Consider the following 122855-nt stretch of genomic DNA (forward strand, 5'->3'; position numbering starts at 1 on the left):
TTCATGATGCAAAAAATAAACTTATTTGTTACTAAATATCTATTAAAGTTGTACAATGTTAATTTGCTTAAATTGAATAGAAGGAAAGCTTTGCGGGGCTCTATGCCTTACCTTGTGATACTTTGTGAACTTCATAAAAGGAGTACAAGTGAGACGCAATTGATAAGATCACATAAAGACAGATCTCCCAAGGTGGCAACAAAGTTGTCTTCTGAAATCGTGGTCTGCTCTGGGTCAGCATTGTTTACTGTCGCCGTTTGCCTTCAAAATAAAAACAAACAATGAGAAACAAATAAAGAGTTCATTACCTTGGCAGTTATTTATTAACAATCTAATTTAATGCTAAAAGAATTTCTTCTGTACTGAAAGCAAACAACTACAAAGTATAAACAGTATAAGCATACAATGGATGCAGTATACTTTGTTTAGCTACAGAGCAAACTAGTTATCTCCTTCACTGGCAGTGTTCACACATGAAAGTATTATACAGTGTAAGGAGGCAGGGATTCCAAGGGTTACACAAAAAAATACCCTTTTTTGGAACAAAATATACAGATGAGCAGCAATGGTTAAGGGCTACATTTGTGCTTTTACTAGGACTTTTCAAAGACACGTTTACACAATGAATTCAAATCATAAAGACGCCCTTGATAAATAATACTTCAAATTGGAAACTGAAAAAGTGCAGAGGTTAATACAAAGCAACAGGGATATAAGAACATATGTTTCTGCATTTATGAAGCTTCGAATTTTTGCACAAAGCTCAGCTACCTTCATTCACACCATTTGTGCACCATTTCTTCTTCTGTTGGAAAATGCTTCCGGTTTATTAGTACAGTAAGAATTAGACAGAGGATATCTATATCTAGTAGTAAGTGAGCTTGACAGTTTCTTCCTCAGTTTGGCTGGAAAGTAACACCCTTATTTGAAATAATGAACTAATGAGACAGAAACAAACAGTGGCAAAAGCAATTACCCACGGCTCTTTATGATTCATTCACTCTGGTCCACATTAAAATGATATGTGATGTACTAGCTATGCTGCCAATCTAAGATGGGGTGCAATCTAAGCAATCAGTGTAGACCTCAGCATTAATGATAACAGTGCACCATCTATTAGAATGTATCTTGTAGTCCATTCAACTTAATAAAGGGATAAGTGTCTGTGTGTCTGTCCAGTTGCCATATCTCTGTCGCTCCAACAGTGGGCACATTACAAACAGTTCTCTTGATTATAACAAAAAAAAAAAAAAGACTTTTTTAGAGAGATACTTTGACGCCCCATGAGACAAGACTTTGTGCCAAGAGATTTAACCACGCCTGGGGCCGGAAATAAAAGGCATAGAGTAGATGACAAAGTAGAACGTCATAAAGAATTGAAAAACGTTGGTGCGATACACATGAAGAACAGGTTAGAGAGAACGAAAGTACTAAAATTCAAGTCTCTAAAAAAATGATAGTAAAGATTGCATTAGTGCAAACAAACGGAAATTATTACTCGGTGAAATAACAGAACAACGAAAAGAGATTGAATATATTGTTCGGATTTAAACTTTAAGTTGGAGACTTGTAGATTGTCTAATTCGTGTTGCCATCAGGGAAAAGAAGTGTTTCTTCCCAATGAAGAGGTGTATCTGCGAGAATTTAAAGATTTGTTGTTTGGTGAAAGTGAAATCCACAGACGAGAAGTAGCTGGTATGTAGTGCAGGCCAGGGGGGTTGGCGAGAGAAGCGATTAGGGGGCGAAGGTGGATATGACTATCATAGACTAATTCTGCACAATATATACTGTATATTTTAGAAAGAGTAGTTTTTTCAGCTGAGAACGAAGCTAGCTGGTAATTCTATTTTATGACAATATACTTCATGGGAAGTCCTTTGGTTTAATTCTCCAATAAACTCTACAACACCCTTGACTACAAACTTCAGTTACTTGCAAAAGCAACCAGGCCATGAAAATAATCCAGCTATAAAAATATTATTTTTAATCAATGAATGGCAAATATATTAATAATGGTTATTAATGATAACCTTTTCCATTTGTTCCTGTAAATACTACCAGATGCTTTATTATATTTCAAGATTAGAACAGAAAGTAACACTGCAAACCCATATGTTCATTTAAAACCTTATTACAAGTCAGCTATGTCTGAAGGGCAGGCACCTTAGTAGTTTCCTAGTCAGTTCTGCTCATTAACTCTACTTCGACTTCAAAACTAGGGCCTTGAAAATTACCAGTTAATAAGTGGAAAAGTCAGGCTATTTAAAAATATATTTTAACACAAGTACTCACTCATTGAAAATGGTGACATTTTAGATTTTAATCAACAGAATGCTATGGTTTTTTTTTTTTTTACTTTGAAGGAATGAGTCTTTCACACCGTAAATGACGTCTTGTCTAGGGTTTCTGCCTCATACAGTGTTGCTTTTAGGGAAAACAATACAGTCAGGCTTGAATTGTACTTTCACTTACCAATGATGGGTAAAGACTGAGGAAGGGTCAGCAAGGCACGATGAAACGACGAATCTCTCGCTGTCTGCAGAGACATCAAAGCTGAAGTAATGAAAAGAAACAAAGTGCGGGTAGGTAAGCTTTTGCACAAAAGTGGGTAATGATGTAGTGAAGAGTAGTTCACAAACAGAAAGCTGCACAAATGGCACCCTTATTTGCATACCACTTCATGTAGTTTTAATGATAAGTCCTTTCCATCTGATCTTGTTGTTCTACTTTCTTCAATTTTGATTAATAAGGTAAAACAATAAAAACACACCAAATGCAAATAAAAAACACAAGTATAATATTCTCTCTTACAACTATGCTATTTCAGGAAGAAATTTGGAAAAGGTAAAATCGTGCAATGATGCATACAGGATGTTTCAGTAATGTGTCACTACTGACATTTAATATTTTCAGTTCAATTTTAAACATTCAGAACTTTAACGCATATTTGGATATACAGTACATATTTCAATGTGAATGAAACAGCTCTAGTTTGAACTGTAACTGATTGTCATATTACAATGCTTGCAAACTCCATGTTTAATATCCATTTTCCAACCCACTGAATCCGAACACAGGGTCATGGGGGTCTGCTGGAGCCAATCCCAGCCAACACAGGGCACAAGGCAGGAATCCAATCCCGGGCAGGGCGCCAACCCACCGCATGACACACACACAAACACACCCACACACCAAGCACACACTAGGGCCAATTTAGAATCGCCAATCCACCTAACCTGCATGTCTTTGGACTGTGGGAGGAAACCGGAGCAGACACGGGGAGAACATGCAAACTCCACGCAGGGACGACCCGGGAAGTGAACCGGGTGAAAGCGCTACTACTGCACCATCCTGTGCCGCCCATGTTTAATATCAAGCTCCTTATGTGAAGATCAAAGTGAACAGAATTATTCAACAAGGATAACACATTTTCTACTTCTGAAAGCTTTAAATGTAAAGGGTTGCCATAACTTCTGATTCTGATCACAGACCCACAAGATGAGGGTCAATGCGGCGTCTATGGGACGTGAGAACCAGTAGGTAGAGAGAGAGAGAGAGAGAGAGAGAGAGATAGATAGATATAAAAGGCACTATATAACATAGATAGATAGATAAAAAGGCACTATATGACAGATATAGTGCCTTTTTATCTATCTATCTGTCATATAGTGCCTTTTTATCTATCTATGACAGATAGATAGATAGATTAAAAGGCACTATATGACAGATAGATAGATAGATAGATAGATAGATAGATAGATAGATAGATAGATAATCCCTAGGGGAAATGTTATGCAAGTACAAAAAAAGACAAATGACTTGACCTTAAAATAAAAGGAAAAAATGTCACAACTTTATTGAAAAACTGGGAGAATTAAACACTTTTCTTTACATATATAAATTTATTTAGAGATTCATTTTTATCTCATTTATTTTGTATAGGTTTTCTATACCTTTTGCAAGCCTAAGCATTTGCTAGCAATAACAAGTGTAACATACGTGCATCTGTACATCACTAAAAAAAAATAATATATTATTTGGAGATTTTGTGAAATATAAAATGTCCGCTATGTTAATTGTTTCCAGGAACTTACCTGCTTTTTTTTAAGACCATCTTCAAATGCACCATAAAGATGCTTGAAACTAATAGGCACTTATTTAAAGAAAATCTAAACCAAAACTGTCTTTTATCAAATTCCCAACATTATACTTTTTTTGAACAAATTACACTTTTTGCATTTTACTTGCAACAAGGCTAATTGATCACTTTAATGGACAGTATAGTAGATAAAAAGCTAAACTGTACACCAGCAGGCTGAAGATTCAAAAGGCCCAGCTACGTCACTAATAAACTGTAAACCTTGTGCATGACCTGCTTTGTTGAGTTAGCGAGTGATACAGTAGAAGTTGCATTCATTCCCCCTTTTAGACACATCTTATCTATATTCTGTATTACCATTTAATTCAGCTGTAGTATAGTTCGAAAAAGCAGTCTGTCATTGTATATTTACAAGAAGCAAATGCATAATGTGTTTAAACAGGGACAATCTCAAAAAAAGGCATGGAAATTACATAGTCGACAATATATGTTACAAGTAAGCTGAAGTGATAAGGAACGACTTGAATCATTGGTTTTAATACCGTGGGAAGACCTTCGTATCATAAACTTCTACGAAAACCTCGTCACAGTATATACATTCAAGTTTTTAGTATTAACTGATTTTTTTATCATATTAATTTGTGCTTTATGTGCTCTAACATTCAGAAAAAAAGAATACAATTTGAAAAAACAACAATACTCCTTCATGACGTTTTCATTTAAAATGTTCTCCTGTAGCCAGTCAAACGACATTTGAAAATATCACAAATTACAGAAGATGACACTAAGGTCCAATTGAGGATAGAGCGGGAGGAATGGGAGGTTTACCTCAAAATATCTGGAGGAGGGGCCTGAAAGTCGAGCGTGTGCAGGGCGCTCTGCAGAATCAACTGATTTACACATTCAGAAAGGAATTTTCAATGGTAAATAATATTTCGCAGACAGGTTAACAGCTGGTTTTTCATACAGACTATTACGCGTGGCTTACACATACAGCTTTTGAGAAGCACATTTACGTTAATACCCCCTGAATTTTGTTAACAGTATCATTGTACTCACAGTGAAAACACACAGCTCGACAGCCAGGATTCGCTTCCTCCGGCAACTTTGAACACACGAAACCCAAACACCCGCCTTATTTTTCCATAGGACTTTTCGATTGGCCAAATCAGTCACATGGTGTTATCGTTCTCTTTCGGATTGGCTAAAAAGTTGTCAATTACAAAAGCCGCTTTTTTTTTGCAAACAACTTGCCAGCCACTGATAGTAAACTTTGGATCACAGGATTTTTTACGTAGCTCCTTTATTCAGGAAAAGAATTCTTAAAGGGCTGTTCACGCTTGAAATATCCCATTTATTTTTGTAGGCACGAAATAGCAATATAATGCCTGTGGTGGTCAGTATATGGTACGATAACATTTTTATTTTTCTTGTTTTAAGTATTTTTTTCTTAAACTTAAGTGAAATGTTACTGGTATACCCTGGGATATAAATATTTTAATAAAAATAGTGAGACTATTTAGTAAACTTATATTTGTGTAAGTTTGTTATTTTCGCTTTGCTCATTTCATAAAAACTTATGCTGGGTTCGGGGTGAAGGTAGAGTGCGGCAAAAGTCTGACTGGACGGTACGTTTTCTCTCGCTTTTTTATTTATTTAAATGACAGTATTTTACAGTCTGAAATGCAGTATCCAGGTTGTGTTTCAAATGTAGTACTAGTCTAGAGCAGTGATTTCAAGTTCAGTCCCGGGGGGTCCCCTATGGCTGCAGGTTTTCATCCCAACCAACTTTACTTTTTTTGTGCTCCTCTAACCCAATTTAAAACAGCACTTGTTACCCCGTCACTGGGTTTACAAAAAATACGAAACTGGATTTCTCTTTTTTTATTAGCAGACACTTTTGTATGCTACCTAATTTTTTTATCTTTATTTTCAGGTATTTTGTCATGATTTTCATTCCAATATTCCAGGTAGGTGCCTTGCCCCGTTTACTAATGAACACTTTAGTGGGCCTGATACTTAAGCAGCTGCTGCCTATCACCAGTCTGTGTTGTGTGCCCTAGTGTCTGCTCAGTTCATTGTTAATTTTTATGATTATTAAGAAATTAAGGGAGAAAAAGGGTAAATTAATATAAAAATCACAAAAGAGAGGCATGCAATAGTAAAATTCAGATGGTTTTAAATGTATTATAAATGTAAACCTCCTACTGCTGTGCTTTTTTGAATGTAGAATAAGAGAAGAAAAAATAAGATTAGGTAATTAAACAATGAGATCACCTGAAGGTAAAATGACTGATTGTGAAATGGTTTGAGACAAAAACTGTTGCCACCATGGGATTTGGGAAGCTACACATGTATTCACGGTATTAGCTAACACACTGATGCTTCAGACCTCTAAATTAGTGTTTCTCAAGTTTAGTCCTGAAGGCCCACCACTGTGGGTGCAGGTTTTAATCCCAACCTGCGTCCGTTTTTAATTGGACTCGAACCTTAATTACGCAAGCTGCTGTTTTCTAGTTTTGTTTGTTTTTTTAATCCATCCAGAAGTTACAAATTGGATAAATTTATTTACAGAATGAAGCACATATTAAGGCACACAAGTGAGGAATAGTGAATTAGACACCTGTTAGCATACTGCCATTCTTTCCACTGGTGTCTGCTCAGCTTCTCATTAATTGTCTGTAGTCTAATACAATTAAAAAAAATCCAAAGAAAACGGGAATTAAGCATTGAATAATACAGAAAAAAATACAAATATTATTTATATATGTAAATTACACTACTGCACTCTTCTGAATGCAAGATAAATAAACAATGAGATCATTTGAAGGTACAATGGCTCATTGGTTGACAAATTGGTTGGGATGAACACCTGCAGCTCCAGGGGCCCCCCACGACTGAAGTTGAGAACTAGTACTCTAGAGCAGGGGTGGGCAAAGTCAGTCCTGGAGGGCCGCAGTGGCTGCAGGTTTTTGCTCCAACCCAGTTGCTTAATTAGAAAACATCCTCATTAATAATTCAATTTCATGGCTTATTAGTGCTTTAACTCTGCCATATCATGCCATTCTCATATCCTAGATTTTATTTACTTTCTAATGATATCATCGGAATTATATGAAGTCTAAAATGTATGAATAATACTCAATCTTTAACTTTTTTCTCATCACTTTCCTCCCAAGTATTAAATTAAACCAAATAGTGCACGATAAATACACACAAGTGTAAATGGAAACAAGCAAAATGAAGAAATGCTGCTTTCTTTTGTCATTTGAATCTTACTGCTAAGAAAAATCCATTAAAAACCAAGAGAACAGCTGTTTAAGATTAAAATAAGCAGTAAGGGTTCAAAATCCTAATGAGCGAGACAACTAAAATGAAGCAGAAGAGTTACTTGATCAGTGAATGCTTCTCATTAAGCAACTGGGTTGGAACAAAAACCTGCAGCCACTGCAGCCCTCCAGGAATGACTTTGCCCACCCCTGCTCTAGAGACATGGGTGCTATTTAGTGCTAGGTAGTATATCACCATGCCAATCTTGTTCGGTGATTTGGCAAAGATAAAATACCCCATGAGTGAGTGGTAACCCTTCCGTGTTTGGTCCCAGATCTGGGGATAAAATCCTGATCCTTACAACAACATATTAATTCTGCGACTTTCAGAATGGATGAATACTTTAGTCCTTCTATTATCTTCTATACCAATGAACACAAATTAGGATTTGGTGCTCAAGAAAGTAATGTAACATTTCCATCGGTTTTCTGAACCCACTTATCAGGAGGAGGGTTGCAGGTAAGCTGAAGACAGAACTCGCATGCACAAATACATGGGCCAATTCAATAATGACATTTCACCTGCCCTGTATGTTTTTGGACTGTGGGAGAAAAAGCAAACCACATAGGGTGCACCATAATGTAACTTCATTCCATCTTCCTAAGCTGCTTGTCCAGGGTGGGTTTCCGGGTAGCTGGAGCCTATCCCAGCATGCACTAAGTACAATACACATGCAGGGCAAACTTAAACACACACAGGCCCTTTTGTCAATGTCAACTCACCTAACCTGCATGTCTTTGCACTGTGGAAGGAAACCCATTCAAACATGGTGGAAACATACAAATTATATATGGGACGCACCTTGATGTAAAATCGTCCACTATTGCATGATTTTGAAGGAGCAATGTTTTTTTTAATTTAAAGGAATGCTCAAGGAAACATTAGTATCTTTATGAATGTGCATAGAAACCCACCTACCCAAAAATAAATAGCTGGTATGTGAAGTTCCCAGTTATGGTCCAACATCATAACAAAACATATTTTTTGTGTATCACATTTTTGAATACAGTAATCCCTCGTTTATCTCGGGAGATAGGTTCCAAGGCCAGCCACAATAACTGAATTTCCGCGAAGTATCCATCCATCCATCCATCCTCTTCCGCTTATCCAAGGTCGGGTCGCTGGGGTAGCAGCTTAAGCAGAGAGCCCAGACTTCCCTCTCCCGGCCACTTCTTCCAGCTCTTCCGGGAGAATCCCAAAGGCGTTCCCAGGCCAGCCGGGAGACTTAGTCCCTCCAGCGTGTCCTGGGTCTTCCCCAGGGCCTCCTCCCGGTTGGACGTGCCCGGAACACCTCACCAGGGAGGTGTTCAGGAGGCATCCTGATCAGATGCCCGAGCCACCTCATCTGACTCCTCTCGATGCGGAGGAGCAGCGGCTCTACTCTGAGCCCCTCCCGGATGACTGAGCTTCTCACCCTATCTTTAAGGGAAAGCCCAGACACCCTGCGAAGGAAACTCATTTCAGCCGCTTGTATTCGCGATCTCGTTCTTTCTGTCACTACCCATAGCTCATGACCATAGGTGAGGGTAGGAACGTAGATCGACTGGTAAATTGAGAGCTTTGCCTTACGGCTCAGCTCTTTTTTCACCACGACAGACCGATGCAGAGCCCGCATCACTGCGGATGCCGCACCGATCCGCCTGTCGATCTCACGATCCATTCTTCCCTCACTCGTGAACAAGACCCCGAGATACTTGAACTCCTCCACTTGGGGCAGGATCTCCCCCCCAACCCTGAGAGGGCACTCCACCCTTTTCCGCTGAGGACCATGGTCTCGGATTTGGAGGTGCTGATTCTCATCCCAGCCGCTTCACACTCAGCTGCGAACCGATCCAGAGAGAGCTGAAGATCACGGCCTGATGAAGCAAACAGGACAACATCATCTGCAAAAAGCAGTGACCCAATCCTGAGTCCACCAAACCGACCCCTTCAACACCCTGGTTGCGCTTAGAAATTCTGTCCATAAAAGTTATGAACAGAATCGGTGACAAAGGGCAGCCCTGGCGGAGTCCAACTCTCACTGGAAACGGGCTCGACTTACTGCCGCAATGCGGACCAAGCTCTGACACCGGTTGTACAGGGACCAACAGCTCTTATCAGGGGTCCGTACCCCATACTCCCGAGCACCCCCACAGGATTCCCGAGGGACACGGTCAACGCCTTTTCCAAGTCCACAAACACATGTAGACTGGTTGGGCAAACTCCCATGCACCCTCCAGGATCCTGCTAAGGGTGTAGAGCTGGTCCACTGTTCCGCGACCAGGACGAAAACCACACTGTTCCTCCTGAATCCGAGGTTCGACTATCCGGCGGACTCTCCTCTCCAGAACCCCGAATAGACTTTTCCAGGGAGGCTGAGGAGTGTGATCCCTCTATAGTTGGAACACACCCTCCGTCCCCTTTTAAAGAGGGGACCACCACCCCGGTCTGCCAATCCAGAGGCACTGTCCCCGATGTCCATGCGATGTTGCAGAGACGTGTCAACCAAGACAGTCCTACAACATCCAGAGCCTTAAGGAACTCGGGCGTATCTCATCCACCCCGGGCCCTGCCACCAAGGAGTTTTTTGACCACCTCGGTGACTTCAGTCCCAGAGATGGGAGAGCCCACCTCAGAGTCCCCAGGCTCTGCTTCCTCATTGGAAGGCATGTTAGTGGGATTGAGGAGGTCTTCGAAGTACTCCCCCCACCGACCCACAACGTCCTGAGTCGAGGTCAGCAGCGCACCATCCCCACCATATACGGTGTTGACACTGCACTGCTTCCCTCCTGAGACGCCGGACGGTGGACCAGAATCTCCTCGAAGCCGTCCGAAGTCGCTCTCCATGGCCTCTCCAAACTCCTCCCATGCCCGAGTTTTTGCCTCAGCAACAACCGAAGCCGCATTCCGCTTGGCCTGCCGGTACCTATCAGCTGCCTCCAGAGACCCACAGGACAAAAAGTCCTATAGGACTCCTTCTTCAGCTTGACGGCATCCCTCACCGCCGTGTCCACCAACGGGTTTGGGGATTGCCGCCCGACAGGCACCGACCACCTTACGGCCACAGCTCCGGTCAGCCGCCTCAACAATAGAGGCACGGAACATGGCCCATTCGACTCAATGTCCCCACCTCCCTCGGGGCGTGGTTGAAGTTCTGCCGAGGTGGGAGTTGAAGCTACTTCTGACAGGGGACTCTGCCAGCCGTTCCCAGCAGACCCTCACAACACGTTTGGGCCTACCAGGTCTGACCGCATCTTCCCCACCATCGGCCAACTCACCACCAGGTGGTGATCAGTTGACAGCTCCGCCCCTCTCTTCACCCGAGTGTCCAAGACATATGGCCGCAAGTCCGGCGACACAACCACCAAGTCATCATCGACTGAGGCCTAGGGTGTCCTGGTGCCAAGTGCACATATGAACACCCTTATGCTTGAACATGGTGTTGTTATGGACAATCCGTGGCGAGCACAGAAGTCCAATAACAAAACACCGCTCGGGTTCAGATCGGGGGGGCCATTCCTCCCAATCACACCCTTCCAGGTCTCACTGTCATTGCCCACGTGGGCATTGAAGTCTCCCAGCAAAACAGCAGAAGTAGGGACACCATATTTATTTAATTATTTAACGTGTACTTGGACGTTTTTAAACCCTCCCTGTACTGTTTACAACCCACCCTTTACTCTATTAATAACAGGGACCTACCTAACATTTCCTGGGGCACCTCTTCCACGGTTTCCAAAGGTGTATCCGTAGTAGTAGTAGGAACTGGCTCTTCCTTCTTGATGTAGCAAACGGTGGATTCGTTCACGCCATATTGGCGGGCCACAGCCACGAACGTTCTCTCTTCTTTCAACATCAGGGCTGTAGAGTCGGAGTCGAGGAGTCGGAGTCTGAGACAATTTTGGGTACCTGGAGTCGGAGTCAGCAAAAAGTTAACCGACTCCTACTAAATTTAAATGGGAATTAAAAAAGTAAGTTGAAATGTCCCAATTCACAAACAGTCATAATGAACTACTTCTCTGCTGTAAGAATAAAGCCCAATGCATGCAGTGCATAATGTTACCACAAAACGAACATGTCAAGTAACCATGAAGCATGCTTTGCATTGACTGTATGCGTCACTACATGGGATGTAATGCACAGGTAAGGTGCGGCACCGCTTTCCATTGTGTCGTGTTCCACTGTTACAGGGAACTGTGAACCTAGCCTAAAGCCCCCCATACATTTACAGATGCACTGCCGATTTTTCGCCCGTTCAACGAGTCATCACGCGTCAAACGCCTGAAAAATCATCTGGTGTGTTCTCAGCTCCGTCGGCTCCCCTTCGCTATGCGCTAGTGAAGGGGGCCAAAGGAGCCGAGAACACAGATCTCCCTACCTGTCTCCAGCAGAGGCTCGTTCACAAAGTGACACAATGCACTAAACTTCTGGCTGGCTGACAGAGGAGACAGCCACTGCAGCAGATAGAGGCATCACATTACTTTGGATGGGGGCGGTGGTCGAGATTTTTGGCAAGCTGGATCTGCCCGTCCATGTGGACACCCGCAATCTGCTGCCGCCAATCAATTGTGTTTGTCTTTAATCTGGCATTATAGTAGAGTGTTGGCTTCCTAGCCAGTAGTTCTGTGGTGAAATGACATGTATGTTGCTTTCCTTTCCTTCAATGGATATAGAAAATACATTAGCATAGTATATACATACAGAGGAGTCGGAAGATTTAGAAACTGAGGAGTCGGAGCATTTATCTACCGACTCCACAGCCCTGTTCAACATATCCAGAAGTTTCACCTTCTCAGCAATCGTCATCATTCTTTGTTGCTGTTTAGGCTCAGCACCAGCCATGGAAGAAGGAGCACGTTTGGGAGACATTGCAGGGGGTGAAAATTGAAGCGAAGTTCAACACAAAGAAACCACAAAAAAATCACACAGAGTACAGCGTAAAGTAAACTGCTCAGCGAGAAAGCTTGAAGCGAAATGGCCATGACAGAGAGAAAAGGGGAGATGCTGTGGAATCTGGGCATCAGTCAAAGCACGAATCACAGGCCCGATTAGAAAGCGGGAAGCTGTGATTTGTCGTCTCCCCCCCATGTACCAATCACAGCCTGTGTTACAACGCACTTAGTCACAGAACTTGTTTTGTTGTTCTTAGACTAGGAAATACTACTACTATATTTAAAAACCCGCAAAGTCGTGAATCCGCGAAAAGTGAACCGCGAAGTAGCGAGGGATTACTGTACTTTTGCCTAATTGCCTGCCTTGTGAATTGACCTCTTCTTTTTTAGATTACTCTTTTGGACTATGGCTTAAAGTAAAATATGTGTTTTGTTTGTTTGCTTTTTTTAGGGCTCCTAGTACCGTTCACTTGAATCTTCAATCCTGTTTTAACTTCTGCTGCCCATGACAAAGCATCACTCAGTTCACACTGTGTTTCTCTGGGCATAAGCTGATGTCAAAATGTCGCACTGACTTAGAAAACACTTCTGAAAACAGTCGAGCCTGATAGTAACAACTCCTAACAGTAAGTATTTTGTTCTTGAACTGTCCTGTATACCAGTAAACTGACTGAAGGCATCTCTTGAAATGTCCTGTAAAATGCAGAAACTAGTTGTTTGACTGCAAAGACTTCACCATTTCAGGAGCCAGAGCAAACAATGTTCTCTTGGTAAATGACCACAATGCAAGACTAGATAAGTTTCAGCACTCCCAAGCATGTATTTGTCTGGAAAAATCAAAGGAAAACCATACATGACTAAAGAAAACAGTCATCTTAAGTTGTCATGTCCTGTGTCCACATCTGTTGGTTAACTGCCCACTTGTTTAATAAATATGTTGAAGAGACTGCTTTTTTCATACAAAGGTGGGTTGTGCACTCATCACAAACAGGTTACACTTTTTATTTGTGTGGTTTGTGCCATTTTGGCAGGTTGTTTACAGCAGTAATCTTCCCCTTTCCCACTATGTGCCCGAGGTTCTTAGTTTCTACATTTCCAAAGTGACATTTGGTAGGGTTAATGTGCAGCCTGCCAGTTTTTAAGGTTGTGATTTGGAGCTAAAAAAATAACCTAAAACGCAGGTGAAAATAGACATGGAACTGAAACCACTATAGCACAGGGGGTTTGTTACATTACACATCACTAGTGAAAGGCACATTCAAGAGCTAGGTATTAATGATTCATTTAATCACAAATAAATATAACTGTTAGTAAAAAGACAACAAACAGTAACATCACATTTGACAGGATACAAAAACTTAACAAGCTCTTAATATTTTATATATAACTTTCGGAGATGAACAAGTATAAACATTTATACCATTAAAACCACCTTGTTTGTCAAACTTTTGAGTGTGTGGTGCAGGTAAAAAGATAAAATTCCCCCTTGGGACAAATAAAGTGCCATCTCTCTATCTAGGGTTCCACAAAGTGTTCAAAAACAAGGACTTGCTGAAGCTAGCAATCTGACTGTTCTAGCAATTAGGTCCTGGCTTTGCTCTCTCTCCACCGCACTCTGCAGTTAATCACATTGTTTGAACTAATCAGATACAAGCCATCCTGGTTTTGTCTTTGGAACACAATGGCACTGCATAATAGGCTTATATGCCAGTGCAGGAGGTGCCAGTGGAATGGGCTTTTCTCGTCACAAGTTCGGGTTGTTGTAAGGATTCAGATGTACTTACATCATCACCTGAATTTCAGAGAGGAATTAGGAATGACTTTAGAATTGAAAAAAAATGTTCTTGTGTTTGTTGTAAAGTCTGTAAAATTGGCCAAACCATGCACATTTCAAGTAGAAAATACAACAGACTAGCTTGTTCTTTTAATGTACTGTATGGTGAAAAGAGTAACATAATAGCTGAAGTCAGAAAATGTGAGGACCTTACCTCTCCCGTTGACATGGCAAAAAATACAAGTGCTGCCAAAACATGTAAATAAAATGTATTATTATTATTATTAATACTCTTCCACTGTGCATTCATCTAGAAAAACAAAAGTCATCCTTACTATCCAGTTTTAAAGGATAGCCTTAAGGGATTCAAAGCTCTATTGCAGTACTGTATATATATCTCCACCCTTGAATGTTGGTTCACTGCAAAAATGTTTAATTTAAATATCTGGACCCAGAGTCATGAAAAGCCACACTACGCACTTGATTGGGGTGGTAAACTCGTAGGATAAACGGGTCAATTTCACTTCAAATCCCATAACAAATCTGTTATTTATAGGCATGGAGTCCTCTCATTACCCATTACTAGCAATAACTGCCAGTGTCAGAACATTGCCAAGCTGCAGTCTTCACTTAATTAAGCATAGATTTGTTGGTTGGTTGGTCCTTCAGGATGCTAGTTAAGATATCCAGGTTTATTTCAGGCAGAAACATTTTTTTCCAGGTTTCAAAAGCTCTTTTGACCTGGCAAGTATGTTGGGGTGGTCTGTCACAGTGGTTAGATCACAGTTCAGTTCTTGATTGATGTTCCTTCTATATGGAGTTAGTATACATACATTTCCTTCCAAAATACAAATACATGGGATTGAGTTGATTTGGCAGTTGTGAAGTGGCCAACTGTGACTCACTGTGGACCCGGAAATGGACTTGTGGTATGCTGCCACACACATGCGCATGGAAAGCACCTAAAGGGCTTGAATGAGGGAAATTCCGAATCAGACTGGGATATGGCAGAGTGCACCAATTCTCTTTCTCACTTTTCTGCAGACCTTTCACAGGAAATTGTGCCTGGCCGTATTGACGTCACTTCCGGGTCTGAACCTATGTACGAAGAACTTTCCGGTTCCGGGTCCTTTGATGTCATTTCCAGGCCCGAGCCTATGGTTGAAGACCCTTCCGATCCTGGCCCCTTTGACGTCACTTCCTATACTGACCTTTAAAAGCCTCCACCTTTCCCCTCTCCCCTCAGTTCTGTTTTGGACTCAGCTTTGTGCACATCAGTGCTATCACTTGTTTGCAATTTTGTAGCCTGAGAAACAATATATACAGGTGGCTGCCCCAAACCTTGCTATGGCTCTTGTTCGAGTTTGTGACAGCTGGTTGTGGTCTCCTGTGTTCCTGTACTGTATAAAGTAAAGTTTAGTTTAGAAAATTCACTAACATTTTGTACGGTTTACTTTAAACATAAGTTTTGACAATTACTGTACATTGTTAATTTTTTGCTTACAATAAACATTGACATCCATGCTTTACATTAGTTTTATAGGCATATACTTTTAATGCCTATAAAGTTCTTGGGTTAAGCCTAATAAAGCCTCAATTTGAAAGCTGGCATACTGGGATTTTTTTGTTTTTTACTATTATTTAGAGAAAATTACCTGATTGTTATTTGATGTTATCACTTAAAGGAGTTTCATTTTCTGAATCAAATTAAATTTGTTTAATTTATACTCTTCATTATTTTTTAATTTGTAATTAATTTTATTAATAGTAAAATAGTAGAAATTAAAGTGTACACTTTTTCAGCAATTACTGACTTTTTTTTTTTGTTGTTAAGGTTACTTATTTATGGAAAAAGATGATCCGCTGTGGCAACCCGTAATGGGAGCAGCCTGAAAGAAGAAGAAAAGAAGAAAGGCTGACTTTCTGTTAGTTTTGTTAAGGTTACTTATATCAGTTTTGTTCAAGTTTATATTAAAATAGTTAGTGAGGATAGTTAGGATGATATTACATGGACACGTGGTGTTCAGAATGGAAAAGTCAGCCCCTGCCATGGGAAAACTGACTTGAATAGGAAGGTGGAAGACGAGGGTCAAAATACAGAAAAAAGCACAATGTAAGGAGATCCAGTCTAGGTGAGAATCTATATGCAGTCCAAATGGAGCGGACGTGCTCTCATTGTTTTATTTTGTGGCTTTACCTTTTGTTAAACAAATTCTTTGATTCGGAAATTATGTGAGGTGGTAGCAACTGTGCCATAAAATCAGTAATGCTAGAAAATCATTTTGACTTTTAAACATCCTTTATGTAGGTCATCTTATACACAAATAAAACTTAATGGAACATATTTAAGTGGATATGTTATGCTATATTAAAATATTATGAATGATGGCCATGTAGTCCCTAAGCCAAAGAAGAGTTCAAGTGAAAACATATGCGTAAATGAACAATTTCTCGGGCACAAGAATTGTGATACAAATCGAACTATAAAAAAAAAATTAAATTAAAATGTATTCATTTCACAATACCTTTTCTGTTCAATTAATGAGGGTCTGAGTCTACTCCTCAATCTAACCTTACCTGATCAGGAGCCCAAGTCCATTATCTGGCACACTCACTTTCATCGACCAATTTGAAGTCTTTAATTAGCCTAATGTGCATGTACAGTATTTGGGTTGTAGAAGATAAACTGGAGTCCTCAGAATGGAAAAAATATGCAAACTCCACACAAGCAGCACTGAAGCCAGCTGACAAACTGTGGACCTTGATGGAGTTATAAAGAAGCACCGCTAACCACAGCTCCATCATGTCACCTTTAAAATCAAAATGAAGACATACAGTAAATAATGTGTTAAATTCTGATGTAAAACTGTAATAATCATATCAATATTATACTTGTCTTATATGAATTATGCATTAAATCCTGAATATCTCCTTAATGCTGCTAATTCAGAATTCAGTCATTTTACTGTATTTTCTCCTTCACTCATTTGTAAATCTGTTTTAAAAATGGAGAGAAATTCTAAATTCTTAATTTGCAAAGAATAATTATTTTTCTACAACTATGGTAAAAAAAAACTATTTAAGTTTAGGGTAGCTTACATTCAGACTGGAGTGTATTGTAACAAAAAGGTCCTAAAGTGTAACGTTTTTAAAACTATAAACGGGCTATAGAGCTGAAATAGAAAAAAGGCATTTATATTGAACCATTAAGGATTTGAGAGACACTGACTGTTACTTTCAGCAACAATGGTAGATATGCCAAAGGAGGATTTATAAGCCCCATCCTAGAATTAAAATACTATAAATATTTTGTACATATTATAGTGTAGAAACCCCAACATAATACTTTGTGTCTCACAAAATATGGCTGTAGGTGAAGACCCTGTGATGGACAGGCACTCAGATCATCTTTGGTTTCTGCCTTTCACCCTATGCTGCTAGCCCAGGCTCAGGGCCACTGGCACACAAGTTAATTTAGCAGTTCTGAGAATGTTTGTTTTTTTTTTGCTTTCATATTTAATCACATCTTATTTTATAAAGTACTCCAAATCCAGTTGTTCCTAGTCATTGATACAGGTAATCTTACCTTTATTTAGCTCAATACTGGGCGCAAAACTGATGTTGGGGCTTTTTATATTTACAAATGGAGACTGGAGGAGACTTATAATCTCCACATACTATATGAAGCCAAGGTTAAAACATACCATAGTAGAAGCTGAAGTGCATTAAGAGAATCAGAGAACAAAATGAATACTTTTTTACAATAGTAAGTAAGAAAATGTCATGTTCATATATTATTTTAACTGTAAATGGAGGTTTGGTGATGGGGTCAAAAATTCAGTATTGAGTTCAATTTAGATTCTGATTGGGTGTGTATGAGGAAAATTTAAAACCGATTTTTGCAGTTTTTTGCATTGAATAAAGCTCCTGGGGGACTGTATCCTAGCAAAGATACAACGATTTTGAGCCAGCAGTTTCCGAGATATCCACCCGGAATGCTGATACATATGTACAAGGATAAGTTCCAAACAAATGTATCTACCTTTTTCAAACTCGGTCAAAGCTGCATTATGTTTGTCTTGTTACAGACTCCAGACCTATTGTTTTTGGTCCCATACTTATCCTAATATACTTCAGAATTTGTTTGACCGATGTCCAATGATAGCTACCATAGAAATTGCTTAAGTTTAAGTGGAAGTTTTGCAATCTGCTCCAGGTGCTCATGACATAGGATTTGAAAAACAACATTTATTTAAATATGCATGTACACACACCAAGGCACATACAAGCACATTCTTTCAAGCCCATGCAGGCAGGCACGCACACAAGCACTTATACAATTTAAAGAAATTTATAAGTGAAGAACCACGTGCTGTATGATGAAGAGAAAGAAATGAACACAAACCTACGTAGATCTGAAAAGATCAATGTGCACAGAGACACTGAGCCACATATGTACCAATCTGTCTATCCATACAGCTTGTTTACTTCATTTGAACTAATGTGTTTAGTTTCAAATTAAATATTATTGAAGTTTCATTTCCTGTTCATTGTATTCTACATTCGTGTACATAATAAATATTATATAAGTAAATGTGCTTGATTGTACAGTAGATTATTGTATTGTATTCTAAAGTGATTTCCTGTAATATCACTAAAGTGAAAGTACTCTTTGGACCATTTCATACCTTTTTGCAATATTAATCATTAGATGCAAAAGTCATACCAAAGCAAAAAGAAAAATAAAAACAAAGTTGATACTATTAATTAAGTAAATGCTATATAACCATGTGACACTTCAAATTGCTACACTTTACTACATGTTAAAGATTAAGAGTTTAATATGCCAATTAGGGTGATATTATTTATAAACACATAGTCAACTTTTATTTTTTGTTAGATTAATATATAACCTAAAATAGATTTTTTTTTATCCATTTTTTGAATAATTGTTATACATTACAGGATGATCGTGGGCTATAACCTCACTGCAAAATCAAACAATTAAAAGAAAGAACACTTGATAGGGCAGAAGTTCACACCTCCATCCGCTTACACACACACTTGAAATTGTGCTAAAGTAAAGATGGCAATTAACCAAGTTTGTCTTTTTTTTTTTTTTTAACTTATTTTTAATTCGGAAGCGTTACAGCCAGTGCCACTGTGCCTCCAAATATGTTAAAATGGAATTCCTACTTTTATTTGTTTAGTTAATATGTACCCTTCCATTTTCTGTGTATATTTTAGCTTCAAAGCTGTAAACAAGGCAGTATGGTGGGACATTTCAGGACAGCACACACTTGATCACAAACCCGAATTCAGTCATTCAAGATAAATTTGGAGTTTCCATTCAGCCTAAATGATATAAAAATTAATTGAGAGGTTTATACTTAACACAGATGTAAAACAAAAAAATTAATATGTTGATTCATTTTCAAACCCATGTAATCTGTTTCTGGGCAGACTCTGTGCAAGTAGCAACCAACCCTAGATGTGGCACCAGTCCCCTACAGAGTCTACTCGCACTTACACCCACACTAACTCCTACAGGGCCAGTTTTGAGTCTGCGGCCAGCCTAATGTACAGGCTTCTGGGATGTAGAAGAAAACCCCACAGAGACATGGGTGTAACATGCAAACTCCAAACAGGCCAGTGTTCAGACCCAGTTTCCCAAATCAATGAAGGAGCAGAGCTCTTCACCATACCAGCCTATTCATTTTTCAATACTAGTATATTCTTTTTAATAATGTCATCAATAAAAAATGGAATCCCAATATATGAGGCATATACTCTAACCCACAACCAAATTAGAGCAGTTTAAAAGTGCACATACTGGTAGAAATGAATTGAGTAGCATGTGTTGTGTGAGTGGCTGGAAACCAGCACAGTTTAAAAGTAAAACATCCTTGTTGTGTAGAGCTGGCCTAGAACAGTTTATTTATTTATTTAGTTTAGTATGCTTCTAATGACCTATCAGTTGACCTTTATATTCCCACATCCAGTGGCCCAATCCAGACTTAGGTCAGTATTGTAAACAAGAAAAAAGGGGCTTGCCTATTACTGATAAGTTGTCAGATACCATGGTAACTAAACTGCACTGAAAGCTGATTGGTCCTATTCCTAGGATGCTCTACTCACGTTCCCAGTGAGAAGTGCTGAGTGGACCTTGCTTTTTAAACCCCCATCAGAGTTCATGGCCTCCCATTATTTAGCAGAGTTGTTTTGCGTCCTGGCTGAACCTTCTAGTGTGAGACTACAAACTCCATTTGGATCATATATGTACCAGAGCAGGGACGCCGGGGACATAACTTAACAAATGTGTGGAGTCAATTGGTAAGTGGAATTTTTTTTTTTCCCCAAATCCAAATGTGACAATTCTAGACTCTAAGTCTAGAAAACTCAAAGAAACAATCAAAAGTTAAGTATAATGAAAATCTGATGGTCGCAAATGCTTCAAACAACCCAGATATTTCAAGGGTGAACTGGCTACTTTAAATAATATGTATGTTCACTTGGAATACTAAATAAAAAAACTGCAGTTTCTCTAAAACAAATTTTAACTTCCTTTGCCAAGAAGAGCAATATGTTCCCCCCAGAGTACTGATAAAGGAAATCAACAAGGACTGAGTAAATAACTGTTTAATTTGATCTCAAAGAAAACCGGCAGTGGTTTGTACAACACAGTATGACTTTTCTGAGACTTTACCTGTCAGATGTCCCATTTGTGCTATGTTTAATGTGCAGCAGTAAGAACTGTTTTACTCCTTAACCAGCTGCAGTCATAGAATCCATTCAAAGTATGTGTGCTTACAAGCTACCGTTCTAGAAAACTCTAGTAGTTTGGGGCTAACTTTCTGACCAACTTGTATTGTTCAATACATATCACTCAAAGTTGTCTTTATGCTGTATGGCCCCATTAACACCATCCACCAGGTACAATTTAAAGTGCAAGTAAGATTGCAATGTTGAATCATATTAACAAGTGTGTAAGTATTAGTAGAAAGGTAATAATTAGTGGATGATGTCCATATCTAACACTCAGGGCAGTTGGTAAAACTTAAAATAATAGTTCATAAAGCAGCAAATGAAAAAAAATGTGCCATAAAATGTCTGGGTTTCCAATAGTGAAAAGGAGCAGAATAATTTGAACCAATTGACAGGCTGCATTGCAGTGCATTGATCAACTGATTTTCACGTAAGAAACAATCATGGCAAGGCAGGCTATAAATCAATCAAATGACACAAATAGAATCAGAGATCTTAGAGAGATGTGAACAGGATATATTGATACAGAATCCTCAAGCGAGCAGTCAGTTTTGAGTACCAACTTACTTGGTTTTAAATTTATTTTAAGTTCAACATGAATTCTTTTTCTATAACCTGTTTTGTGTCTTGGTCAGAAACACCAGTGACCAGTCCTGGATGGGATGCCTGTCAATTCACATACTCACACAGGGATGACTTAGAGCTGCAAGTAAGCCTAATGGCATTAATTTGGGCTTGGTTAAAAAAGCACAATCTGAATAAACACGTCAAGTCAATATTTTGATAACCAACATTTGCAAAAAAAAAACTTACAAATAATCTGATTAATGAGAATGGAAGAATGCCGCCAGTATCGTGTCTACATATAATCCTAGTTACTTTAGATCTACTCAAAGAAAGCTAACAGTTTCATCTTATGATTCTGACTGGGGGATAAGTGAGAGAAAACTATCCCATGTCCCCAGGACATGCATGATAGGTGAAATAAACCCAACATTCTCTAACACACTTAAATAAATGCAGGGTTGTAGGGAACTGGAGCGTATCTGAGTAGCATCCAGTGCCATGGAATACGTACCAGTCCTGTACAGGCCACAAATCCATCTCTGGGCCCACTCATGTGCCTGTGAACACACACACACACACACACTGTGCCATTTGGAATGGCCAGTAAACCAAACACTTACATCATGATGTATGTGTCAGGAAAACTGGAATATCCTGGGAAAACCCACTGAGAAATAAGGGAGTGATACAAATTCCATATGGACAACAATTAGAAACTGGGCTCAAACCCAGGATACCAGACCTGTGAGGTTTCAGTGCTTACCACTGCTCTACCATGCCGCCCATGTTTGCTAAAATGAAAACTCTAACGTGGCCTGTTATGGCTGTGCATCCGTAAGATTGTGGGTGAAATTAACTAATGCTGCTTTGTTTTTGATAGTACCAAGATAGGCTCTGTCACACTGTGGCTCTATAATGATAAAATGGAAGGATACATTTGAGGGGTATGTCTGTGCCAGAACAGCATGCCTTACAGTAAACTGGCAACTCATCTAGGACTGGCACCTGCCTCACACCTGATGCTGTCTGGATATGCTACAGGATCCTGTGCCCATTATGAGTGGATGTGTTCAAGTAATGGATGAATAGATTTTCATACAGTGGCCAGCAGAAGGCAGTATTATGCTCATTTTTTTTCCTTTACCATTTAAAACAATTTAGCATTGTCATAAATTTTTTCCATTCTTTTTAACATGCTTGTTCATAGTGCCAAAATGAAAAACACTAGATTACAAACACAGTCCAATACCAATTTTGATATGAAATGTTCCTTTTAAGTAAAAATGCTGACCATCACTGAAGAACTTAAATGGTCAAAGCCTTTTCTGCTGTCTGTAGTACAGTATACAAACTGAAAAGGCTGCTAACAAACAATAGTGTGTTGAGTATATTTAACACGAACATCAAAAACAATGGCTTTCACATGGTTCTCCTAAATCTAAACATTGCTAGATTTCTCTCCGGCTAGTTAAACTGTGCTCAACCAGCAAACATAAAACAATTGAAGGTATTTCTTTCCGTCATACTCAGCACTCATGATTCTAACCGGCTACAGAGCAATCATCTGGTGTGAGAAAGCAGAGGTTGGACAGGCTCAATCGTTTTAAGCTTTGTAGACCTTATCTGTATAAATACCAAAGCTGCCATGGGTTTAACTGTATGTGTGAGGTGTTTCCCTTGGCAGGCCCTAGAAAGCTTTCTGTTCACAAATCACGATGTGACTTGGTGTCCTGCTTTAGAATAGAAGTAAAGAAATGACACATTTATACTGAGGTGATTGTAATCTTTCTTTGATTAGGAAATGTAAGCCTCCTAACTATGTCAGGGGAAGTACTGGACCAAATCACACACTAGTGCTATTATTTTCTGAATTGCAGGTTAATTATATCCAATAGGTTTTCTATAAGGCTTATTAAACTTGGCCACATTGGTTTAGAGGAACTGAACACCTCCATTTTAAATCTGCATGGCAGGTATATCAGAAAGAACGAACTATACTTATTTGAACCAAACTCTAGAGCAGAGCTCAAATTTACTAAATCTCTCTCAAAAAAAACAAAAAACAAACAAAGACTGAAATGTGTGCTTATTTAGAGTCCACAAGCCAAACTCAGGAACTGGCAGGTCTAAATGAACATTCTTACTCGATGCACACACAATTAATTAAGAGACTGACTATAAGTAAGCCGTCAATGGGCTGAGAAGCCAGGTCAGACAGGAAATATTCAAATCATTAAAAAGAAAAAAAAATGCCAAAACCCTAAAGTTTCCAATTTCCTCTTAACCACTTTTTATAATAAAACCTGAAATCAGCAAATTGTTAGATGGGAAGATCTTAAGTCAAATCTGAGGTTAGTTTTACAAATTACCAACTTCAAAAGGGCAGAGTTTTCATTTTGTGATTGAAGCCAATTACTGTAAATATTTATTTAAAGAAACACCCTTGGAAGAAAATTAGCACTCCAATACGTGAAAACACTTAGTTACGGTTATGTAGGACAGGCATAACTTTTTATATGGCCCTGAACTATAGCATCTGATGAATAAATAACAATGTAATTTTCCAGTTTCAAGAACACTTAATCCAGTTCATGCTTGAGAGTCTGATCCATTACTAGTGGCATCAAGCACAAGGAATCCACCACCTTTGGACCTCTGCCAGTCCATTATAGGGGCTGCTCATGCAATAACAAAGTGTCAACTCAGAGTTGCTAATGAATGTCATTAGCAGGTCTTTGGGAATGAGGGAGGGAGACCCATACACACACTAAGAAAATGTGCAAATTCCATATGGATGAAACTGAGCTTGGCTTTGAAGCTCGGAATGTTGGAACCATGAGGTAGTAACACTAACTACTGTGACATCATGACACACAACAAGGAAAAAAGAGAAATATCAATTAGATAGATAGATAGATAGATAGATAGATAGATAGATAGATAGATAGATAGATAGATAGATAGATAGATACTTTATTAATCCCAAGGGGAAATTCACATATGACAGCAGCAGCATACTAAAAAAAAATATTAAATTAGTGATAAAAGTGCAAGTAAAACAGACAATAACTTTGTATAATGTTAACGTTTACCCCCCCCCCACCCCAGGTGGAATTGAAGAGTCACATAGTGTGGGGTCTCCTCAGTCTGTCAGTGGAGCAGGATGGTGACAGCAGTCTGTTGCTGAAGCTGCTCCTCTGTCTGGAGATGATCCTGTTCAGTGGATTCTCCATGATTGACAGGAGTCTGCTCAGCGCCCGTCACTCTGCCACAGATGTCAAACTGTCCAGCTCCATGCCTACAATAGAGCCTGCCTTCCTCACCACTTTGTCCAGGCGTGAGGCTTCCCTCTTCTTTATGCTGCCTCCCCAGCACACCACTGCGTAGAAGAGGGCACTCGCCACAACCATCCGATAGAACATCTGCAGCATCTTATTGCAGATATTGAAGGACACCAGTCTTCTAAGGAAGTATAGTCGGCTCTGTTCTCTCTTGCACAGAGCATCAGTATTGGCAGTCCTGTCCAATTTATCATCCAGCTGCACTCCCAGGTATTTATAGGTCTGTACCCTCTGCACAGTCACCTCTGATGATCACGGGGTCCATGACGGGCCTGGGTCTCCTAAAATCCACCACTAGCTCCTTGGTTTTGCTGGTGTTCAGGTTTAAGTGGTTTGAGTCGCACCATTTAACAAAGTCCTTGATTAGCTTCCTATACTCCTCCTCCTACCCACTCCTGATGCAGCCCACGATAGCAGTGTCGTCAGTGAACTTTTGCACGTGGCAGGATTCCGAGTTATATTGGAAGTCCGATGTATGTTGGCTGAACAGGACCAGAGAAAGTCCAGTCCCCTGCAGCGCTCCTGTGTTGCTGACCACAATGTCAGACCTGTAGTTCCTGAGACGCACATACTGAGGTCTGTCTGTAAGATAGGCCACGATCCATGTCACCAGGTGTGAATCTACTCCCATCTCTGTCAGCTTGTCCCTAAGGAGCAGAGGTTGGATGGTGTTGAAGGTGCTATAACAACAAACGCAAGCGGTTTCTGTGAGGCAGAGTTACCGAAGACTAAATAGTGTCAGCGTTGTGCTTTCATCTAGTGACCAAAAGCTCAAACAGTGAAGAAGCAGAAGTTGACTTCCGCGAAAAGGAATTATGGTAGCATTAAATGAACTAAATACTGATTCAAATAATAGGTGTTATTTATTCAGATGACGAAATTTCACACCACACTAAATTTGGGGGTCCACGTATTATTGTATTTAAACAGTTTCATTGGTTTTTGCTCACAACAGGCTTGTCATAAAGGGTTTTGCACAGATAAATTAAATTTCAGGGACCAATGCGTACCACCTGAAAAGGCTCCCCACAGTTTGGGAACCGCTGGTTTAAGATACATTGGCCCCACAGGAGGGCCAATGCTGAACAACAATGAACCTTATTAAAACGTCCATGAAGAAAATCCCACTTTGCTCGTGTTGCATAATCCACATCAGTTATCCAATTGTATGCTCACTGCATCTAAAATATTGTTAAATAAATACAGAAAATCAGAGTGGGACACAAATGTGAAGCACATTCAGATGAGATTGAACTTTTGAACTGAAAACACAACTCTTGACAAATGAATGCATGGGGAGAGGCGGTTTAAAAATGACTGGATGAATGCTATGTTTATTTTTCAAGCATAATTTCATTTTGCAGGGAACACTAAGCATTCTGCCTGTAAACTCTTAAAAGAGAATTATTGTCAAATTACATACCATAGATACTCACGTATTAGTCGATCTCGCAGATAAGTCGAGTGTATTTTTAAGCTGAAAATTATGAAATTTGTTATGACCCGCGTATGAGTCGAGGGTAAAACTTGGGTTTTTTCATGGCCCGTTGTCTTAAGAAGTACGGTTTTCTCACCAATACCTGCTACAGTTCGATTCACCAGCATATCAAATGTCATTGGCGTTTCATCCATGTTACCAATGTTACTGGGATCGAAGTCATGCCTTTGTCTTTGCTTGATGATAAATTTATGAAAGGAACTGACCTTTTCTTCTAGATCTTTCGGCAGCTTCTGCACGATTTCTGTTCACTGACGAAGGCACAGCCCATATCTGTTCATAAACTGCGTACACCTGCCAGCCGATGCTTGAAATTCCAACAAAGGCTTATGTGGTGTTATGGGTCCACATCTCTCTTAGCAAAGGCCGTTTTAGTTTTTAAATAATTAATCACCGCGCTCGCAACTTAGCAAGCCGCAGGGCGATCTGCGGTGTGGGCGTTTCTCACCTAGTACACAGGTGAGGGACTGCCCACATCCGTGACTGTTCCTGTGGCTAATGTGCTGCAGCTGCTATGTCCTCTCTGCATATAAAGAGAAGCACGAGTCAGTTAGAGAGGAAGGAAAAACGGAGTAAAAAAAAAAAACCAAGGAAGATAAAGAAAGACGGAGGGGGCTGGAGAAAGCAGGAGAGAGAGGCGGTGTGAGTAGGCGAGCGAGCATACGAGCGCTCGCAGGCAGCTGTGTGGAAGCCTGGGTGCTAGGCCGGGTTTTTAAAGGATTGTTTTTCTATTTTATTGATTTTTAAACTTCCACGTTTGCTTTATGGATTATTTATTTAATGAAGAGTTCTTTCTAATCACTGCACTGTTTACTTTGAACACTAATTTTGATTGACTGTTTTAAATAAAAGCACTGTGCCATTACCCAAATTCTATGGAAAATTGTGTTTCCCCGTGGATAAGTCGACCCTGTTTTTTGAACGAATTTTAAGGCATAAATTTTTCGACTTATACGCGAGTATCTACGGTAATTATTTCACTGAACAATGCTTAGAACATATTTAATCATTCTAGGGATCAAATCCATTCATTCATTTTTAAAATTCTATATTCCATTATAGGACTGCAGGCACTTCTAGTGAATTTGTAAAGTGAAGTTATGTAATGTGTTACTATTTGAAACATCTACTTGTTTTATACAACTGCTACCATTAAGGTTCATAATGCTGAATGACTGGCCACTGTACATTTGAATTAGATATACCAGAGTATGAAAAATCACACATCCGTTGGACAGCAACAAACCAACCCCAGGTAATCAGTAAAATGTCTGGGTGACTCCACAGACTTACAGGTTGGAATGGAGATGTTCAACTATTTTCAAAGTATCCCTTCAGCTAAAGCTACAAAAACACATTACATGGTCTGATATCAAAATGTTTGTTAATGTTTATAAACAAAGAAAGCACAGAACGGGGGGCCTTATGCAAATGATTGAATTGTACCTACTGGAATTCTAGCTATCCAGTTGTCTTGAACGCTTTGCATAATAAAGAATTATATTTATGGGCATGAATGCCCACAGGTCCAGATATGGGTGAACATTGTTGTGTGATTGTGCCCAGTATTAGGCTGGCATTCCATGCAACATTCAATTCCATTTAATTTACTGTTGCCATATCTTACAGTAAAATGTAAAATATTTTTGTCATTCCTGCTGGTGGAGAAACATACAGAGACCATTCAATGCGTAGTAGAACACCTTTGCAGTCGTAAATTACCACTCAATGCAAAGACAGTACAAATTAGTGAATACATGATTAAATACATTATATAACCTTCAACATTAAATGAAAATAACACATATCAGATATAAACGAACCTTTCTTTGTGTCCTGTGACTGATGCTGCCATTTGTGTATTGCATTAAGTGGGGTATAAAAATACATGGATGGTTTTAGTGGTTATTCTTTCACACTTGAAGCGAGTGAATGGACAGGTGTGGATTAGCGGGGGGTGGACAGTGTCCATCTGGTGAAGAATCCGTAATAAAGTTTTAGTCTGTCTTGGCATTTAGGTGCCCTCCTACATATCCAAATGCCCACTCCAGGGAGACTTACAAGTAAAGCCAGTATTTCTGTAGTACAACCATTGGTCATTAAAGTGTTACCTTTTCTGTTTATTTTACAATCCAACTGAAGCTCCTTGTAGTTGGAGACCGAGTTTTATTATCTGCCTGGTCTAACTACACTTTTCAATTACTGATCTGGAACACACTTTACAAAGCTAAATACAGTATTAAGGATATGCTATGCTTACAATGTATAACTGAACAAAGCTGTTAACACCCAACATCACAAGGTACTTATTGTTATTCTGAACTTTATCAGGTAATGAAGACATTTTTTGTGTAAGATGGCTATACTCACTAATTATGGTGCTGAAGAATGACAATGTTTGCATGTTGTTTGGCCCACATAAGTAAGACTTTCTCTGCAATCTGTACTGTAATGTAATGACAGTAATGACTCTATAGAACAACCACAGTAAGTGCACAACAGTGGTGTAGCAGTTAGTAATTTATAGCTGAGATGAGTTTTACTCCCACATCTTCCAAAACACACATGTGAAGTAAATTGAAGATTCTCAACTGGCTCAGTATGAGGGTGGTGGACTGAAGACCTAATCAAGACTGGTTTCCGTCTTGCACCTAATGCTACCAGGATAGGACCCACAAACTTGAATGGGATTTAGCGAGTTTAGTAATAAGCAGTTGGATAAATGAATATCTGCAGCAGTTATTTTATGAGACAACAGCATTATAGATTCTAAGGTTCTTCTATAAATTTAGGTAATGTCAGATAGCCCCATGTGAACGAAACACCTCTAATGTAGTTAACAGAGATTCTCCAAAAAAAAAAAAAAAATACCATTTTGAGCATAATGTTCTTGAGGAAAATGCAAACTCTGAAGTATATATGGCTAAGACCAATTGGCTGCTTCACACTTCCCTAAGCAATCCATCCCTTAAACTATGGCAGGCTGGCTAATTGGTAGCCAGGGCTGCATTCTAGGGCTCTGTCCGCACTTTAGAACATTAGAAACATTTAGAGAAGAACAGGCTAATCAGCCCAACAAAGCTGGCCAGTCCTATTCACTTAATTCTTTCAAAATAACATCTAGTTCTGAAGGTCCCTAAAGGCCTACCGTCTACCACGCTACTTGGTAACTTATTTCATGGTTCTCTGTGTGAAGAAAAACTTACTAATGTCAGTCAGTCATTTTCTAACCTATTTATTCCTAAACAGTGTTGCAGGGGGTGCTGGAGCCTATCCCAGTCAGCACTGGGTGCAAGGCAGGAACAAACCCTGGACAGGGTGCTAGTCCATCACAGGGCTAATACATATCGTACACACACACCTAACCGCACACTAAGGCCAATTTAGTACCGCCAATCCACTTAACCCACATGTCTTTGGACTGTGGGAGGAAACCAGACCTCCAGTAGGAAACACTTACTAATGTTTGTGCAAAATTTACCCTTAATCCTGGAATCAGCCTAGTCATTCTCCTCTGGACTTTTTCTAGTGCTGCTATGTTCTTTTTGAAGCCTGAAGACCACAACTGTACACAGGACTCCAGGATGAGGCCTCACCAGTGTGTTATAAAACTTGAGCCTAAACTCCTTGGACTTGTACTCTACACGTTGTGCTATGTAACCCAACATTCTGTTAGTCTTCTTAATGGCTTCTGAACACTGTCTGGCAGTTGATAGTGTCGAGTCCATTATGATTCCGAAATTCTTATCATAAGGTGTACATTCAAATTTCAGGCCGCCCATTGTATATCCAAATCTAACAATTTTACTTCCTACTTATAATACTTTACAGTTACTGACACTAAATTTCATCTGCCAAAGCCTTTATGCTCTCCAAGTCCCCCTGTAATGATTCAACAGATTCTCAATTATCTGCCAATCTACAGTACCTATCTTGGTTTCATCTGCAAACTTGACCAGCTTGTTTTTTATATTCCAATCCAAATAATTTATGTATATTAATCAGTGGCCCCAGCACTGATCCCTGATGCACACTACTCTTAACCTTACCGAACTCTAATAACGTTCCTTGTACCATAAATCTCTACTTTCTGTTGTGTTTTAGCCAATTTTGTACCCATCTACACACAACACCCTAATCTCCCATATCTTTCAGTTTGATACCCAGCCTCTCATGTGGCACCTTATCAAATGCTTTCTGAAAGTTAAGATACAATAAATAATGTCACATGCTCCGCTTTGATCATATCATTTTGTTGATTCCTCATAGAATTCCAGCATGTTAGTAAAACACAACTCTCTCTCTTCTGAACCCATGCTGACTGTTCAGTAAAACTACTGTCCTTGCCATGTGTTGCTTAGTCTTATCCATAATTTCTTCCATTAATTTTCCTGTGATGTATGTTAATCTTACTGGCCAATAGTTACTTGGATCTGCACAGTCACCCTTTTTATATAATGGGATCATATATGCCATTTTCCAGTCCTTCAGAATTTCCCCAGTGTGGAGTGACGTCCTAAAAATATGACTCAAGGGCTTATATATGTACTCGCTAACCACCTTAAGATAAATTTTATCGGGTCCTGGTGATTTGTTTGATTTCAGCCTTTTCAATTTAAGCAGTACTTCTCCCTCTATAGTTACCAAATCCCTCAGTACCTCCTCAGTAGTTTCTGTTACTGTTGGGAGGTTATCCACTTCCTCAGAAAAATTTAACTTTTGACATCTTTAATGCAATTTAGAAAAATGTTGACTAAAGCCTATTTATTTTTAGGTGAATTTCTCCTTGGGATTAATAAAGTATCTATCTATATATCTATCTACAGTATAGTTTTATCTATTTCAGTATATGTTAGTTATCCTTTACCATTCCTGATACACTTCACCTCTTCCTTGACTATTGTTTTTCTCCTAAAATACTGAAAGAATTTCCTTGGGTCATCTTGTGCCTAATCTTCTATATTCCTGTCTAACTGCACTTTAGCGTCCCTAATATCCTCCTTAATGGTTGTCTCCATGCTCTCACATACCCTACGATTTGCATTGGGGTTATCAGTCTTGCACGCCTTATACAGCTGTTTTTTCCTGATTTGCAGCTTCTTTTTCAACTTCTTATTAATTCACTGCAGAGTTTTAATTTCCTACTAATTCCAAATTGTTGGATGTACCTGTCCTGCATTGAAACATTTCTAAACCTGTTCCACTGCTCCTCAACTGTTTCTACACTTAAACGCTTACGCCAGTTTATCCCTTTTAGACTTTGTCCTTACCAAAGTTACACTTAATGTTTTAACCTATGCATCTGTGCTCTTCCAAGACATTGAGAACTGTACTGTGTTATGGTCACTTGACCCTAGTGGTTTAATCGCCTCTACACCCTGAATTCTATCCTGATAATTACAAAATACTAAATCAAGATAGACCCTCCCAATATTACTTGTGTTACTTCTTTTACTTGTGAACTTAAACTTTGACTTAGAATTTACGTTTCTGCACATATTTGTTTTTACACAATTGTTTGTCCCTTTGTGTACAATTCTAAACCTGGCTTATCTTAAACTCCCAATCCTCCACTTACCTACTTTTATGCCTCCCCAACACAATGGTGTTCTTACAGTTCAAATGTAACCCACCCATCTCAGTGGAACAGGTCCCATTTGTCCCAGAAGGAGTCCCAATGCTCCATAAACCTACACCAAGATCTGAGGCACACATTAAGCCTTCTTGTCTCCTCAGTCTTAGATGGACTGGTGTGTGGCACAGGCAGAACTTAGAAGACTACTTTGTCAGTTTTTCTCCTCAGTCTGGCATCTAACTCTTTAAATTTGGTCTTGGATTTGAAGAACTTACAGCCTGCCCTTATCTACATTATCTAACGTGGACAAACCTAATTTGAAAATGCAGACATTAGTCTCCATTTTCACTTTTTATCCACACTAACTTGGTGTTTTCAACCTGTGAAAACAAAGACTTCTAAAACTGCCCTCCAGCGCTGTATACTTCTTAAAACACGGCCTTAGCATTGTGGTGGGGATGGGCGAAAAACACAGCCTTTTGAAAAAGTAGACACTAATTGCGCTTTGATTTGTTTCTGCTTATTATGTGACCATTCCCTGAATGAATCCAAATGATTATAACTTGTCATTCCCTGACTGGTGCCCAGTCATGGATGAAAAACATATTCCAACATAAGAAGCGTTGCTTTTTATGGAGCTTGTTGTGATGCTTACCTGTATGAATGTAAATTGTGTTTTGTACAGGTTGAATGCTGAATGCATGTATAAAAATCGATTAATGTACCAATCACTACAGTTTTGCAATAAAGCCTGTGGCTGGCAGCGTCACCATCCCTCCAGGGATCACTGGTTTTGGGTAAGACGTCTATACTGCATGCAAAGCACACATTCGGTTGCTTACATGTTTGAATTTACATAGTGTTTTGTAAAGTTTGAATGCTGCATATGTGCTCAAAAGGCAAACAAGTTACCTATCACTACAGTACTAGGGTGTTGTACCGTGTTAGCCATTGTGAATGTAGTGAAAAGTCAAGCAAAATGACCCCTTTTATTGGCTGATTAAAATGATTACAATATACAAGCTTTGTAGGCAACTCAGGCAAAACGTAAACAAATTACATACATTACATCTTGCCTAAAGAAAGGGCCTGAGTTGCCTCGAAAGCCTGCATATTGTAATCTTTTTAGTTAGCCAATAAAAGGTGTAATTTTGCTTGACCTATCACTACAGTAATAAATCCAATGGTTGGCAGTTTTACCATCCCTCCAGGGAGTTGGTTTTAAGAAAGATGTCTAAGCTGCATGCATGCCCAGTGCAGGCAGATGGCTACTTCATACATGGATTGAAAGTTGTTCAATTGTTCAGCAGTTAGGATCAAATTATGCACAAAGCACTAAGTTATTATCACTGAAATGTAAAATATACAAGAGAGATTGTTTTCAAAATCAATATACTTCTATGCTATTAACTGGGTCACATTTCATTTGGATTGAGAATTTCATTGTCGAGTTAAGCCCACAGATTCACATTCTGACAGGCACTGCGATAAGGGTCAAATCATGTTCGAGGATCCTAAAAACATAAAAACTAGTTGAGCGCTCAGTCAAAATTATGGCCCCATCACAATACTTTTCCATATATATGTACAGTACCTACAGTCCACACATTTATCTCAGTAGAGCAAAATCTAACAGACCAATTTTTCTCAGAATGTAATGTTCACATGTAAGGTAATGTTCTTCAGTATTTCTTCTTTCAAGACCTGATCATAATATTTCTTTCAAGAAATATCATATAGTGGAAGGTTCTTTGCCACAGCTTAATGAATTTCTCAACTTCCTCCTTATGCATTCACAAATGCCTAAGAATAAAGTCACTTCACGACTGGTCAATTGAGACTGAACCACAAAATCAACTCACGTGACCATTCAAATCAAACTCAAACTCACCATTGTCAGTTTTTTTGACAGGTCTGAAAACCATTAGGAGCCTGTAAAACACTCATATTGGGTCAAAATGTATCTCATAACTTGCAAGTACCAACAATGTTCTTTTGATTTTGTACCAGCCTAAAAATCCCATAGCGTATAGACGCCCTATGTTTATCTCGGCACTAAAGGACAAGTAGAGAGAACTCCAAAAAGTCAATGTCCAGCTAAAGGAAGACAGTGTAAAAAATGTGGTAAATTAAACCACTTCGCTAAAGTTTGCAGGACTGGGAAATGTAAACCCGTGTGTGATGTCTCAGATAAAGAGGAAGACGAGCTGTTTATTGATGCAGTAAGAAAGGAACAACCCTCTGAATCTGAACAAGCCTTTGTAGACATATCAATAGGAAAGCAAGGTGTAAAGCTCAAGTTTAAATTAAGTTCATAGACACGCTGCCGCTAAATATTCGCAGGCAAATCCACAACTTAATACTGGGAATGCCTGTTGAGCATCTTAGCTTCACGAGTACCGATTTGGGTAGTGAACACTTCGATGAATGAAAGCTGTTATCGTTACAACGGTTGACAAACACGGAATATAACTTGAACACAACACAGCCTAAAAATACGAACCTGATTGAAAGAAATAATGATAATCAAATCCTTGATGACAGCAACACTCATAACAGTCACAAAACAAGTACACTGACAATCATGTTACGTTATTATTAAAATGTTTCCTTTTCTTTTTCATAACTTCTTTAACGCAGTACTTCTCCGCTGCGAAGCATGGGTATTTTGCTAGTATATATATATATATATATATATATACATATACATATACACACACACACAGTGCAGGCCAAAAGTTTGGACACACCTCCTTTCAGGTGACTACCTGTTGAAGCTCATCGAGAGAATGCCAAAAGTGTGCAAAGCAGTAATCAGAGCAAAGGGTGGCTATTTTGAAGAAAAAAGAATATAAAAGATGTTTTCAGTTATTTCACCTTTTTTTGTTAAGTACATAACTCCACGTGTTCATTCATAGTTTTGATGCCTTCAGTGAGAATCTACCAATGTAAATGGTCATGAAAATAAAGAAAACACATTGAATGAGGAGGCGTGTCCAAACTTTTGGCCTGTACTGTATGTATGTATATATATATATATATATATATATATATATATATATATATATGAATTTTAATCAGGATAGGTGCTTTGCACAAATTAATGCCTTAGCTGATGATATTAATTGATATAGTCTAGAAATGCTGCCATCATTCTTCTCATAATAAATTTCAAACCTCTTTTAAGTATTTGAAATGGAAAATGGATATGCTCAAATAAAATTTGATGATTTTGTTAGCCAGAGGGTGGTGATGTCATTGCAAGAAAGAAATGCATTGACAATGAACATGAATTTGAAATTATTTCTGTTCAAAACGGTCAATGAACAAGTGCCACTATTCAGACTGGCAATCCATGTTCAAACCCATCTAAGGTGGCAATAAGAACCTGAGTCTACCACAGTGAAGAGTACCAGTCTATCTATCAGTGGGTGTTCAGATTGCTGGATCAACATACTGCATTAGGCAATTTTATATTGACATTTGTAATTTGTCTAAAGTTCAAAACTAGAATAACACCAGATGAATAATAGATTACTATTTATACAATGGCAATATTTTTTAATCCTTTTTTTTATTTTGCATTGCATATAATAGGTGTGAATTTGTGCTATAAAACCAGCCACACAAAAGTCTGTAAAACAATTATTTTGAAAGGAGTAAAACACATGCTAGTCCATGTCCACTTTATCTGAATAAATCAGTAAAAAAAATCTTTAGGACCAAAAATGTATTTACTGTGTCTTATTGTGACTGTGTCTGTGTCCATAAACCCCTCCAGGTTTCCCAAAGGGACGCTACTGAGAAGCTGGCTCACCAAGTCCCGACCAAGACTTCTTTTACTGATAGCAGGCTTGAAAAGACCACAAGTGACACTGATGAGAAGAAAAAGGATGAAGCGCACAAAAGTAGCAAAGGCCACGTAAGCGGTAAATATGGATATTCCACGTGTAAGACTGACCAGGGCACCACTGTAACATCTCTTTTCAGTTGACATCTTATAATAATAAATTGTGTAAAAATGACTTGTAGAGCAGCAGGCCAGGTACAGGCATTGAACTGGCATAGTACTAAAGATACTGCTAGCTAATGGTGGCATACAGTGTTGTAAATGTTACAGATAACGGTAACCTGTAAATCTCAGTCTAGTTTTATTGTAATGTTTTGACATTTTTCAAGTTTCTTTTAAAAGATATTGTTGTAAAAATCCATTTGATATTAGCTGCTCACTTAAACTGCTTTTCACCAAACTGGTATGTTAATAAATGTGGGGCATGAATACACAGCATGCCAACCCCAGCTGTACTCAGAAGCAAAGACTAAATTTGCTTAGAAAGCAATGTACTGAGAAATAGACTAGCAAAATCAGGCAGTAGAGGAGGAACTGTCCGAGACTGGGGTAACCGAGTATTTTAATGGGTGGTCTAGTGGGAGATGTAACATGCAGTATATAGCTCTGGTAGTTAAAAGGTGCAGTCTCCAGCAGAGGGTGGAAGTGAGAACCCCAGAAGTAGCACGTTCCCTCATAGTCTGATGAGCTCATTTAGACATGTACTGCACATATCCTCTAAGCATACTGCATCAGCAGTGTCAGTGATCTTGGAGCGTCCAGACCTGACCTTGTCTGCTTACATCATTTTCATGTTAAGTCCTCTAGTGGCATCTGGGAGTATAACGCATGCTCCCGGGACATTGGATCATTGTTTCTGGGCTGCAACACATCAAGTTTATTGTAAATATTAACTTTTAAATATCAACTTTTGAAGCATTTCAGAAAAAAAATGTATTTTTTCCTCTATTCAGTTAAGCTTATAAAAATACAACCAAGTTAAGAGAAAGATGTGATTATTTAGGGAAGTGGTTCCCAAACGCTGTCCTGACGACCCACTGTGGCTGCAGGTTTTTGTTTCAACCAACTTCTGTTTTTAATTGGACTCCTACCCTAATTAAGTGAGCTGTTATCTCCCTGTTTTTTGTGTTTTGGGATCAATGTAGAAATTAAAAAAACAAGTTTGGTAATGTTTTATTAAAATGGACTAAGCACCACAGTTATGTGGTGATAATGTAGTTTGTCTTTTTTCATTCTGATTTTCATTGTGCTTTTCCAGGTGTTCTGGTTGTTTAATCCATTATCTGCTAATCAGTGGGTCTGACACTGAAGTAGTTGCACCCTTTCATCATTCAGTGCTGTTTGCCCTGGTGTCTGTCCTGCTTGTCACTGTTACGATACAACGCGGGGAGCAAACTACACAGAAAAAGGGCAGAATATTAGTAGTGATGGGGAAATGAAGCCTCATGAAGCTTTGAGGTTCTATTTCTATTTGTGCCAAAAAAGATTTGAAGCCTCAGCCCCAGTAAGAACAGCGACATCTGGTGGTTAACTGAGGTCAAGACAAGCTCTCAAGAGCACAGGTGAAGCAGCACTCACTGTTTCAGTCTCATATCACCAATAAAAAGGTCAGAAAAGTCTGTTCATTTTATTCTGCTAAGGTCCTTGTCCATTTATACTATTTAAGGAATACACAATCATTAGACATTAAATAATGAATATATTTCTTAGAAGAGACTTTGGCACTGTACCAGAAGTAAGTGTTCTGTGTCATCTCTAATTAATTTAATTCTTTTAATAATTCTTTTGCATTTATATAGCGCTTTTCTCACTACTCAAAGCGCTCAGCAATTGCAGGTTAAGGGTCTTGCTCAAGGGCCCAACAGGACAGAGTCCCTTTTGGCATTTACAGGATTCGAACAGGTAACCTTCCAAGTGCAGACTTAATGTGCAAACACAAGACGCATTCCCCGATTCAATTAAAAACAAATATAATTTGTTTGGAGTATGATGGTTAAAATGTCTGAAGGGTTATTTCAAGCTGATTTAGAAAGTTTAAAAAAAAATAAATCTGAATCCGAAACACTGGACTAAAAAGACATACCAGAGATATTTCCTTCTGCAGCTTTACAAGTGGTGCCACAGGTGTCTCAACATGGATGACGTGTTGTTGTTGTAAGGCAACTCTTGCGTGCCCAGCAAACACCCACCTACACAGTATTGTAAAATTGAAACACAATAATGTTATCATTTAACAGTATAAGAATAAGATTCAGATCAGAACATAAACTGTAGACCATAAGGAGGCAACATATTCTACCTTATTTGGTGGTATGAGTGCTCCCAAACTTTTGAATGCCGTTTTCTGTTGTTAGTTGCCATCTTGTCACCAAAGTTCTCCAAATCTCTTTCTCCTCACAACCCAACATTGTTGAAAGAGAATGATACATTTTATGTAGGCTACCTGTTAATTCAGTGCCAAAGCTGTCAAACCAATGAAGCACGCTGTGAAGCACTGATGACGCGACGGGTCACGTGACAGCGGTGTTTTGACACAGTGATCCGACTCACTATGCTTCAGATTGACTGGCACAAGCTTCGACGCTTCGCTATCATTTTCCCATCTCTAAATACTAGGCAAACAACAAAAGAGAGTTAAGCATTTAAAGCTACAGTAATATTTCTTAATGTCTTATAAAAGCCAAATTTACACTGCTGCCCTTTTCTGAAAGCAGAATAAGAGAAGAGAAAAAAGACCAGCAAATTAAATGAGATCAGTTATTATCACAGATTGTGAATCTGGTTGGCACAAAAACCTGCTGCCACGCTGGAACCACTGATGTAGGGTATAACGTCTTCTTTAAAATGCAGAACATAATTGGGTTTTGTTCCTTACTTTGTTTTTCTTTCAGAACATCTCTGCGAATGCCGCATTTCACTTGAATCTTTAAAGTCCAAAGGCAACAGGAACTGGGTGACAAATGAAGAATAAAATCCACCAGAGAGACTTTTTAGTCATTTCACAGACAATAAGGAAAACACTGGAAATATGACATTTATTTGAATTAAAAAATGGAAATGTTTAAAAATCTGCATTTTCCCACTAATTACACTATTATTTGTACAGTAACACAAAATATACATTTCTTAGGGTTTATTACTTTGGATTTGATTTTAAATTATATACATTTAGCTGAGAGATTCTTTATTTTGATTGTAAATTTAATCCTTTCACAAAATAGGAAAGTTCATTATTTGAATACAATTTCTACTTCCTGACAGACGTGCTCTTTCATCCTGGCTACCCAGCATAATCTATCTGTGTGGCAAAAACTTACTCTGTAAAGCAGATGAATACATTCTTGGGAAAAAAAAACAGCGTTGTTCAAGTGAAATCCTGAGATTCTGCCTGACTGTCTGACCTCCTGAATCCAAAGCAAACCACAATGCTGTCAACGGACTGTCCTTACAATACTGGTGGACGGCGTGTGAATGCCCGGTGTGTCTTGCTGTGTACACTATGTAACAAGGTTTCTTGTTATTAATTCAAGCAAATGTTACAGTAGGGTGTTTTTTTTTGCCTCTCTTTGTATTTTATGCCAAAATGCACTTCCTCAAGAGAAAAAAAAAACTATATTACTGAACATTTTTTTCTGTGCAATAATTATTGTGTTCTGAAGCAATTTATAGGTATGAAATGAGAAGAACTAAATTAATTAGCTAGTGAGGTATATAATAGGATTATATCCACTTAATCAAGCTGCTCATTTACTTAAACACACACACACACACACACGTTCTGTATGAAAACAGTTTGGTTCATGCAGAGCTTCTGTACACTGGTCTAATCACACCTCACTTTTTTTTTTGCAGTCTTGGCACTTAAGATAGAATATCCAGTCTTGTGTTCCCTTTGACAAGCACAATCTTCTGAAATCCATGAGGACTTTTGTTAATTTGCTGTGAATTTCTGTTGGATGAGCTTGTATTTCAGCAGCTCTTGTTCAGATACAGATGGCTGTAGCTTCTCTAATGCACACTGGAAATCTTCCCTCCTTAGTATGAGATCAGACTCTTCTGTTTCTAGACCTGGGTAGGGAAGACACAACGGTTAAGATGATACCAGTACCCAAGTGTAAAGTTTTACTGCCAGGAGCTTTTCAAAACCATAATCTTTTAAATGAATTTCATTTATAATCTCACATGTGAATTACTAAGAGTCCAGCTACTTCCACATCTGCACACTACTAGTAGTTTAATTTATACAATACAATACAATAACAATAACAATAAAAGATTACACCTGTAATTTCAAGAAGCAGAATATTTCAAGTATTGTTTTGTTTCTTGTGTGGAGTGAGCACACAAATTGAAGTCTTAATATTTGAAACAAAACAGTGGTCCTGGTGTGGGTTAGTGTTGGCCGTAACTGTTCTTGTATCTGCGCTCGTCAGACAGCCAGAAGCATTGAAGAAATAAAATGACCTGACAGTGGCAACACAACCAAGAACTAGAAGGAAGGAACAGGCAAGACTCGCCATTCCCGTGAACAGACCTGTGTTGCATTCCTGTGTATGTAAATGGTTCTGTACTTTTCTGATTTGTATTTGTGAATCTTTGTAAAGAAAAAAAAAACACTTTCCGAGCTTATTTGCAATGAACAGCACGATATAATAAAAACACAGAAATGAATTAAAGTGAAAACATAAATCATAATATTCAAGAAAAAGGGAAAAAAGACATTCCTGTAGGTTATAATTGGATACATTCAGGTGGTTTTTTGGTGAGGACTTATAACGTATCCCAAAATATTCCGCATCTGTCAGAAATGTCCTTATTTACCAAAGGTAGGAGTCCATTCCACCCATTTGTTAACACAATCGTTAAATTCAGAACTGCTGGTCATAATGAGGGAAACGTTCCCTTGATATTTTATTTGAGTATGATTTTAGTACACTGCTCACAAAAATTAAAGGAACACTTTAAAGAAACACATTAGATACATCAGATCTCAATATGAAGTTGGATATCTATACAAATAACGACAGGGCAATGTCTTAGGAACAAAAGGATGCCAAGTCTTTTAATGGAAATAAAAGTTTTCTGCCTACAGAGGGCTCAATTGTGTAGACACCCTAAAATCAGAGTGAAATGAAGATGTGGCAGGCTAGTCCATTTTTCAAAAACTTAATTTCTGCTACTCAAAATGCTTTTCAGTATCTTGTGTGGCCCCCACGAGCTTGTATGCATGCTTGACAACGTCGGGGCATGCTCCTAATGAGACAACGGATGGTGTCTTGTGGCATTTCCTCCCAGATCTGTATGAGGGCATCCTTGAGATGTTGTACAGTCTGAGGAGCAACCTGGCGGCACCTAATGGACCGAAACATAATGTCCCACAGATGTTCTATTGGGTTTAAGTCAGGGGATCGTGAAGGCCATTCAATTGTTTCAATTCCTTCATCCTCCAGGTACTGCCTGCATACTCTTGCCACATGAGGCCGGGCATTGTCGTGCAATAGGAGGAAACCAGGACCTACTGCACCAGCGTAGGGTCTGACAATGGGTCCAAGGATTTAATCCTGATACCTAATGGCAGTCAAAATGCCGTTGTCTAGCTTGTAGAGGTCTGTGAGTCGCTCCATGGATATGCCTCCAAGATCATCACTGACCCACCACCAAACCAGTCATGCTAAACGATGTTACAGGCAGCATAATATTCTCCACGGCTTCTCCTGACCCTTTCATGTCTTTCACATATACTCAGGGTGAACCTGCTCTCATCTGTGAAAAGCACAGGACGCCAGTGGTGGACCTGCCAATTCTGGTATTCTATGGCAAATGCCAATTGAGCTCCCCGGTGCTGTACAGTGAGCACAGGGCAGTAGACATTTGGGCCCTCAGGCAACCCTCATGAAGTCTTTCTGGTTGTTTGGTCAGAGACATTCACACCAGTGGCCTGCTGGAGGTCATTTTGTAGGGCTCTGGCAGTGCTCATCCTGTTCCTCCTTGCCCAAAGGAGCAAATACTGGTCCTGCTGATGGGTTATGGACCTTCTATGGCCCTCTCCAGCTCTCCTAGAGTATCTGCTTGTCTCCTAGAATCTCCTCCATGCCCTTGAGACTGTGCAGGGAGACACAGCAAACCTGGCAATGACACATATTGATGTGCCATCCTGGAGAAGTTGGACTACCTGTGCAACCTCTGTAGGGTCCAGGTATCACCTCGTGCTACCAGTAGTGACACTGACTGTAGCCAAATGCAAAACTAGTGAAGAAACAGTCAGAAAAGATGAGGAGGGAAAAATGTCAGTGGCCTCCACCTGTTAAACCATTCCTGTTTTGGGGGTCATCTCATTGTTGCCCCTCTAGTGCATCTGTTGTTAATTTCATTAACACCACAGCAGCTGAAACTGATTAACAACCCCCTCTGCTACTTAACTAACCAGATTAATATCCCATAAGTTTCATTGACTTTATGCTATACTCTGATTAAAAAGTGTTCCTTTAATTCTTTTGAGCAGTATATTTCAGAACAACATAAGTATACAAGATCAGCACTATGCATCTATTAAACTCAAAGTCCCAATGACACTACAGTACTGACAAATGGTGAGCACTTTTCACTGTCTTGAGGTCAGTGCCTCCTGGACGAGCCTCACTGGGCACCTCTGTGTTCTAAGATTTCGGTTACGTATTCCAGTCAGCTTTACTGATATGTACATTTCTTTAAATTCTACCTGCAGAATGTTGTGAACTTTTCAGTTTTTCATTTAGTGATACACTGCATTTAGATACAATTGTACAGAACGTTTTGATACTTGTCTCCACACATTCATTTAGCCTTCTACGCCGAGGGTTATATTAAAAAATATTTCCATAGTCTAAATTCTTAAATGTGCACTCCCTGTAGTTGACCATCACCACTCCAGGCTACTTACACACACAGTGCCTGCTGTAATCATAGTGCATTTTAAACGACAGTACCCTCACCTTACCTGGACTCTGCCTATTTGGCCTATGTGGCTGCCCTGTACATGGGTATTACTGTTGGCAATGGAAAACGAGCCCAGCTGGCATTGCAGTAACAAAGCCATTGGTCAAAATAGCCAAAAATTCAAGACAATCTGCATATAAACCTTCTTCTATCCTCTTGATCTTCTGCTTTAAGGCTGACATCATGGCATCTGAACATAAAGCATACAGATCTGCTCCTGTTAGCTGAGGAGGGCATCTTTCAATAACATCATGAAGGCAAACACTTGGATCCATCTTGAATCTAACAAGAAAGAACATATTCATTCTATATTAGTTAAATGATGCTTTGTAGTGTTTAGCATTCATCATAATAACAAAATCAGGATCAGCTTATGTAAATAATAACAATTTTACTTTATTTTTAATACCTGTGTTGTGAGGTCTCTATGCATTTTAAAAATAGTTTTCAGCAGAAAAGAAAAGAAAGGAATGAAGATCCATCCATTTCTTAAAATGTGCAGTACAAGGTGCAAGACAGTCATCCATATTCATCTCAGGGCACACATCCACTCACGACAGACCATTTCTGAGTTGTAAATGAAGCTATGCCATGGGTATCGCTGGAATGGGGCAGGAAAGCCCACAGTTGGACACAGAGAACATGCCAACTGCACACTGACCAGGACCTGGCACCAGGATTCAAACTTGACACTCGGGAGTTGTGTGCCTGTACTGAATATTAACATCACGATGTTTTTTTTTTTCCTTGATGTACAGCCATGTACAGTTGAACATTTTTTTTACATTTTAGAAAAACAAGGAGAAGTGTCCAGCTGCAGCCAAGGACAGTTTTAGGCCTCAGACAGATCTGAGCACTTCGGACACTATGAAGTCTATAAATTGATGCCCCTTCTGAAGCCCCTCCCCCTTTTTCGCGGTGAACTGACGCCTATGTTACATGACCCTCATGACGATTTCAATTCCCTTTAGTTCCTACACTCAAATGTGGATTCAGCATTTATTAAACTTGTAAACTATCGAGGTCTCTCAGTTTTACATCCGAAGCAGTTGTTTTGATGTCATATATTAGCAACAAATTGAACAAAAAAATCATTTTGTATTTTATAGTATACGTTTAATATCTGCATTTGCCATGTCTAATTCTCGAGACTGCACTTTTTAATACGTTAGTTAAGTGCTGCACTCAATGGAGTAGCAGCTCTGTGGCTGAGGATCCATATTGGTAATACGAAGCTTGGCCGCATATAAAAATGGGAACTGCTAAGGAAGAAGATGAAGAAGAATAAATTACATGTTGCACTCAGATACGATTAACACTACATATTCTTATAGACTCTGAATCGAGTAAATCATTTAATGTGTGTAAACATTCAAAATATGTAATACACGCCAGACGTTAAGGGCTGTTTAGAGTACCATCTTAGTGGTCCTCTCTGTGTTATAGCATTAGTACTGTATTACTACTGGGGTACACAATTTTAATATTTATATTAACAAATCATTAATTGTGGTGCAGTTTATGCTCCAGAGGAATGACACACTCGCCCTCAGAAGTACGAAGAGATACAATGTAGTCGTTTGAGTCATCCAGCTAAGACCTGCTCCTTTAGCTGAGCGGCTTTGTGTACCTTTGTGTTGATGGCTCGCGACCTCGCAGCAAGTACGAAGAGACGTTTATTACATTAGCATGACAGTTTATTATTGTGAAGCTTTTTTTATTTATAATAAATATTTTTCTGCACATGCGTTTAGTTTGCCACCATTACTATAACAGTCCATTTAGCACAAAAGTGTACCGCTAACACGGGGTTGGCGGCGTGGAAAGTAGGTGGAGTCAAAAGAGATGCAACTGACAGGGGCCTCAGAATGTCTCAGGTCGGTGAATCTGTCCGAGGCCTAAAACTGTCCTGACTGTAACTAGACTCTATTGAAAACAAGCAGGTGATCAGGAATAGCGAGGAGCCTAGAGGTTGAAGAAGGGCCGCTCCTTTTGGGTGATGCTGGGAAGTAGGAGTGGCCTGTTGTGTGGTGTCTGCCATTGATGTCAAGGGAATGGCGATGGGAGACATGAGTGTGGCTCAGTGCAGCTTCAGGGATGGCGAAGGCCTGGCAATGGTGACCCGAGCCAGATATCGAAGATTGTGACAGCATCTGTTGTTTGGGCGTCTCCTCCGGTGCAAGATCTCACGTGGGGTAAACAGTGAAGATGTTGGTTTCAGAAAGTAACATTGGGGCTCATTTTATTTTAAGGAAGAAAGAACTATCTCCGTGATTATAAGCTCAAAGAGCTATCTCCACAATTTTAAGCTCATTCTATGGATTATTTATTTGGATATTTTAAGCTCCACATTTTCACCCATTTTATTGGATTTTTTATTTATTGCCTATTTATTTATGAAGATTTGGAGTGCTGCACTGTTTTGAACACACCTTTGCACCGACCCCTTGCTGTAAGTGTGTGTGTCCTCATTTGCCCGGCTCATCTCAGTTCCTGATTATCAGCGTTTCTGGTTCAAAAGAGGCTCCCAATTGCAACAGGGAGCTTAGTACCAACCCGGACTGTCACTTTATTTTTTGCAGTGAATATGTTTACAGAATAATTTTGTTCAAATTTGCCATTTTGGAAAGCTTTTTTTCCCAGCACCTCATGATGTTTTGCGAAGCCAGTGCAGCGTTTCAGAGCTGTAACACTCAGTGTTGGATGGGCCAGCACCCTGAGGTATATAATACTAATCCTAGTGGTGGGCAAAATACAAGGAACATTACAAGAGTCTTTAGCATTTCATAAAATAAACAACAATCAAGGCGAAAACAAATAAAAGTTCATTTTTTGGTGACTTCAACACAGCATTCCAGCTTTTTCCACACAGTCACCCTCAGACTCAATGCACTTTCTCATGTGCCTGATCCACTTGTCATATAAAGTATTAAAACTGCCAGGAGGTAAGTTCTCAAGTTGCTCATTTAATGTATCGTTGCTCAAAAACATTCCCACACAAAGATTGTTTCATCGTTGGGAGCAACCTGAAACCACAAGGCACTAAAATCAGGTGTATTGGGGGGAGCTTCAAACAGCTGGACGCTAGATTTCTTTTCTTTGTACCACTCGCCATGGCATCCTAAAGGTAACTTTTTTTTTTTAATAAACTCAGGAAAGAATAAACTTGATCTCCAATTAATGTGAAGAGAGTTGCAGGTCACTAGGAACCGATGGCTAAGGACCTAAGCCTCTCATATTAGTGGAAAACTAGTCAATACATTTAAACACAAAACGACACAAATGCAGAGGGAAACTGGAAACGTGTAGCTGTACTCGTGTACTGACGAGGTCTGGGCTTTTTGTATGGACTTGTATGTGACCTGTGTGTAATATGGCTACCCCTTTAATAGTATTACCCAGAGTGCTGTGCAGCTGATGGCAACAGGAATGCGTGCTTTAGTGTTGCGCTTAATTGGTAGCAGCGGCAGAAAATAAGCTAAAGCGTCGTGGGGGGAAAAAAAAAAAACACAAAGAGAGGTGGAGCCCCTGCTATTGAATCTGTGGGGGGGTGGCACACCTCAGTGAAATAATGCCTCCTGTCTGCCACTGCAAGAATTTTTACTGTTCTGATATTTACTTCTATTAATGTTTTTCTCAGGGTGGCACAGTGGCTCTGATTTTTCACTGCAATCATTGGCCCACTATACTCGACAGATGTCTTCTTAGCCCTCAGGGACAATTAAAAGACCACTGCACCATTATAATCCACTCAAAACCAGTTCACTTTCTCCTGCCCATTGACTTCAGTGCACTTTGCAGAGTTGGGTGAGGTTTCTCAACATTTTCGCCCTTTTTCCCCAAACTCTAGGTGAAGCCAACTCAGAGGAGTTGGTAACGATGAGATATATTTGCATTTTCTTGTCACATGACTTAATAATTACATGCCTAAAACTGAATTTGTCATGTTTAGGGCTTTTGTATTAAGCAGACTCCATGTCTGCTTTAATTTGTTTTTTCTGTATAACCTCATTTTTAGATAATTTTAATTTTTCACTGCTTGTGACATTACTGTGCCGGCATTTTGGTTATCAGCTCCCGTCATTTTGTGTATTTTCTAACGGCTGCAACCGGTTTGTTGCCTGCACCATTCAAAGCATCTGCCTACCGGAAGTCACTACGTGTGATGTTAGCGTGCCGCTGATATTTAAGATGGCGACGCACTACAAATGCTGTCCAAGTTCCTGGATATAAAATCAAAGGAAGTTATAAAGCGGAGAGTTTTCTTTTTTTATTTTTTTCCTTTGAGTTGGGGTTCACATATTTGGTTGTGATGATTTTGTTTGTTTCTCCAGCTTTTGAATTCTGACTATTTTTACTATCCTTTGCTTTATTTTGCTTTGCCAAAAGTCACATTACAATGACTTTAACAAGTTAAACCTTGCATAATGTGAACCGCAGCAATGAAGGATGTTTCTGTGGAGGTTTTCATCCTTTTGTGACAAACAGTGCATCACACAATGGGTAGGTGCTGCAAAAATGCATCTCTTAATCATTTACTCTTCTGTAACAAGACCTTCACAAAGGCTTCTTTTGGGCTTCATACCACTTAGAAAACATCAGCAGATGGGTAACTCATCTCTGTGTGGTGTGGCACATTGGCAGGATGGTAAAACGACTTGTTAATATGAAGGATTCACAGGTCTTATTTCTCTTGATATTACATATTAATTCTGTGTCTCAGTTAACCACCTCAGGCCACTCCAAAGTGAAGGTTTGTTAGTAGGCCACACTGCAGATATGAATAAACACTTTACTGATAATTTGTAAGTGTTATGAAGACTCAGAGACGCCTTTTGTTATGGTCTTGTTACATAACAGTAAGTCAGTAATGGAGGCTTTTTCGCCATTCCTCAACCTAAAACGTTACACACCTTTGTACGGCTGACTCAGAATAACTTCATATCGTCAAGTTGCGTGATAAAATTAATGTCACAAAATGAATGGGGAAATGTTGTATAAGTTAGCTACATATTAATATCCATTGGTTTGATAACCAAAATGTGAGTTAGTTGCCATTATTAAATAAAAAGATTATGAAAGGAGCTGCCTTAAAAGCAATGCAATTCATCTATCTGCAAGTACAAATGCTCATATACAGTGGAACCTCGGATCACGAACGTCTCAGACCACGTACAAATTGGGTTACGACCAAAAAGTTTGCCAAACTTTTGCATCTGTTCACGACCACACACTCGGGTGACGAACAAGCCAGTTTCCTTTCCGGTTCGTACGCGCCGGTGATTTACGCACGTGTTCAGTCTCTCCCTGTACTGTACAATGTTCTCAGTCAGACGTGCATCGCACAGAGGGACTTTACCTCAAAAGTGTAATCTCCTCTCCACCCAGTTCCTCCTCACTTCCTTCATGCCAGAACTCGACTCATGCAAGATTAGTTTTCTTGGTTTTTTATGGTTAGTTTTTGTATAAATTATGGATTTTGCAAATGTTCATTTTTTTTCCTGTGCTTAAAACTCATTAAAAAAGTGTTATCAGCGAGCGGTTCGTAAGGCTGTAGCGTGAACTCTTGCAATGAGTTTTCTCTGTTCAAGGTTTTCTCAGTGTTATTCAATGTTTTTACACTTAGTTTACTATTACACTGTGCATTATGTGGTATAATTAACTATGTGTGCTTAAAAAATCTTTAAAAAAATATATATTTACATACAGTTTGTACGATCTGGAACGGATGAATTGTATTTGCATACAATCCTATGGGGGAAATTACTTCAGGTCACAACCAAATCGGGTTGCGACCAGGGTTTTAGAACGAATTACGGTCGCGACCCGAGGTTCCACTGTAAATGGAGGATTAATATCAACTGAACGGGGCTTAACTCCTGTTGACGGAAGAATAGCAAGGGTTTAAGGTAAGGTTCCCATGTGACTAGCACCACAGAACAGTAATGTGCCACAAGTTGTTGACACATCAGGCTAAGAACGTCACTATGCTCTTTAAATAACGACTGAGAGACAAACCAACAAATTAGTTTTGTAGATAGAAAATAACCAGAACTCCAAATTAAACATTTCTCAGGAAAATATTCAGCATTCAAAGCAAAAGAAAAACAAAATGGGCATAGTTATAATGTTGAGTCAGAAAAGCATCCTAAATGTCAGCTTAAAATAGAATTTAAATAACACAGATATGCCTACCGGCTAGCAATCGCCTTCAGTACTTGCAACTGGGACTCCTTATCTTCATTGATGCCGACGTACAACAATTTATCAAATCTGGCATAAAATAAAAGACAAAAATAAGCATAAACAGTGTAGCCTTTCTAATCTCACTGTACTAACATTCAGTTCTTGTAGACTTACGTTAGCCTTGGGGTCTTCTTTATGTTGTAAAGCAGACCCTGGCAGCTTCATAAATATTAACAAAAGCTTGCCAAAGAGTTTTAATTAATTGTCAGTTACAATTACCTATGTTGACAGTACAATGAAGAAATTAATTCCTATAACTCTTTCTTTTTTCACACGGACAGATGAGGTGTAAAATGTCATCCTGCTGTTCTCAGTCATTGACGATGGAGTTTACAATAATTACAGACCAGAAGGTTACGTGAATATCTTCACATCTTTTGAATTCATTTTTATCAGGACATTAGTTATCATTATTACTTATTAATTAGCTGACATCTTCATCCAAGACAACTTGCAACATTTGAGATACAATTTGTTACATTTCTTTCATTTTTTTAATTTCTTGTATATGAAGTATAGGGAAAGTATTGGAATCATCCAAAGATACGATGTCGAGATTTTAATGAATCTCTACGTTTTAGACCTCCCTGACTTACTCGTAGACGAAGTATAGGGAGAGTATTGGAATCCTCCAAAAATTCCATTTTGAGATTTTGATGAATCTCGTCATTTTAGACCTCCCCGAGTATCTGTACGTGTGTAAACACAATAGCTTGAGTACGCTTTCACTTGGGTCAACCAAATTTTGCATACACGTATTGGGTACAAAACATAGATTTCTATCAACTTTTGGGCTATTTCCGTTAGCCTGAAATGGTACTTTACCTTTTATTTATTTTTTATACTTCGAGCACAAGCAAGTAAAGTGACTTGCTCATGGTCACACAGTGTCAGAAGCAAGACTTGAACCCGCACCCTCAGGCTTTGAAGTACAAGGTACAAACCTTAAGTATTACACTACTGGCCTCATCTTTCTACCAAAACGAGAACAATTCGGTGATAATCCATGGTAATAAATCAAAAGTAAACAGCCTGAAATATTTTAGAAAAGAAGAAATTTGACGAACAAGACAACAGCGTTCAGTCCATCAAGCCCATTTGTTTAGCTAGCAGCTAAGCTGTCCCGAGATCTCCTCCGGACACTTCTTAAAGCTGGTCAAGGTGTCTGCTTTAACTACACAACCAGTCAAACGTTTTAGAACACCTCAGTTTTTTCAGTTTTTATGAAAATGCACGCAGTTTAATGTCTTAATGTTTCATGAAATCAATCAAGGCATAGAAGAAATAATAGCAAGTAAAAAATATGTCAAGGAATCATTAAGTGTACAAAATTTTATCCAAGTAGCCACCTTATGCTGATGTAAAGGCCAAACACATTCTTTCTATGATGGAAACCAAATACTGGTCAGAAAGATCTTCCCAACACTGCTGCAAGAGTTCCCACAGTTATACAGGGTGGTCCAGATCTGATTATGCAGATCCAGATCGTCTGGATGACTTTGATTTATGCGGGGGCGATTCCTGTTCGGCACGAAAACGATTCTTCAGGTCGTTGGTTCACACACTTCTCGATGGTCCAGGGTTTTTCAGGTGATTTTCTATGTAATAAACTTGATAAGATGTAGCGTTATGAAAATACGTTGCACTTGTAGGTTGCTTTCCTTTCATCCCAAACTAACTGAATGGGGTTTAAGTGTGGAGTCCATGTTTTGAGGTGTACCTTCTTGTTCTTTCCTTTTCATGTAGTTCTGACATAGCCAGCAGGTATGTTTTGGGTCACTTTCTTGCTGTAAGATGAACCCCTGACCTACTAGACACAGATCAGAAGGTATTTTGTGGTGCTGCAAAATGCTGTGGCAACTCTTTTGATTCAGAATGCCAGTCACTCTGTGCAAGTCACCAGCTCTGCCTCCAGCAAAAGAGCCCCAGACCATCACACTTCCTCCTCCATGTGTGACAGTTGGTGTCACAAACTGAGGGACTATCCTTTGACCATCTCAACAGCGTATAAATACCCTGCGTGAAGAACTGAAGATTTCGAATTTTGACTCATCAGTCCATAAGGCTTTTTTTCCCGTCTGCAGTAGTCCACAGCTGGTATTTCATGGCACAGGCAAGTCTTGCTTTCTTGTTTTGTCCTTTAAGGAATGGCTTTCTTACTATCACTTGCACTGTCAAACTTGTAGCGCAAAGTCTCCTCTTCACAGTAGAAACTCACTCTTGCTTTTTCCCCCACCACCGTTAAGCTGTGCTTGAAGCTGTTATGCTGTGAGGTGCCTGTCATGCAAGCTGGTGACCCTCAGAAACTTGTCTACTGATTGGGTTGTAACTTTGGCTCTGCCAGGTCTCTTCCTATTGGAGTTTCTTCCAGTTTCCAATTGCCTTTGGATTGTGCACGACACCATACTCACTGATTTTTTTTCAAATTTCTCTAAATTAAAGGCCTACAATTTTAAGGGTGATAACGCTCTGTGTCATTTCATTTGTTAATTGCAGTTTTCTTGCCATTATCACTGGAATACTTGCACTTCAGAGGGTGTAGTAACACAGTGTGCTCCAACTCTGCTTTAAAACAGACAGAGGGTTTTTAAGTAATCAACAGAAGTTTGGACACCTGTGCAAATTGTTTGCTTCAACTAGCGAGCCTTAGTTTACTTAAATTACTGCAGAACATCTGTAGGTTGTAACCTATTAGTTATTGTATGAAGAAGGCCTAACTGTAATAGTCTGAAATTTCCTAGCCTAACTTTAAATTAAAACTGCTTACATGTTCACCATTTTAGGTCATTCATTGAATTTCAACTGATTAAATTTTGAAGAAAAACTGCAAAAACCGAAGTGTTGTAAAACATATGACCAGTAGTGTACATGTCTTGCTAGTTTATTCCAGAGTCCTACAACTCTTTGCGTGAAGAAGTACTTCCTGGCTTCAGTCCTAAATACACCGTCTCTTAATCCATTTATGCCTAAGGAGTTTGTGCATGAAATTCACATATGTTGCATAGAAAAATATAAGGAACAAGAATTTGAAGAGAAAAAAATGTATTGCATTCCATTGTTGAGTCAAATCCACTTCTTACATTATACATAATGTATAAAATTACCTTACAAATTAATTACATTAATGGGTTCATCTCCACTGGTGTTCTCCAGTAAGTGATTCACCATTAGGTTGAAACAATTTTGCTGGATCTACGTTGTAAGAGACAGCCGGCAGCTCAGCCCGAACGGGACGCCCCGAGAATGGAAGGATGGGGGAAGGCAGCTACTTCTGGACATTGCCTCGCCCAAGACGCTACATGGTAACTTCCCTGGAGTGTATTGGTGCCCCAGATTCCCAGGACTTGGAGTTCGATATCTCAGCCCTGTTGGGTGCCATGGGTGCCACCAGGGGGTGCTGTGGAAGGACATGGGGAGTCATGCTTTCCTTATAGCCCCCAAAGTACTTCCGGGCTGATCAAAAACTTGAATTTTCCATCTAACCCGGAGAATATATAAAGGACTGTGGAACACCCAGCAGGCGAGCCAGAGTCGGGTGAAGGTTGACGAAGTTTGCTGGGAGGTGTGGAGGAGAAAGAATTGAGAGAAAGAGAGAAGAATATTGTGCTTTGTGTTTATTGTGGCTTTGGTGCTTGGAGGGCACTGTTTAAGGAATAAAAGAATAAAAATATCTTCTTGGTGCTTTTACCCTGTGTCCTATGTGTCTGTCTGTTGGGTTTAAGGGGCAACAGTGACCCCTAGCATCCACAACGTTATTAAATCCTTTAAGAATTAAAAAAAAAAAAAAGAATTTTGACAATGTTGGAAATATCAGCAAAAGAATCGACTATAGTTACACTTCCTCAAATTGGGTTTTTTTCTTAGGAAAAATAGTAAACAGATGTGAAGACATTGTTAAGGCACTAGAATGTACTTTACTGCAATATTTCTTTAGGATTAGCACTTTATTTTGGACATTTCTTTTAAATGCTGTAACTACCATTGTGTTACTCTGCTAAAGTGTAGGGTAACAATCCTCCCAAGAAGTGCCATTGACAGTTACCTGCCTGGTCTGAGAAGTGACTGATCTAAAAGATCAGGCCGATTGGTGGCTCCAATCACAAACACATCTGCAGAAGAGTGAAGTCCGTCTAACTCTGCTAGAAGCTGTGACACAACCCTGAAAAAGAAGAGATCTGACCTGAGTAAATGATAACAGAAGTACCGTACCAATCAACTGGCCTTCATTTTCCAGCTCCTTTCAGATGATGGCACACACTACCACATTGTGTTTTAGTACAGCTGAAAACAAAGCAAACATTGTACAACAAATACTCTCATTAGTAGTAAAAATGAACAAAAAATGAATCATGAAAGGACTTGCATCAAAAAAAATTAACGTTAAAATAAAAGAGACAAACTATGGCAGCTTCAAGACAGAGTTTTGGAATAAGCAGAGAATGTGGAGGATGGTTAGAAGTGACGACATGCAGGGCAAAGCTGAGCATGGGGTCAGAGAAAGCACTTCGGCAAGTAACAAAGAGTGGCCACTATTGTAGGTTTACACAAGCTTAGTTAAAGATAATAAAAATAAATTAGAGAAAAGGAAGCTGCAGGGGCGATGAAGGAGAGGAGCCAAACAGAACAACAGATGAGTATCACCAAGAAAGCAGTAAGGACGTCTAACACAAAGGAACAGAGCAGTTTTTAGGGATAGAAGAAGAGCATATCAACAGTGGGAAAGAAGGAAAGAGACCTGCCCAAAGGCAGAAGTGGCAAGTAAGAAGAACCTGAGAGTTGAGTGTGGTGGGGCTGCCAGGAGAGGCCCAGAAAAGTGACAGAAAGAGAGCTCAAGTTGTGATGGCTGGTAGCTAGGCAGTCACTGACGGGGTGGAGTGTGGCGGTGTGTCCCATAACGTAGAGTGGTAACGGCTGGGGAATATGATTTTATTCTTGTAGTAGTTCTATTAAGAAAGTATTTTAGTTATCTTTCTTTCCACTTTGAAGATTTTAAAAGTGTTTACAGATGATAGGTCTTAAGTAAGGCAATATGTTTAAGTGGGTCATATGGATGTTTTCTTAGCTAATGTATTTTTAAACCCTGTCAGCTAGAGGAAGCTTTGATGTATTTAGTTAAAGGTTAAGGACTGCTTTGAACTGGCTGAATGAGCAAAAAAAGATGCTTGCAGAGCACAATGCTTGGCATACATGCACACCTATCTGCACAAGCATCAGATATTCTGATTAAATGGTGACATGTAAATGTCAGAAGTACAGTTTGAACCCAAACGGCTCCCAGTAATTCTGTAACACACATTAGACTAGCCTTATTAAGGTCAGACAATGAGCAGAGCAGTGGCATCAGAAAGAACACAGAGACCTCCATGGCGTGAGACATCTGAGTTAAGGCAATGTGACTACAGGAGTGGAGAACCACCTGAACACTGCAGCACATTGGGGGCTTTGATCAGCTTCACTCTTATTTGCTTTGCTTCTGCTTTTGGACATTAGACAGAACTTTAATTGTCCCCTGGGGAAAATCTGTCCTTTAAGAGAAGCTATATCAATAAGAAAATATGTAGGTAAATACATATAAATACATACACACTGTGGTCTGAATAGACACTGGAATGACAATAAAGAAAGAAAATTTAAAAGAAAGAAACGTTCTGACTTGGTTGTCAGTCCCAGAGTGGCATCATGTAGACATATTGCTGTTGGTATAAAGGAGCCCCTGTAGAGTTTCTTGACACACTTCCTGTTGAATGATTTCTTGGCCTAAACTCCTCAGTGTTAGTGTGTCAGAGAGAGAGTGTGCAGCATTGTTCATAATGGCACTCAGGTTTGTTTTAATTCTCTCCTTCACTACGACCTCCATGGGGTCCAGTGTGTATCCCATAACTGAACTTGCCCTTTTAATCAGCTTGTTTATTCAGTGGGGCTCTCTTGAAGTGATTTTAGTAGCCCAGCAAACTACAGTGTAGAAAATTGCACTGACAATCACAGTTATAGACAATGTAAAGGATGCCACTTCCCACATTAAAGGAACGAGGTCTCCTAAAGAAGAAGAGCCTGCTCTGCCATTTCTTATATAGTTGGTCTGTGTTCAGAGACCTGGGACTCCCAACTACTTATAGGAAAGGACCACCTCTACATCCACACCTTGAATAGTGACCAGACATAGTGGCTCTGTGGTGGGGAGAAAGTCAATGACCAGTCCTTTGGTTTTGCTGATGTTAAATAATATTTTAAGTAATGCTGAAGATGGTGATGACTGATTAAAGTATCTACTCCTGCTCCATGCTTGTTTTATTGCTCTGTTCTGTTAATCCACAGGAACATACAAAAAAAAAAAAAGAAGACGCCTCCAAGAGAAAAAAAGTGACCGTAGCAGTTCAGTCTTAATAAAGCCAGACCATAGTCTTAGGTACAAGTGCATGAATAACTAGAGCAGGGGTCGGCAACCTGTGACGCGTGGAATGATTTTCAATGGCACTCTGATTGAACTGAAATACAGTATAAAAAAAATATATATATATATATATATATATATATATATATATATATATATATATATATATATATATATATATATATATATGTTATAGTTCAGAATCGCCCTCAGCTTAATTTTGCGTATGTGCCTCACATGTAAATGGAAACCATGTGTTCAGTGCAGGCCGTGGAACGTTAAAACCAACCTCTTGTTATTATATTTTAATTACAGTGCATGTGTTCGCACTCCCACCTATGTTTTGCGCAAGCGACTCACATGTAAAGTGAAAGCATGTGTTCAGTGCCGGCCGTGTTACATTTAAAACAAACCTCATTATTATTAAGTAATACACTGCCCTAAAATGACTCATAAAAGACAAACACTTTATGTTCGCTCTTTTCAAGACTCTTGGACGAATTAATATGGATTTGTACAAAAATCGGGCCGTTTGTGCGTTACGCTGTGAAAGTATCGTGTGTCCCACGTCAAGTGTACAAAGACATTATCAAACTAAACATCAGTGCACGTTTAAAAACTCTGATGACAAAAGTGAAGCTATAAAAATTGCTGTTTCTGGCTTTAAGAAACAAACTACAGTACTTAATTTAGTCAAATAATTGGAACCAAAAATAAAGCCACCGAATGTAGTTTTAAAAAAATTTGACAAAACATTCTTTTCACATATTATCTTGTGTATTAATGTGTAATTGTGTAGCAATAATATAAGATCCAGTTATAATGGGCTTAAAAAGTATATACTTTTGAAACCCATTATAACCAGACCGATTTTGATACTAGATATAATAGAACTGGTAGAATTATGTCAGCATGCAGAATAACATTGTAACACAGGGTTGGCACGACACCACTGAAAGGCTGCCGACCCCTGGACTTAGAGCATACAGGGTGAGAAGATGACATAAGTGTGGGTCCACAGGTAAAGAGTTGAGACAAGAGATTTTTGTTTTAGGAGAGGTCAATCCAAAACCTTTTCCTAATAAAACAGTAATGGATACTGCTTTTGCTTGTAACAGTAATGGATTACGCAAGGGCAGACCTGTGCTTTTAGGTACTTTCTGGTATAACTGCCTCCAGATTCAATCGTCTTCTAGTAATAGCAGAGTAAATAAATCAGCATGCGTTGTCTGTAAGGAAATAACATTGTCTCAAGGCATCAAGTAAACTGATAGGCTTTACTCAGTTTTGAGGCAAAGTGCTACAGAGACGTTTTCTTCAAAATAACGTATACAGTAGATAGTCTCATGCTGGTCTACAACACTTGTATTCTCTGCAAGTCGTTGCATACTTTCATTTATTTCTAAGCCCCTTTAACAAGCCCCTTATGTATTTTTCAGTGCTGTTTAACAGGGTTCCTAAGTGTTCAGAACACATGGTGCCACATGAATGCTCTGCGGAGTGACTACCTGCAGAACAAACATGTGATTCTTTTACCTTCTGAATGATTAAATTATTTGGAAAGTAAATGAGCTTTTCAAACAAGCAAACTATAAGTTTCAAGATTTGAGGAAGAGTGTTATACATTGTATTAAAAAAACTGATAGAAGTGATGTTGCTTTAGTGATCTATGATAAAATCCCATATAGTATCCCTTTGAGTCCCAAATATTCCAAAATTACTGTACTTTTTTCAATAAAGTATATTATTCAAGTACAGTTTCTGTCGTATCGTGCAATTTAAATAATCACCAATATTTGCATTCCCACATTCTAATATGCAAAGACTAGTTAATTTTAGAATATACAGTATTCCCTCGCTATATCGCGCTTTGACTTTCGTTGCTTCACTCTATCACGGATTTTATATGTAAGCATATCTAAATATATGTCGCGGATTTTTCGCTGGTTCGCGGATTTCTGCAGACAATGGGTCTTTTTATTTCTGGTACATGCTTCCTCAATTGGTTTGCCCAGTTGATTTTACACAAGAGACGCTATTGGCGAATGGCTGAGAAGCTATCCAATCAGACCACGTGCTTAAGTTCCTGGGTGCTGATTGGCTCAGCGACAGAGCGCAGCATTCGATTCCGCTTTGTGTCAGCCAGCATCTTGTCTCGCTCATTCAGCATCAACGTGTTTCACTGTGTAAAGGGTTAACTTTTGTGTTTATCTTTGTGCGTAGTCAAGCCCAACGTTATGGCTCCAAAACGATCTGCTCCTGCTACTGCTTCCGGGGCCGTGCCCAAGCGCCACAGTCACCTGAAGAGGCTCCTTTAAAAGAGCTGTAACGCTCTCCTTTGTTGTGCAGTAACATTTACCTCATCGTTATCGGACAAGTCGTCGTGTCATTATTGGTGAGTACCCATAACTAATTTTCTACGTACTTAGTACATGTATGTACGTTTAGTGTAACTGTACACACATTTTATACAATTTTTCTTGCATTGTACGTAACATAATGGCTGTAACATATGTGAAATCGGAGACGCTCAATATCTTTAAAATAACATTTAGGTTTTATTTATATTTACATGTAGATTTTTCATTTATTTTTATATTACCTAATCAATTACAATGTGTTTAAAACTGTATTACGTATTAAATAAAACTCCTCAATGATATACGATACGTATGTTTGAGCGTAGTATATAAACAGTGTGTTTATATACATAATTTCAACGAACCTTACCTAATATCTAAGAGAATATAAAGGGTTTATGCTGTATAACTGTGTGGGAAATGTTTATAAGAGTGTGGGAGAGTTTATAAGGGCTTAAAATATATAAAAATAACCATAAAAACTTATGGGTTTTACTTTGCGGATTTTCTGGAACGCAACCTCCGCGATCGAGGAGGGATCACTGTACATCATGCTTCTTTTTGTGTAATACACATAATGAGAACATACATGGTTTAAGAAGCAAAGCTTTTAAATTAATATTAATAATAAATGTACCTATGTTTTTGCCTCATCTGAATTGAATGCAGGTTCACATAGATAATGGAAGATTCTGTTTGACCCTATAAGCTAACAAGTTAACGGAATGTCCTTAATGCTCTGCTGTGTTGCTGTATGCAGACAATAGAATGCTCTCAAATCGAAGTTAAACAGCTAGAACTGTTAGTCGGATAGCTACTAAGGGCATGTAGTTTTCAGACCATTACATGTGTAGGTCAAACGTGGATCCTAGTATATGTGATAACAGATAAGACACCTTGAGAAATGTAATTTAGGCACTTAAGCCTCAAGCAGAATATCACAGACAAGAAGTTTCCCTTTTTCTTGTGGGTATTATCCACTCTTTTTTCCTTATTTTGTGGGAATTGCTTGCTTTGAATTTCACAAAATCCCTTGAAACAAAGACTTTTGGACTGTGGAGTGTTTTTCTTGTATAAGTCATGTTTTTGTTGAACTATTTGGAACTACTTGGAAACCCTCAACAAACTCAGTTACACATGGAATAGATTCTTCTTTTCTACTTTCTAGAGTATACCTACCCAAATGTATTTGTTTGTAATTAGTGGCTGATTCTATAGACTTTTTACTTAATATATAATAATCTGCTACAATTTATTACAAGTAAATGTTCACCACAAGGAAAAGGATTAAATGTAACTCAAGGGTTAACTAAACATAATTTAAAGCTTAAGCTCATGAATTCTCTACCTCATCTTAGAGAAGATACCAACATTATTTTCCAAGGTTAGAATGAAGTAAATGAGTAACAAACCCCCTCTCCAAAAAGTGGGATAAACTGAAGGGAAAGCGCATGCCCCTCCCCTATAAAGCGGTGCTAAGATCAATAGGACCATCAACAAAACACCCCCTTAACAAAGCAGTGTTCAGAATAATGGGAGAATTGACATGAGTCAGAAATAACTAATGGGTTTATCTGATTGGAGGAGGTGATAAAGTTCTGCATATTAAGAGTCACATGATGTGATGCATTAGATAAGGTGATGTGATTAGAAATAAAAAGCATAAAAGGAGATGAATTGTTTAATTCTGGACTGAGACGTGTGCATATCTCTGTGCAAATAAAGAAATGTTCTGCATTCTCATCTGGGGTCTGTGACTGCATTCTTTGAACATAGAGGAAAGATTTTTTCTACGACAATACTTACCTGTCCATTACTCCACCAGAGTCTCCACTCCTTCCTCTATTTGGTGCCAATGAGTCCAGCTCATCAAAGAAAATAATACAGGGAGATGCAGCCCTGGCTTTGGCAAAGACTGAAACAATAAAACAAACGGAAGGTGCATTAAGAACCTATTTACTGTCTTGAAAGATGTTTTAAGACAGGGGTGCCCAATGCGTCAATCGTGATCGACCGGTAGATCGCAAAGGGAGTGCAGATAGATCGCGTTACATTAAAAAAATTGTTTTTAAATGTTAGTCTATCATATATCTTCCCTGTGGCATTTGCCACTTGATTGACATACAGGGCAGCCAGTCTGAGATTACTTTTCCTCTAACACACTGGTCATCCAGCACGCACGATCAAACGCGCAAGCTACTGCAAAACTCCAGCTATCTAAATGATCTAGTTAGCCTTCCAATTTATATCGACTAAAAAAGGATTTTAAAAAAAAATTGTTGTTTGCGGGCTGGATGTGGAATTTGAAGAGGATTTTTTTTCTCTCACAATGTCACAATCGAAGTGCGTTTGTCTGATCTGTCAATCTATCATTGCTATTCCAAAGAAGGAAAATATGGAAAGACACTTTCGAACTGTTCATAAAAACTACGAAACTGACTTCCTTCCGAAAAGCGATCTGAGAAAGAGAAAGGAGAGGGAACTAAAATTGCAGTTAATCGGACAGTTGTCATTTTTCACTCGGCTGAATTCAAAAGCAAAGGCTGACACACCGAAGCATCGTTCCAGGTGAGTCACTTGATCATTAAGCACAAGAAGTCCTTCCAAGATGGAGAGATGATAAAAGATGCCTTCATTGAGGCAGATGGCTAGGGAGAAATTCCTGCTGAGATTTCAAGACCCCTGGCCGGAGAAAAAGGAGTTTCTCCTTGTCATTAAACATTTTTTTTTCCGATCTGACCAACATGTTGAATGAGCTTAATTTACAGCTGCAAGGAAAAGAGAAAACCAAGGTCAATGTGATTAGCTCAGTTAATGATTTCAAACAAAAAATGCAACATCTGTCCTCAAAGCTGCAGCACCTTGATTTGGGGAACATCCAAAACCTCACGTCAGAGCTGGAGACGCAATGGAAGGCATGTGCTACACAGAGCAGATTGAAAATTGTCTGTCACAGTTTATCTAATGGAAAAAAAAGTAACGATTCGAGTGTTGCCCAATGTAGCAGAGTAAGAGTAGCATTTCTTCTTCACAAATGTACTCAAGTAAAAGTAAAAAGTATGGTGCAGTAAAACTACTCTTAGAAGTACAATTTTTTTTTAAAAAGTTACTTATATATACTCAGCATATATATATATATATATATATATATATATATATATATATATATATATATATATATATATATATATATATATATATATAATGTAGGTAGATCATTTTGACCTGGTCATTTTAAAAGTAGCTCACATGCCGAAAAAGTGTGGGCACCACTGTTTTAAGATATGATACAAAACGGTGTCTTCGAACAGATGTTTCCAATTCAAGTTTTAAAACAGATATTCTAGCTTAGTATTACTTTAATGTGCAAAAGCAAATTATTTCCACAAATGCTAATGCAAAATACCTGATGTGATGGAAATAATTTCTTACTTTAACAAATTTGTCTGAGGAACACTCTTTACACACACACACACTCACCGGCCACTTTATTAGGTACACCTGTTCAAATGCTCACAAATATCTAATCAGCCAATCTGAGGGCAGCAACTCAATGCATTTAAACATGTAGAGCTTGTCAAGACGACTTGCCGAAATTCAAACCGAGCATCAGAATGGGGAAGAAAGGGGATTTAAGTGACTTTAAACATTGCATGGTTGTTGGTGCCAGATGGGCTGGTCTGAGTATTACAGAAACTGTGGATCTACTGGGATTTTCATGCACAACCGTCTCTAGAGTTTAGAGAGAATGGTCTGAAAAAGGGAAAATATCAGTGAGCAGCAGTTTTCAGGTCTTTAATGCTGATGCCTTGTTGATGCCTAAGGTCAGAGGAGAATGGCCAGACTGGTTAGAGCTGATACAAAGGCAACAGTAACTTAAATAACCACTTATTACAACCGAGATATGCAGAAGAGTATTTCTGAACAAACAACACTTCAGACTTTTAAGTACATGGGCTAAAGCACACTGGGTGCCACTCCTGTCAGCTAAGAACAGGCAACTGAGGCTACAGTTCACACAGGCTAAACAAAATTAGACAAGAGAAGACTGGAAAAGCGTTGCTTGGTCTGATGAGTTTCAATTTCTGCTGCAACATTCAGATTTTAGGGTCAGAATTTAGCATCAACAATATGAAATCAAGGATCCATCCTGCCTTGTATCAATATATTTATATACTTAGTTATATAGTATTTCTGATACAGCCAATTAATTGGCAGCATTATAATCGTTGTCCATTATCTTAACGAAATATCCTGGCAAATCTGGGTATTACACCTACTAATTGGAATGTAAGTATACTCTAAAATGTTGGTACATCTATAAACCTTACCAGAGAATGGTGTTTAGAAAATTCTGGGTGTACTTTGGAGGACCTTGTACCTAGAGGAGATCACCCATCACAAAGAACAGCGAGTCTGTGTTTAAATTTTTTTTTCTGTATAGGAAAACAGCTGCTGAAACTGTAGTGATGCTTGAAACTGCTTTTAAAGAGGAAGCTTTAAGTTAAAACACAGGTCTACGAGTGGTTTTCACGTTTCAAACGAGGGGAAATGTCACTTGATCTTTGCTCTGTGTTTTTCTTGTTCTTGCATATGAAAAACGAACTCAAAGGAAAGTGTTTTGTACTGTGGAGGAAGTCAAAGAAAAATCACTGCAGGCATTGGACAACGTTCCTCTTCAGCGATTCCAAAAATGTTTCCACCAGTAGGAAAACCGTTGGGACAAGTGCATTCATTCACATGGAGGGAGTACTTTGAAGGAGACAAAAATTTCAGTAAGTAAAAATTATTAAAACAATTTATTTTCTCAATCCTGGCTATTTTTATGTACCCCCTTGTATAGCAGGGGTTTGCAGGACAGACAAAGTTAACAGTTTTTGACGTATGTGAACAAAAATGGAGTTCTTACCGTCTCTGATATTTTCTTCACTCTGTCCTACATACATGTTAATGAGTTCTGGTCCTTTTACGCTAAAAAACAGAATACACATTTTATGAATATTGTATTCCAATTTATGAAAAACATTACACAGCTTAAGAATAAAAAAAAAACAATGTCCATTTAGAAAGCCAATCAAATGTTACACCTTCTATTAAAAGTAAATTAAAACAGAAGATTAGCAAAATTAGTGCTACCTGAAAGGCAGCAGAATTCACGTAACAAAATAAACCAAAAACATATTACCAGTAAACATACTATTCCAAGTGAAAAATAAAAAGCAACTGCTAAAGGGTCTAAATGCCTGAACCATAAACATTAAATCACATCTGTGGCTAACAAATTAAATGCTTACACTGATCGTGAAATATATGGACCGATGTGCAGCAGGTAATACTTCAATAAACAAACACAAGGCATACACTTTTAAAATATGTCTGAAAATGGTCCTGGAATCAAACTTTACTATCTTTTTTTCAGTGTTAAGGATTCAATAATTCAAGGAGAAGCAAAAGTTGTTTACTATACTGTTTATTAAGATTAATTACAGTAATCTTAATTAATTACAGAAGTTACTACTGAAAGCCTGGAGAAGCAATAAGCATACAAGAGCACATAAGATGAACTGAATTCCTTTTATTTAAACATGGTATGTCCCTTGAAGCCCCTAGACTTGGATATCACTGAACGCCAGCCTAAGAATATCTCACAGCTAAAAGCAAACTGCAGTGGGGAAAACTCCCAAAACAAGAATTCAAAGATTCATTGATGGCCAAAAAAAACATGTGCAAGCTGTGATTCCTCCCGGTGACTGGAAAGAAGCGAAACAGAAAAAAAGCGCACAGTCATATAAGCACATGGGAAATAACCGTACACAGAAAAAAACGCATGTGGATAAATGTGCACATGGAAAAATGCATGAACGGCAAAGGTGGATATGCAAAGAAGAAAAAAAATTTTATATTATGCATTGCAATAAACAAAACTGTATAATTGTTCACTAAACGTATTTATAAGCTTGTATGTTTTAATTTGTTAGAGTTTTCTTTGACCTTCCCTAACTTTCGAACAAGGCAAGTTGACTTTTTTTTTTGAATAAGCGAGATGGAGTTTTCGATCAGTCAGAAAGGCAAGCAAATTCTCGGTTACAAGGGATTTGAATATCTGCGTTTTCGCACAACAAAGGAATAGATACTTGGAGGTGCTGTGAGAATCGATCAACAAAGTGCCATTCCTTAATGAAAATGAAGAACGGAGACATTGTACAAGAGCCACCCAGTTATTGTCATGACTCCTGTCCCCAGAAAGCAGAAGCAAACAGCGCTTGTTGCCAGCTCTGAAGAAAAATATAAAGAAACGGAGGACAAATTGCCTTACTTGAGAAGAATGGCTAATTTACAATAATATTATTAATTAGGGTTTGTTAATCGTTTATATTTTATTATTATAAAAAACGTCTAGCACTATAGGTGGTGTATATTTTGTATTTGTAATAGTTATATGTCGCCGCCGTGTGCTTTTTTCCATTTGCGCACTTTACCGTATGCATATTCTTCCATGTGCGTTTTTTTCTTTGCGCACATATTAACCTGTGTGTGGTTAATTCCAGTGCATTTATACAACGGTGTGCTTTTTTCTGTGTGGATATTTCCTGTACGCTATCTTCCAAGATTCATTTCTGCCATGGGGGCCGTTAATAAAGCACTGACTTACTATAGGACGCCCAAACTTTAGCAAATTACACATTTACCCTTTCTTTTAAATTCATAAAACAAATCTTAACTATACATTGTAGATGCCACATAGGCTGGACAGACATCTTGGCCAGGAAAGGAACCAGATCCGGAAGAAAGAAATGGACGGACAGCCCCTATAGAAGCAGCGAGATCGCTAGGGAACTGTTATTCCCCCAGCACACTAGATGGCAGCAGTCCCAGATATCCCCACCCAGTGGGAAGCCAGCAGGGCATGCCGGGAAATGTAGTCTGACAGAGCAGCCCTGCTGGGGTCATGGGGTGCCGCAAGAGGGCGTTCCAGGGAAACAAGCTCCCTGCTCAAATAATGGACTTCTGTGTAACCCGGAAGTACTTCCATTGGTCAATCACCCTGGCACCGGAAGTACTCCCGGGTCTGTAATAAAAAGGGACCGCACTCCCTTACTCAGGCGAGTCGGAGCTGGGTGGTAGAGAGGCAACACTTGACTGGAGGAAGGCAGTGCAGTGGTGAGAGAAAAAGACCAGTGTTTTGTGTGTATTGGTGAGATTTTGGAATATTTAAATAAAACCTTTGTTTATTTTTGATAAAGGACTGTGTTTTGGTGATCGTGTTGGGGTTTGGGGCTCACTGACGCCCAGGGTTTATCACAACATTAAAAAGGTTAATAAAAACGTCATTGTTTCAGTTTATTTGCTGTCAAAGTTGCATTTACTATTACTTCATGGCCTCCATTCAAATGTTACTTTTCTCTGACACATACCAAAATGCTTCTTCCTACATGATGATATGAAGCCAAATCAGCACTATGTGGTACAAGCTGCTCTGTTTCAGGCTGTAATGTAAATGCTTCACCAAATCACATTCTACTCAGACCTACAAACCCTCAAATTCATTCTGTTTTCCCTTCTTGTGAAAAACTGAGAGCACCTTTTACAATGGAATGAAACCATTAGACCAGGATGGCAATGTAACTAAAAGCCAATAACCATAGAAAACCACAGCCCTTTGCCTGTAAACCTAATCATGAATGATGAATGGTATAAAAGGGAGCATATTGCAGTTAAAACTACAATTTGTAATTCAGACATTGAAATCCCGGCTGTCGGAATTAATCCAGGGAGACAAATTACATCATCTTTATTAGTGTTTATATTTCTCCCATCACAAACAGCAACGGAAATTATTCATTCTGTCAGCAACACTTTAATGAGGACTCATACTAACCCTGCAGTAAATATGTGGTGACTTCAACCATGTGACTTTAAAGGGGTACGAAGACAATTATCTATCAGTGTATGTAATGTTCCACTAGAGGAAATAACAAGCTGTATTCAAATGTTAAAGATGCTCTCAAGTGTAAACTAGTGGCACCTTTGAGCAGATCTGACCGTAACCTGATTTATCTTATTCCCAGCTACAACACTGTTACCACCAGAACAGTGAGGATGTGAAGCTTGGAGGCTGAAATTGCTCTGAATGACTGCTTCTAAATGACAGAGTAAGAAATGCTATGCATGTCACACAGGGACAATACTGAGGCACTCAGTCACTGCATCAAGAACTGTGTTAAGTTTTGTGCCAACACTGTAGTAACCAAGATGGTCCTTTGCTTTGCAAACAAAGTTTGGATTACTAAGGAGCAGAAAGGTCTCCCAAAATAAAATCTACATTCAAATCCAGTGACAAAGAGGCTCTGAAGGACATATAGCAAATGCTAAAGAAAAAGAAAAGTGTAGGAAAGGAAGCTTACAAAGCTAAAATAGAAAACAAACTCACTCAGAATAATATGAAATACTTATGGAATGGACTGGGTATAATTCATGGACTCAAGCAATCCAGGGCTCAGGTGGTAGAAGATGACATGGACTGATTTAACACCCCAAACCAATTTTTTAATAGATTTTCCCTTCCATTGTCACCTTCTTCCAAAGCCCAGTCTTCCCACACCAGCCATACTACAACAACATACCCTACCAAAACAGCTGGAATGACCAGTGACAAGCCCACCCCTGACCATTAGTGTGAAATGTCCATAATTGAGAACCAAGTAAGAAGACAATTGATGAAGCTACACACAGAAAAAGTCATGGTACCAAATGGTGTCAGTGGTGCCCTCTGTCACCGTTCAGTCCGTCCCTAAGGCCCCAGAAAGTGCTGCTGCTGTGGCAAACACCCTTCATTGTTTTTACTCCAAAGAATGTAGGCACCTCTTTACAGATCAGTGGAAATTACTTCACACATCATGAAGACCCTTGAGTGGCTGATCCTGGACTATATGAGTTCTCTTGTGGCAGACCACCTGGACCACTGCAGTTTTAGAGGGGAGGATGCAATTACCTATGTGCTCTACAAAGTCCTATTCTCACCAGGACATTTGGCAGCACTGTGAGGATTGTTTTCGATTTTCCCAGTGTCTTCTCCTCAGATATATGCAGGTGGATGAGCCTATCGTGTCCTGGATAATGGACTATCTGTCGGGCGGACCACAGTTTGTGAGAGTCAAGGACTGTGTGAGCAACACTGGAGCACTAGAAGGAACAGTCCTGTCTCTTTTTCACTCTGTACACCTCATACTACAAATATAACACCAGGTCATGTCACTTGCAGAAATTCTCCAATGATCCTTCCCTCCTGGGGTGTACTGATAAGGGGAATTAGACAGAGGAGAGGAGTCAGGGGGAAACGTTTATTGGTGCAAACAGAATTGTCGGCAAATAAACATCAGCAAAATCAAAGAACTGGCTATTGACTTTCACAGCACCAAAGAGCCTCTGTGCCTGGTCACTGCTCAACAAGTTAATGCAGGGGCGGTGCACTCCTTCAAGTACTTGGGGGTCCACATCAATAATAGGTTGGACTGGTCTCAGAACACAGAGGAGGAGCTATATGAGAAAGGGCAAAGCAGGCTCTTTAACCTTTAAAATGAGTAGTGACACCCCCCTCACATCTTCTACAGCTCTGTGAAGGTCAGTATGAATTTCTACGCTGTGGTATGCTGGGCCAATACATTAACTTAAAGACAGGAGCACCGATTTAACAAGCTAATTAAAAGGGCAGGCTCAGTTAATAGAGATCGCAGCAAAGGGGAGAATTAAAACAAAACTGAGTGTCATTATGAAGAATGTTGCACATCCTCTCCCTGACACACTAACACTCAGGAGTTTAGGGCAACAAATTATTCAGCAGAAGTGTGTCAAGAAACTGGGTCTCCTTTATACCAACAGCAATATGTCTGCATAATACTTCACTGTGACTGCCAAATTTCTTTTCTTACTTTTTTTTGGGTATATACTGTATATAAACTGCTCAAAAAAATTAAAGGAACACTTTGAAAACACATCAGATCTCAATGGGAAAAAGAAATCCTCCTGGATATCTATACCGACATTATAGCCACTGTACCAGCATAGGGTCTGACAATGGGTCCAAGGATTTCATCCTGATACCTAATGGCAGCCAAGGTGCCTTTGTCAAGCCTGTAGCGGTCTGTGTGACCCTCCATGGATATGCCTCCCCAGACAATCATTAACCCACCACCAAACTGCTCATGCTGAATGATGTTACAGGCAGCATAATGTTCTCCATGGCTTCTCCAGACCCTTTCACTTCTGTCACATGCTCAGGGTGAACCTGCTCTCATCTGTAAAAAGCACAGGGCACCAGTGGTGCATCTGCCAATTCTGGTATTCTATGGCGAATGCCAATCGAGCTGCATGCTGCTGGGCAGTGAGCTCAGGGCCCATTAGAGGACATGGGGGCCCTTGGGTCACCCTCATGAAGTCTTTCTGGTTGTTTGGTCAGAGACATTCACACCAGTGGCCTGCTGGAGGTCATTTTGTAGGGCCCTGGCAGTGCTCATCCTGTTCCTCCTTGCCCAAAGGAGCAGATACTGGTCCTGCTGATGGGTTATGGACCTTCTATGGCCCTCTCCAGCTCTCCTAGAGTAACTGCTTGTCTCCTAGAATCTCCTCCATGCCCTTGAGACTGTGCAGGGAGACACAGCAAACCTTCTGGCAATGACACGTATTGATGTGCCATCCTGGAGAAGTTGGACTACCTGTGCAACCTCTGTAGGGTCCAGGTATCGCCTCATGCTACCAGTAGTGACACTGACTGTAGCCAAATGCAAAACTAGTGAAGAAACAGAAAAGATGAGGAGGGAAAAATGTCAGTGGCCTTCACCTGTTAAACCATTCCTGTTTTGGGGGTCATCTCATTGTTGCCCCTCTAGTGCATCTGTTGTTAATTTCATTAACACCACAGCAGCTGAAACTGATTAACAACCCCCTCTGCTACTTAACTGACCAGATTAATATCCCATAAGTTTCATTGACTTTATGCTATACTCTGATTAAAAAGTGTTCCTTTAATTCTTTTGAGCAGTATATATAGTGAATGGGACCCGGACACAGACAGACAGACGGACGTCGTAGTTCACCCAACACACGTTTATTGTTTACAATATTTACAATCTTTTCAGTGCACAAACCCAGTGCCACGTGCACCGATCCCCCAAAGTCCGGGCCTTTCACAGTCTTTCAATGCCTTCCTCTTGGCCACCTCCAGTCCTCTCTCCAGCTCCATCCTTCTTCCACCCAACTTCCGCTCTCGAATGAAGGGAGGTGGCCCCTTTTTTTACACCCCGGATGGGCTCCAGCTGCTTCCCAGCATTCCTCCGCAGACATGCCCCAGTGTGGCGGAGGTGCCGGCTGCACACCTGGAAGCCCTCTGGGTGTCCCCTGTCTTCTTCCCCCAGCACTTCCTGGTGTGGCGGACGTGCTGGGCTCCAGGTTTCTTCAGGCACCGGGGCGCTGCCTGGCGGTGGCCACGGGCCCCTACAGGGTTGGGCTTCCAAGCCCCTTACCCGAGGCCACCAACAAAACCAAGGCGGTCGCCCCCTCGTGGTTGGGAGGAGGCAATAGCCCTCCTCCGGTCCCCTCGGGCGTCCCGGCTCCACCCCCAGCCGCCTGTGACTATGTATATATATATATATTTATTTATTTATTCATTCATATAAAGAACTACAAAGTTCCCCTTGGCACAAGTTTGTTCTTTCTTTCTTTCTATTATCTATCCATCCACACACCTATCCTTGTATACATGTTAGAAAGAAATGTGGGATTTTTAAAGAGCAATTGTATCGTCCTTGGCTCTCACGGAGTTGTTCTTCTGCATTTCAAGTTCTCATTTGGTCTTGGTGGCATTTAGACAGATCACAGGGGGCTAACAAGTGTAAAGTTAAGGGCAATATGTCACAGTATGTGTGCAAGTGTCAATAACTAAAGGCAGACGGATGTGGAGTGATCAGAAGTATCTGATCTATAGTGAATGCTGTTTAAAAGCATATCATATTTCATGTTCCCTGGCATGGGAGTATCACTTTGTCATTGCTGACAATGGGGGAAGCAACAATATCCTGTAAGCAAAAGGATCATATTGTCACTTTGTGAAATATAAAAAACCTGAAAAGCAACAGATATACACATCATTATATGAATAAAATATGTATAAATCAGAATATAGAACTAATCACATGAAATAATTTAACCTAGAAATATTGGGTTCATATCTGTCCTCACCTGTGTACCCTGAATCACAATTCTGTATAGACCTGTAACAACTGAGTTCTGTCACACTCCTTCACTTGCATCACATGGCCCTCCTTCAACTTTTCACTGCTATCTGGCACCAGGACAAAAGTGTGTTAAAATATTCATATACGTTACAAGGTCTTCGATTTCAGGTACAGTGCCTTTCAAATATAAGCCACACTGTGTCCAATGCTATGAGTTCAAAACAGACATTTGTGTGTGGCAAAAGGGTAGTGGCTATCATTTTTCAAAGAACAGAATAGAGAGAATAAGAAACAAAATTCATACTCAGATAAAACATCCACTCTGAGGCAGGTGTTTTTTAATACTCTGTATAAGATAAAACAGAAGGCAACTTCATTTTTGACAGCATTCAGTATTCAGGTATTTGTGAGGCACCCTGCCAGTTCCACGATATTTTATTTTTCATTAAAGGCAGGCTGCTTTTATCTTTGTGACGCCAAAAGCCACAGGGGTCCTACAAAAAATTAGCCATGGACTTATAAAGCAGTCCTTTGCTCATTGGATGTGCTTTTCTTGTGTTGCCATCTCTTTCTTTTTAATTAAAAAAAACAATGTGGCATGTACTGTCACAACAAAACACTACTATTTTCTGGATGTTTAGGATCTCATACTAATATGGAAGGTAAGGTACATCATGACTGGTGGCGTGCATGGTCAACTACGAACACATAAAAATACTTTTCACGACAAGACCTTCAGCTAGAGAGCTCCCTAACTCTTGTATGACCTACCTGCCGATATTTAAGTTCAAGTTATTATTATGTGTACACTGTAAAATAAAATTCTTAATTGTAAGTATCTCTCAGACTTGTGACAATAATACACAAAACAACTGACAAAAAAGACAATAAACACATCATCATATACTGAAGATAGCATGCACATACTACATATATATCTACTGTATACACACACACACAAACACATTCAAAGCATTGTGTGGGAAATTTGATATCATCTTTAATACAGGATCTGCTATTTACATTGAAAAACAACTTTTACAGTCAGGACATTCTGTTCACCGCTACTGTACTTCTGTCCAGACGAGATCTTCATTTTGGTGGAATTTTCTAGCATTTCTAAAATAATGTAAGTAAGGCAGACTAGAAATAACCATAAAGAAGTCACAACGATAAAAAGCATTAGAAATGTTTAAATGCTGTGATAAGTACACCGAACATTAGACGTTGACTGGCTTGCCGCTGTGTTTCAGACAAAGTGATCTCTTTTAATCGGCACCAGCTAGCACCATCTAAAAAGCTTTGAAAAGTCCCTTTTAAACTCACTCTCATAAGCCCTGCTAAAGAAAGCTTTGAATTCCACACTAGATAGGGCAATTCTAACCAACCCATAAAATTTGATAGGAAAAGGAAGCCCAAATTTGACAGCAGTGAGAAAAAATAGCTCCTAAAATACATTGTGGAGGAAGAAATGTGTTTAAGAAATAGAAGGCTGTCTGTTTTGCTAATGACAATACAAGATGTAACATTTGCACAACATTTATAACATCACAACGTTTACATTAACGCTAGAATTACCAGAGCCTACAAGAAAACTCGTAAATCTGGCCTTAAATCCCAACATTTTGCCTACATTTGTAACATTTATTACTAAAATATGAAACAGTTTCTGTTTTAACAATGTGTTTACACAGATTACTATAGAAACGGAACACACATGAAATGCATGTGTTCCAAATAACGGTCTATTATTTCTACTCTAAAACTCCAGCACTTCACTCCCAATCAAACAAGGCATGAGCTGGGAGAACATTGTGCACATTCTGCGCCGGTGGGTGGGTGGAATAGCAGGCTGCTTGCTGCTTGTCTTAATCGGCACATTTACAGGACAAAAGAGGCTGACAGAGAGGTGCAAATAGATTTAAGGTGGGCCAGATTTATGAGTTATCTCGTAGGCTCTGGTAATTCTAGTGTTTAAACTAATTGTTGAAGTGGTGCAAGAAGGGATCTGTAAAATGCCCCAGCATTGCACTGCATGTCTGAAGTGATATGAAGCAAAAATATGCGCAAAGCAAAAAACAACCATTGTTTACAATTGAAAGTCAGTTTGTAACTCCCAAAAAGACTATTTTAATACATCTTCATATAATATTTGAATAGTGACACTCAATCTGATATTCCCAGTACATGCAGATGTGGTGAGCAAAGCCGATGACATCCAGGAATTCCTGAGACATCAAAAGGGTGTAAAGGCACTGGTGGGCCTTAATGACTAGTTAAAGCACGTTGTGTCCACTTCAGGTCATCACATTCCATGAAATGTAAAGCTGCAGACCTTCACAGCATCTTCTCAAATGTAGTTAGGAGTGTGGTGTACCACTTGACTCTTCAAGTCTCTTACCAGCTGACAGTGAGAAATTGCTGTTGTGGTACCCCTGTGTTAGAAGGCAAATCCCTTCTCAGTCAGCTGTCTCACCATTGTTGGTAATTAGGCCTACACTGATGACCCAATCGGCAACGTTTTGTTTTGTCTAGTTGGAGCTGTGCCTGGCCACAATGTGAGCAGCTCAGTACGTTTGTTCTTAGAGTGCCTATTTGTGGATCAGTGTGGAGAAAGTGATGCTGCCAGTCCTCACATGCTAGGATCTGCCATTTACGAAGTTCAAAATCCAGTTACAGAGGGTGGCACTAAGTTCCAAGTCTGGAATTTTATTTATCAGCTTCGAAGGTGTAGTGGGGTGTTAAATGGTGAGAAAATGATTGCACCATTCTGCCTTGACTTAGAGGAAATAACAAATACAGCAAATCTATATAGCATATGAAATTACAAAGTCAATATGGTCATAAATTACAGAAAAATGTATTTTTGGGAGGGCTGAACCAATCTTCCTGTATCTGATGTTCCTGATATAATAGACTTGTTTTAAAATACATTAAATGAGAAACACATTCCTGGATAAGCTCTTGTATTATGTCAAACTAAGCCCAACATCTACATAAACCCAACTGATCCATGACAAGAGTGCCTCATGAGGAGATGCCCCAGACAGCAGTGTTAATTCACTACCTAATTACTAACCAGTGTACACAATGTGGACTTCAAAAACATTGCATTTTGATTTGTTATTCAGGATGCATTATATTAATTCATTCACTCCTCCCGTTGCATTATTATTTGACCAATAACGGCGCATTGCACGATAACGTGCAGTGGAAACACTTGACTTAAACATTCCTAGTTTTCATCCTCTTTCTCTGTACGTTTAGCGTTCGTTTGCTCAGAGGTTGATGCACTTTCTGCTTCCTGAGCAGCTCTTCTTATCTCCACCCTAGTGGCCCACTTCTTCTCTTCTTTCGTTGGCATCTTTTCGTGTTAAAATTGATTAAGTCAGTGTTTGTGTTGCAATTACTTAGTGCGTTTTCCCTCATTTTTTACTTAAGCTGGCATTTAAGTCTTCACTCTACCTCAAGAATGATTTAAGATATGAAGAGGTAGGGGAATTGATGGCGATGATGGGACGGAATGAGAATAGCGCCCATACGCATGCACCACACGGCCACCCTGCTGGCAGCTACCGGCAGTTAATTCTACAATAAAATAAAACAAAAATAAAAAGAGGACTAACCTTGAAGGTCAATCATCACCCCGAAAGCGGGTAGTAGATGTCACGTAGTATATGTGTCCAAATTTCAAGTCAATAGGTCACACGGTTTGTGAGCTACAGGTGATTTAAAATCCTGGACAGACAAATGGACAGCCACGGATGCGTATTGTATAGAAGATAATCTTGTACATTTCTCTTTTGTAAAAATACAAGTTTATAAATTTATTTCTCATTTTATAAAATAGCATGTCATAATTTCATGCTGCTTTGCAGTACACTAAGAAAGCAGCAAGAAGTACCACTTACCTAAGGAACGTCATGGCACACTCAGTGGCAACTGCTTTAGCTAGCAGGGTTTTCCCTGTTCCAGGTGGTCCATAGAGCAACAAACCAGAACGCCTCAGGCCTAAAGACACAAGCTCAGGGTGATCCAGAGGCAGCTGAACAGTATCCAAAATCTCTTTTTTAACAGAATGAAGGCCTCCTATATCATGCCATTTGACAGCAGGAATCTACAAAGGAATTTTTTCAAAGCATTCAAATATTGAATCGCCCATTACAAATACTAGAAGACATTTTTTTCCATTCCACAGTAATAAATCTTAAACCAATCATATATCACATAATCATAAATTTCGACATTCTGCTTTCATCTCCCCGACTAGATAGCGAAAACTATATTTTTAGTGTTGTAAGCCAGAATGACTAAAAAGGCATTACTTTTATAAATATTATTATTCTTCTCATTTTAAAAAAACTAAATAAATAAATCAAACACATGAGAAGGTCTGATCTCCATTGTGAACTGGTCCTGTAAGGAAAGGCACTGACTGAACAATTGGTGATGTGCAATCAAATACCTTAATGCTATTTACTATTTTATTCCACAAGACCAACTGAAGCCTGTCTGATTAAATGTTACATTGTCAAATGTTTTATGTTATACAGACCAAAGAAGACTGTTTAATAATGCAAGGAATGACTCTTAAGCAGCAGCATTTGTGTGAGAGAACTAAAGTAACACACACTATGCGTCCATACTGGGTGACACACCATTAGTCGTTACGGCCTTTTTTTAAAACAAATACATGCCTGCCATGATAGTAGCACATATTGTGTATCTTGAGGGAATTTGATTTAGTAATCCTAATCCTGCCTACTGTTAAAACCTATAGTCATGCTGGAAGCAGAAAGTTTCATATTTTCACACCATTGTAAAGGCAAGGTGCTGAAAAAATATGCAAGTTGAAAAATGAAAGGGTAAAAAAAATGAAAATTTTGGATTAATTATTCATGAAATCTAAAAAAGACAGAAAAAAAATCTAGTATAAAGTGTTTCCCAAGAGCAAGACAGGGGATATTACATTTTGTTTTTCAGAATAACATCATGTAGAACCACATAGAAAAAAAAATTAATTATTTTGTAGTGGTTTCTCTTTTAAAATAACCAAAAATGAAAACAACACTGTTAGCAAGTAGAAAGGTGCGGCCTCTGCTTTTCCTTACAAGCTTAAGAATTGTATTGACCATTGCAAAATATAGGTCATAATGTGCACAGCTAGCAAAAGGCTGCCGGGGGCAAGGACTCTACTAAGGCTACATTTACACTGCGACATTCTCATTTAAGAATACAAGCATTAGTCTCCATTTCTGCCTTTCCTCCAAACTATCCCATAATTTTTAATCACTGAGAACTGAGACTTTTGACAATGCTCTGCAGAGCCATATATGTCTTAAATGGCAGCTCAGTTTAGCAGTGTAGATGGCTGAAAACAGGCTCTAATCCGTACTAACCCCTACTTTCTCTTCTGTTCTTTTTCCGTTTTTTTTTTTTGTGGTGGCGATCTGAATGCCTAGAGCGGGCTGGATGGTCTCGTGGCCTCAGAACCCCTGTAGATTTTTTTTTTTCTCCAGCCATCTGGATTTTTTTTTAGTTTTTTCTGTCCTCCCTGGCCATCGGACCTTACTTTTATTCTATGTTAATTAGTGTTCCCTAATTCTGTTTTCTTGCTTATTTTGTCTTTTTTCTCTTTCTTCATCATGTAAAGCACTCTGAGCTACATAATTTGTATGAAAATGTGCTATATAAATAAATGTTGTTGTTGTTGTAATGGTGGTTTCACTTGCTCGTCCTTATTACATGGCTCTTCCCTGTGTGGTAAGGTGAGGTCCACAGCTCATTGCCTTTTAAAATAAATAATAACCACATTCAAGGTTTAAGGAAGGGGTGTGGTAGTGTGGCTGGAGTGGTTCCCGGGCACGATGTGGCGCTGGTGTTTCCGCACTTAAGTGCACAGGTGAGGAAACGGCCGTGTCTGTAATTGATGCTGAGACCTGTTAATTGCCACAACTGTGCCACATCCCCACATATAAAAGGAGAAGTGCAAGTGCAAGGAGGGGGAAAACAAGATGGAACTGGAAAAGAACGAGAAAAGGAACTGCGGTTACAAGTCGCCTGAAGATCAGTCTCGATGAGAACGATCTGGCTGCCTCAGGCAGCCACGTCTGACCGAGAACAATGCAACACGTGCGGAAATCATTGGCGTGCACAAACCGAAAGGGAAACTGGCTTGTTCGTATACCGAGTGTGTGGTCGTGAACCGAGGCAAAAGTTTGGCGAACTTTTTGGTCGTGAACCGAGTTGTACCTGTACTGAGACGTTCGTGAACCGAGGTTCCACGGTAATGCAAAATGTTAGCAAGGGCAGGGGTCGTTTTTTGCTTGAAAATATCACTTTTTAAATAAAATTGCAGTAATGTGGACATAGCCTTAGGTGTCACAAAGCAGAAGAAATTTCCATAGCAAACTGTTACAGAATAGTGAGCACCACACTAGTAATGAGGCAGCACCTGGTCATTCCAGAAGACATGGCATACTAGAGTGCTGCAGACATGCCTTCACGCAGGGTAATGTACCAGAGAACTCTCCATTAGTACCTAAATTAGTAAGAGAGAAGAGCTCTGAAGAAACTGGGAAATTAGTCCACTAGAATGTTAGTGGGAATGCAACAGAAGGGCTGGGTGTGGCTGACTGTCCATTTGAAAGAGAGGGACACCATGAAGGATGGGAAAAAGGAAATAAAAAAAGACATCCAAGTGGACAGGCTGGATAGAGAAGAGCCTAGCCACCTAACCAAGCAAGCTGGAATCCACACTACCAAATAAAAAGTAAAAGGCCAGTTCATAAACGGGGACAACAGACAATTTCTTTCTGTGCTGCATCCCATGCCCATGTGTTTTATTCAGTAAAAAAAAAAAAAAGCACCAGTAGCTGTTTGTAGTGAGCGTACTATTAACAAAGTATTAACCTGAAGTATAAACAAGATATGAAAGTATACTGGATCATCATTTTAGTTTTATCTCACTCACGTAGAAAGTTAGGGCTGCATGGTGGCACAGTAGTAGTGCTGCTGCCTTGCAGTAAGGAGACCTGAGTTCCCATCCTGGGTCCTCCCCATATGGACTCCCTGTGTCTGATTGGGTTTCCTTCAGGCACTCCAGTTTCCACCCACAGTCCAAAGACACGCAGATTAAGTGAACTGGTGAGGCTGAATTACCCCTTGTGTGTGTTAGGGGTTTGTGACTGGTACCCTGTCCAGGGTCTGCTCCTTCTTTTGCACCCTTTGCTAGCTGGGATAGGCTCCTGCCAGAACCCCCCACTGCAAACAACCCTGGTCAGGCCTGAGCAGGTCAGAAACTGACATGACATACAAAATGAATTCCATCACATATGACCATGTGAGTAAGTATTATAAACAACAGCCGTCAGTTTATCCCGGCTGGGACAGCCCAGTAATGGAAGGATGGGGAAAGGCAGCTTATCAAGGACACTGCCTCACCCCAAGACGATAGATGGCAGCTTCCCTGGACTGCAGCGGTGCCCACAGGGCACTATGGGACTTGCAGTTCGGCAGCACAGCCCTGCTGGGTACCATGGGTGCCGCCAGAGGATGCTGTGGGAAGTCGGTGGGAAAACAAATTCTCACCGAGCCCGGAAGTACTAAGGGACTATGACAACGGAAGCCCCAAAGTACATCCCGGCTGATTGAAAACCTGAATTCACCAGCTGACCCGGAAGTGCTGGTAAGTCACGTGGGAGGAAGAACAGAAGCACTTCCAGGTCAAGGACTATATAAGGGCTGATGGGAACCCAGCAAGCAAGCCGGATTTGGGAGGTGGTTTGACAGAGCTTGCTGGGAGGAGAGTAGGAAAGTATTGTGTTTAATTGTATTATTAGTATTGCCTTTACTGTATATGGTGATGGAGGTGCTTCAAAGCACCACTATTGGAAAAGAAAGAATAAAATATCCTTTTTATGCTTTTACCTGGTGTCCTGGACTTTTGTGTATTGGGTATGAGGAGTGCCAGCGCCCTCTAGTGCCACAGTATGTAATATATGTAAGAAACCCTGACTTTTGAGAAGATAATGGAAACAAATAGAATAGGGTGCAAATAAGGATAACACATAAAAGGTGCAAGGCAATAACTATAAATGTTTCAAACAAGCCATTCAAGAGACACAGTTATATATAATAATACATAAATGGTGCTAAGTTAAGAGTCCATTCACTTTTGATTAATGCAGGACTGATATGCATTAGACAACATTTATATTACATGGCTAAAAAACACTGCATTGGTATACAAATGTCATTTTAATGTTCAAAACTAACAATACTGTGAAACCTCGGTTCACGAACGTCTATGAACACGTACAAATCAGGTTACGACCAAAAAGTTCGCCAAACTTTTGCATCTGTTCATGACCACACACTCGGTTGACGAACAACCCAGTTTTCCCTTCTGGTTTGTACGCGCCAATGATTTCCGCACATGTTGCATTTTTCTTGGTCAGACATGCGTGCTTTTGCTGTGAACTCTTTGTGCTCTATTTCGTTTCCCTTCCGGTTCTTATGCGGCGATGATTTCTGCACGTGTTCAGTCTCTCCCTGTGCGTTCGCTGTGAACTCTTTGTGCTCTATTTCATTTCCCTTCCAGTTCGTACGCGCCGATGATTTCCGCACGTGTTCAGTCTCTCCCTGTAGTACATTGTCATTGGTCAGATGTGCATCGTGCAGAGGGACTCTACCTCAAAACTGTAACCTCCTCTCCACCCAGCTTCCTGCTCACTTCCTTTATGCCAGAACTCGACTCATGCAAGGTTAGTTTTCTTGGTTGTTTATTAAAAAAAAAGTGTTTACAGCGAGCGGTTCCTAAGGCGTGAACTCCTGCAATGTTAGTTTTATCTGTTCAAGGTTTTCTCCGTGTTATTCAATGTTTTTACATTTAGTTTACTATTACACTGTGCATTCTATGATATAATTAACTATTTTTGTGCTTAAAAATCTTAAAAAAAAATATATTTACATACAGTTCGTATGGTCTGGAACGTAATAATTGTATTTACGTACAATCCTATGGGGGAAAATTACTTCGGGCCAAGACCAAATTGGGTTGCGACCAGAGTTTTGGAACGAATTACGGTCATGACCCGGGGTTCCACTGTACTGAACTGTCTATTATTACAATATATAAAATAAGAAAATAAAATAACAAAATGTGACCTGCATGAGCAAATACTGATTAACCTGCCAGCAATAAGGACACCTGAGCAAACAGCTAGCAATTAGAAAAACTATGCTGTTCGACTTTATTTAATGGAGTTTCCTTGGACTTGTTAAACTCTGGACTCTTTAATTCCATTTTAAACACACTCTTGTGTATATTTTTAAACAACTGCTATGGACTGATTTTAATTTCTGTACCTTAACTGACTTGAACCTTGTATCTTTCAGATCATTCTTTTAGAATCTTAAACAGATTGTGAATGTATTAGATCTGGGGTCATTAAAATCAGCCTGAGAAAGGCAAACACTGACTAACTGAACGTGAAGTTAGGCCTTTAAGTTTGGGGTGCATGCAGAGCAGGAGAGATAAAAGCACGGAGTGCAGAAATTGACTGATCAACAATCACAAGCAATCTGCACCCAGACTTTAAAACACTCCTTTTTCATTATTTTCTCCATTAGTATTTTCAATAAGATTCTTTTTCAAATCCATGTTTCTTTATAATAATATTAATGTTATGCTGCTTGACTGGGTCAAGGTATATTTGTTAAGAGCACTTGGAGTGGGTGATTGCCACATTCCTACAGGGTGGGCAGCTGAGAAGAGACATCTTCAATACAAAGCAGTGTGGTGAGTGGGCACCTGTTTTGATGACTGGCATGGGTGCAGCTTAACTGTTTGGTCTGCTTATTCTGAGCTAGTAAGTCTCTTTGCTTAAAGCAGCTCTCTATGTGCAGATAAGACTGTACACGGGGGAGGGGGGGGTGCTATAAAGCAGCTATATTAAGGCAAACTTCCACAATAATACGCACACAAAATACAGCTAAACAGGTCCCCTCTACTTTTCATTGGTCATACAGTATCTTTCACTGCGAATTAAAGAGGGTATTTGCAAAATAATTTAGAGAAAGAAGGTTGGGTCCAGTGCCAATGCTTTAGCTAAGAGAAGACTACCTGAACATATTTTCTGTACTCTGCTTATCAAATTTAGAGTAACAAATATTACATTAAGTGTCGCTTTGATTAGTACGAATACTAAAAACTAAACAATTAATGATGTTTCCCAGTGAAGATATGCAATCTGTTAAAAAAAGAATACCTTTGGTGCTCCAATTGCTTTTGAATGAACTTTATTCAATTGTTCCAACGATTTCAAAAAATCCTCAGCTATAATGGTGATTCCACTGTCGCATAACATTTTCTCCTCTTCTAAACTTGTTTCACAAGGAAAACTGTTCAATACAAGAAAATAAAGAGGATTAAATACAGTTAGGATTCTGAAACTTGAAAAAAGACTTATTTTGGTATTTAATTTTCAAATAATACAAATGATTTATTGTTTATGGACCTTGTAAAAATTCTCTTCATGCATTAGTGAAGTGCCAGTGATTTATTGGTGTTCCCGGGAAAGTGCCTGACTTTTCTTACAAACTTGATCTGAAGACTGTACGGTCACTTGAGTTTTCTAAAACCACGACATAACATTATTGCTTCCAACATACAAACACTGAAATATCTGGGATCTCGTATGTTTTTAAATTGAGTCGGCCGGTTCCAAGCGTCAACTGGATGATAGCATACATACAAGGACACAACAAGCACATTAGTGAGTCTTCATTGTTTGTTAATTTATTTTTAAAGTTGTGTTTTTTTTATTATATTTTTCTCAAACAATTAAAAAAAACAAAACTTTATTTTCCTCCCGGTATTTCAGCTAGTTCTTTCTAAATTACAGAATCTCACAAAAATGCAATCCCCACCAACACAATATGGAATCAAGATGCGGATGAATAATTCAAGAACCTTCTTGCCTTGATAACTGATGTACTCAGAAAGCTTTAAGCTTTTGTTCACTTTTAGACAGATTCCACATAAACCCCATTTAAAAGCACAAGGACCTGCATTATATTTATTTTGTTCTTGAATTTAGTATTTAAGAATATGATTACAAATTAACATATGAGTGTGAAAAAAATAAAATCAACTTGAAAATTATGTAACTTATGCTTTAAGCTAAGCAGAATTTCTGCTTATTTCGTTACCTATCTAAACACATTGTTTACTTACCAAGCACTGAATACTCTTTTATAGGCAGTTTTACTTGAATAGGCAAGTAAGGCACAAAGATCCCCCAGGAAAAAACCCTAAAATGGCAAACATTAAAAAAAAAATAAATAAATAAAAAATCAATAAACAAACAAGATGCAACTGTCACTACTAAAGTGACGACCACAAAAGGTTAGATTTCTTTTACACTTATAAGAGAGAAAGAGACCCCTACATATGCAAGTAAGTTCTACCCTGACAGCACTGGGTATGGGTGGGAAACAAATACGGACAAAATGCCAGTCCAGTACAGGATGTGAACACACACACACACACACACATACACATACACTTATTCAAACATGGACTTAGTTAAAGATACCAATTAACAAAAGCTGCATGTCTTTGATGATATGAGAGAAAGACTAAAGTATCAGTAAATAAGCCCACCAATTATGGGCACAATCTGGAAACTCCAGAAAGACAATGAGCAGTTATAGGATTCAAAACCAGGACTCTGAATCCATGAAGCAGCACTGCTAACCACAATACCACATGCTGCCCACCAACCAGCATTATTCCATAAGAATATAAAAAAAATCAGCACTATTAACCTCACATACTCAAATTTCAACTAACTCTTAAGATACCCACTGCTGTCTGCTTAGCAATCTTGCAGAGGCTGACATCTTTTCCAAGGGGCATGCCTGCAGTAAGACTCATCAACATTGCTTTTCTTTGCTCTTCACTTGGGCTCTCTATTGCCACTTCATGAACAAATGACATAATTACATCAGGGAAGAGCTCTTCAGGCTTTGAAACTGTGCCAACCACCACAACAGGGAAGCTATTAAAAACAAAACACAAAAATATTAACAGACCGCTTACAAACTACTGCATTTTTCTTAGTACGGTATAATATAGTATTTAAAACAGTAAAACTAAATTTCCAAGTTCTGCTATGTTTAATATTTTTCACTAAGAATATTAGATGTTTAAGCAAAACCCAATATTATATAAGCAATTGTTAGTTACTCCAAAATTGTTATTATTTATTTACCTAAGAAAGTTATAGTATTCCCAATTCCTTCTGGAAAATAAAAATACATATAAATTGCTGCAATTGCAATAACCACAAAATTCCAATAAAAGTCTTTAAACTGTAAAATTAGTCAAACATAGTATTGTCCTCGGAATCTGAATGCCCCAGAACTCAAAAAACTTGGAGACCAAACGGAACATTTGAGCAAATTGTGTCCCAGAATCCAAGCGCCCAGCACGCTGTTCGTGTGTGTTTGTGCACATATTTCCCCAGTGCTCAGGGCACCCATACGCTTTGTCGTTTAGTTCGTTGCCGGAAGCTGTAGTGAAAGCATCTCGTGTGATTTTTGCTGCTATTTTCTCTGCTAATTTTATGCTTTTGTGCCCGTTTTGTGTTATTTTTTTATATAACTAAGGGGCTCTGCCCCCTGCTCGCTTCGCTCACCCACCCCCCAGGTTTGGTTTACCGAATATACAATTTAAAGAGATTATTTTCATGGGAATTATTACATATGCATTATTTTCACTTTTACTTTAAAACTTTTGCAAAAACAATACTTGTCCTTTATTTCCAGCCCCAGGTGTGGTTACATCTCCTTCTCGCAGGACGTATAATGCAGCTTACGTTGTGAAGGGGGGGTAGCTGAACGCACGCTAAGGAGATGGCATTGGATCATCTGCTGTCTTTCTGCTGCTGGCGAGCTGCATGTTCTGCTTGTCTCGCTACCCGATAATTTCAAAGCCTGTACAGCAGCTGTCCTTTTGCCACTTTGTGTCTCTGCCGATTGGGTTGTGGGTTTAGGATGGCTAAACACACGCTAAGGAGAAGCGGTCGGATCATCTGCTGGCGAGCTGTGTGTTTTGCTTGTCGCTTGTTATTGTTTTAAGAGCTAGGAGCACATGAAGCATGTCTGCCAAAAAGCAATCCAACAACTGCTAGGTAAGATGTCCGTAAACTAGTTTTAAATGATGTCTCACTGCTTTGTCTCGCGTGACGTTGTAAAAACATGTTCTTCATTTCTGGCCCCAGGCGTGGTTAAATCTCTTTCATGCAGGATGTAGAACACTGCTCGCGTTGTGAAGGGGGGTGTGGGTGCCTGAACGCACGCTAAGGAGAAGTGGGCGGATCATCTGCTGCCGAGCTGCCTGTTCTGCTTGTCGCGCTGCCCAATAATTTCAAAGCCTGTACAGCAGCTGTCTTTTTGCCACTTCGCATCTCTGGCGGTCGCGTTGTGTGGGTGGTTAAGGTGGCTGAACTCACGCAAAGAGAAGCAGTCGGATCATCTGCTGGCTTTCTACCGCTGGCAAGCAAGTTAGAGTGTCTCTCGCAGGACTACAAATTGTCTTCCGAGAAGATCACGTCTCATCTCCCTGTCTTCCTCCCTAAGATTTTTTTTTTAGAATAGAGAGATAACAACTTACTGTATTCGCCATGGGTCCTAAATAGTGTAGTGAGGAAAATAAAGACTAAGAGGAAAGCTGTTAGAGCTACAATTTTTAATTTTATTAATTTACATTTTTATTCAAATATTATTATTATTATTATTTGTCAATATTTTATGGGTTCGCTTCCCAGGTCCTCCCTGCGTGGAGTTTGCATGTTCTCTCCGTGTCTGCGTGGGTTTCCTCCGGGTACTCCAGTTTCCTCCCACAGTCCAAAGACATGCAGGTTAGGTGGATTGTGGATTCCAAATTGTCCCTAGTGTGTGCTTGGGGTGTAGGTGTGTGTGTGTGTCCTGCGGTGGGTTGGCTCCCTGCCCTGGATTGGTTCCTGCCTTGCGCCCTGTGTTGGCTGGGATTGGCTCCAGCAGACCCCCGTGACCCTGTGTTCGGATTCAACGGGTTGGAAGATGGATGGATGGATATTTTACCTTAAAATCCAGTGTATTTACTGTTAAAATCATTTTGAAAATTCGAGTTCGTGGGACCCAAGAATGGATTAATCCAGTTTCTATTATTTTAAAGGGGAAAAATTATCTTAGAACTTGAATGATTTGGAACTCAAACGGGGTTCTTGAACAGATTAAGTTCTGATTCCAAGGTATCACTGAAATAAGGCTCAAATATTCAAATTAAAATAAGAAAATATTCAAATATATTGAGACTTACGTTAAGGATTCTGGATTTGTAATTCTTTTTAACAGTGTTATCATGGTAATGGTTGCAGTGGTGGTTATTGAAAGAAAAAGACCAATAACAAAAAAAAAAAAAAATCCCAGCGTTACTCAGCCAGTTCTCTCCGTCTTGATACAGTGATGATCCTGTTTTTCCAGATGAGCCCACAGATGCTTACTGGCTTTTCATTCTAAATGCCGGGATATAAATGGTACCCTGCCGCTACCGACTGGACACCTTCAATATAATAAAACAAATCTGACTTTGACCTACCTGCCTCTTGCATGCTGTTTTACTTTGCTATTCTCATCCTGTTACTGTTAACTAACCCATACTCCTCTTCATCTTATAAACTGCTCTCTCTGTGTCTGTTTGACCATAAGACACATCCCAATTTCTTTTCACCACAGAACTCCTGCCAAGTGCTGCAAGTGGGACACATGCAACAGTGTCATAAGTGCTTCATGATTTGCAGACATGCAGGTAAAAAAAGTAAAATGAGTAATATTTATGTAGTGAAGTGTGGTGCCAGCCTGGGTGGCTTGTTAGGATTTCAGCTGATTTCGTGTGAATTATTTATGGCTCGCTGTAACGAGGTGGACTTGTTCACCCATTCGTCAGTACTCGACTAAAAGAAAAAAGTCAAGGGCCACACAATCTGCCAACTTTTTCTTCTCCTATAGGGTTGCAACAATATTTAATTAACAGTGGCTAGATATATTTAATTAAACCCTAATTGTTATATTTTTAATTAAACCCTAATTGTTTTAGGCATTATTTGTCAAGTCAGACGGAGACTATTTGAAGGGATATTGTGCATTTGCTGGCAAGGCTCTTTAAAATTGGTGTTTTAAAGCATTGTAATTAAAGGAAAATTAGAATTATGTCTATTATTTTTCATTTGCTTTAATGGGGAGGTCTTAGCATTAAACAACAGTCAAGGATCTCAGATTTAAGAGTGAATGAGACAGAATTAGACGGCAAAACAATACGCCTTGGGCACAGGAGAAGAGTTTTGAAAAACTGCTCTGAGCACACATGTAAATCAAAGTGCAGAGTAACGGGATTAAAAAAGAAATACTATGTTGAGAAGGCTCCTGGCTTTTACTGATGTATATAACAAGCTAATCATTAAAAATGACTAAAAGGCTGATTGTGGAAGTTAAGCACAATTAACAGATTAGTTAAAAAAAAAAAACAGCAGCTCTGCATAGCGCGTCTGGAGTAACACAACGCCAAAATTACCACAGGTTAAACAAACAACCATTCTTTGACAGAGCATGTCAGCTTTTGCCTTTGAATAAATCCTTTTTTATAAATACAGCTGAATTATATTTGAATAGTGACATTCAGTTTGACAGGCATTGAAGTCCTTTGCAGTGCAGTGTGGTATTTTAGTGTATACTCTACTACTCTTTACTGAACTTCTTAAGCTGAGGAACATTTGTGAGATATTATAGCAGGTCCTGCTATAATATTTCAGCAGGTTTAGGTCTGGAATTTCACTAAACCACTCAAGAACTATTACATTGTTATTCTTTAGCCATAAGCCTTGCTTGTGTTTTTCAGGCAATAATCTTGATGCATGACCCAGCTACATTTTTGACACTTACTGACGAATGGCTGGACATTGAATAATGACCACTCTCAGAAACATTGTTTACTTTCCCAAACTTTCTCCATCTGGACAACACAGTATTGATTTTATGCTCCAGGGGATTACAACTGTTTGGAAAAATATTCAAAATGTAAAATCTAGTTATTCTATTGACTGTGTTGAACACAAAAGGGTGGCAATAATTTTCTCAACTTCAGCTCTGCTTACATTGCCATCCAAATAAATGAGGAAATAAACACCAAAATAAGGGTTTTTGCTCTCTCAGATACCCATGTGTATATTACTGGGCAAACACACAGATTGATAAAAGGTGCAGATAGATAGATAGATAGATAGATAGATAGATAGATAGATAGATAGATAGATAGATAGATAGATAGATATTAAAGGCACTACATGATAGATAGATAGATAGATAGATAGATAGATAGATAGATAGATAGATAGATAGATAGATAGATATTAAAGGCACTACATGATAGATAGATAGATAGATAGATAGATAGATAGATAGATAGATAGATAGATAGATAGATATTAAAGGCACTACATGATAGATAGATAGATAGATAGATAGATAGATAGATAGATAGATAGATAGATAGATAGATAGATAAAGCTAGCAGCAGTGGTGGCATTTGCAATCCATCATTCGTTGGAATACGTCTTGTTATGAGCATACCTATAAAATGCAATGCTTTCAACTTTGGTAAACAATGTACGGTGGTGCAGTGACCTGTGGTGCTGCCCCACAGCTCCATGGTTCTGGATTTAAATCCTGAATCTAGCCACTCTGTGTTATGTTCTCCTTTGGTCTGTATGGATTAACCTCTTACACTCCAAAGAGATGTTAGGTTAACTGAAACAACAATCTGGCACAGGCTGAGGGATTATGTCCTTCAATGAATCTGTGCTCTATCAAGGATTGGTTCCAGACAGATACACAAAGTCAGAAGATAGAATTGCAATGCACTATAAGATAGAGAGATAGATAGAATTGCACGGCACTATATGATAGATAGATAGATAGATAGATAGATAGATAGATAGATAGATAGATAGATAGATAGATATAGATAATTTGTTCCCAGAGGTAAATTTGGCATTTTACAGTTACAGTACAGTTTTAAATAAATACATAGATAGATAAGTAAGTAAATACATGAATATATAAGCATACACAGACACTTTGGTCTGAACACACACACTTGAATGATGATAAAGCAAGAAAATTCACAACAAAGAAAGGTTCTGACTTGGCTGTCACAGTCACAATGAGGTATTATGTAGAAGTTTTGCTGTTGGTATAAAGGAGCCCCAGTAGCAGTGGCAAGCTGGTGAAAAAAAAATGTGGGTGGAGGCACAGTTTTTTGTGTGGACAAACTGAAGCAGCACTTCATAGCGTGGGAGAAAACAAAAGAGAAAACACATACACAAACTGTAATGTTGCCTACACACAGAGCGCTTTAAGTACTGGAAAAGCAGTATATAAATGTAAACAATTAGTAGTAGTAATAGTAGTAGTAGTAGTAGTAGTAGTAGTAGTAGTAGTAGCATAGCCATAAATTTATTGGTGGGTGGGCATATATGAAACTAGGCATGCAAATAAAATTTTATAAAACTTTATAATCAGCAATCGAATGAGTGGAATCCTGTAATAAAACCCTGCTCAGTAATGCACACAATGTTGGAAGATGCACATACAAATTCAATCACATTAGATTAAAAAAAAAAACTCAAAACTAATTTGCTGCTAATTAATGTGGGAGAGTCTGGGGTGCAGAGAGCTGCATCACCAGGTATATCAGAAAGCAACCACAACCAATGAAAGGGCACCTCAGGTCACCTGCTTGCCAGAAGATTAAGGACTTGCATACACTCTTTTCTGGCTGGCATCCTTCACTCTGGAAATATAGGTATTCACACAGAAATTAAACACAAGTCAGAACCAATTTTTAATGGATGTTGACATGTGGTGAACCAAGCACGTTGTGCAAATAAGCAAATTTATTTCATGATTATTCCACATTATCTAATTAATTTATGTAGAGTTTTTAAACTATTTGGGATGTGGCCCACAAACCACCACTGCCCAGGACTGTTTCTTGACAAATGTCTGCTGAATAATTTGTTGGCTGAACGTCCTCATTGTTAGTGGGTCACAGAGAGGATGTGCAACATTGTCCATAATGGCACTCAGTTTGTTGTAATTCTATCCTTCAATACAACCTTCATGGGGTCCAGAGTGCATTCTGCCCTTTTAATTAGCCACAACACATTATAAGCCCAGTCTAAAATACCAAATACTGCAGAAACTCAGACAGGGATCTGTTAAAGTGCATTGAAAATCCTTTCCATTTTGTTTACCATACTGTATTAACACTCATTAAAAATTACTTTTACAGGCGTATAAGCATTACGTATACAGTTTTAATTTGATTATTCACTCGCTTAATCCAATACCGTTATGCATTAAGGCCTATAGAAATAAAATTCCACTTTATACATTTATCAGAATGATTTGGTACAGAACGTGATGTTTTAAATTCAAACAAAAATTCAACAAGAACATCTTGCCTGAAGAAGGGGCCTGAGTTGCCTCAAAAGCTTGCATATTGTAATCTTTTCAGTTAGCAAATCAAAGGTGTCATTTTGCTTGACTTCACCCTACATTCATAATAGCTAACACAGTACAACACCCTATTACTATAAATAAGATTCATTTAAAAGAGAAAAATAAACTGACGAGTACCTGTTTTGCTTGGGTGGATCTGTAAGCAGTTGCTTTAGAACTGAGGTGACCCTACAGTCCTCACTGCGTCCATCACGGTGCCTTCCCAGCAGCTGTAAATTTCTAAGAAGGACGACACAGGGCTTGTGAAGATCTGCCTGGTTAAAGGCATACTGTAACTTCACAACTGAAGCTGCTGTTGTTTCAGCACAAAGGGTGACACAGTCAACCTGAAAAGACACAAGAGATCTTAAATGAATGTATTATTTGCTAAAGTATATAGAAGCTGAATTAATTAAATAGCTGTAATGAAAAAAATGTGTTATGAAAAAACAGAGCCTGATGTATTTCAGGAGGACTGAATTGAGTTATTTTAGCACTTACTTTTGCAGTACAATAGACTGGCATAGACTTAATGTATGCTTCACGCATTACGCCCAATACTACACAGGCTCTGATCCCCATGGCTCTGTACTTCATAAGTGGGTAGGTACAGAGAATGAAGAGATGAATGGGTGAAAGGGCCTGCTATTACAATTTGTCCCATCAACAAACATACAGTGTGAAGTAAAACAACAGAAACCAAGCTTTATCCTTATCCAGGCATTCATGTCAACAGGTGTTGAAGAGACAGTCCTAGGTAACAGTGTGTTGGTGTACCTGATTTTAGTAACAATACCTTCAAACTGCATCTTTCATAGCAAGCTCCTTCTATGCTGCGACACTGTGAAATTCAAATGATTTCAAACACTTCAGTTAAACTTGACAGTGCATTTAGTGTTGGAATTTCTACAGCGGTGGTGGCATTTGCAATCCATCATTCGTTGGAATACGTCTTGTTATGCGCATACCTATAAAACGCAATGCTTTCAACTTTGGCAAACAATGTACGGTGGTGCAGTGACCTGTGGTGCTGCCCCACAGCTCCATGGTTCTGGATTTAAATCCTGAATCTAGCCACTCTGTGTTATGTTCTCCTTTGGTCTGTATGGATTAACCTCTTACACCCCAAACAGATGTTAGGTTAACTGAAACAACAATCTGGCACAGGCTGAGGGATTATGTCCTTCAATGAATCTGTGCTCCATCAAGGATTGGTTCCAGCCAGATACACAAAGTTACTGGAATAAGCAATAATTTTCTGGAAGTTCCTTCTGTGTGGAAATCGTATATTTTAATTATAATGAAAAACTCTTCAGGAGTTATTCCTACTTGTGCAAAAGGTGAATTCTACTGATAAATACCTTACCACTTTCATTTGTATTAGGCTTGGAGCCAACCCAATCCTACCTCACCCAGTATCAACATTTTCAAACCACTTCATAGAGATGTTTCATTGTGGGCACTGAAGTATGGTAACTGTGGGAAAAGGCACTGTTTAAAACTTCATTATAAAACAATATAAACATCCATCCATCCATTATCCAACCTGCTATATCCTAACTACAGCGTCACAGGGGTCTGCTGGAACCAATCCCAGCCAACACAGGGTGCAAGGCAGGAAACAAACCCTAGGCAGGGCACACACACACCCACACACTAGGGGAAATTTAGGATAGCCAATACACCTAACCTGTATGTTTTTGGACTGTGGGAGAAAACCGGAACACCTGGAGGAAACCCACGCAGACACAGGGAGAACATGCAAACACCATGCAGGGAGGACCCAGGAAGCGAACCCAAGCCACCATGCCGCCCACAATATAAACATTACAAAAAAAAAAAAAAGATTACAAAGTGCTAACAATCACTGCACTGTAGAAAAGACTGGCATTACCCATTTTGGCCACCTGAAACACAAGCCCTGGTTTAGCAAGGCACTGCCAGAATACTCTTAATATTAAGTTTCTTTTTGACTAGGCCTCTCTTTGGAATGCAAACTCTGCACCTTATCTCATAAAATGATCAATCACCAATGACATCTCAGAGCCCTCTTATCTTGGTATCAGTTAAATAAAAGCTTAAACAAAGAACTACAACTCAAAGATTGACAACTCTGACAGACAGAACATTGCACTAATAATCAATCATAAAGAATGGGGTTATGTGCAGCCAAGAAACCAATGGCAAGACGTCAACTACTGCTTTTAAAAAACCCTTACAAACCACAACTCTTTGCTTACTCCATCAAGTTCACTGCTTGCTTGACCTGGCTGTAACTTCTGAGATCCTGTATTTATGGGGTGTGGCTATAACAAGAGCTGGAGCAATCCCTTCTCCTCCAAAGGGAAACCAGCGCTGGACTGGAAAAATGGAAGACCATTCTTAAAAAGGAGTAGGACCAGGGGTGTTAACAGTCCAAACCTTCCTAAGATATCAGGTGCCCAATCAAAGGAAAACTATATATGTAAAAGCAACGTATTTGTCTTTCTAAAAATGGGAACTGCGTGATCACTAGTTGCCAAGAAGATGTGATTTTGTTAGCAACAAGAGGACCAAAATGATGTGTTTGAACCTCAAAAACAAAATGCAGTACAACCCAAAGGTGCGACTAAGGCAAAGAAGAAGACAGGCTCCTTAAACAGAGAAAGAAAGTGAGCTGAAAATGTATGCATGTATCTGGATAAAGCCTACCAGGAAAGGCACAATGCATCGCTTACTTCAGACCATAAGTATAAGTACTTTGATTCCAAGAACTATTAATTGTAGCTTAACAGAAAATTCAAAGCTAGCTAATGTATTTTGGTATTAGTGTCAATGTAACTGAAAGGTAATAATCATTGTGAAAGATAAGTTCTAGCTGTGTTACAAGTGCCTTTTTCATTGGGAGAAAAAAAGATCTATGTAAGCCAAAAGAAAGAATTCATAAGTTACAGTGGGATGCAAAAGTTTGGGCAACCTTGTTAATAGTCATTATTTTCCTGTATAAATCGTTGGTTGTTACGATAAAAAATGTCAGTTAAATATATCATATAGGAGACACACACAGTGATATTTGAGAAGTGAAATGAAGTTTATTGGATTTACAGAAAGTGTGCAATAATTGTTCAAACAAAATCAGGCAGGTGCATAAATTTGGGCACCGTTGTCATTTTATTGATTCCAAAACTTTTAGAACTAATTATTGGAACTCAAATTGGCTTGGTAAGCTCAGTGACCCCTGACCTACATACACAGGTGAATCCTATAATGAGAAAGAGTATTTAAGGGGTCAGTTGCAAGTTTCCCTCCTCCTTTAATTTTCTCTGAAGAGTAGCAACATGGGGGTCACAAAACAACTCTTAAATGACCTGAAGACAAAGATTGCTCACCATCATGGTTTAGGGGAAGGATACAGAAAGCTGTCCCAGAGATTTAAGCTGTCTGTTTCCACAGTTAGGAACATATTGAGGAAATGGAAGACCACAGGCTCAGTTCAAGTTAAGGCTCGAAGTGGCAGACCAAGAAAGATTTCGGATAGACAGAAGCGACGAATGGTGAGAACAGTCAGAGTCAACCCACAGACCAGCACCAAAGACCTACAACATCATCTTGCAGCAGATGGAGTCACTGTGCATCGTTCAACCATTCGGCGACTTTACACAAGGAGATGCTGTATGCGAGTGATGCAGAGGAAGCCTTTTCTCCGCCCACAGCACAAACAGAGCCGCTTGAGGTCTGCTCAAGCACATTTGGACAAGCCAGCTTCATTTTGGAATAAGGTGCTGTGGACTGATGAAACTAAAATTGAGTTATTTGGGCATAACAAGGGCGTTATGCATGGAGGAAAAAGAACACAGCATTCCAAGAAAAACACCTGCTACCTACAGTAAAATATGGTGGTGGTTCCATCATGCTGTGGGGCTGTGTGGCCAGTGCAGGGACTGGGAATCTTGTCAAAGTTGAGGGACGCATGGATTCCACTCAGTATCAGCAGATTCTGGAGACCAATGTCCAGGAATCAGTGACAAAGCTGAAGCTGCGCCGGGGCTGGATCTTTCAACAAGACAACGACCCGAAACACTGCTCAAAATCCACTAAGGCATTCATGCAGAGGAACAAGTACAACGTTCTGGAATGGCCATCTCAGTCCCCAGACCTGAATATAATTGAAAATCTGTGGTGTGAGTTAAAGAGAGCTGTCCATGCTCGGAAGCCATCAAACCTGAATGAACTAGAGATGTTTTGTAAAGAGGAATGGTCCAAAATACCTTCAACCACAATCCAGACTCTCATTGGAACCTACAGGAAGCGTTTAGAGGCTGTAATTTCTGCAAAAGGCGGATCTACTAAATATTGATTTCATTTCTTTTTTGTGGTGCCCAAATTTATGCACCTGCCTGATTTTGTTTGAACAATTATTGCACACTTTCTGTAAATCCAATAAACTTCATTTCACTTCTCAAATATCACTGTGTGTGTCTCCTATATGATATATTTAACTGACATTTTTTATCGTAACAACCAACGATTTATACAGGAAAATAATGACTGTTAACAAGGTTGCCCAAACCTTTGCATCCCACTGTATGTGCCTCTATCTATAGCACTGGAAATGTCCAATTAAGTTTCATAATTTAATGTTTTGTGTTGTTTGTTAATGTCTTTTACCTAAATAGCTATATACATACTCACAAAAATCCATTTTCCGTTATTCTTATGTTATAAATACGTTGTATTATTTTGTTTATTGCAAATAGTGTGTCTGGGTTACATGTGAAGATTAAGTCTATTTCCACATCAAATAATAGCAGAGAAAGTGTGTTTAATGTAGACTGATTTATTGATCTTGTTCATAAGTTTTACAGATCTCTTCATACTTCTAGAATCCCAGCAGGCAAGTGAAAAAGAGATCCCTCATTTAACCAACACTGATTTGGTGTCCCTCTTTTGTGTGTTAATTGTGTTAAATAATTGCCAGCATTGGAAAAGGTAAAACTGATAATTAACTAAGAGATTAACCTCTCTTTTAAACCCCTCTATCCTAAATCAGTGCAGATGGGCGTGGCCTGATACAGCCAAAAAGTAGTTATCAAACTTTAAAAACATATCTTAGCTACATGTATAACAGCTTGTAATCAACACACAAACACAACCCCATATCAGAAAAAGTTGGAACAGTATGGAAAATGCAAAAACAAAAAAAAAGGCAGTAATTCTTAAATTTACTTTGACTTTTATTTCATTGCAGAAATTATGAACCCAAGATATTTCATGTTTTGTCTGGTCAACTTCATTTCATTTGTTAATATACATCCATTTCTACATTTCAGGCCTGAAACACATTCCAAAAAAAGTTAAATGTAAAGCATTCAGAACTTTTTAATGTCGCCATTCCTTCTCACAACACTTAAAACAACGTTTTGGCATTAAGCATACCAAGTGATGAAGAGTTTCAGGTGTTATTTTGTACCATTCTACCTGCAAACACATTTTAAGGTATGCAACAGCACAGGGTTGTCATCATCGCATTTTTCATTTCAACATTCAACACGCATCCTCTGTTGGGGACATGTCAGGCCGTAGATAAATAGATATAGATATTATATTAAAATAAACTCTTAAACTCACATATTTTCAATTACCTTCAGAAGGTGAAGATTTAGTCTGCTGCAAGCAGCCTTCACTGCTGTAGTCTTTCCACTTCCGCAATGCCCTTTTAATAAAACAGTACATGGTCTGTCCAATGAAGCTGTGGAACTAAAAAATTAAACAAGAAAAAATAATTCATCACATATATACACTGATGTACCATTCTGAAAAACAGCAAAGTTGGGAAAAATTAACAAATGACTGCTCTTCACCCGACTTCCACCTATTCATCCTTCTTAGGGCCTTAGTGATCGCAAGTGAAGCTACACACACCAGGCCACCCTATCCCCAATAACAGTCTCCAGCTACTCTTAATAGTTCCTAAGTACTGCCCTGGCTCTTGTCCCAGTATGCCGTTCCTGATACACCCACTGTAGGAGACATTCCAGGATGTCCTTAATGAAATGTCCAAACCACGTTACCTAGCTAATTCAAAAAAGGCACAGGTTCTTCTCCATGCTCTTCCCACATTGATAAGATCCTCACACTGTCAAGGAGTATAGAGATAAGGTCTAACCAGTAACAGAGCAATGAGACAAAGGTCTTACATTAACATACAATTACAGTCAGCAGAGTATTTTCCAAAGAAAACTCCTTCAATAACTGCTAAACATGTATGAATAAATTTAAAAACTGAACTTTCCATTCTACAACTAAAATTACCCAGAAAAAGACAGAAACTGTGACAAAACGAACCAAGCACCTACAGCCAAGTCATTTTCCTTTGCATTGATCCAATTCTTTCAAATGCTGGTTTTCATTTTTCTGCTGCATGTACTTTGTATATTGATAATCTTATTTACTAATTGTGCTCTTTGGAATTATTCCAGAGAAGGTCCCTAAATAAACTACTGGCTTTCTTACACTGGTAGCTGTTCACCCGGTTTGGCGCAATTGAATGAATCTTATAGCACCCTATTTCACAGCGCTTTAGGGTCATGCTATTTTTGACCAGCTAAAATTTTCTCAGTTGGGAGTAACGTGCACATTCTATAAATTCTTAAATAAAGCTCTTCACTTTTAGTCACCAGAATATTAAATATAAATAAAATTGTCTTGCTTTAGGTATGTAACTGTTCAGTTGGAATGGGGGGAAATTCTTAAATCTATCCTTTAACCTTCTGATAACTTACTCAAAAATTCAAGCAAGCATTCCTAAATAATTTAGGCTATATGTCCTTACATGAAAAATGTTATATCTTAAAACTCCCTTTCCTAGGAATGTGGAGTTGGTGTAGTGAGGAGCTTGTAGGATTCTCCAATTCTAGGTGCTATACTGCTTGAAAAATTGAAATCCTGAAAAAGTTAGCCATAGCAAATGGCTTTAAACCAGTGGTTTTTAAACCTTTTTTTTCCCTTGACCAATTTTGACCATTGTTTGACTTTTCATGATCTGAAACTGCCACTATACAGTGGCTGATTATCAAACCACTCCCTGAAATTTGCAAAAACCCTTGGAAAGTAGCTGCTGCTCATCATCCTAAGTGTGTCCCCCTTTGATGACCGTCATCCAGAAAGGTGGTGGGAAAAATCAGGGGATGATAACTATTGCAGATGATTAATCCTGACTAATTCAAATAGAGTTTTCCAGGCACAGCCTGGCATAAACAATCATTCAGTGTGCTAAAGTATCTAAAGTATAAATTAATTTTTCCTATAGTGATTAGTTTTTGTAGTTGGTTTAATTTTGTTGCACTTGCGGCATTGATGGAACAACCTTTTCACTGTGTATTTCCCAGCATTAATGGAGCTACTCTAGCCCTGCTGAACGCATGGGGAAAGCTTTCAAGGAGTTGTTGCTAGAAGGATGTGGGTGCCTGCCATGAATACTGTTGAGACGTTGAAGGAACACGTTGAGAAACCCCTAAACCTTGTGGATATGCCCTTCAAGAAGGAGGCAGTGCCAGAAGCATTTGTTGATGTTGGATTCATCAATGTGACGAAGGTCAGTAAAGTGTGGCACATCCTAAAGAGTGGTAAGGTTAAGGGGGTAAAAGACATCTGACTGGAAATGCTAAATACACTGAACAGATATTGTGGGGGTGCTTTGCCTCTTCAAATGATGGTAACCATTTTTAAAAATAGGAAGAAGAGGATGTATTCTATTTACTGAAGAATCACACTCCTCAAAATCCTTGGAAAAGCTTACACAGAAATCCTTCTGACAGCTGCACCTCAAATACAAGAGGAGCAGAGTGGATTCCGTTCTGGCCATAGACAAGTGGACAGATATTTGAGGTATCATGGAAATTTGCTAATCTTGTCTACATGTGGTTTGTGTAAACTGAAAAAGCTTATGAACTTGCACCCTTGAGGCAGGTTCTTTGAAACTATGGGGTTGCAATACCACTGCTGTGTTCCACCTTTTCACCTAACTTTAAGACTTTGTTAAATGGTGTGACTCAAACCACTTACACCTTAACACCAGCAAGACCAAGGAGCTGGTGGTGGATTTTAGGAGGCCTAGGCCCCTCATGGACCCGGTGACTGTGTGCAGAGGGTGCAGACCTATAAATATCTGGGAGTGCAGCTGGATGACAAATTGGACTGGACTGCCAATACGGATGCTCTATGTAAGAAATGTCAGAGCTTACTATACTTTCTGAGAAGGTTTGCATCCTTCAACATCTGCAGTAAGATGCTGCAGATGTTCTACCAGACGGTTGTGGCGAGTGCCCTCTTCTACGCGGTGGTGTGCTGGGGTGGCAGCATAAAGATGAAAGACGCCTCACGCCTGGACAAACTTGTTAAGAAGGCAGGCTGTATTGTAAGAGTAAAGTTGGACAGTTTAACATCTGTGGCGGAGCGATGGGCATTAAGCAAACTCCTGTCAATCACGAAGAATCTACTGCATCCACTGAACAGGATCATCTCCAGGCAGAGGAGCAGCTTCAGTGACAGACTTTTGTCACTGTCCTGCTCCACTGACAGACTGAGGAGATCGTTCCTCCCCCACACTATGCGACTCTTCAATTCCACCCGGGGGAGTAAATGCTAACATTAATTTTATTTTTAATTATTTCATTTTTATTACTATTTAATTTAATATTGTTTCTTTGTATCAGTATACTGCTGCTGGATTATGTGAATTTCCCCTTGGGATTAATAAAGCATCTATCTATCTATCTTAACTTGTATGCAGCCTAATTTTATGGGGTTTTTTTGCATAATTAAGATGAGATCATTCCATGTGGCCATTAGACTCTGGTAAGAGTGACTTTCATCTCCCCATCCATTCATGGACAGGATGTCAAGACACAGCAGAGAGTTATAGATTATCTGGTTAGGGTATACAAGGATTTCATCTTTGCTGTTTGCAGATGATAATGTCATCTTGACTGTGACCTCTGGCACAGCCAAGGGTGATGCTCTTGTGATAAAATTAGCACCTCCAAATCCAAGATCATAGACCTCTTTAAGGAAAGAGTACCTTATTCTCTTGAAGCAAGGGATGAGCAACAACCACAAGTAGAGTAGTTTAAGAACCTCAGGACCTTGTTCACTAGTGAGAGAAGAAATTATGGTGACATTGACTAAAGAAGCAGTGGATTGGCAAAATGTACCAAGCCATGTAGTGAAAGAGATCCAAGTCCTTGTATATACATCCCTGTCCTTGTTTTGTTCAAGAGTTCTGGTTATTTGTAGTACAATTGACTGACATGACATTCCTACATGGGGTTTGCTGGAATCACTCTGGAAAGAAGCTCAGAGTGAAACAATAGCAGTTGAGTTGGTTTGACAATGTAGGTATAGCACAGCATAGCACTCTTGGACAAGACCCAGGAATCACGTGAGCATATTATAACAACAACATTTATTTGTATATCACATTTTCATACATAAAATGTAGCTCAAAGTGTTTTACATGATGAAGAAAAAGAAAAAATGACAAAGTAAAAATTAAAATAAGACAAAACTCATTAACATAGAATAAAAGTAAGGTCCGGTGGCCAAGGAGGACAGAAAAAAAAAAACTCCAGATGGCTGGAGAAAAAATAAAGTCTGCAGGGGTTCCAGACCATGAGACCACCACAGCCCCCTCTGGGCAACATCTTGTCTGACATGACCACACCTGGGAATGTCCCGGGAAGATTTGGAGGAAGTGGCTGAAGGCAAAGTGATCCTGTCTTGCTCAGCTCAGCATGTTGCCACCACCATTTGATTTTTAATAAATCTGCTAACTTTATGAAATTACATTTGTCATTATGGATTACTGAGTGCAGACTGATGGATAGATATGCCAAATTCATCAATTTCAAATTAACACAATAAAGTGTACAGAAAGCAGACGGGTCTGAATTCTTTCTGAATTCAGTGTACAAATGTAAACAATATAACATTACAAAAAAAAAACACCTAATCTAGCTCAGCAATCAGATCCTACCCTGGCAGCACTGGGTGCAAGGAATGAACCAGTCCTGGCTAGATTGCCAATTCTTTAGAAGGCTCACTCACACACACACTCATAGGTGGCCTGTTTAGAGTTGCCAGTTGACCTAACACACATCCTTTGAGATGCAGGATGAAAACAAGAGTACCTCATGGGGACACTGGGAAAACATGCCAACTCTAAATTGACAATGACCAAATGCCTAAATTGTGTTTCACTTAAAGGTCACATTGCCACAAATAACTCACAACCCAAATAAAAATCCAATCAGTATAACTTTAGATAATGATAGTTAAGATGTTTAAATCAGAAGTCAGACCATATGCACTTCAGAAGAAGTAATCCACCTGAAGCTAAACATGTTCAGGCCCAGCCAGTACTTGGATGGGAAACCATCTAGGAAAAGTTTGTGTTGCTGCTAGAAAAGGTGTTCGCGAGGCCAGCAGGGGGTGCATACCCTGTAGTCTGCATTTGGATCCCAATGCCCCAGTGTAGTGATGGGGGCACTGTACTGTAAAAATGGTGCCATGCTTCACATGAGATGCAAAACACGAGGTCCTGACTTTCTGTGGTCAAAAAATATCCCTGGGAACAGGGTGTATCTCGATGTCCAGGCTAAACTGCCCTTCACTGCCTAGTCATTCTGGTCCCCTAATCATCCCCTGTCTCTAACTGACTAACTATCTTTCGCACCCTTTACCATTTAATACCTCATATGTGGAAAGTGTACTGGCACAATAATGGCTGCCACCGCATCATCCAGTTGGATGCTACACATTCACATTAGTGGTGGTTGGAGTGGTCCCCCACTTACTATGAAAGGTACTTTGAGAAAAGCGCAATATAAAATGTGAAGTAAAAAGAGAAAAGCTCAATATAAATGTAAAGAATTATTATTATTATAATTAGCATTTTATGGAAAAAGATGTTCCGCTGTGGCAACCCCTAATAGTAGCAGCCGAAAGAATATTATTATAATTAGCATTTAAAGCCCCACTCCAACTCATTTCAAAGAGCTAAATGTGAAAAATGTCTGTTGTAAATTAGTTGCACACATATTAAAGCATCAAAAAAAAAAAAAAGAACTAAACCGAGGCAGAGGCCCAGCATGCTTATATTAAAAAAGATTAACAAATACTGAAAAACCTTTTACATCATCTCCTGCAAAGAAAATGTAGATATTTTTTTTAGTTTGACAAAGAGTAATACAAGATGGTGTTTCTCACCGAGTTATGAAGGGTAGATTAGGATTTTTACTATAAGCTTGTGAAAACCCCTACTGTGAATTAATGTAAAGACTTGAGCCATGAATTCCTGCAAGAGTGGTGGCTCATCCAGGGTTAGGTCTTGTCTCGTACCCAATAATGCCTGGATAGGCTCTCAACTGGATTAAGAAGGTTCAGAAATAATTGAGGGGTGGATGTTTTAGTCAGTGTTTATTCAAGCATTTTAGTCATGTGGGATCTTTATCAAAAAGAATTTTGTATACTAAAAATTGAAAAATAACGACTCATTAAAAATGCAACAGCTTATGAGTAGCAGTGTTACCTTATTGCAGTTGGTTCTCTGGTTTAGCTTTTTAATTTCTTGAGCAATGAGAACAAAAAAAAGTAAAAATGAACTCATCACTAACCCTTCAACTGTGTAAGGCTGTATAGTTGAGATCAGCTGCTCAATGGAGTGCACAAGTCCAGGAGGTGATAGATTATTCCAGAATGTTGGTTCATTTCCCATGAAAGAACATGGAACATAGCTGCTTGCAGTGCCAATCTGTAGAATAATAAATATAAATGTGAATATAAAAATATCTATTAAAAACAAGTAATAAGAAAAACAGAATCCCAAATTCATAAGCTTATCTCATAATATTAGCTGGGATACCAGACTTTGCCCAGGTGAGGAAATGGAAAGGTAAAAAAATAATTTCCAGACTTCAGCTTCAAACTTGTTGCATTCACTTCATGACTATTGTAGTAGCACTGGAAAGTTTCTTTGTATGAAATATTCCTAGTTTTCCTCATTTGGCACAAAGAACAACAATTTGCCATTCAGAGTGGCTTGGGGCCATGACAAGATGAGTGAGGGAAATGCTTGATTAAAAATAAACATGTTTCAAAGAGAATGTTAAGTGTAATGGAGAGAAATCAACTACTCAGATTTCTTGGTAGAGAGTCAACCATGCTATCTATCTATCTATCTAATCATCTTCACGCCTCAGCCACAACCTGCACGGTGCGAACTCTCTTGATAAATCACTCTTGAGTGTTTCTTGTCACTCGCTCCAGGTTGTAAATATAAGCCACAAACAAGTGATTTCTTTCAGCTTTTGCTTATATCTTTTGGGTAAGTGTCACAGTTCTCTTTACAAATGTCAAACTACTTAATTACAAAATTAAATTGTAAGGGAAGCTGGAAAACAGACTAGCCGGTTTAAGGGCAAGACCATCTTAAGATGGTTATGGGGGGTTCTTAGTTAATTAGATGAAAGATCTGAGACCTTAACACTGAAAGTCACAGCATTAGAATCAAGTGCTTAATGCAATGGAAGAAGTAGAGACCTCATTGAGCAGACTAAAAGTAACCCAGAATTTAAAATAATAAAATTTACATGGGCAAGGCTTTAAAATTGCTGTTAATATTATTCTCTCACATGAAAAAATAGGAGGGTGCTGGAAGAGTATGGGGTTCTGGGGCATTTAACAAGGGATAATTAGTCCCTATTCGGTTCCTATATAATCACAGTGAAAGCCGTGCCCGCATACTCAGAAAAACATCAGCACTATTCTCAGACGGTTTGGGACCCTGCCAGGTCGGCACTTTGTCTCCTTTACTGTTTAGACTTTCACGGACAGGGTATCACGGACAAGGCAGAGCCGGGGAGGGGAGGGGAAGAGGTCCACTTCATTGGCCTTAGAACTATGTCACTTCTTTTTGCAGATGACATGGTCTTGTTGGCTTCTTCTCTCTGAGTGGGAGGTGAGTTACTGCCTCAAGTGGAGGAGTTTAAGTACCTCAGGTTCTTGTTCATGAGTGAGAGGAAAGGGGATGGTGAGATCGACAGACACAGTTATGTGTTTGCTATACCAATCCGTAGTGATGAAGAAGAAGCTGAGTCAGAAGGAGAAGCTCTCAAATTAACCATTCAATCTACTGTACATCCTTACCCTCAACTATGGTCATGAGCTTTGGGTAATGACCGAAAGAATGAGACTGCAGGAACAAGTGGCTGAAATGAGCTTTCTCTGTAGGGCGGTTGGGCTCTCCCTTAAAGATGAGGGTGAAAAGCACAGACATCTGGGGGAGACTCACAGTAGAGCTGCTGACCATCCGTTTTGAGAGGAGCCAACAGAGATGGTTCGGGCATCCGCTATGGATGCCACCTGGATGCCTCTCTGTGGAGGTTTTACAGGCATGACCAGCTGGGAGGAAACCCAGAAGAAAACACAAGGCTTGCTGTGAGATGGCCTGGAAATGCCTTGGGAACCCACAGTTTTAGTTGGCAAATATGGGTGAGGAAAGGGACGTATGGACCTCACTGCTAAGCAACCCGGTTTTGGATAAGCAGTGGAAAATAAATGAATGCATGAGGAACAGGAATATTTTTTAACTAAAAAACTTTCTCAAACTTAAGCAGCTCTCGAGAAATAGATCCCCTAAAATCCATGTTGCTCAAATTATAAGTGAGGAGTTTTTGGCCACAACCTTGAATGAAAAATCTTCTAAATAAAAGAGGGCTCCTGTGCATGTGTGTATGTTTGGTGATGTGTTTCTTGTGCAAAACGTGTAAGATGTCACAGACAGAAAACAGTTATCTCAAGTAAGATTTACAATGTGCAGCTCCCGTTCTTTCACTTTTTAAGTGTATTACAGTCTTTGTTCTTATAGTGTTTTTTTTTAAATGCCATAACATTTAATTAGGAAAAAATATCCTTTTATGCTTAACGTAATGTTTTAAAATTGACATAATGACAGGAAAGAAAAATAGCTACACGATGAGAGATTCAAATGGAAAAAGAATCCATCCACCCTCCTACCCATCCATCAATCCAGCCATCTTCCAAACCTACTTATGCACAGCAGGGTGAATTATGCAATTTCTTAAATCCAGATTCTGGCTCAGCAGAAATGTCTAAACAAGTATCTCTTATAAACTATATAAAAAAACATTAGAAATAATATTAGGAGAATAATGCTAGTTAACAGATCTTGTAAGTACTGACTCTTTACAATGTCATTAATATCTAAATAAAATGAATCATCCCCAGTGACTGTATGAAGACTTGATGACAAATTCAGATGATGATTTTCCTCATGAATGAAAAATTAGACTGGTTACATCAATTTGGAGCATTCCAAGTTCATTCACAGTGCTGTAAGGAGTACTTTGCAATATTTTGGTCACAGCATTTTTATAAATATCTAATGTGTTCTCACTATAGACCGTTTTAAGTAAATGGTTACCTGGCAATCAATTTGATTTTGTTTTTTAATTGGATGCACATAACGTTTTTGATAATGCATTGTCTTTAGTGGTTTGATGGGTATTGGTCACATTTACTTCCATTTCTTGACACAAAATGTTTAGATGTTTAAGAACGAAGCCCCCTCATATGCCGATCCCTACCTCTTCACTGATGCATACTGAACTTTTTTCATTTTACTTTCTCGTATATGAAGAATAGGGAAAGTACTGTGATCCTCCGAAGATTCAATTTTGAGATTTTGATGAATCTCGGCGTTTTAGACCTTCCTGAATTTCTTGCATATGATGTACAGGGTAAGTATTGGAATCCTCCAAAAATTCCATTTCGAGATTTTGATGAATCTCGATGTTTTACACCTCATTTTTGGAATTATGTCTGTCTGCCTGTGAGTGTGTAAACATGATAACTTGAGTACATTCTCACTTAGGTCAACCAAATTTTGCAAACAAGTATTAGGTATAAAACATAGATTTCTATCAACGTTTGGGCTATTTCCGTTAACCAGAAGTGGTTCTTAACCTTTTATTCATGCAGCTGCAGAGTCTGATTTATTCAACTTTATGCTTAAAATAATTGTTCAATATATTATTAATTTGATTTGATTTATTGTTGGTGATCATTTAATGTACATAATATAAAAATATAATCATTGTCTTGTGGTTTAGTCCTCAAATATCCATCCCCATATCCGAGTATACAAGAAAGTCGAGGGGAGACCAGTCCCGATTTTTTTTAAGTGCATTTATGTCTACTGAAATTAACTGCAGTTGTCATTTTTTGCTACTTGGGGGTACAGTTGATATAGCTATTTATGAAAACTCTAAAAGAAAATTGTACACAGAAGAATAAATACTCAATATATGCAAACTGTAACAGGTTTAACATCTTTATAATGATCCGAACACATCTTACCAAATACAAGGAGGTACGTGTTGTGTCTGCCAAATAGCCCCATGAATTTGGTCTTGCATCTTCATTATGGCCATGTACTTTCTTCACCTTAAAATATAACACAGGCCACCTATGAATCAAAAGGCCAAAATTAATTAACTACATAATTTTACAAAGTTGTATTTTACTGAATATATTATATACATACATATGGATCAAATCCACAGATACATATGCATATGCAAGATAACCTGACACACTGCCCAGTCCTAATGCTGCAAATCCATTCCAAAGCAGACCTTGAAAGTCACTGCAAGTCTGACAACAGGACTGTGCAGCAGAGTACCTGCTAAAGTGGATCTGGAGACACCTTCATAGTTTTTAACATTTCAGACTGGACACACACAAGATATGCTACGTACTGTACAGCAAATATACTGCAGTATCAATTAGTATATCACTGTGCTTTATGCTTTTAAATGGTTAGAAAGATGTGCAGTATATGTATTTTTTTACATGTTTGCACTTAGGTTTGCCTTGCATTTACATATGCATATAAAATATACTTTTTCCTAAGCATATTGCAGCATGTTCTACATGAGCTGTAAGACAAGACTCTTTTTAAATGTAAATATACAAAGCTCAAGCAGAGCACAACATACATTAATGGAAAAAAGAAATTCAACACCAGTTGCTGTACTAAAACTTCAACATCCATTGTTGAAACAAATATAAAGAAATGAGAATAATAGGAACAAAACAGGAAAACAATAGCAACTGTGAGCATTAACAACAGGCCTCTTGCAGTCCTTCAGTATCTCTTGTGACCACCTCCTGCAGCCACCACTGCTCGACACCTCTGGTGCGCACAGCCAATGAGCCTTTTGCATTTGCAGCCATGGAAATTTATCCCATTCTTGTAGAAGGGTCTGATTGAGTTACTATCCATTAGCAGGCAGAGGGCCAAGTTTCTGGATGTTGTGAATTAGGGCGGCTCGAAGGTGCTCTATGAGGTAAAGCTCAAGAAAGAAAAGCAGGCCAAGGCAGCACCCTGTACACCACAAACATGTTCCTGAGAACAGTTGTTACCACACAAGCCATTTGTTGCCTTCATTATCCTTTTGTACAGTCAATACTAACTGTAAAAATGGCAGTCAGAGCAAATAATTACAGAGTGAGAATCAGGAGAAAGAACCAAGTCACGGGGCTAAGTTGAATGTGAAAAACAGAAAAATGTCAAGCCAAATTATAAAGGGCAGGGCTTTGTTTCAAAATACCAGTAATCAAATTTCAAAGTAAGTAGTACTCTAAATTTGGTTAAACCCAGCCACAGGGTATGCACAAACCAGTGTGTTTCTTCGTGCCGGTCCCAAGCCCGGATAAATGGGGAGGGTTACGTCAGGAATGGCATCCGAGTAAAATTTTGCCAAATCAATATACGAACAACAATTATGGATGATTCGCTGTGGCGACCCCAAACGGGAGCAGCCGAAAGAAGAAGAAGTAGTATTCTAAAATTGGTATATTTACTGATGAACACCAGAGTTGCAAAGTCCAAAAAAACATCCAAAAATGACCACTAAAAGGGGATATTACCATTAAACCCCTGCTAGTAATAAGGGTAAATATAGGACATTAACAAAATAAAAAAACATTTACTTTTCACAATAAAGTTCTGAACAAAATGCAAGCTCTGTGGAGCACAAAATACAAAAAAGCGTTCATCAAATCTAATCAATCCAAGGCGAAGAAAGTCCCACATACGAAAGAGTGGTCAAGAACAGAGCAAAAAGGTTAAAAATTGAATGAGTCACAAAAGAGCAAAATTGCACAGATACATTCACCAACTCCCCAGTGCGTCTGAATGAACTGCAAGGGACTGTGGGTTGCCCTCATCTTTAGAGGGCTAAATGCAGTCCCTTGGAGTGATGGGCTGGTGGCCTCACCCCTTGGGAGAGAACCCACAAAACCAAAAAAAACTAAATAATCAAAAGAGCACACATAAATGAAGAAAACATATGCACGGAAATGGCATCTGAAACTCAGCCAGGGGATTAAACCTTACTGAAACATAACAGTTAATTGTGAAACTCTACAGTTCTGTTATAAAGGAGGCAAAGAATTACATCATTTTAATATTATAATGAAGCGGTCAAGGTGGCTCCTAATATAAAAAAGAGTTCAGATTAAATATATAACTATAGTCAGTCCAATTATTAATTAATAAACCAAATCATTTAAGTACCATATAAAGACTATTACTGAAACTGAATTAATATGTTTATTTATACTAAAAAATATTTTTAATATGCACAGGCAGGAGTCGAGATTAGAACCCATGTTCCCTGGAAATTAGGCTGTAGAGCCACTTTTTAATTAATAATCAATTACTAATTAAACATGCATTTTATTTTTACCTAATTTAGACAATTTGCATTTTAGGATTTAGAACTCTTAGTTGTTTAATTTGAACAGGCAGCTTACCTTACCTCATAAAACCAGTTGTTAGGCCTTCCAGGTATTCTGCTTGTCCTTCAGTGTTCACCCGTAAAACATCTCCCTGCTGGACCAGCCTAAAATTTTAACACTATTTATTATAAGGCAGACACATCAATTTGTAATTATTTACTGACTTTTAGTGGTCTATTATTCAGCTACTTAATGTTAATTTTAAAAGTAGTGCTTTTCAAAGTAATCTTCACAAAGTGCTTTTCAAGTATAGCACTTAAAGGAATACTCCACCCAAAAATGATTTTTTTTTTTTTTTAACTTGTTACTTACCCTGTGTGATTTGTAGAGATTGCCAAGAAAAAAAATTAATCTAAGGTTTAATGGAGAAAAGAACATAACGAAGACTCAAACTGAGTATGACCAAACTGTGAAGAACTCTGGACAACACAAACAGTGTGAAAAATATTCACAGATAACGAAAACAAAATCTCACATAACTTGTGTTACATAATTAATATGTCTGTTATCTATTTCTATTCTCAGAATGTGCAGTATTTTGCTAAAATACTATTAACACTTATTTATAGAAAACACATCATAAAAGAAACAGGAAAGGCACATTCCCACAATAATCTGTGTTTCAATTGATGACAGAATTCTTGACCAATTAACAAGGAGGAGAGATGGATCTTCAATTCAAATAAAGATACCTAATCATCGCCTTTCTCCATGGACAAATGGTATTAAAAATGTGTCTTGGCTGTCACTACAAAAAAATGCAATAGGTAACAGATTTAAAAAAAAAAAAAATTTTTTTTGGGGTATTCCTTTCAGGTAACATTACACACTATTTAGCTGTTCCTGTCATTGCCAGCAAATAATGAGCAGCAGCATAAGTTTATTTTTTCATGCCATTGGATTTCTGACACCATGCAACAGATCTGTCAGGTCACTTTTAAATTAAAGGTACACTACATACACATCTCACATCTTGTTAAGGACTAAGTGGTAAGTTATATATTCCCCTTGCATCCCACAGGCATACCTTTTCCTTTACACCTTTAAGAGGAAACAATCTGAAAAAACTGCAAATATGATGACTGAAAGCTCAACATATTACTCTACTAGCTGAAATACCCAGCGTTGCCCGGGAAGAAAATAAAGTTTTTTTTTTTTTTTTAATTGTTTGAGAAAAACATAATTAAAAAAAACATAACTTTAAAAATAAAAATAAATTAACAAACTATAAAGACTCACTAATGTGTTTGTCTTGCGGTCTTGTATGTATTCTGAGATTGTTACATTGTATCTCAGAATGGATGAATAGTCATTTTCTCAAGTTAAATAAGGAGAAAACTGAAATCTTAGAGATTGGCAAAAATGGATACAATGAGGCTATTAGAAATAAACTGGATACATTAGGATTAAAAGTCAAGACGGAGGTAAAAAGCTTAGGGGTAACTGTTGACTGTAATCTGAATTTTAAATCGCATATTCATCAGACCACTAGGACAGCATTTTTTCACTTAAGAAACATAAGTAAAGTTAGACCTCTTATATCACTGAAAGATGCTGAGAAATTAATTCACGCTTTTGTTTTCAGTCGACTAGATTACTGTAACGCACTCCACTCAGGACTACCCAAAAAAGACATCAATCGTTTGCAACGAGTGCAGAATGCAGCTGCTAGAATCCTAACTAGGAAAAGAAAATCCGAACACATCTCTCCAGTTTTAATGTCACTACACTGGTTACTTGTTTCATTCAGGATTGACTTTAAAATTCTGCTTATGGTTTATAAAGCCTTAAATAATCTCGCCACATCTTATATATCGGAATGTCTGACACCTTATATTCCAAATCGTAACCTCAGATCCTCAAATGAGTGTCTCCTTAGAATTCCAAAAGCTAAACTTAAAAGAAGTGGTGAGGCGGCCTTCTGCTGTTATGCACCTAAAATCTGGAATAGCCTGCCAATAGGAATTCGCCAGGCTGATACAGTGGAGCACTTTAAAACACTGCTGAAAACACATTACTTTAACATGGCCTTTTTATAACTTCACTTTAACTTAATCCTGATACCCTGTATGTTCAAATCATCATAATAACTATTCATGGTGGCTCTAAAATCCGTACTGACCCCTACTCTCTCTTCTGTTTCTTTTTCCGGTTTCTTTGTGGTGGTGGTCTGCACCACCTCCACCTACTCAAAGCATCATGATGCTCCAACAATGATGGATGGATTAAAAGCCAGAAGTTTACGTGACCATCATCATCAAGTCCTTCCATGAGAACCCTAAATCCAAAGAGGACTGTTTCATTTATGTTAGGTAGAATGCCCAGAGGGGACTGGGCAGTCTCATGGTCTGGAATCCCTACAGATTTTATTTTTTCTCCAGCCGTCTGGAGTTTTTTTGTTTTTTCTGTCCCCCCGGCCATTGGACTTTACTCTTATTCTATGTTAATTAATGTTGACTTATTTTATTTTCTTACTGTGTCTTTTATTTTTCTATTCTTTATTATGTAAAGCACTTTGAGCTACATTTTGTATGAAAATGTGCTATATAAATAAATGTTGATGTTGTTGTATGTTATCATCCAGTTGAGGCTCGGAGCTGGCCAACTCTTTTTAATTTGAAAAGCAACAGGGGTGCTGTGCTGCTTAAACATAAAGAATGCTGGCAGTCGCCTACTATATACTAACTGTGGAAGCCCGCGCTGTTAAAAGCACGGGATACTAGAAAGTATTGAAATCGTCAGAACTACTCTGGGCATCTCTCTGCTATGAGGATTCGTGTTGCTGACGTGCTCGCATCATTTGTGCATTAGCAGCTAAGCGACTGTCTTACTTAGTAGGTTTCCTTTTGCCGGTGTGCTGGCCTCGCTTGCGTATCCTCGGAGCTGGAGCCCTCACCCTGACTCTACATCTCACTTCCGGGCCAGACAGACACATGCACTTGCACGCGTAGAACTCTATTTAATTTCAAAAGCAACAGGGTGCGGTGGTGGTCAAACACAAAGAATGCTGACAGTCACCTCCATTATGACCTCTGGTGGTCGTTCAGAGTGTCAACTGGATGATAACATGCATACATGAGCGCCAGATCACCACCCACCCTACCCAGAAAGGGGTGGGTTAGGGTTGATTTCACCCTATAGCATTTTTAGTCGACCATTGAGAAACATGTGTACCAAGTTTCATGAAAATCGCTCCAGCCGGTTGGAAGTGATGCTGGAACATAGACTTTGATTTATGCGGGAAAGATTCCAGTTTGGTGCAAAGACGGTTCTTCGCGTCATCAGTTCGCACACTTCTCGATGATCTGGGATTTTTCCGGTGATTTTCTATGTAATAAACTTAAGTTATGGCGTAATGAAAATACAGTATATACACACATTGACTTATATATATATATATATATATATACAGTAGATTAATACCTGTACACATTTTGTAATGGATACAGCAAACATCTCTATAAACATAATTCTTGTTTAAGCATACTTACATAAAATGGAAAGGTAACTACTTTTACAGCTACACACCAAACATCCCTAAATTTTACACTACGTACTGTTACAAGAATGACAGATCATCATCAGTATGAATTCCATAGCTAAAACTGTTTTGACCAAGACATCACAAGTTTCATACTCAAAGCGAGTTTTCTTTAGCACTTATAATAAGTGGCATGTGTCTTTTTCTCTGCATGTTAAGGCCAATGTGTAAACCTGAAGAAAAACAACTGATTTTTTTTTTTTTTTTTAGCATTTTCTCAGGACAGCACTGATTCCTTTCACAACTTTGTAACCACGTTTTTAATTTATCTTGTTTTATTAAGTTTGCCAGTGTGGAAGGGTGTTAATAGTTAAGGAATTATCTATAGACCACTTCCATCATTTACATCTCTTACCTTGGCGTACGGAAATATTCATAAAGAATATTATCAAAAATTGCAGTAGTGCTGTAAGTTGGTGATGTAATAATTTCAACATATAGTTCTTTTGCCATGGATGGAGCAGAAGTACACGATCTACTTTCCTTTTCCTGTTTTGCTGTATGCAAATGGTGTTCATAACACCTCTGGAGAGAAAAAAGGCAAAAATCAAGTCTGTGGCAAAAGTTACAAAACTTAAACAAACAACAAACAATGAATAAATAATCAGTTTAGTGTAGATGGAGGCCATGTGGCAAAAATCCATATCATTACTTAATTACAAAATTGGCCCGTTTTAGTTGATACCAGTATAATGATTTATACATATTTTTCAGACTGAAATATATTTTTTTTAACAAATAACAAATGTAGTAGTGATTTTCTGTGCATACTAAGCACCTCTCGTGCACTGAAACACTTGTTAACATTTTGCTACATTAGATGGATTGAACAGCAGATATTCAGCTTTCTGACTGTCTTTCTGCCATCACTGAGCAAACACTGGAAATGTGTTTTTTTTCTTCTTCTCCGTTCTTCCTCCCTAATTAATCCAGAGTCAGCATCAACTGACCAATCAGGATGAGCCCCTCATCACTCTGGGTAATAGTCTTAAAGGGAATAGGCTCAAACAAGTTCATACAGAAATACATTACGTTTGAGAGTCTAATATTCCAATATAAATCACATTTCCCATTTTCTTTTGCATGTTTTGTGTAAGAACACATTTTACATTTATTGCTTATTATTCGGTTGATGCTGATTATTTGGTTGAGATACAATTTGTTACATTTCTTTTTGGTTTTTTTTTTTTCCAGTTGGAGGATGGCGCACTTGCTCATTGTCACACAGTGTCAGTAGAAGAATCTGAACCCACAACCTCAGGGTCTGAAGTCCAAACCTACAACCACTACACTGCCTGCCTGCCCATTTAAATGTGTTTACAAGCGTTTTTTTTTTTTCTCTTCCTAAACTCCACACTGCAAGAGGAATTTCATCCAGTACACTAGATCAACTGGTTTATTGATCACTCTTAGAACCTCTTTGCAAAAAAGCATATGGTTCCAAAGGAGAGGAACTTGATCATTAAGTCATTTGTCAGTTGTGCATAACTAAGCATTACAGCGTCCTCTACAGCGCTAAACCTTCAAACGATGATCTTTTTTTAGTTTGTCAGCTGTACTGTATGTCTCTCACTTTCCTCCTTCAAAGGAAACCAACTCTTACAACCATCTTTGAAAGTTTGAGCTGTAAAGCATGACCCAAGTGGGGTTCAAAAAAAGGTGTGATGCTCTCGGTCCACTGCCCCAAAAAGTAAATAGGCAAAGGCACTATTGCTGTTGGGAGCACTTGTTACCAACACTGACTCTCAGACAAGCTGCTGCATTTCTTGCTCTTGTGCTGATACTATGCAATGGACTGGACTCTCGAACACACACTATAAAACAATAATAAGTGTGCACCCTGACCTCAACTTGCAGCTGGTAGTCTATTTACTTAATATAGTTGCAAGCTTTGGTCATAAATTCCTTTCAGAAATGCCCTCTTTATGACGCACTAGCTGTCCAACATGGCTCCACCTGCATAGTATTGAAACAGGAGAAACTTTAAAAATCAATATAAAAATAACAATAAAATGAATAAGTTGCATTGAGAATAATTTATATTGATAGCTTTCATATCCAAGAACCTTTTGATATACAATATTTTTGGTTTTGCTATCAGGGGTGAGAATTTTGTGATCTCTTTGCCAAAAATGTAAAAAGTTGGCAAGGTATCTCTGGCCAAGTGGAAGGTAGGTGTGATCCAACATCAAATGTCACCACTGTATCTGATCGTGTTCAGCTATGATGGGAGAGCATCCCTTTGCATGGGGGAAGAGCACATGACCATGATATCTCTGCCAATGAGCAGGTACCCTCTAAAATGCACGTAGCTGTGAGCTCTCTCACAAAAACATCAAAGGTCACTCTGTAGATCACGGGTGTCAAACTTCAGTCCTGGAGGACCGCAGTGGCTGCAGGTTTACAACTGTTTGTAAACTTCCTAAACTCCACACTGCAAGAGGAATTTCATCCAGTACACTAGATCAACTGGTTTATTGATCACTACCAGTTTATTGGATATCCTAGTATTCTCAAACAAAGGGTCACAATACAAATTTTACTGTACATGTGACAATACTGCAGATATTATTGCTATAAGTTATTGTTTAAAATTGGTCTGGGCAGACCACTAATACACAAATTTTGCTATTTTTTTTTTTTTACAATTCAACAAGGGGTAACTGTCTTTTCATGTGAGCTTTCCCTCCAAAATCTAAAGAGGAATTAATTCCCAAAACCCTCATCACCTCATCTCCAGCTATGTTATCCAACTCCACAAGGATCTATTAAAGGCTAAATCTACAGATGGCAAAATGACATTTTTATACTCATTTTTTCTCTGAAACTTACAAAAATGGAAATAAATTCCTCACCAAACCATCAGAGTTATACATACTAATTAAAATGACCGAATTTAGTGGGTTTGAAAAAGGTTGGATGTAATTATAACATATTATATTAAGTCTTTTACTTGACATAAATCAGGGGTCCTCAATCACAGTCCTGAAGGGCCACAGTGGCTGCAGGTTTTCATTCTGACCATCTTCTTCATTAGTGACCATTTTTGGCTACTAATTAACTTCTTTTTTTTTTTACTTTTCAATTAATTTGACTCAGGTCCCTTAGTTGTTTCTTTTTCCTTAATTAGCAGACAAACATATATACACATAGATAGATAGATAGATAGATAGAACTGCAAGGCACTATATGATAGACAGACAGATAGACAGATAGATAGATAGATAGATAGATAGATAGATAGATAGATAGATAGATAGATAGATAGATAGATAGATAGATAGATAGATAGATAGATAGATAGATAGATAGATAGATAGACAGACAGACAGACATTAAGAGCTTGGCTATACTAAAACAAGACCAGAAATGTCAGAGGTGTTCTACCTGCAAAGTCAGCAGCTGCTACAAATACTGTAAATCATTATAGGTTTCTTTTCACAGTTGGCCTTGAAAACAACTGAAAACAGTCCATATTTTCATTTAGTGTATCTAATGACATGTCTTTTAAAAGCTCCATGGATATCTTTCAATATTATAATGCTTCTATTTCTAGTCACTTTAAACATTTTTTTATAATAATAAGCTTCAGTCAACTGAACACTCCCTTTTTTCCGAGTACAGTTGCACCACAGGGCTATGTGCTGAGCCATCTCCTGTAGTCACTCTTCACCAGCGATCGTGTCCCTATTCACAAATCTACCTCATTTAAATGGGTGCACACCACCACTGTCGGGGCAAAAACTTTAAATAAAGCTGAGATGGCTTGCCGAGAAGATGTTCAGTAGCTACAGGAGTGGGGCACAAATAATGTTCTAACTCTGAATATCTCAAAGACAAAGGAACTGATCTTGGACTTCAGGAAGTCCAAAAAATGGACACCCACCTCCCTCTCCATCACCAGAGATGAAGTAGAACAGTTGTCTGTCCAGCTTTAAGTTCACTGCGAATTATATTGCAGAAGATCTAACATGGACAACTAGTACTCCCACCTTAATAAGGAAGGCTCAAGAACAGCTTAGTTTCCTAAGGAGTTTGAAAAATGTCTGTCCTCTCAACTGCTTGCCCATTTTTACCAATGCACAACATCCCAACCAGTTGTTTTACTGTGTGGTTTGGCAACAGCACAGTCACTGACCATAACAACCTGCAGATAATTGTTAAAACTGCAGAACATATCATTGGCACCCCACTTCCAGCTGTTAAGGACATTTACACAAGGCACATCTTACATTGAGGGATCTGTTTCACCCATGATCCTACTCACAACAGCTACAAACAGTTCTCATTCCTTCCCTCATGAAGGCACTTATAGGTGTCCCCAGGCCCACCTACAGTTGTGCTTGAAAGTTTGTGAACCCTTTAGAATTTTCTATATTTCTGCATAAATATGACCTAAAACATCATCAGATTTTCACTCAAGTCCTAAAAGTAGATAAAGAGAAACCAGTTAAACAAATGAGACAAAAATATTATACTTGGTCATTTATTTATTGTGGAAAATGATTGAATATTACATATTTGTGAGTGACAAAAGTATGTGAACCTCTAGGATTAGCAGTAGGTTTCAAGGTGAAATTCAAGTCAGGTGTTTTCAATCAATGCGATGCCAATCAGGTGTTAGTGGGCACCCTGTGTTATTTAAAGACCAGGATCTATCAAAGTCTGCTCTTCACAACACATGTTTGTCGAAGTGTATCATGGCACGAGCAAAGGAGATTTCTGAGGACCTCACAAAAAGAGTTGTTGATGCTCATCAGGCTGGAAAAGGTTACAAAACCATCTCTAAAGAGTTTGGACTCCACCAATCCACAGTCAGACAGATTGTGTACAAATGGAGGAAATTCAAGACCATTGTTACCCTCCCCAGTAGTGGTCGACCAACAAAGATCACTCAAAGAGCAAGGCACACGTGTAATAGTCGGCGAGGTCACAAAGGACCCCAGGGTAACTTCTAAGCAACTGAAGGCCTCTCTCACATTGGCTAATGTTCATGTTCATGAGTCCACCATGAGGAGAACACTGAACAACAATGGTGTGCATGGCAGGGTTGCAAGGAGAAAGCCACTGCTCTCCAAAAAAAAACATTGATGCTCATCTGCACTTTGCTAAAGATCACGTGGACAAACCAGAAGGCTATTGGAAGAACATTTTGTGGACGGATGAGATCAAAATAGAACTTTTTGGCTTAAAGGAAAAGTGTTATGTTTGGAAAAAGGAAAACACTGCATTCCAGCATAAGAACCTCATCCCATCTGTGAAACACGACGGTGGTAGTATGATGGTTTAGGCCTGTTTTGCTGCATCTGGGCCAGGACGGCTTGCCTTCATTGATGGAACAATGAATTCTGAATTATATCGGAGAATTCTAAAGAAAAATGTCAGGACATCTGTCCATGAACTGAATCTCAAGAGAAGGTGGGTCATGCAGCAAGACAACGACCCTAAGCACACAAGTCGTTCTACCAAAGAATGGTTAAAGAAGAATAAAGTGAATGTTTTGGAATGGCCAAGTCAAAGCCCTGACCTTAATCCAATCAAAATGTTGAAGGACCTGAAGCGAGCAGTTAATGGGAGGAAACCCACCAACATCCCAGAGTTGAAGCTGTTCTGTACGGAGGAATGGGCTCAAATTCCTCCAAGCCGGTGTGCAGGAATGATCAGAAGTTACAGGAAACGTTTAGTTGCAGTTATTGATACTGAAAGCAAAGGTTCACATACTTTTGTCATTCACAAATATGTAATATTCGATCATTTTCCTTACTAAATAAATGACCAAGTATAATATTTTTGTCTCATTTGTTTAATTGTTTTTTTCTTTATCTACTTTTAGGACTTGAGTGAAAATCTGATGATGTTTTAGGTCATATTTATGCAGAAATATAGAAAACTCTAAAGGGTTCACAAACTTTCAAGCACAACTCTATACAACACAGGTGTTTTCCACTGAATTTTCTTCCTCTTTGCCCATTTGACCCTTAGTATAATTTGTTTATTTGAGCATTTTTTATTGTTTCCACTTACTACTATTTGTAAAACTCCAAGATTTATACTTTGTACTGGGAGGACTATATAAATAAATGTTGCTGTTGTTTAGTTCCGTTTACCCTTACCCGGCAGGAATCCATGCCTCTGTATTTTTGACTAGCTACATGGGCCACACCAAAAACAAGTCTACCAAATAAAAATTGAAATTTCTATTATTATTTTACTATTTCATAAAGACCTTCTAAGCAACACCACAATGGTTCTTATGATCTCTAGATTGCTACTTGATGTGAAAAAGCAGGGCATATATAGAAATCTCAAAACCTACCTTGATTTTAACCACTTTGTTGGCGTTAGGCACAGGGGCACCCTTTGAAAGATTGAACCACAGTGAGGGGGATACGAGGCCGACACTATCGGGCAGGTCCGTGAACTCTCCCACGACTAACAAAGCCAGGTGTCCACTTCGGCTCCTCCCGGCCTCCTCGCACTCCCCTTTGTCGTCCGACCTCTCGAGATCACGCAGGCGTTCGCTCTTACTGGCCGTCTTGACTTTCTCCGAAAGCATCGACACTGTCACCCATTCGTTATTAAACAATCCCAGTTTAAGTAGCGAACTTTTGCTAACGAACAAGCAAGCATCGGGATCTTTGGGTGTTTCCCGCTGGTCCTTCGGTTTAATTTTGCCCAGCACCAAGAGGGAATCCACATCTGCTACCCGCACCTCAAACCTGCACTCGAGCGCTTGAAGGAAACTGGAGAAACTCCAAGTCAAGTGTCTCCTACTGTCCAGCAGCGACCCACCGCTGGCAAGACTATTGACATAGTGGGCGAAGTCCGACACGTAGAGCGATTGCAGTAGTCTCTGGCCATGGTGCTGGCCATCGTGGTTCGCCGCCCCCACGCTGACTTCCCTGAAGTCAGCCACCACAACACTCGTTTTGACTGTGATGACTCCCTGCTGCACTGGTACGCTCTCCAAAACCACCAGGTCCAAAAGGTGGTGATGCACCTGCGCGACATCCTCACCAAAGAGCGGATGGTAAGGCACAGCCAGTACATCTCCTTGTCGGGCCAAGAGGCTCTGCTTTTGACACGACGCCAAAATGAGTAGTCCGTTGGCAAACTTCTCGGAGGACGCCCACTTGAGACACTGCCTGCTGCGCGCTCCCAGGACCACCTTGCTGAGAGCGAGGGGCTGAACCAACCGCACCTCCACTCTCTCTCGTGACTGAAACCCATAGTGTCTGTAGAAGAGCCTGCTGGTGTACACCTTGAGAAGCGTATCCCCGTGGAGCTGCACTTGGCTATCCGGCAAGTCTTCCTCGGAGCTCAAATGAGCACACAGGAACAACGCCCGCCTGTCCGCTGCCTGGCGACTTCGAGCGGACAGCACTACGCACGTCGTATCGCCCGAGCATGCCAGGATTTGTCTGGCCTGTGACTGCAAGAGGAGAACGTTCAGTGGATGATGCTGCGAAGGAAAGGGTTCCAAAACTTGCAACTCCCCCTGCGCTGCCATGCTGTCGAGTGCCGAATGAACGGATTAGATACGATCGCGTGATAGGCCGGACCAATCGAAAGCAGAGTGCGCGCGCAATGACTCCGTTGGTAGACGGAAGAGGTCGCTGTGGCACAAGCCTTGCCAGCTATTCCCGAGGAACGTGTCGTAGAAATTACAGAAGCTCCGAGCCGCAAGGTGCAGTAAATCATAAGGGCGCTTCCATCCTGTTTGCGGTCGCGTTTGTTTAATTTAGACTGACTTTCCTCCAATATGTCTAGCAGCAGCGACCATTTTTCAATACTATCATGGATTTGATGAGTATAATAAAATTGCATGGAGCTTGATCAAGCCACAAAAATATTCCGGCTCGTTGATTAAACCTTAATAACATAAACATTTACCCCTTATCAATCAGTGCAGGGTCTGCGGCCTTCGCATCCAATACACCGTCGGCCCTGGGCAAAATTCAAGAACCATCCCTCGTACGGAGCGCCACTCCATGACAGGGCACAATCAAGCATAACGGGACCAGTTTAAATTTACATTTCGGGAGAGAAATCGCAGTATTCGAACTAAAGGGGAGAACGTGTAAGCCCCACATAAACAGAATGCTATATGTTCATTTTCTCATTCGTTACTGGGTGCAAGACGGGAAGAATACTGGACGGTGTGTAAAGGTATTAAAAAAAGAACAATTAAGTGCGCGGGGTTGTTTTTTAATCATTGAAAAATACACCAAACTTGTGATCAATATGATTGTCCCGAGGCAAAGTAGCCAATCTGACTCGGAATGCTGTTTTAGACATTAGAAGTGCCTGGCGGAGTCGCTCAAACCCAGCGCTTTATATCTCCCCCTGCTGGACTCGCACTCAGACAAAGCCAGCCCAATGACTGGCACACACAATAGTCACCCTCTCTCCGATTTACAGCGCCAACCAACCCAATTTTACTTGGGCAAAATTAGATAGATAGATAGATAGATAGATAGATAGATAGATAGATAGATAGATAGATAGATAGATAGATAGATAGATAGGCACTATATTATAGATAGATAGATAGATAGGCACTATATTATAGATAGATAGATAGATAGATAGATAGATAGATAGATAGGCACTATATTATAGATAGATAGATAGATAGATAGATAGATACTTTATTAATCCCAAGGGGAAATTCACAATTACTGGAGAACATGGAGTAAACTCAAGGAGACATTGCTGGAATCCACAAGATCACTTCTGGAAGTGCATGTGCCATCCATTCATCCATTATCCAACCCGCTGTATCCTAACTGCAGAGTCACGAGGGTCTGCTGGAGCCAATCCCGGCCAACACAGGGCGCAAGGCAGGAAACAAATCCCGGGCAGGGTGCCAGCCAACTGCAGGACGGAAGCGCATGTTGTCCAAGTGAATTCATCGATCTGTATCAAACTCTGTTAAACCTCCATTTCCCAGTGCTGGGCCAAATCATGAACATGGCAAAGCATATTCGTGTGCGTACTATAACACGGCGCCCATTTGGATCATTCACTTAAAGGTATAGATACATTAATGTAAAGAAAAGTTCTGTCAAATGTTGCTTTGTGCGAGAATATTAAGAAACTGGAATTAATCAGGGACGAATTTTCCTTAGAAAATACGAATATATAAAATCTAAAATTATCTTATTTAAATATAGCACATTTAATTATCTTTGGTCGTTCTTTAGTAATCTGAACTAGATTAAATGCTAATTAAATAGGGCACAATGTCCAACAAAGTTCTCAGCCTATTTCTAGAGAAATGTGTTGTAATCTCCAAGGGAATAATCTTTTATTATAAAACCAATTTCGTCTGTATAATTCTGCTGCATTTTACTTACCATGTATCTATTGTTTAACAGAAGATATGATAAATGTTCTATAATTATTTCCCCTATAAAGGTTTCCATATTTTCTCACTCCATTTTGTATTTTAGGGATGCCAAAGCCAGACCTGGCAGCTACAGCCTTTTTTTGCACATTAGCATTGTCAGTAAATGATATATCATTGGAATGAAGCTCGAACCCATGGAGCTATCTAATATAAGCACAGGGGTCACACATAAACCCCACAAAGGCATCCCTGCTCAGATGTATTACTGGTCGAATTCCCAAAGACAGTGCTGGCTGCTAAAACAGCACCCTCATAATCAATTTTGCTGTAAAACTAAGATTAATAATGTTTGTTTTTTGTTCATTTAAAGTTATATAAAATAACCATGATATATCATGGGATAAAAGGCTAATCCTCCTGGTGCATGATTTTTGATAATGACATTGTGTTATGAGCTGCTGAAAAGAGGAAGTTGAGAAAACGGAAAAGAACTTTGGAAGATAGAAAATTGAAGATAAAAAGGCACAATATATGATTTAGAAGTTAGCCTACAGCGAGAGCCATTGAAAAGAGTGGATAAAATTAGATATCTAATATCAGTGGTAGGCCCAGATGAAGATTGGATGCAGATATAACCCATAGAGTGCAGTGTGGATGGAAGGCCAGTATATAGGGTGGTCCAGATCTTTTTTTTTTTTTATTAATTTTATTGCAATCATTCCATACAAATCAATCAATTTTTACGAAAAGTAAAATTGAGTTAAGAACAAATCGACCAGATCTAATTATGCAATTTTTATTACGCTATATCTTATTACGTTTATTACATAGAAAATCACCCGAAAAATCCCGGACCATCAAGAAGTGTGCAAACTGACGACATGAAGAATCGTCTTCAGGCCGAACTGGAATCGTCCCCGCATAAATCAAAGTCTTCCAGACGATCTGGATCTGCATAATTAGATCTGGACCACCCTGTAGCTAACATGCACATTTTTGGGACGTGAAAAGAAAATGGGAACAGGTTTAAGAAAATTCTGCAGAGAGGAAAAGAGACCTGGCTTCCACCTTGGTCACTGAGACACCCTGTCTAAAATAAGATGCTTACCAAAAAAGAAAGAGCATGCAATTGTATTTCTTACTATCTTAAGTATTTGTTTTTCTATTTTGTTAAACATATTCATAAAGTCACCTTTCTTGTTGTGTGTTAGTTCAAAAATTAACCAAGCTCAAATTACCGTATATACTCACGTATAAGTCGGGTCTTGAAACCCAAAAAATCGATCATTAAATCAGACCCCGACTTATACGCCCGTTCAAAAATATGGCACTTACATTTATTTTTTTTTTACATCTTCTTGCCTCCTCCAATCTCGCACTAGCTTCTCAGACACATCGACTTTTGTTGCAGCAGTGCAGTTACCAATTTCTTTCGCCACTTCAATGACTTTTAATTTAAAACCAGCTTCATATTTTCTTCTGATCGAACGCTCATCGTAGATAAGGGATGCTCTTACGATAAAGGTGTATAAGTGTGTGAGATACAAAAAACACAAATCAGTGCAAACGTCACTTCGGAAAAGTTTGGGTATTACCGTGTGGTCATGTAGGCACAATACAGAGAAAGTAAGGCAGTGGTTACTCTCGCAGGTGGGCGTTAGCATATTGTAATCTCTTGGACCAATAGTGTGAGTTTTCCACATTCGACTTATACGACGACATTATAAAATAGCCGAAATTATACGGTAAAATCAAGCCCCAACTTATCCGTGGGAGAACTTAAACACGAGTATATACGGTAGTAGAAAAGCACTGGGGGTTTTCATGAAGTAACGTAACTTTTACTACAATCCAGTGAAGTGTGAAAGAATGAGAGCCTTGGATGCTGACTTCATTCAAGTAATTTGGTCTAGGATGTTCGTTAAGATGGTCCTGTGGTGTAGCGGGTCCACAGCTCAGATTGAAAAGGCCAGTTTTTTTTAAATAGATAATCGCCACACTTGTTGCTTAAAGGGAGGGCTTGGTAGTGTGGCCGGAGCAGTTCCTGGGCGCTTCATGATGCAGGCGGTCCTCGCTTAAGTGCACAGGTGAGGAGTCATCCGTATCCGTAATTGATGCCGGGAGCTGCTACTCCCCACATCTGACCCACGTCCCAGCTATATATAATAGGAGTGTGTGTGTGTGGGGAGGAAAAGAAAAAGAAAAAATGAACGGAGGTTAAGGTAGAAGGAGGCAGCTGGAAGTGAGGGAGCCACCTAGTAGAAGGAAAAGAAAGCCCCGGATTTTTAAGTAAAGACTTCTACCAGCCATTATTATTTTAACCTCATTTTTAAAGGATTTATTTGTTGGATTTTAACCTCCACAGTTCACTTGTTTTAATGGATTATTTATTTAAGGACTGTTTGAGACACTGCACTTGTTTTTGAACACTTTGGTTTTTTTTATTGTTATTTTGCACCATCCCCTTGCTTCGTTGCTGATGTCTTCACTGTCCAGCTCATCCAGTTACATTACCAACGGTGTCGGGTTCAACATCTCCCAAACTGGAGACGGGAGCCTGGAGCAGAACCCGCATCGTCACATGTCCACAGTGGGGATCACCACTCTCGAATATGGTGAATATTTCATGAAAGGCACCCAATGGATGTTGATCATTTAGCACTACCCCAGTGCAAAAGTGTACACCTCATGTGCCCGGTAAACAGACATTTCACACGGGAAATGAAGAGCTGGCATCTACTGTACATTTCCATGCACGTTTTATTTTTACAGTCCTTCATGTGTCAGGCCAAGGAGGACATAATGAAAATGGACCATTTATTCACAGGTTCAATTAAAGAAGTGGACGTGGTGCAGAGCTAAAAGTACAAAAACAACAACCTGGCCTGGTCTGACAACACTGTGGCGCTGTACAAGAAGGGCCAGAGCAGAGTGGACATGCTAAGGACACCCTGGTCTTTTGATGTGTGGAGAAAACTGCTGAAACTATTCTGCCAGTCCATAGGAGCCAGTGTGGTGTTCTGTGTTGTAGTCTCCTCGGGAAGCAACATGAGCACAACGCCTGAATGCCAGTAATTGGAAAGCCTGCTCCTTCTCAGGATGAACCCTAGACACACAGGAAGCTGCTGTGGAAAAGAGGATGTTGGCAGAATTGGATGCCATCATGAAAAATCCCCTCCATCTCCTCTAGAAGGCACTCTTTTGGTGCACTTTTAGCCACAGGCTTATTCTACCACAGTGTGCTAATACACAGCCCTGGGGGTCTTTTCTGCCTACTGCTAGCAGGTAATTCAATGCTTTTAGCCAAAGTATTTGCTAGGTTGGTGGCGCAGTGGTAGCGCTGCTGCCTCACAGTAAGGAGACCTGGGTTTGCTTCCCGGGTCCTCCCTGCGTGGAGTTTGCATGTTCTCCCCGTGTCTGCATGGGTTTCCTCCCACAGTCCAAAGACATGCAGGTTAGGTGCATTGGCGATTCTAAATTGTGCTTGGTGTGTGTGCCCTGCGGTGGGCTGGCACCCTGCCCAGGATTTGTTTCCTGCCTTGTGCCCTGGGATTGGCTCCCGTGACCCTGTAGTTAGGATACAGCTGGATGGATAATTTATGTTGTTTATGTCTATCATTCT

The 122855-nt window shown here is 39.2% G+C and overlaps 2 protein-coding genes and 2 long non-coding RNA genes across 8 annotated transcripts in view; 2 read left to right on the plus strand and 2 right to left on the minus strand.

Moving 5' to 3' along the window:
• Positions 1–5238, minus strand: part of hhat (hedgehog acyltransferase) — a 287098-nt gene extending 281860 nt beyond the window's left edge. For 2 of the 3 annotated variants that reach the window (XM_039738569.1, XM_039738567.1), the window contains exons 1-3: positions 5159–5238; positions 2473–2553; positions 112–261 (exon numbers count right to left, since the gene is read on the minus strand). In XM_039738569.1, the coding sequence (XP_039594503.1) occupies positions 112–241 (130 nt within the window). In that variant the 5' untranslated portion in view covers positions 242–261; positions 2473–2553; positions 5159–5238. Of the gene's footprint in view, positions 1–111; positions 262–2472; positions 2554–5158 lie in introns of those variants that run through there. The other variant, XM_039738568.1, reaches the window with a different exon arrangement.
• A 119-nt stretch (positions 5239–5357) lies between these two features.
• On the plus strand, positions 5358–15945 carry LOC120516700. Its single transcript, XR_005630891.1, has 4 exons — positions 5358–5506; positions 6036–6069; positions 12752–12926; positions 15909–15945. It is a non-coding gene; the product is annotated as an uncharacterized LOC120516700 (long non-coding RNA).
• Positions 15946–20280: 4335 nt separating this feature from the next.
• LOC120516518 lies at positions 20281–38671 on the plus strand. The gene is made up of 3 exons (XR_005630855.1): positions 20281–20407; positions 35602–35749; positions 38562–38671. It is a non-coding gene; the product is annotated as an uncharacterized LOC120516518 (long non-coding RNA).
• A 174-nt stretch (positions 38672–38845) lies between these two features.
• On the minus strand, positions 38846–118089 carry pex6 (peroxisomal biogenesis factor 6). 3 transcript variants are annotated; one of them, XM_039738237.1, is made up of 17 exons: positions 116198–118083; positions 110237–110406; positions 106361–106444; positions 103893–104001; positions 100130–100266; positions 94100–94214; positions 88617–88825; positions 81745–81937; positions 81112–81188; positions 80144–80276; positions 73784–73989; positions 62552–62613; positions 59449–59557; positions 52934–53050; positions 48841–48918; positions 42788–42927; positions 38846–39738 (listed from the first exon to the last, which is right to left on the minus strand). In XM_039738237.1, exons 1-17 carry the CDS (start codon positions 117389–117391, stop codon positions 39602–39604), a joined length of 3270 nt encoding a protein of 1089 aa, XP_039594171.1. In that variant the 5' UTR covers positions 117392–118083; the 3' UTR covers positions 38846–39601. The 3 variants fall into 3 exon arrangements, with proteins under 3 accessions (XP_039594171.1, XP_039594172.1, XP_039594174.1); XM_039738238.1 differs by lacking the exon at positions 38846–39738 and having other exon boundaries at positions 42823–42927; positions 52938–53050; positions 116198–118087; XM_039738240.1 differs by lacking the exons at positions 38846–39738; positions 42788–42927; positions 48841–48918; ... (1 more) ...; positions 59449–59557; positions 62552–62613 and adding an exon at positions 70860–70991 and having other exon boundaries at positions 116198–118089.
• Positions 118090–122855: the final 4766 nt, after the last annotated feature.

Source organism: Polypterus senegalus, chromosome 16, assembly GCF_016835505.1.
Source record: "Polypterus senegalus isolate Bchr_013 chromosome 16, ASM1683550v1, whole genome shotgun sequence".
Classification (NCBI taxonomy): domain Eukaryota; kingdom Metazoa; phylum Chordata; class Cladistia; order Polypteriformes; family Polypteridae; genus Polypterus; species Polypterus senegalus.

Excerpts from the sequence above, each read along its gene's own strand:
- pex6 (XM_039738237.1), bottom strand. The coding sequence starts at position 117,391 with ATGGCAGCGCAGGGGGAGTTGCAAGTTTTGGAACCCTTTCCTTCGCAG. Across the intron at positions 81,938-88,616 it reads GATCCACCCAAGCAAAACAG|CTTCCCTGTTGTGGTGGTTG; the intron begins GTACTCGTCAGT and ends TGTTTTTAATAG. Across the intron at positions 59,558-62,551 it reads TGAAGAAAATATCAGAGACG|TCTTTGCCAAAGCCAGGGCT; the intron begins GTAAGAACTCCA and ends TTATTGTTTCAG.